The sequence below is a fragment of the Syngnathoides biaculeatus genome, chromosome 5, assembly GCF_019802595.1.
Source record: "Syngnathoides biaculeatus isolate LvHL_M chromosome 5, ASM1980259v1, whole genome shotgun sequence".
In the NCBI taxonomy this organism is placed as follows: Eukaryota; Metazoa; Chordata; class Actinopteri; order Syngnathiformes; family Syngnathidae; genus Syngnathoides; species Syngnathoides biaculeatus.
In genome coordinates this window covers 25,734,586-25,878,764 of record NC_084644.1, presented here as the reverse complement: position 1 = coordinate 25,878,764, position 144,179 = coordinate 25,734,586, and the positions used below count along the sequence as shown (strand labels likewise).

Below are 144,179 nucleotides of genomic sequence, written 5' to 3'. Positions count from 1 at the left end.
AGGTGTCTTTATGCAGGTGCATCACACAGGTGGATCTGATTCAGGATAATACATGGAGTGGAGGTGTACTTTTAAAGGTGGACTAACAGGTCTTTGAGGGTAAGAATTCTAACTGATAGACAGGTGTTCAAATACTTATTTGCAGCTGTATCACACAAATTGTCATGATCCTGCCGCTTCAGCACGAGCTGTGCGGGTGTCCGCGCAGGTGCGCTGATTGGAAGGTGCACACCTGCGCCTCATGCAGCCTGATTATGGTGTGGATTTATATGACCGCGATGACAACTGGCCGGCGCCAGTTCGCATGATCTTCATGTCCCGTTCGTGTGCTCCGGTATCCCTGATTGAACCTGTGTGTACCGACCTTCGTCTGTTCTTCGACCAACCTTGTAAGCCTGACTCCTTCGTTACTTCTGCCTGCTTTGATTGTTCTCCTGTGTACCGACTCCTGCCTGTCCGCTCACCTGCTCTCTTCGCCCGACGTCCCAACTACCGCTGCTGCACCGGACTGCCTGGTCGATCCCCTACCTCTGCATATAATAAACGTGTCTCTTCTTGAACTACCTTGCGTCTTCCGAGTTCCTGCATTTGGGTCCTACTCTCGTTCCGATGGGACGTGACACAAATAAATAATTAAAAAAATCATACTTTGTGATTTCTGGATTTTTCTTTTCTAGATTATTTCTCTCACAGTGGACATGCACCTACGATGAAAATTTTAGACCCCTCCATGATTTCTAAGTGGAAGAACTTGCAATATAGCAGGGTATTCAAATACTTATTTTCTTCACTGTAACTGTATTGGGGGGCTACATATAAGTGGTCAGTGGCACCATCTATTGCGTACCCATTGACACACAGACCGAAACAAACTAAATTAATCTGCACCTTTATTAAAATTCTTACTAAAATAGTTCTTCCTTGGCCCATGTGCCACTCCTCTACTATCGCTTAGTGCTGCTATGAGGTAAAAAAAAAAAAAATCAATAAAGCCAGGGTCGGCCCAATATCTTTTGATGGAAATGCATTTATTGGTCTCAGTGAGAGGTGGGAACTCCCTGGACATCAACCAATAGTCTTACATTTATGAATGAACTTAATTCGTGCAGGTGCTTTACATGCTTCACCCACTCAAACACACAGTGAGACACACACAGACGCCATTAACTATTCTGCCGTTAATTGCATCACGTACGACATTTCCCAGAGGATTAGTTGAGCTCGAGTAAGTCGCACATGTGTTGTGTGTATGTGTTGTGTGTGTGTGTCATCTGTTTGGTCACTGGAACAGTGAACTTGGCTATTAATTATTCATTTTGTGTGCTGCTCAATCACATACTTGGAAATCCATCTCAACTCCCCCCGCCCCGCCCTTCTCTCACCTGCAGGGATTACAGGACGACGGGAGGAACTGCAGCGGCCCCCGCCACACATCAGCATGCGGCCGTCATGGAGGCTACCGGGAATTCTTCGTCGGGATCAAGTGAGCACAGGGTGGTTCTCTCGGTCCTGCTTGCACTAGTAGGAAAGGTAGGAGCAGCGTGATGAATTCTATGACACTTAGGCCGTAGTATTTATTAGGAGCTAAAGATCCAGACTCCTCTGCTTCCTCAATAAGTCTCACTCGTCTTTCAAAGTGCAAAAAGAAAAACAAATCATCAAAGGAACAGCTTGATGCTACGAGAAATATTTGCTTTCTTGCCAAGAGTTGTATGAGATTTAGGCCAGAGGGAAATATGGAAAACATTAGTCAAGCTCCCAACCAGACAGGACAAAATTCTCCTGCCCGTGCCGCTGAAGTCCACACATTAATATGTTGGAATTTATTCATTTAACGTGCCTTGCTCAAAAAATCACAACTGTAAATTTTTTCCACATAATCTCAGTGTTAACCCTTTCAGACATTTCTGCTTATATATGTTTTTTTTTTTCCCCGTGTGGAAAGAAAATGCAAAAGCGAAGTACATTGGGCAAGGAAGGAACCTATTTGGTAACTTCAGTCGGCATGACAAAGTAGAACCAAAACAGATGATGATGATGGTATAAAATGTTTAATTTAAATATGATAGAAAGAAATTAATTGGACACTCTAAATTGCCCTTAGGTGTGATTGTGAGTGTGGTTATTTGCCTCAATGTGCCCTGCGATTGCCTGGCAACCAGTTCAGGGTGTACCCCGCCTCCTGCCCGTTGACAGCTGGGATAGGGTTCAGCATTCCCCGTGACCCTCGTGAGGACAAATGGTGAAAGAAAATGGATCGATGGATGACAGAAAGAAGCTTCAATTTCAATTATATATTTTATCAACATTTTAGGCATAGGTGAAGAAAGACAAACACAGACAAAGATGTCCTTTTCTACAAGTACTTTCCATCTACTGCAATAGTGAGGAGTGGAGTGGAAGATTTTGAACCACAACCTTTGACCATTTGATCATTTTTATCCTTAAATTAAGTTGCAAATAATCAGATCACAACATGCACCATTTAAAAAAGAATTTTTGTATTTCTTGTGAATGCATGGATTTTTTTTTCAGCATTTTACAATCACAGTAGCGGACACAGCAAACACACACATTATAAATGGCACATACTGGAGCAAGGGGCTACTTAAGCAGCCTCCGGAGAAATGTTCGGGGTATCGTCTTGCTCAAGGACATCCCAGCTCTGTGTACATGGCGGGAGATGTTGCGGGTGAATGGTACGTTGCTGCATCCTTTCAAGGTGTGTAATGTTGGGTGTTTTTTTTGCCCACATTGTATTGCCGCTTGGTGACTTGAACGGGGTTGGCTGGGGCCGGGGGGAATGATGTACCTCATGTGGCTGGCGATCATCTTAACCTCTGAGTTTATAATGTTACATTTGGCCATTACATATTGTGGCTAGAGCGTCTGCCTAACAGTTCTGAGGATCAAGTCTGAAATCCTGGCCGAGCCTGTGTGGAGTCTGCATGTTCTTCTTCTACCAGCGTTAGTTTTCTCTGGGGGCACTCCGATTTCACCCCACTTCCGTTAAAACATCCATGATAGGTTAATTGAAGAGTCTAACTTGCCCGTTAGATATAAATGTGAGTGTAAATGATTGGTTGTTTCTATGTGCCCTTGGGACTGGCTGGCAACCAGTTCAGGGTGTACTCCGTCTCCTTCACGGAGATAGCTAGGATAGGCTCCAGTACTCCTGCGACCCTTGTGAGGATAAGTGGCTCAGAAAATGAAAGGGTGGATGGATATTGGCCATTGTTTTACATTTTACTGTATATGTTATGGATTCCATTTCACAAATGACTGTGCAGCAACTAGCTTCAAAACTATCACAGTGTATTGAATGTAATTTTTTTTTTTTGTGGATTTCATGGCGCTCCCTGGTGTCTCTGGTGGCCTTTAAATTTACCTACCGCTATATTGCTTAATGGGTGAGTTGTCTCTGCAGGCCACAACAATGTTAAAAATGTTTCATAAAACTTTGCTTGTACAGTTGAAATAGTGGCAACAATTGAACCCTGGAGCAGACAATTCCATTTCCATTATTTCCTCTAGGAAAAATGTGTTCTCAATTTGAGCCCAGTGTATTTTAAACTAGTCTCATAGAATGCTTTTGTGTTCAGTTCACAGTTTCTACTGTAGCCATTGTCAAAAATCCAAATAGGCTGTACAAAATAGAACAACATCCTCAGTACTTGGTTGCAATAATTTTTCACCAAAGTAGTCCATGACGAGTTCAGTTTGATATTAGTCACAGTCGATGGTTTGGACATGTTCAGTGGCGAGAGACTGAGTATGTTGGTAGAAGGGTGCTGACAATGGAGCTGCCAGGCAAAAGAACAAGAGGAAGGCCAAAAAAAACGTTGATGGATATTGTGAGGGAGGACATGAGGACAGTGGGTGTTAGAGAGCAGGATGCACGAGAGAGGCTTAGATGGAAAAAGATGACACGCTGTGGCGACCCCTAACGAGACACGCCCAAAGAAAGAAAGAAAGAATCTGTTTTTAGCGGTTGCTTTTATTCATCGTGGATTGTCTTGAGCAATGTATTTTTCAATTTCATCTTTTTTGTTTATTACTCTGCACACTGTTACCTTTCCTTCCGTGTCTTGATTAATATCGTTGTTTAATCTTAAAAATGAGTGCGGGTGGTCTTTTACCATAACTCCATTCAAGGGGGAAACAAAAACAGGTTTACAATATTTAATAGTAGTTTTTCATTCAGCGTGAGAGTACGGGAGGAAAGAAGCCCTGCAGCAAAGTCACTGTGTCAGTCACTGGCATTGAAGTGTAAATCTCAGAGATGTAAAAGTTACTTTTTCACATCTGCTCATGCTCAGTTAATATTTTTTTCTGTCTTACATGGAGCATCTCAACCTCCCTCTAATGGGCGGCCCCTTTTTCCTTCAGTGTATAATTTGAAGCGCTAGCTTGCTCGCATCAGAACACATTGTACCCCGGAGAAATATGCCCCCCCCTAATACATGTGTTGCATATTAGACTTTTGCAGCTGACTCGTGTTTAACGCACATCAGCATCGTCAAGCCATCGTTCCTAGACTGAGCCAATTCTTTTTCCTGTGCATGCGACTGAACATTTTCCCCCTCGTTACTACATTTAATGCAGGGTAAAAGTGGTGTAAAAAGTTTACAGTAAATCTACTCAGTGGGGGGAGTGTAGCATGGGTGAGGAATCCATTATATTTTGGTGCTGATGCGTTTAACGGGACAAAAAAAATGTAATTTTATGACTCTGGCCTTGGAAAAGGTATGTGCTCTGCACAGTGCCCTTCTAAAAAGTAATGAGGCCTAGACCTAAATCATTTAGTTTATTTATAGAATACATTTTCTATTTGTGAGCCAATCACCTTTTTGCTATCAAACTATTACTTTTCTGCAGGAGGTCATTTTGCTGCCACATAATCAGGTTTGGCCCCACCCCTTCACTGAAATCAACCATAATTATCTAATTTTATTAATTTTAACATCATAAGAAAAAACATGAAGCAAATTGTGCATTATTATTTAATTAGTTTTTCTTTTTTTTTTAAGACTACAAATGTTGCCATCCACCACTTTGGTCAACTGGTTTGCAAATCGGTCTCATGGTTCTGAGGACCTGGGTTCAAACCTGGCCCTGTCTGTGTGTAGTTTGCATGTTCATGTACCTGCTTGTGTTTTTTCCGGGTACTCCAGTATCGTAACAAATCCCCAAAGCATACAGTAGATGGGAGGTTAATTGAAGACTCTGAATGGCCCGTGGGTGTGAATGTGAGTGCGAATGGTTGTTTCTTTATATGTGCCGTGCGATTGGTTTGTGACCAGATCAGAGTGTACCCTGCCTCGTGCCCAAAGATAGCTGGAATAGGCGATAACTCCCACGTGACCCTAGTGAGGATAAGTCGTGCGGAGGATGGATGGCTGGGTGGACTAATATATTCTTCCATTCATGTTTACTTAGTGTCATATTGTGACAGGCAGAACAATCAAATGTTCTTCCACTAGATGGAAGAAGAAGGTATGATAAACCCAGATAGGCACCTGTTGCCATCCATACAACAGATTAAATGGTTTGGCTTCCTGTGACTTTGTATATCAGCTTTGTATTCAGTTAAATGGATCCAAATTTCCCATTAGATCCAATTAGATGTGTGAGTAAATTAAAACATTATTAGCATCATCGTTTTAGTGCTGACACCTTCAGTGACGTCTTTCATTGGCAGTGTGGTGCGAGATAGTGTAATGTAAAATGGGTGACTTGCCTCAAAAAGTTTGCAACCACTAACTTAAGCCTATTACGATGTAAAACAATAAAATCTAATATTGTCAATAAAATAAGCATATTGAGAAATACTAAATGAGTCATGAAGTCTGGCCAACCCTGTATATCATTACTACTATGTATACTATGTATTTCTTAGAATGTCATTAAAAAAGAGAAATTGGCATGGGCAACACTCCGCTCCATCCATATGTATGCCGCATTATTTACCCGTGTTTGTGTATGTGTTTACGTGCGTGGAGGGATAAATTGATTGAGACTCTAGCAGCGTGCAGCTGATCCGCTCCCTGGTTAGAACTGTGAAGGAAAGACAAGAGAAACACTTAAGCACAGGTGTCAAAATCAAGCCCCGGGTGCTAGATCCGGCCCACCCCATGATTTTATGTGGCCCGTGAAGGCAAATCCTTCAACTTCCATGATTATTGTTAAAATCTGTACCAAAATTAAAATTGTTTTCAAAACGCGACATAGGCATTTTTTCAGATTTACGAAACTCGCGCCAAAATTATCCAGCTCCAAATGGTAGTTATCGGGATACTCTGATTTTTGTTGAAAGTGCGACATATCGTTCTATATCAGCCAAGGAAGATCGCGTTTTATTTCAAAATGCGACATATCAAGATCTTATTTAGAGCAAAATGTGACATAATTTCGTTCAATCAGCGTGCGCTGCTGAAGCAAGCAGCATCCAATCAGAATTCGTCTAGAGGGAAGTTCCGGTGTCTTCCACATCATCATCCAAAATGGCTGCACCCACATTTGAGAGAGATGCTAATGCCGAGTTTGATTTTATGTACGAGACACCGGAGAGAATGAAGCTGGGAAGGAAAAGAAACCCAGCGGAAACGGGGTCAGAAAAGAAGAAGCGCTTGCTATGATAGTAGACCCTATTTTTTCTCTTTGTGAAGTTGACCTATTGTTTCCTTTTTTTTTTTTTTTATCACATTTGGATTTTCTTTTACATGAATTCTATTTTTAATAGAATCTACTGATGTGTGAATCAGTAATGTTTCTTTTCTACTTATGAATTGAAAGAAAATAAAGACTTTTGATCTTTGTAGATTGTTTTTGTTTACACTGAAAAATATCCAGTACAGTCAGTAGCAAACCTTTTCATTGTTTTGCCATGTGATACATTTTACCATGTTTTTTTTATTTGGATCCTTGGCATGCATTTTTGTCGATTTTATCTTTACAGTGTTTCTTGCTTTCAAGCTGAACTAAGTCTTGTATTTTGCTTATCAATGTTTAATAATATCGAATAAATGAATCAGTGATTGTGCTGGTTTACTTGCAGGCTGTCCCATTGTGAGGGTGCTTTTCCTATTTAATTTTAATTCTTTATGAAATTATTGCAATTTAATACTTCAGTTCTCATCCAAGTACCATTGTATCTGAATGTAATAAACATACTGTTTTGTCTATGATTGTGTAATGCTTGAATAGTAATTTTGTTGTTCAAAATATTTCACCAATGATCATTAATGAATGAATACATTTTTATAATTCTATGCAATCTTTTTTTTTGCCATTTTTTGTAAGGATATTTATCGGCTATGACTTGAGAAAAGTTGACAAAAGGAAATCAACACCCTTGGAGTAGACTCAATTTCTGTCTATGAGCATTATGAATACTGTTATTATTACTTCAGACTTATATCCTATTCTGCAGTGTTCTTTCCCCCGACAGCGACAGCTATAAATAAAATCAAAAGAAAGCAGACTCAATGAGTCAGATTTCAAACAGTGAATTTGTGAGTTTGAAACTGATTTCATTTTGGAGATGTGTATGAGATCGACTACCCATTTTTTTTTCTGCTGGTATCCCTCGCAACCCATATTAACCTTGGTAGACTGGTTTGAAGCAGTTTACTTTCTTAATGATCTCACATCAACTTATAAACAAAATTAATCAACTGAGTGACACAATGCCTGCAGATGTCAGATTGCAGAATCGCATACAGATACACAAAATTACAATGATGTAAACTCAGCCTTTCCAAGACCTCATACTGAACAAACAAACAGTTTCTAAATAACTGAAAAACACCTTTTTAAAAGAAATTCCCATTTTTTTCATCTCCTTTTTCAACATCTGACATTAGTGAGCTAATTGTGAAAATTGTGACTGGTGACTGACCCTTATTTCTGATACCTTACTCTCTAAATGTGGTGGTCATGGTCTTAAATATTATTTTAAAATGCTTGAAATGTTGAAAGGCAAATAGTTTTCATGATTGCCTATCAAAAGCAACTGATTTTTAAAAAAAAGAAATACAGCTGCTCCTGAAGGTTTAAGTCGAAATTTGGATATGTCTCACTTTGCCAAGAATAGAATGTTTGGATATGTCTCATTTTGGAGAAAAAATGAAATTTGTCATCAAAAAATCTCGGTGAATATTAAAGCCAATATTTTTTTGTAGTATGGTGTTTAGTTACTTTTTAGCATCTCTTTCCATCCCCCAATAGTTAGAAACATAAATTGAGTTTGTTTTCACTTCAATACCAAGCTCTTTTCTCAAAATGAAAAAAAATGGATATGTCTCATTTTGAAAGCAAACTCTTCAATTGTCACATCATAAATGATAATGTTGAGATATTGAATGCATTTTTGTTACAAAACATCAGCAATAGTTGACAAATCCATTACCCTTGATTTCTGATTGCAACATTTGTTCATGAATTTCATATGTAAATATGATGAGGCGGTTAAAGATTTATATAGTTTCAGTCATAACGGCCCTCTGATGGAAACCGTAACTACAATGTGGCCTGTGACAAAAATGACTTTGGCACCCGTGCAATAAAAAGAAGCGCAATCCTGTATGTGATGTATTGGATGTAGGAGGAGAAGAGGGATTGATTGGCTTTGTGATGCAATAAAAATAGTGCTGACACGGCACTGCCTTTATGTGTGCATGTGTGTGCGAGTGTGTTTGTCAGGGTGTCGGGAATCGAAATGAACGATTACGACAACGGAAAGTTGCTGGAGAAAAGATGGGGAATCAAATTGTAGGAACCCGCTTTGCTTCGCAATGCTTAATAGCACCTTTTTACTTAACGGCTTTGTGGATTGATGAAGTGACAGGAGTGTGTGGAGGAATGACAAGTGGTGGGGGAAAGACCTATTGGGGTAAACTGGGCAATGAGAGAAGTAGAAGAAGGATGGCGCCTGGCGATGATGGATGCCCTGCTCTCATTTTGTGCCCCTAACGAAGCCTCTAATTAGTGTTTGTGTAATTCCGCACTGTCTCCTCTGCCTGCTCATCTTAATTAACGACATTCATCTTCACCACCCTCTATCCATCCCTCTCTCCCTGCCCTCCCTCCTAAAATAACACAGTGTGAAGCCTACCTGGACCAGACCTGCTTTTACTTACTCTTTCTCTCCTGACTTTATCCTTCTGTTCTCTCCAGCCTTGTGCTCTCTCACTGCACGCATTCTTAGATCCCTTCACCTTGAGAAATAGCCCCTCCGTCTTTTTGTGTGTGTTTGTGTGCGTGTAGCTGACCGTGTTCTGTGTGTTCTGCCAGCAGCCCACCCGTGCATGTCTCAAGAGTGGTGTATTGTGACAGCCCATTTAGTCATCCTCATCATTAATTTCAGCAGAAGGCTCAAGAATGAGCTGCAATACAAGGCCGTACTTGTTAAGTATTCAAGTCAACATGCTCCCCTACCTCCTCCTTAGCAAAGGTGTTGCTAAAAGAAATTGAGGACGACACGAAACAAACTCAGCAAGGAAACAAGGGAAAACAAGAAATGGGAAGAACTTCCTCTGGCTGTTTTTGCTGTGTCTCTGTGATATGACACCTAACATGGTTTGGGGAACAGGACGTAGCATGGCAAGGCCAAGTGTGGTCATTGGCCACAATGCCAAATTCTTGGGGGTACAAAAGTGAAAATTGTACAATTTGGTGTGTGACCAAAAGTTTCACAAAGGTGTATGTGTTATAATCACAGTCATGTAGGCATTCCATCATGCAAGACATCAATTCTTGGAGTGAACGGTGCCCTGTGTGAAGGTCCTAGAGCACTTAGCTGGCGCAGCACAGACACGTCCAGTCCTCTAATGAGGAAGCACTTTAATTTCCTGTAAAATAAAAAAAATAACAGGGTGATCGTTCTGATATTTTAAGAGGGTCAAGTGGGCATGAGTAGAAGTGTTCACATCAGTTTTGGTGATGATTGCGCACAGCATTGTGAACATAAAGCAACCTTGAACTTTTTCTGTATAAGCTTATATGTAGCCACTTTAATGTTCCGTAAAATCCAGGATAACGGAGCCAATGTGGCGTCCTAAGTGAGAATTTATATAGTGCCACCATTTATTAGTGATTTATATAAGCTTACAAAAAAAAGTCGAAGAGCAATAGCTTTAAACATTGCTTATTAGCACTCTAGCTCTAGCACTCCCACGACCCTTGTGAGGATATGCGGCTCAGAAAATTAATAAATGGATGATTTGTTCTTATTGTTCTTCTTCTTCTTAATATTATTATTATTATTATTGGAGAGCAAGAAGTGTTCTGTGGTGGTTAAGGCTATTAATTCCGAGGGGCTTTGAATACATTGCTCCCCACGTTCTGGGGAAAATGCAAAAGAAAGAACCTCAAGGTGAGCTGATTGGAGCTCTGTTACAAAGTTCCCCTTGCTCCTTTCTTTTATTTGATTGTTGTATGATTTTCATTTCATTATTATTTCAATCCAACTATATTGAAGGTGAATTTCCCCTCCAAAACATAAAGTATATATATATAACCTCAATGTTTGGTACTCCCATGAAGCCATGGCGCCCTTATCATAACCTAACTCCATTGTACGGCTGGGCTGGCCCTGAAAGGGGCGATCGTTTTGATATTTTCAGAGGTCAAAGTGGGTATAAGTAGAGGTATCCACATCAATTTTGGTGATGATTGAGTTCAGTTTTGTTATCAATGTTTGTTAAGACTTTTTCCTCTGCAGTGTTTATTGCGGAGTTTGATAACAGGAAACTCCACTGCGACAAGGCTATTATCCAGGAGACATCACAAAGACATCTCTCCAATCAGCAGAGACACAAGTTCCCATTGGGTAGCCAACGAGACCTCCGGCCAGTGGGATAGGGGTCTGCGACTCCAGTGTTACCTCACATTGCAATGTTGAGGTTTGTAATTTTTATGTTTTATGGTGGTTAACTTCATTTTACACTTGTATTAAAAAAAATAATAATCTGATTGTGCATCCCAGAACTGATTGCGCTAATTCTTTTTGGTTTAATTGATGTCAATAACAGTATCGGTGTCAGTGCTGATACTGTACTGCTGATGCTCAGACTCTGCTGATGCTCTGATACAACGACACCAATACCCCTGTTCCATCTTGACATCTGGACAGGTTGTGTCAGAGTCACATATGAGGTACTTAAGAAACACAGATTTGCTTTGTTAGTCGACAGTCTATCGAGCCCCGGCTCAGCTTTGCGCTGATGGGCCCTGGCTGAGGCAGTCGCAGTCCTGTCACAAAGCCACAACTGATGGCGCGCTGTGACATGGCATTGTGAGTAAAGAGACGTAAGCGATGGTGTGATGAAGTATTCATTTTACATTGTGCTCCGCAGTGTTCGGACTGAGACATGACATGGCATGAACCGCTTTGTCCTACAGGCTTCCAGTTGGATGGTAAAATTGTAGTCATGAAAAGTTGTTACTCTAAAACAAGGGCCGCCAAGCTTTTTTTTATTTTTTCCAAACTGTGAGCTACCTTTTAGATAATGATTAATGTCCACTGTGTGAACCTGACCCCCATCTCCGGGGTCCCACAGTGTGCCGTTCAAACCAGCAATGCTACTACTGGTACTTTTTATTGGGGAGTACTCAAATGTAAGTGCTTGTACTTGGTCCGAAAAAAGTGGCATCACTGCATCTCCAGTCGTAGCTGAAGTTCTATGTTAAATATCATGGCTGTTGCTAGCTGTTGATTTATTTGAATAGATAGTTGTTTCTTGTGAGAAACAAATATGGCGTTGTCATACTCGTCCAAAGACCACGAGCACTTAATCATGGATTGTATTGTTCAGACTATATAACATGGTAAACTAATGATATGAAAGCTAAAATTGCTGTGGCCTCAACGGGTTTAAAAATATTTTTAAGAATGGCTCTTATGGTGACAATACAATAATTAAATTAAGATTTGGAGTGAGTAGTGTGTGTTTTCTCAGAAAATGGTGAAGATGCTATTTTTTTGTGTGTGTTAGCAGAGCCTCACCACTCTGGATTGGTTTTTCCTTTCAACAGTCAGTGAATTGGTCAGCGCTCCATAGTCCACGTTTACAGAGATGCGTCATAAATATTCCATGCACATGGCTACCCATTACCCATTAGATCCTATTGTTGAAAATAACAGGTGCTTTTCTAAGTCTGTGCAAGAAGAAATATATTGTGTGTGTGTGTGTGTTTACATATTTGTGGATGGAGTTTGTGCTTTTAGTAGCTCAGCGAAGCATAAATGGTTTGTCATCCTCCATCACTCTCATCTTGCGGGCTACCTAAGAGCATCCACACAGCTGTAATGCACCATCACTACCCATAATGCATTTCACCCTTTACACGGCTTCACGGCTGTTAGCAAACGGCCAGATATTCATTTTACAGTCTATACTGATCGCAACTGCAAATCAATCCGTTGATCTAGGTTAGAGTACAAATTTTGATAAAATAGAAAAACCATGGTGTCCAATGTAACAACCGCCACTTCCCTGCTCAAGTGTTAAGTCATCATCTGTTCTTGAAGAGTTCAAGAGCTTACTGCAAGGCAAGTGGCACTATTTTTGGACCATTCTGAATGTTTGAGTGCATGTAGCTCGGGCCACACAATTAAATAAATTCTTTCTTTCTTTTGTGTGTTCTTTTATATACTTGTTAAATGTTAACTGTAACCAAAAAAAAAAAAAAAAGGCAGCTGTGTCATGGCGTCTGTTTTTCTTGAGTTTATGTTTTGTTTTTGTCATTGTTTTCCTGTGTCCCATGTTCATGTCACATTCTCATTTATTTATTGTGGCCACCTGTTCTTGTCAACCCTCTACCTTGTGTTGACCAATCAGCTCCCTGCAGCCACCCGTCTCTTGTCTCTCGTCTCTCCCGGTATTCCTTATTGTCTCATAATTTTTTTGTATTTAATTCCCTCATTTCTTTCAGTGCTTATTGGTTCATTGTTGTCAATTGTTTACTCGGTGGCAAGCCTGCAGGGGTGGATAAGATTCGCTCAGTGTACCTAAGGATCTCGATGGTGTGGAACTCTCCTGGTTGACATGCTTCTGCAACATTGTGTGGATATCGGGATAGTGCGTCTGAAATGGTAGACTGGGGTGTTGTTCCCACCTTTTCAGAAGGGGGACTGGGGAGTGTGTTCAAAGTACAATGGGATCAGCCTCCCTAGTAAGGTTTATTCAGGGGTGCTAGAGGGTAGGGTCCATCGGGAAGTCAAATCTCAGATTCAGGAAGAGCAGTGTGGTTTTCGTCCGAGCCGTGGAGCAATGGACCAGCTCTATACAATTGACAGGTTCCAAGAGAGTGCATGGGAGTTTGCCCAACCGGTGCATATGTCTTTTGTTGACTTGGAGACCCCATTCAACCATGTCCCTCAGGGAGTCCAACGGGGTGTGCTTCGAGAGTATAGGGTACTAAACCCCCTGAAATGGGCTGTTTGGTTCCTGTACGACCAGTGTCAGAGTCTGCATTGCTGGTAGTAACTTGAAGTTAATTCCAGTAAATGTTGGACTCCGCCAAGGCTGCCCCTTATCACTGATTCTGAACTTTTATTTACAGAATTTCTAGGTGCAGGTGAGGTTTAGAGGGTTCTGTTATGGTGGCTTCAGAATCAGATCTCTGGTTTTTGAAGATGATCTGCTTCTGTTGACTTCATCAAGGAGCGGTTTGCAGATGAGTATAAAGTGGCTGGGATGAAATTCAGCACCTCCAAATCTGGTCCTCAGTCAGAAAAGGGTGGTGTACCCACTCCATGTCAGGGATAACACCCTGCCCCAAGTGGAGGTGTTCAAGTACTGTATCTTGGGGTGTTGAATGCAACGGGTGATCGACAGGAGGATCGGTCCAGCATCCACACTGATGCGGATATTGTATCGATCCATTGTGGTGAAGAAGGAGCTAAGTCTTAAAGCGAACCTCTCAATTTACTGGTCGATCCACGTTCCTACCCTCAACTATTGTATCGAGCTGTGGGTCAAGATTCCAGATACCAGTGGCCGAAATGAATCTCCTCCGGAGGGTCTCTGGGCACTTCCTAAAAGAGGACGAGAAGCTCAGTCCTCAGGGAGGGACTCAGAGTAGAGTCACTGTTTCTCCACATTGAGACCAGCCAGATAATGTGGCTCGGCCATTTGATTAGGATGTCTCCCGGACGCCGCCTTGGTAAGGTGTTTCGGCCATGACCCAGGACAAGCTGGAAAGACTCCGTCTCCCGGCTTGCCTGGCAACACCTCAGGATCCCCAGAAGAAAATGGATGACTGGATGAATGAATGGAGAGATGTATTATAAACTTATATCACTAGTAATGTGTCATTTCCATTTTTGGGTTTGTGCCAGTGTTTCTTTGTTAGATTGTGATTTGTTTAGGGGATTTTGTGTAATTCAGTTTTCCATGTGCCTTTTTTTACATTTTTGTATGTTTATTTATTTGCTCATTTATTTATTTATTTATTGTAATTCTTGCACTCCTTCCTGGCCTCCCTGCTTCTCTGCACTTGGGTCCTCCAAGTTTTGGCTCAAACGGAAACAGCTCTTTCAAAACTGTTGTGTAATGACTTCAGAAATACTTGAATTCTTTCCAGATTATTTAATCTTTATTAAAACGATTAAAAAACATTGACGAGCCACCAGTCCAGGGTTTAACCTAACACCTGCCCGAAGTCAGCTGGGAGAGCCTCTATATACCCGTGACCATAATAACTGACAAGTGCTATAGAAAATGGATGGATTTACATAACTGTTAGAGCACACCACGAAAATATGTCACATTAAGTACCCTGTATCGATATTTAAAGTTCCTGTAAAGTGAAAATACAGATTCTAAATTTGACACACCACAGAGAAGAGTGTTATTAACAAACCTGCCACATATGAATAATCAAAACAAAAAAATCAGCAAATGTAAAAAGAGCCTTCAAAAACATGAAAAATCATACACTTATCTCTTCTTTCAGCTACTGCAGGCCTCCACTGGCAATCAGATACCACTTATGTGACTTGGAAAAAAGGATGCTACTCCATCTAGCATTTTTCTTATGGGTACACATAACTACATGCTTGAACTGCAAAAGGTTAATGATTCTGGTTGCTGGACTATATACATTAGCTCATTGGGTTGTGGCAGAACTTTTTTATGCTTCAACAAAGCATCCTCAAATAGCCATGCGAGCTTAAAGCCCCGGTCAAAAAAATGGCTGTCATTTAAATTCTAGAAAAACATTCTACCTCATTCTTTTGCCCTTTTCAGTTTATTTTCAGTTACAAAGACAGTAGGAGGTAGCCATAGCAGTACATATAATGTGCTTTTTGCTCAGTGTAGTCGCTGTGTGACATGGCCAATGATTTGTATGTGGCAAAACTTTGAGTTAATTAGGTAGAAATGTGGTAAATGTGGCCAGAGAAGAATAAGAGTAAAATGGACCATCATCATGTACCCAGTCAGAAGAGTTTTTGCGTAACGGAAGATGAAGAAAATAGCTTTTTCTCAAGATTTCTTATTTTGGTTTGAAAAGGTGAAATTTAACTTTTCCAAAATTCATATTAGGACAAATAATATTTGTCTTTTGGTGAGTCAGATGAAATTAACAGTCATGAACCTAAAGTATTAATATGTCACAAAATACTAAAATTTAAGCTGATTAAGTGAAGATGTACCAATACTAATACTTTTAAAAAAGGCTCATTTTTTTATATAAAGAAAGTGAATTCAAGAAATAAAAACAGTTGATTATGTAAAAATGGAAACTGTCATGAACCAACGGTGTGGAGCGGGACCCAATTGCAGGACTCCGAGACGAGGGCATGATGTTAGGGGCAGTTTTATTTATTTATTTATATTTATAGGTTATACACGGTGTAAGCAGTCCGAGAAGGCAGAGGCACAACAATGCTAGGCTAGGCGGGATCCAAAAGACATGCAGCGAGTTCTGATGACTAGGAGGAAAACTTAGAAACATGACATAAAATCGGATTAAACTACTTATTCTATGTATGATAATTATGGTCACAATTATTCCTACAGGGACCGAGTGCAAGCAGGTCATGCCAACTGCAGTCAAAACTCAGCATGTGTTACTGTAGTTTGTGAGTTGGCCAGTCAAGCTTAAATATAAGTAGCTGATAAGTTGAACATATTAGTTTTGTATTGTTATTACTAAACATAGTTCTTTTATATTGTCATGCCTCAATCATCTTTCCATTTCTCCTTCATCAATACAATCTGTCGATGCGATTGATCATATTCTGATTTGTCTGTGAACAAAACCACAGAGTCAGTGAATGGAGTAGGTTCTTATTACCTGAGGGAGCAATATTGTTGTTGTTTTTTTTTTAAACTTGCATATGCATCACTCAGATACTTCTCTCAATGCTCTTGTTAAAGAGATTTCTTCGCTGTCTGAGCTGGATATGAACATTCCCTGCAGGGCTGCAAAATAGGGGAAAGGATTAAAGAAATAATGTAGAGAGGCATATAACATCACCTCCTAAACATCACCCTTTCTAAGAATCTTATATCAATGTCTACTGAGCAGATGAGGGTTAAGGGATTTACATTAACAGAGATTCCTTAGAGGGGACTTAAAGATAAAATGGGGAAACTCAGCACATCGTCTCTTGAAGAAAGATGCACTCTTCCATGTGCTCCATGTGCCAGCTTCTGATGTACGAGTTCAATAAATAAAATCGTTTCTCCATGGTAATTTTCGTCAAACCTGCCAAATGCTGCCTAAATATTAGACATGGAAGAAGAGTAGATCAGTGAGGAGGGAGATCAAAAGAAGTGTGAGCGCATGCGTGAGCATGTATGTGTGTGCGCATGTTGGGACCGTGCAAGTAGTGATGAAACATATTCTGCAGTGTGATATTTTCAACACCAAATTCCCCCGTCTTCTACGCACGTGGAAGTCATCTCGTATTTGACTGTGGGCGTGTATGCATCCAGAGTAACTCATGATGCGATTTTGCAGCGACAAAAAAAGATGAATTCCCAATACAGTGGTGACGGAATTTATCACTTACGAGATTTTCAGATACGAGGGGCCGATTGGCTGATGTCTTTGTCTTGAGTTGTGAGCAAAAATGTACAGTACTGCGTGGTTGGAGCATGAGCTATTGTGGTAGCGAACTTCACAACAAGGAGTAGCTTGACAGTGACCAGTTCTTTAAAACAGAAATGGAGTGTTTGCATCACACTGCGTAAGAAAAGAGAAAATCAGAGAACTGCACATTTCCGAGAAACAATAGAGACAGCTAAGCAATGTTCTGGCACTGCTTTGCTGTTATCCAATATAGGGTGTTTTGAATCTGTGCAAGGTACAATGAAAGCTCAAGACTACCACAACATTCTGGTTTTGCTGGTTTCCATTTTGTTCCCAACTGTTTATTTATTAATACATGTTCAATTTTTTTTTTTTTTTTTTGCTGACTATTCTCTGCATATGTAGTAGCTACGGTACGCCTGACTCAAGTACTGTTGTACACTAGTGCTCTCATTTTGCTCAATTTCATTGACTGAGGTTGTGAATGCATTTTCTATTTTTAAATTGTTTGATATTATAATGTATTGTGCACTGGTATCATGGGCGCTGAAAAAGGGAGAATAAGGAGTGGAATTCTCGGGGGTTCTGATAACAAGGGGCCAAATACAATGACTGAATAATACTGCCAACATAGTATGACACTCAGTTATAAATTGACAGTCTATTTTATTTACAATGCATTGGTGGAATGACAATGTGTATTTGTTTTGGATACATTTCTGAACATTCCCTTCACTATTTATGTAAAATGGCTCAGTCCACCTGCTCCATCTAACAGAGCGTTAACTTTTTACAGTGAAGGCAGAGGTGGCACGATGCCTTAAATATATAAGGAAAAGCTCAGACGGGAGAAAGAAGAGAAAGGTTGACAGTATGTCACGCAGCTGTTTTTGAGGCAAGGTGGCAGCGGCGGCAGAACACGAGTGGTGACGCAGTGGTAAGGGGGCACTTCCAATAAAGAGCGCAACCATGCTCATAAATGAAATCAACTTAATTGGCCTCAAAGATGTGAATGCTTGACTACAATGTTAAGAGAAACTAATTAAAAACATTTGAACTGTAGTGATGAATTTGGTGACCTTTACATGTATGCCCGGCCTATTCTTGCTAGGCTAACAGTCACGAGTAAAACACGAAAGCTGCTTTAGTTCGCTAGAAAGTTAGATTGTCCAAAAGATGTACGTGCAGTGTATGCTGTCAGCTACATTGAAAATTGATTTACTGATTTTCATTTTCTGTTTTGAAAATGCTGTCTTTTTCAAATACAACTGTTTATGTTTCTCTTTGATCCATCCACCCCTCCTTCCATATTCTACCACTTTTCCAGGTCGGGTCGCGGGGGAAGTAGCTTCAGCAGGGATACCCAGAATTCCCTTTCCCCAGCTATTTCTTCCAGCTCTTCTGGAGGGATCCCGAGGCGTTCCCAAGCCAGCCAAGAGACATAGTCTCTCCAGGATATCCTGGGTTGCCCCCAGGGTCTCTTTCCAGTGGGACATACCCAGAACACCTCACCGGGGAGACATCCTGGAGGCATCCAAATCGGATGCCCCAGCCATCTCATCTGGCGCCTATCATTGTGGAGGAGCACCGGCTGGATACTGATCCCCTCCCGGATGACTGAGCTTCTCACCTTATCTCAAAGGGAGAGCCAGGACACCCTGTGGAGGAAACTCATTTTGGTCACTTGTATCCAGGATTTTGTTCTTTTGGTCACGACTCACAGCTCATGCCCATAAGTGAGGGTAGGAACGCAGATCGACTGGTAAATTGAGAGCTTCGCCTTTCAACTTACAGTAGCTCCCTCTTCACCACAACGGACCGATACAAAGTCAACATCACTGCAGACGCTCCACCGATCTGTCTGTTGATCTCCCGCTCCATTCTTCCCTCACTCGTGAACAAGACCCCAAGATACTTGAACTCGTCCACTTGGGGCAGGAACTCTTCCCCAACACGGAGAGGGCACGGCACCCTTTTCTCTTTGATGGTCTGCTAAATCTAATTGTTAGTGATAAGCAATATACACTCATATAGGCAATGCACAGTTCTTAAAATAAGAAGTGTGATACAACGAGTAAAGGGGGACATCAAAGGCAGGACAAAAAGTGGAGGGGGCTTTGCTCCCAGTGCCTCCCTTGTTCTACCGTACCTGGAAAGTGTTACTGTTAGTGATTGTTGTGATAATGATTTTTGTAATCGAAAGTTCTGGGATATTAGCCTGTTGTCTTTTCCTAACTTTGCACATCAATTTATAAGGTACAGTAGCTCACTTTTGTCCCCATATAAGCTCCTATTGTTGACAAAAACTCTGGATTTGAGATAAGTAATAAATACAGGCAAATGTTTAGCAAGCTTCTCTACTCATATTCAGTCAGTCAAAAACAGAATGGACCGGTCAAGAGGAGCAGCAGCAGCTTGCTGTCTGTCAATCTTTCCTGCCAACCTCCCCGCCCCATGTAACCGTACAAACCCAAGTACGCACTAAGGTAGGACCTGAAATGAATCGATTACTATGGTGAGAAATGAATCATTTGAAATAATCGTTCTGCATTAAAAAGCCTAAAAACTATAATTATGTCAGAACAATTTTAATTGTTTAAGGTGTATCAGCCATTTCTCAAATGTAATTTTCCTCATGTGTTTGGGACTCTCACTTCCTTCTTTGCAGAAGAAATAGAACATTTCTTGGATGTGCATCTAGTGTTGTAGATATCTGAAGACTATTAATGTTCTGGAACTAAATGTGCTTCTCAGTGTCTGAAAGCTTGGTCTCAGCTCCATGTACTAGTTCAACGGGATAAAAGCCCAAAAGACCTACCCCGAGTGTGTGCGTGTTTTTGTGTTCATCCATCCATCCATACTCTTCCATTCTTCCCTATTCCTGTCTTCTTCTTTCTCATTTTCCTTCAACAACAAACAACGCACAATTGTATTTGTCTTCATCAGACGGGCCATTTTCCCCCACCCTCTTTTTTGTGTTCGCTCCTTTTCGTTCAATATTTCATGCTGTCGAGAGCATATCTATTCTGAGCTCTCTCTCTGTCTGTCTCTTTCTCTCCTCTAGTCCCCCCCCCCCCCATCTTGGGAAAAAAAAACCTGTGCCACACATCACTCTTGCTGTCCTCTCACTCCCCCCGCGCTGTGTATATCTCATTGCACTCTTAATGGTCTGTGCCCCATCTAACTTTTCTCAACCACTCCCCCCACGTCCGAATCCATCACCTCCAGCCGCCCCCTACCCTCCCGTTGGCTGGGTTCGCGTGACTGTTCAAAAGTATCAGCTCCTCCTCCTTTCACTCCTTCTCTCCCCCTTGGATTCCTCTCCAACCAAAACACAGAGAAAGCCCTGTTCTTTCTTTTTGCACCTCCCCACACAAGTCGCTGTCCCACACCGGTCCATCTCTCACTTCCTCCTCCTCTTGGCGCTCAGCCGGCACCGTTGTTGTTTTAGGCATAGTGGTGGAAGGTAAACATAGAGATTGAAAATTCGTGTCAGTCAGTCGGGTGAGAGAGAGCGTCCATGATGGAGGGTGAGTAGCAGAGGTGGTGAGAGGTGAGGAGGAGGGGGGACTGAGTATGTCAGTACAATTTACTAACACAACAGTGAACAGCGAGGCGGGCCAAGACACGGAGGGAAAAGCGGGAGGCGAGCTAAGAAAGACTCCTGAGTTCACGCATGCCAGCTTACATTGTAGCCTACATTCACACGCAGGCCTCCTATGGCGACTTCATATGTGTATTGTTTATTTCCCCAGCTCCCGAGAAGGATATGAACTCTGCAAACGGGTGACAAAGAGGCGATTAGATTTCGAGGTTTAAAAAAAAAGGAGCATTTAACAGATGTGGTGTTTGGCTGGCAATGGGGTGAAAATGTCGTAAGAGCCTCGGTGTCACGACGTGTGCACTCAGCACCAGCTCGTTTCTCATAATAAGCCCACCGCTAAGTAATCCAATAGCACTGCAGCCCGAGTCCATGCGGGCCGATTAGAATTGACAGGGGCGTTTGCTGGAACAGGTCCGTTTAAACAAAACCAAATGGAAAAGCAAGAAATGTTTTGGTATTGCAAAGAGGGAAAAATGGTACCTCTTGCACCTGATTTACAATCTCTGTCAAAATGTATCCAAGGAGAATATTTACAAGGCAAATCAGAGCAGGCTCCCCACAGTCGATCAAGCGTGGTCTCCAGGTGAAGCACATTTTGCCCTTGTGATTTCTTGAGGAGAAATCGCTCATCCATTTGTAGTGTTAGCATTGTATCTGCACACAAGGCGTCCGTGCAGAGTTGTGTAACCAGGGATTGAACAGTAAAGTAAAAAAAAAACGGTAAACCTTTGCAAGTTTTTTTTTTTTTTGGAAGGATCCCAAATGACCGCCCAGAGCCGTGGCGTTGCCACGCTGCTCTTGGCAGTGGCCAGGTCTTTCTCATGACAATACCAGCTTAAAATGACTAATTTATTCAATTTACGGTGCTTTCAATGTGATGTGAGGAAAAACAGCTAGCTTGAGTGCTAACTAGCAATAATTACTCAACTCACAATTATGCTGGATAAGCTCTGATACAAAGTTCTCATACAGTGTGTGGCCCAGTGCATCACTGGGTCCCGCTTTAGCCACACTCCCAAAAAATCTGGAAAAACTGGAATGGTGGAAAACAGTTCAATGTTCTATCTCCAAAGTGTACATGGTTCTCATTATTTGCAGGTTTTCAATTATCTTCAAACATCCATTATGTATTTAGAAAAAAAACACTGAATGAACTCAAAAGGGCCTATATAAAATGTTGATCAAACTGCAAGTTTTGTAACCTCGGAGCTGTTTAAGTTCAGACGTTTCGTTTTACTGTGTCGACGTTCTGGCTCAGAGCTTTATAATGAGTAAAACCAACATTTGTTTGCTTGAATATGAAAACACCCGCGGGGGCCATTGTCATCATTTTCTTGTTTTACTCTTTGTAAAAACAAGGGTTAAAGTTTCTCAATAATGTTAGAAAGGCACGACAAAGGACGAAAAATGGAAAGGCAGTTGGTCCTGATGACATACCAGTGGAGGGATGGAAACAATTTGGAGAGATGGCTGTGGAGTTTTTGATCAACTTATTCAACAGAATACTAGCGGGCGAGAAGATGCCTGAAGAATGGAGGAAAAGTGAACTAGTTCCCATTTTTAAGAACAAAGGTGATATTGATAGCTGTGGAAATTATAGAGGAGTAAAGTTGATGAGCCAGACAATGAAGTTATGGGAAAGAGTAGTGGAGGCTAGACCCAGGACAGAAGTAAGTTTCTGCGAACAACAGTTATGGTTTCATGCCTAGAAAGAGTACCACCGATATATTATTGAGGATGCTGGTGGAAAAGTACAGAGAAGGTCAGAAGGAGCTACATTGTGTCTTTGTGGATCTCAAGAAAGCCTATGAGAGAGTACCAAGAGAGGAACTGTGGTACTGCATGCGTAAGTCTGGTGTGGCAGAGAAGTATGTTAAAATAGTACAGGACATGTATGATGGCAGCAAAACAATTGAGAGGTGTGCCTTAGGTGTGACAGAAGAATTTAAGGTGGAGGTGGGACTGCATCAGGGATCAGCTCTGAGCCCCTTCCTGTTTGCAGTGGTAATGGATAGGCTGACAGGTGAGGTTAGACTGCAATCCCCTTGGACCATGATGTTCGCAGATGATATTGTGATATGCAGTGAAGGCAGGGAGCACGCAGAGGAACAATTAGAAAGATGGAGACATGCACTGGAAGGGAGAAGAATGAAGATTAGCCAATGTAAAACAGAATATATGTGCGTGAATGAGAGGGGTGGTGGGGGAAGAGTGAGGCTAATGGGAGAAGAGATAGCACGGGTGGACAACTTCACATATTTAGGGTCAACAATCCAAAGCAATGGTGAGTGTGGTAAGAAAGTGAAGAAATGTGTCCAAGCAGGTTGGAACAGCTGGAAAAGAAGAAGAAGAACTCACCACTTGGCATTTTTATTCATGTTCTTCATGTTCACTTCATGTTGGGCTATGGGCAACAGAATTCCAGCGAAAATTCAAGTTACTGGCACTACTCCACTGCCACCAGCACCGAGTGATGAAATATTAAGCCTTTTGGTGGGTATGTCGACCCGGGTCCATGTAGACATGCAATGATGGCACGAGCGGATGAGAAAAGTCATCATTAAAAAGGAGAGCGGAAAAGGAGGGAGGAAGGACAGGTGGATCACTAGAGACAAAACAGGAAGAGTGAAGAAAGTTTGCATTAGAGGAGAAGACGACTACAGTGGGACTCCCCCATGGCGTCTCATCCTTCCTCCTTTAGTTCCATTCGTTTTTCACCCAATAAATCATTCTGTCTTTCCTTTATCCCAGCAGGCGACACAAAATCCCAACTTTTATTTTTGCCCACTCCTGCCTCCATCCACGTCTGCCCTCTCCCTCACACAGACATCCTCGGTGCTGGAAGGTGGGGGGCGGGGGCATGGGGGGCTCATTACAGAAGCTTTTACCAGGTCTCGGCAGGCAGGATAGAGTGCCTTAATGTCTAACTGGGGGATATACAGGCTGGGTGACAAAGTGAAGACTTTAATAAATGAGCCGAGAATTGACAATGGAGGGCAGCGGGGGTCAGGTAGTGGATATTATTCGAAAAAGGCCGTCGCCTTCGCTGTCACGACACCTGAGCACCTGTGGGAGACATGCTGGACAGGAACGCTAAATGAAGGAATCGCTTGGGTTGGTTCATCCTAACCTTGCGGGGCAGCCATTTAGAGACAGTATGTATCATTTTGGGAACCCATTTTGTGATGCATCAAACTAAGTCTTCAGTGACCTCTAAGGTGCTAGAAGTGCAAGGTAGATGTGTAGTTTAGATTACACAAAGCCTAGTTTGTAAACAATGATTTGCCCTGAAGAGATTAGGGGAGATAAATTGTCCTCACACTTTTTAAGTCACGCAGCTGCGACCTAAAAGATACGTAGCACTCCTTCTAATAGAAGGAAACAAAATACTGTATTGAAGTAAAGGTTCAATGAAAATGTATTGCACATAAACGCAAAACTAAAACAATGAACCTCAATAAATAGTCACAAATAAACATTTCTAAATTGTTAATGCAAGTGTTTTGAACTTTAAAGTTAAATACAACTGAACAGTACAGTACTGGATTTAAAAAAAGATTAAGCTGCTAACAGCAAGTACAGTTTGAACAATTAATTCAGTGATTCTTTTTGCATACCACTAAAGGGAGCCTGTATACTACTCGTGGCACTTGTACTACACTGAGAATCAATGGCATAGATAATAATATGTAAGGACAGTTTAGAAATGGACAATATTTTGCAATGAAAAAAAAGAGCAAATAATAGCACTGAAGCGTTGATTACATTGACTGATTACAATAATACATTTTTGTCAACACTTTCATGTTCATGCTAGATAGGTTTATTTGTAGTTTTTGCATTTTTTTAAATCTATTATTAGCTTATATTATTTTGATTGTAATTAAATTCTTTCACCATTTTATTTTTACATCTCTATTCAGTTTTTATAAAGATAAAGTTTTAATGTTAAGAAGAAAGATAGATAGATATATATATAGATAGATAGATAGATAGATAGATAGATAGATAGATATATAGATAGATAGATAGATAGAAAATCGTAATATTACAAAAAAGTAGTGGTTTTACTTATCTATTCTTAAAGAGGTTCTCCTCAAAAGATTTAAGTCATAATTTAAATGATGATGTCAAAGTTCCCGCTTGAACCTAAACACTTTCAGAGACCAAAGACTGCCATTTCTCTATTAGGGATGGAATGATTTTTGGTTTCAAATCTGATTCGGCTGATTGAAAACTCTTCATTAGCCGTAGGTCTGGATGATTGGGATTTTTTTGGGTCCTGCGATCGGATGGTGAGGGGTTCAGGGTGCACCCCACCTACAACAGACAAACTCCACACTGGTGTGGCCAGATTTGAACCGGGTTCCTCAGAACTGTCTGGGAGATGTGCTAACCAGTCATTCACCAAGCTGTAGTATGCTTATTTTAGTTGACTTTACGTGCCCATAAATGTTTCTGGAAATTACAGGAAGGAAAAACATGTAATTTTGCAACACTAACAGCTTCATTTCTTTAAGATATTGACATATAACATTTGGAAGTTTCATTGAGAGGAGGATTTGTGCGGTCGGAGGACAGCGATGTTCGACAAAAAGGCCTGGCTATCATTTAAGAAACTCCAGCCAGGGTAAAGATTTGCCAAATATAGTCCTAGCGTTTGGACATCATTGACAATTTTTTTTTTTTTTTTTGTTTAGCTTTGTTGATTGGATGTTGAAGTGTGGCTTTTTTACTATTCACCCACTTTGATTCCCTCTTTTGTTTCTTGCAAGACCATATCTCCATTTCCTTTAGGACATAAAACAATTCAGTAGAAAATGCTGGAAAAGTCGCTGCGTTTGCTTTGATTTATTCATCGTCGAATTTGTCGGATTGCACAGTTAATTCGTCCTCCTCAATCAACATGAATTATTGGTGTGCACACAAATGTTTTACAGGAACTAATTGTGTACTTATCCCCATATAAAAGTTAACTCCTGCCTCCAAAATACAAACTTCATTTATTACCTTAGTGTGAGAATTGATGGATGATTGCAGGTGCTTCGCTCTACACTATTTATTTTTATGGGGAATAATGTGAGATGAGTTTCAAACCATAGCAAAGTGAACAGCTGTTTATTGGGAAGGATACGTCCCGGAACCACCTGCAGTAGGTGAAAAGTTGTGATAAAGAGACCATTTAAAAGTGTTTTCTTATATAGTTATCCCCCCCAATGCAGGCACACACACGTTTAAATGCCCCCTTCCAATTAAAACCACAAATTGCTCCAGTTTTGTATATAAAATAGGTCAAAACAAGTCTGTGACCTGGTTTCACTTTGACACATAAGCGGTCTATTGATTTATTGCAATAGCCTTTGAATATCAAACCACTTTCAAAACAGGTTAATTTGAAATCTCTGCCATTGTGATGTAGCAATGACACTCACTATTTAATTATGTGCCCACTTTGTTTTTGGCTACATGTCCAGCAGTCACCTCAGGAAAAATGGCAGAGTGACAATGTGGCTGCTTCTTGTGCAAAGATTTGCATCGCCGGCCAGCAGAGTTGAGGAATAAATGGCTTCAATTTATTTTGGGGGACAAATTCCTAAGCATTTCAGAATCAGAACTGTGCCACGTTTGGGCCCATTTGGTTGTGGATGACCTTGTAAACATAAAGCTTTCACACACTGTTGGAAATAGATTCCTGGAGTTTCAATAAGCCATCGGGCGCAGCCGCCACCAAGCCGTGCAAGTCCAGTATGTAAAGCACACGTCTATTTTGTTTTACAACAATCCTTCACTTGTTTTAGAAATGTAGTGTAGTGAAGATTGCAGTCAGTGATGACCACACATGGGTGTGAATAAAAAAATATATTAAAACCCAAATCTCCAGCATCTGATTTGCTGTTACCTTTCACAGCGCGCTGTTGTCTGATATGGGTGGACCGATAACCCCCAGAAGAGGACCAAGGTGTGTGGTGTGGCCAAGGACCAATTAAATTGGAGATATCAGAGATCCAATCAAATATGAATGAGAAATCTGTCCGTCTCAAATGTCAGGTGTAAAAGAACTTGTCGGTATGGCATCAAAAAGGGCATCATGGGCATTTTCAACCTGAATTATCACGTGAACCCGATAAAAGGGATTCAATGATTATAGGGGGAAAAAACAATGGTGTGAGACATTTATATTTGTCAGAACAGAATTTTGAAACACATTGTAAATGTATTTCGACTCAAAAATTGAAAGTGCAAAATAGAGAAAACACCTTGTCTTCATGTTAGGTGCATTTTAGAGAACGGGGTCTGGTGGGTTGGCGTGTGATGTAGGCGAGCTGGAGGGAGGTTAGCTGGTGAGTTTAAAGGTCAAGTGTCATCCCTATAAACATTCTAAAAGAGATGTTGTAATGAAAAATACATTATTCACTTCAATGTCTATCTGAAAAAATAAATATAAGCGGAGAGCGCGTCATCCATGCGCAAAGTTGCAGAAGTATCATTCTACGATATCCGAGTGGTCGCCATATTGGCTGCATCTCCTGTCCGTGACGGCACCCCGGTCTTTGCCATTGAAAACACGCTGTGGACCCTACTTTGGGACACGTCCTTCAGACACGGAAGCTCTTATCAAAGAAAAGAACATCTCACTATCGAGTTAAGTGTATGGGCAATATTACCCTATTATTTTGAGCCATATTTAGATGATATGCGATCACGGCCAAATCACCTCCCCGTCCGATCCACTTCCATGGCAGAGATGAGGCATCACGACCTGACGCCACGACGAGCCACCCCGGCCAACAAGGCCGGCGGCCGGGCTGGTTTATTTTCGGCGCCGAGGTGGCTTATCACGGCGCTGAGCCGCTTTACGCCGTTGTCGTCGCACGTGGCTGAGTGCGCCATTGCCGTCCACGGCGTTGTACATAGCTGCCTCCATCCGCGAGCCGACACGGTATCATTCGCCGGTGAGCTGACGTGTCAGCTGTCCGACGCGCACATCGATACATTTAGCACCCCTGTCATGCTTATGCGGATCTTTTGTTACGTTGTGAGAGCCGGATTACGTGGTCCGCCCCAATCTATTATTTTTTTTTAGTCGCTGTATACACACCTACCTGTCGTTTGGGACCCACAAAGCTTTTGTCCTTTGCACCTGTGAAATCCATTTTTCACTTACTTATAAAGGGTAAATCCATCCTCCCGAGTGTTCAAGCAATGTCCAGTAATCCAACGAGACAGCATTTTGAGTAACACGAAGGAACAACGAGCTACCTTCACGCAGTTAAATCTAATAGCAACAAACTAGTTCGCTGGAGGGTGCTCCTGCCCCGTACGTCACTTCCTGCTTCTTCTCAAAAACAAATCCCTTGAGAGGATTTTCATGGCGGGAGTTACAAAAAGCCATATACGTCAAAATCATGTTTTGTGGTGAAAAAATGGATCGGTCCATACCGTCTGCTGTTTTTTTCATTAATAACATACTAAAAATCACCCATTTCATGACACTTGACCTTTAAGATACAATGAGTATGTGTTCAATTGTCTGGATGCGAGTTCTGACCCACAACAACTCCAGGATCTCTTGGTCAGTTTCTCTTAAATTTTGCTTTGTATTGCGAGGCAAAATTTCAGCAACAAGCAAACTTCAGACATGTAGCCGCACGAGTGAGGTGTAAAAAAAAATCTTATCTTCACAAGGGTGCAGATCGAGAGTCAATCCCAGCTGTCATCAGGCACCACAAATATCTAACACGAATATTAAAGTACATATGTTAATTCAATCAGTGTACGTCCCATCTTGACTGGATTACCGTAATATGCTTTGTAGTGTGTCTGTCTCGCCTCAAGAGTCTCCAGCTGCTTGAAAATGCTGCTGCTTGCCTGGAACACATAAGAGGGAGTATTTTCTCATGTCTATCTATCTATCTATCTATCTATCTATCTATCTATCTATCTATCTATCTATCTATCTATCTATCTATCTATCTATCTATCTATCTATCTATCTATCTATCTATCTATCTATCTATCTATCTATCTATCTATCTATCTATCTATCTATCTATCTATCTATCTATCTATCTATCTATCTATCTATCTATCTATCTTTCTTTCTCCTCTTTAGGTCAACATCCACTGTCTTTTATTTTCAGATTCTTATTGATATTATTTATTTTTAAATCACATTCTGCCTTAGTTCCCTGAGATGCTCCATCCCTGCACTCCTGATTACTGCCTCAGGTCGACTGACCCAAGAATTTAGGAGTCACCAAAGTCCAAACGGAAGCTCAGAGATTGCTGCTTCCAAATTATTGAATGATTTCCCTCTGCACATTCGACGCTCCATTTTTAAGATCTGCCTTCAAACCCATTTTTATTCTTTGGCTTTTAACTCAAGCATGACACTTGTTTTATTATCTTGTTTGTTGCATTTTGTATTTGTTCTTTATAACTTTAAAATTGTTTTGTTCAATTGTTTTGTGTTGTATGATTGAATTTTACTTTCTGCTACTTTCCACTAGCTTTTTACTTCACTTTGATCCCTGTGCAGTTGTGTTAAGGCACGCTACAAATGAAATATAGCTAAGTAGGGAACAGTAATTACACTTAATAAAAACATTTTTGATGTTCCCTTTTATTGTTTTTTTTTCATGGAATGCAGTAATCTTTGTCTTTATTAAAAACAGTCTCTAAACAGTTGTGTATTTGTGGGACTGTAATGGAGTATTGGCATTTTTTTTTTTGCAATGGGGAATATTGATTTTATATACTGTAGTAAACTGAGCAGAGTCACAAAAGGAATACGCAATTGAAGATTAAGTGTATTTTGGAGCGTCCGTATCTACATCACGTCTACGGCAAAGTTGTTTTCAGCCCTCCGAATGTGTGCGTGCTTGAGGTGCAGTAGTAGGGGGCGTGACCGTGTTGAAAAACGGGCTCCAGATGTGTCCCCTGGCTGCAGTCAGACGTATCTGGCATCTGATGGGTGGAGCGGCTGACAAGAACTTGGAAATGGCAGAGCCATGCAGGCGATTCCCGTTGTGTTTGCTCCACCACCTCGCTGGCGGACTGCGTCTGTGACGTCGGGGTACTAGGCGGAGTCAGCGAAGTGGACGAGCGCTGGCTGTCAAAAAGGAGGGAGAAGAGCGGAGGAGAGCAGCTGGAGGCAGGCGGGCTCAACGGAGGGAGCGATGCTTGTCGGATCGTGCCTGGAATGAATTGTTTCGTCACTTTTGACTGACGGGAGGGAAAAAAACTAAATCAAAAAGCAGCTTCTAGTACAACACAACTTGACGGGGATTTTTTTTTTTTTTAAATCATTTAATCAACAGTGCCTAGTTTCCACATCAATTCTTTTGCCTTGCTGACTGGGGCGTTCCATGCCCGGAGGAAGACCGACCGCCCCCGTTGAGCGTCCCCGGACACCTGTGCTCCTCTGGCGGACTCAGTAGCAGCAGTTCCCGGTGAGAGTGAAAGCGAGGACAACATTTAGTTTTTTTCAAGCCTACACTCCGACACGACAGCGGAGCGTGGCTTTATGAGTTTGTGTGTGTGTGTGTGTGTGACTTTTTCATGTATTTCTTTTTGCAACACTTATGAACCACACGCGACACTCTCTGTCATTCAACCCTTGTTTTTTTGTTGTCTCACAGGCGTGAGCTGGGATGTTTGAGTCGCGATCTTTGGTGGGCTGAAGGCACCGAAAGAAAGACAGAAACAAGGAGAAAGAGTGTTCCGACACACCGAGAGGAGGAGGGAACCGAGAGCATGGCCCTGGTACCGCTGTCTCTCTGGGTGCTAACGACTCTCACCTGGGCCAGCCCGCTCCAGGGGTCCATCAGCAGACATTCGGTATACTGGAACAGCTCCAATATTCAGTAAGAATTTGGCCTTATTTGCTTTCTGCGTGTGTGTGGATCAGAGGGTAATTTACTGCTATCCTATCATAAAGAAGAAATGTACCGGTTTTCTGCCCGTCCTTTCTGCTTTGTTAAATACCACTGGGATATTTTGTATTTATAGTTCTTCATCCCCTGCGTTCGCTGCAGAGATTGTGTGTGTGTGTGCAACAGTTTTATTTGGAACACGGCTCCACAAAAAATATTCACAAAAACCTATTAATCAAAAACAATCAGTCCAATTTGTATGAATTTAAAAGCGAATTGAAAGCTGGTGCCATCATAAAACATTTATTAGCTGTACAAGCATTCAACATTAACTTCAATGCAAGTGAGAAAAGGCTCACCTTTCGTCTAAAATCAATAGACATTTTTTTTATTTCTAAAGGAAGTTAAAGGGAATATTTGCAAACCTTGCAAAAAATACCTTTGTGTCATATTTGTTCAAACACAGTTTAAAAATAATTAAATGTGATCTGTGAGGAATAAAAAAAAAACAGGCACCTCTGATTTCATGTACAAGAAGCCACAATGCCAGAGGAAAACCAACCTATCAGAGACAGAAGGCGTAACTTACAAGATGTCAATTACTTTGTCGTGAATTTGCTGGCGCACTCATCTGGTGCACACCATTGGTGTCTTGTAAAAAAATAAATAAATAAACTGCAAACCAATCACATTTAGTTTACTACTGTCGTTATAGACTGTTTTCACATATAGGGATTTTCTTTTTAATGACCAACTTCTCTTGTAATGTATCATATTTATTTATGCCCTGCGGTTGGCTGGCAACCAGTTAGGGTAGGTTAGGATAGGCTCCAGCACTCCCGTGACCCTTGTGAGGATAATCAGCTGAGAAAAATGGATGGATGGATATCATGGATATCTGTCCATTATCTTAAAATCTAAAAAAAAAAAGTGTATATTTTTTTGTCTTACTTGCCTTGTTGATGCTACTCCTTCTTTTAAAAAGTCGCCAAAAAGACCCCCAAAAATGCAAAACGCCCAGACTTCATTTGCAAAGTTTACTGAGCTAACGACTCTCATGATGTCACATGGTTTAAACTTTTGCAATTTCGTGTGACTTAAACGGCTTATATTTCACACTGCAAATTATATGACATTTCTCCATTTCATAGCGGTTGTCCTCATTAGGGTCACGGCTGAGCCGGAGCCTATCCCGTCTAGTTTTGGGCGAGGTAAATCCCGGACTAGACCGAATAGTCCATTGCATGCCACATATAGACAAATGACCATTCACATTCATACCTATGGACAATTTAGAGTGTTTGTTTTTGAAATTGGAGGAAGCCAGATGACCCACAGAAAACCCACATCAGCATAGAGAGAACATGCAAACTCCATACAGTTGATCTTCTCTGTTTTTCGGCTGTTATGCCACCTGAATGGACAAATGGAGACGAGAAATAAAAAATAAAGCACAGGACACTAGATAAAAGAAAAATAAGCAAATCATTACATTCAAGTTTTTATGGAGCAGTAGTGCTAAACCCTGTGCGGGAAGAACAGGACAGTTTAGGATAGGATAGGACAGGCACAGGAGAGGAAGGGAGCAGGACAAGTGTAGTGGACCTGCCTGTACGAGTGCAGTTTGGTGGAAGTGAGTATGTAAATTCTATACATTTAAAGAAACAGAGTGCAAGTGAGGTGACATCCCAAGAAGTCCGCAAGGCCAGAGTTATTAGTCATAGCAATTAGGCAGTGGCCCCATAACCAAGTAATTGAGTCCCAGGACTGAGTGTTTGGGTACACATCTAAGTGAATTGACTCAGTTTCGTGTGCACAATAAACATCAGAGGTGTCCTGGAATTGATGTGCCAGCACAACAGGAGGCTGGGGACTCCACCCATCCCGACCGAGAAGGGCCCCACCGCTCCATGTGGGCTGCCCCCCGCCTCCCATCGATGGGAACGTGAGATTTATCTATGGTTTTTATTCTTGTATTTTGTTGCTTGTATATTTTTCAATTAGTACATTATTTAAATGTATTATAAAGCACAGAGTCAGCATGTGATACGCCCTACACAATCTAACTCAAGTCTTAACCGCATCGTAACTGTATGGAGGTGGAGCCAAAGGCGTCGTCTAGGTGCAGTGTTAAGGGGGTACTGCCCCCCACCCTGTCCCAAAACTGCCAGTGTGGAGACCCACACCTTCACTGTGCTGCCAGGTTCAGCTGTATCTAATTTCTGTGTGTTTTATTTTCAGCCAACTGTACTTTTCTCTACTTGGAATAATAGAGAAGATGTCTCGCGGGACATATTTTGATTCTCTACGACCGCTCACTTGTAGTTTTTGCTGGAGTCTCTCTCTCTCTCTCTCTCTCTCTCTCCCTCTCTCTCTCTTTTTTTTTTATTCAAACAGACTATTAATGTCCCTGTCCTGGACCATTTGACTTGCACACACACACACTTTTAGTCTTTTCCATATTCTTTCCTTCACCATCAGCCACGCTCGGCCATGCAGGAACAGAAAGATGAGCAAGTCTCTCTCGGCGTCGTCTCTATCGGTTCAATTAGGAGCGCTTCTTTGCTGACCCCATTGTGTTGTAGCAGTGTCACTGTTCAATCCCTCCTCTGCCTCGCTCTCCCAGTCTCCAACTCTCCTGCTCATGTCTACACTCACTCTGTTGTCCTTTTTCTTGTCCCGCTAATCCTCTCGCCCCTCATCCCTCTTCTCCATTCAAGTGATTCAGTTCTTTGTCTGTTTTTTTTTTTTTTTAATTTTATGTCAGCCTTGTGAGTCGCACACTCACACAGAGCAACACATTTCCTTATCGTAACTAAAGGTGAGATTTGACACCAATACGAGAGTTTTCCCGGCAAGGTCACAAAACACTTAAAAAACATCAGATATAGTTTCAAGAGTTACAAATAGAGTATTATCATCCTCCCCCTAAATCTGCCGAAGTGAGGACCAGTCCCCATCCTTCTTATGCGGTTGACTATTTCTGTTTGTTTTGACTTTTGCTGTGCTTTTATTGAGCCCAAAAGAGATGAACTGCCTCCGTCAGGTTTTACGACGGCGCTTATTAAAGATGTAAACAATATGAAAACTCGGCTGGAAAAATACCAAGCATTTTAGTTCTCTTACCCAAGCCATTTTAGTTTCACAATCGGAAATTTTGGCATGGTAATGAACATTGTGTCTCACTTAATAACTGAACTTTTTGTCCACTTTATATTGATATACATCTCTTCTCAAATACAGTAGATGGCTCCTGTTTTCAGTGACATGACTCGCTATAATTCAAAACATGCTTATCTCAAATCATTTTTCCCCTCTGAAATAGATAAAAATGCCATTAATCAGTTCCAGCCCCTCCCCAAAAATAAATGGTAATGTGTTTATTAATGAGACTGAAGCGCACTGTAGTATTGAACTGCATCAAACAATCATGATAACATAAAGATTATGAATGTGGAGAGTTAAACATTTTAAACATTTTTATATAATGTTTTAAACATTTTTAAAATAGAATGTTTGCTTTATTTTAGTGGACATTGTGCTGCTCCTTCTGGTGTCCGGAGCAGGTGTCGTATAATAAAGCAATATGGATAGAGTATTTATCGAGTTTCCTCATTCCTCAGTGAGCCACACTAATATTGGGCGATCTTTGCAGAGGATGAAGCATGTATGCCTGTATTGTTATAATGCTTGTGTTATTCCATTGCTGCACAAATTGTGTTTCAATATCTGCTGCTAAAAGGGTTATAACTACCACATCGATGTTCTTCGTTAGCCCGTCTATGTTGTTACCCATTATGTGTTAGCATTAAGCAAGTGGAGACTATGTGGTTGTTTTTAATACACAACCTATTTTTCTTTGTTTTATGTTAATTTGACAATAAATTTCAACAGGGATTGGCAGTAAACAGCTCAAAGCCTCTTTTTTCAAGTATTCTAATTATATTATATTATAATTATATCTGCCAAAATGCTAAGTGATGTCGATCGAGTTAAGTGATTCTGATTCTGAATTCACTGCCACCATAACGTGGTCCTATCTAAAGTTTTTGCTTGCAAATCAAAGGAAAAAGATGGGCAAACAACAGCTTGTTGCTTAATTAAGTCGTAAGTCAAGTCATTCATGTCCGAAGGCACAACAAAGTTTTTAAATCTGTGCAGCCTGCTTAAAAGGCAGCGTACTCCTTCTAATGGATGCTTGGGTACTCTGTACCAAAATTCATTTCCCCTGACCACTGTTTGAACAGTCATTATCAGATTATTGGTTGCGTTGAGGTCTCAACAATAGTAGTGGATGGATGGAGAAAATTGCTGCATATTTTATAGAAGCCCGCAAGCAGAGTGGCCTCTAATACTTTTTAACTTTCCCTTTTCCCCCTCGCAGTAACAGTTAAACACACTGAAAGATTTTATTGGAAAAGACTTGACTGCGTCTTATTAAAAGTTCCATGTAATGAGGTGTCTTTCTTCGCTGGTTGTATCACTTGGCTCGCAGACAAAGACTATCAGAGAGCGGCTTAATCTGTAACCTGACCCTCCTGATTCCTGCCGCTCTCTGCCAATCCTGCTCCCAGCGGCGTAGCTTCCTGCACGATGTGTCGTTCAGCAAAAGACTGCGCTTAATTAAAGAACACCTCATCCCTGATCGCCACGTCTTTCTTTGCTTGCTGCACCTAGGCAGCGTGACAATGTACAGTAGACCGCGAATAGAGGCTGGCCATGAAAGTGCAGTGCCTAATCTACTCGTAGATACGACTACTTCAATTCCCCTTTCAACAGCAGATCCCATTTGGACTATTTGTCGTATATCTGCACTCGACACCGCAACACCCACTTGTTGTAAAGGCTGTTGTTGGCGTACGTGTGTCTCGCCGCCGGCGCTGTGGACTCTCCAGAGTTTCTCTCGCTTGGCAGTGTGGTGTGGAGGTTTCCAAGGCCAATAATAAGTTTCGTTGTAGCTGTCAGTCGGCGCAGTAAACACAGTGTAAAAGCTGCAGGCTCCTCATCCGCATTCCGACCCCCTCCGAGCTTTCTCATCAACCTCATGAGACGGACTGTTACTGAGGATTAGCAGATTCATAAATAGATACTACTCGCATTCACGTCCGGCAATATGTTTCATTTCCTGCTTTTGCACAAAGCCTATCAGTCACTTGCCACCATTGTCCCTGGGCGCACTGTGTAATGGCTTGTGTGCGTCGGCACACGAATGCAAGTTGGTTGTCGGCTGTTACAGATGTTGCCGTTCACTGGCGGGTGACTGAAATGAAAACAAATCCATCAGTCCATTAAATCACACATTATCTTTCACCACCTGGCAATTAGCCACCGCTGTGATTGTGTGTGTGTGTGTGTGTGTGTATGATGTGTGATTATGTGTGCGGGATCTAATAATGAACAGTTTACCAATTTGCATACTGCCTATCTGTAATATCTCTTAATTTAGCAGTGTGAGTTAATTCTTTTTTTTTTTTGTGGGTTTGTATGAAGCCATGTCTCGCTGTGTTCATATGGGTTTTCTCCAGGTTTCCTGCCACATTCTGGAAAATATGCTCTACAGGTTAATTGGAGACTCAAAAATGTTAATAAATGTGAACGTGAGCGTGAATACTTACTTGTTTGTCTATATTTTCCTTGTGATCAGTGGTGGATAGTAATGTGTTGCAGTTACTGCGATACATTTACTTGAGGGATTTTAATGCATCATACTTTTTACTTTAACTGGAGTAGTTTTGTACTTTAGAACATTACATTAACGCTACATCTAATATTGCTTTTGCAATCTACTTATTTTGATTGCCCGGAGAGACTTGTGCCCCGGGGACTGTCACATGAGCCTTTACATCAATCCAACGTACCCACTCGTGACATTTGTCTCCATTGCACCAATCAAATGGAGCCATGTAGTCACATGACCACACACACAAACACTCTGTGGCCCCACTTGGAAGATAAAGATTTCGAGGTGGCTAATTTGGGTGCAATATGACAAAAATAAGGGAGGGAACAACAGTCAGAACAAGCACCACACCCTGACCACGCACGGAATTCTTCACGTGTTGTTATTGGTGTCTGCCTAAAAATGTCCACATTTTAGCCGAAAAGGACTCCACGTTGAACTTTAGAAAACACGTTCTGGTTTTCTTAATTGAAAACACTTTTCTTAATTTATGTTATTTACAAGGATTCACTTCATTTTCTTTGTCATATACTGAAAGTGATATTGCTGGACAATGTCTGAAGTTCCACATGACTGTTTTATATTTTTTAAGTAAGAATGTGGAAGACCACATTTTAATTAGAGTTGATTCTGATTTTTCAGAAGTAACAATAATTAACAACATTTTTGACAACTCAATCAGTCCAAGGTGCAGATACTCAGCCTTTTGCCTGAAATTATCTGGGCGTGGCTCCAGTTACCCGCAGAGCTAATGAGGTCAGATGTTCGAAGATGGATGTACTGAGCTAACTTATTAACCTAACCTTTCGCGAGTCACGCTGATTTTATGTTTAATCACAGCAAAGCAAAGAGCAGCCGGGTCACGATAATAATGCTGTTTATATTTGACCACTGCACTCGTTCACTCACACTCTCTATTTGACAGAATAGCGTTGTTGTGGGTGCGTTTGTGCAGAGAAGTGTACCATCGACATTAAACAAGCCAATCAAGCGGCCTCCTGACAGCGGTGCAAACAATCCGTCTCCCAGCCCCACTTAGCACAACAACATTTACATTTATGAATATGTGCACAAGGGAGACTATTACTCACACACTATCTTGTGGCGTCTGTGTTTTTTGCACACACATTAGCATGTACAAGCCATCCATCATGGACTTTTTGCACTGTTGCTAGATGTCAGATAGTACCTGTGTACACGCACACATCCACTCACGAGCTCCGCGATTATCATAGCAGTTGTATAGATCCAGCCATGCGACCGGTCATTAGTCAGAAATAATAAGGCCTTGCAGCACGTTGGTAGTGAGTTGCGTTCATTTTTTTCGGGAGCAAAATCTTGGAACTCCTTGCGTGTGCGTGGTGGGCCGCAGACACGTACACTCAGGTGCCATTAATTAGAGACAATATGGAACACACCTGTGTGATGTATGAGTGCTGTTGGCATAATAAGACGCAATGGTCTTCTACGCGCTGTCTGCAGTAAATAGATTTTGTTGTTATGGATGCAAGTCAAGAAAAGGAAGGAATGATAGAAAGTCATTAAGATCTCAACTTCTAAACTTTGCGTCCAGGGAGAAGACTTGGAAAGTTTTCTTCCGCCATCTTATGACATGAGTCATGAGTCATGTCGTCGTTGTATTTTATGGGAGGTTTATCCAAGCCTCGGGTCGAGGGCAAAAATGTGTCACGCGCAAACTTTAATTGGGTCACCAATTGCCTGAGTAAAATGCTGTAGGTCAGGTTTCCCAAACTTGATTGAGCCAAAGCACAAATGACAAATACAAATTTAGCGGTGCAATATGGCATAAAAAATATACCTATTGAAACAAGTATGATGTGTGGTGGTAGTGCAAGAGCATTTCAGGATATGTTGCTGTCATAGATGGATGGTATTGCATTATTATACATTATACATTATTTGTGGCAAACACATATATTTTTTTTCTATAAAAGTAGGTAATTTCCCACATTGACTGGGAATGACTCCTCTATGCTACTATTTATTGTCAAGCAGCCATGCAATTGTTTGGCAAAATTCTTTAACTTATGTACAGAGGAAACCCATTTCTAAAAACTTTTTTTGCTGGAAATAGTTAGAGAATCTCAGTTTTATTTTAAGACTACTTTCTTGTCAACCCTGTGATTGACAGGTGGTAAGTCCCAGGGCTCCGCCTCTCTCTTTAAGTCAGTCCCCCCTTGACCCTAACAGGATTAACGGTTTTGAAAATGAATGGATTTAAGGCAACACTGACACCAAAAACGCATTTTCCCACACTTTGCAAAACATCTATCCACCCATTTTCTGAGACGCTTATCCTCATGAAAGTCGCGGGAGTGCTGGAGCCAATCCTAGCTGTCATCGGACAGGAGGCAGGGCACACCCAGAACTGGTTGCCAGACAATCGCAGAGCACATGGAGACAGACAACAGTCGCACTCACAATCACACCTAGGGACAATTTAAACTGTCCAATTAATGTTGCATGTTTTTGGGATGTAGGAGGAAAGCGAAGTGCCCAGAGAAAACCCACAGAGGCATGGGGAGAACATACAAACTTTACACAGGACAGGCCGGGATTTGAACCCCAGTCCTAAGAACCATGAGGCCAACATTCTACAGCTGCGTCACCGTACTGTAATGGTATTTTCCTAAAGAAAATGAAGTCTTAATGACACATCAACAGCCAATCACATGTAGTAGCCTGGTCTGATAAATGTCCATAAAGTCATTCAAACAATGTCACCTATTAAATTTTAAGTAGAAGTTAATGGAACCAAAATATACAAAACCTGTGGCAAAAAAAGTATTTTCAGTGGCCATAAATGGCTCGGACTGAAAATTTTATATTTAAAAGTATTTTTTTTTCACAAAGCAAATATCTAATGTTGCACACATTCTCAAGTTCGTCCCCTTTACAAGGTCCTTCCATCACATTTAATAAACGGAGCTTAAACAATTCCTATATTACGCATACTTACAGGAAGAACACTCACATTAATGTGCATAATAAGAAAAGCCATAAAAATCCAGTTCTACTTCATCTTAATTGGCTGTTTCATTTCCTGCCGTGCTGATGAGGAACTCATCAGAAGCACTTCAGTGAAAATGAAGTATTGATGTCCAATGTTAACTGTGATTGCTTTGAACTCAAACGTTGGCTCAGAAGGTTTAAATAATGTAAAGGCCATTAAAACTGGATTTGCAAGTTGATTGGATGACAGTTGAGCACAAGTGACTGATTCAAGGACATCACCATACACGATGTAACCAGCGGGCAATTTTTGCGAAAATTCGAGGAGGAAAGTTGGACTTCTGCAGCTACAGTCTAACAGCTCCTCTGGGATTACGTTCTACAAGATTGGATGTGTATCTCTGGGACTCTTTGGACCAAACCTATCCAAGCATGCATTTATGGACCTTATTTGGGGCAACAGACCTTCCTCAAACTTTTCCAACAAAGTTAGAAGCATATAAGATGTGCATGCAGGTGGGGAAAACCTGCATTTTATTGACTTTTAATGTACTGTATATATCCATCGTCATGAGCAGGAGGCATTTTCCAGCCACTGCAGGATAGATACCACCAGTCATTGTTGAATTTGAAATATAATGAATATATGTAATATATATAATCAATAATATGAATAAATTATATGAGTACAATGGTGCTTGCATCAGAGTGATGCAAATTCCTGTGGAGTATATGACTTGTTGAATGTTTCAAATTGTCCAGAGGGGGCAACGTAGTTGGTAATTTGACTGACCTAACCCTAACCAAAAAAAACAAACAAAAAAAAAAAAAACAAAAAAAAAACAAGGGCCTGACTTAAGTATAGTATATTAAGTAAGTATACATTTCAGCATTTTTTTTCCCACAATAATAAACCCTGGATATAATTCAAATAAGAAGTAACGGGAATTTCTAAACATTTCTCAAGGATTGAAAATAACATTCCACGGTGAAGTTTTATTTTAAGTCATGTGGAAAGGAGCGGCTCGGACAAGATCAGCTGGTAAAGCATTGGCCTTACAGTTCTGAGGACCTGGGCCCGATCTCGGCCCCGCCTGTGTGGAGTTTGCATGTTCCCCGTGTGCCTGCGTGGGTTTCCTTCAGCCACTCCCGTTTCGTCCCACATTCCAAAAACATGCAACATTAATTGGACACTCTAAATTGCCCTTTGGTGTGATTGTGAGTGTGGCTCTTTGTGTCCATGTGCTCTGCAATTGGCTGGCAACCACTTCAGGGTGTACCCCGCCTCTTGCCCGTTGACAGCTGGGATAGACTCCAGCACACCCCATGACCCTCATGAGGATAAGCGGCAAAGAAAATTGATGGATGGATAGTGTGGAAAACCAAAAAAAAAAAAAGATATTTTCCAGTGTTCAAAGTAGTCTTTTAAAGTTGTATGTATTCAATATGCAGTCAGATCAATGTGCAGGAAACTTTGCTTGATGAAGAAAACCATTTTTAAAGTTAATTGTGATCGTGAATTTGTACATTTTGTTTCTTGGGGATACACATGCCACTGACAAACTTGCCAAAAGGGCATTTTAACCGAAAAAATGCATAGTGCATTTATAACAGCCAATAAAAAGGCAGGGTCAAAAAGGCTATCAGATGCTCTTGCCAGTGATGTAAAATGCTAAACACATGTCTGTTAAAATGATGTGGTCTGAAGCAAATAAATACCAACTTTTTTTTCACACTCTGACCGCCGGATCGACAACCAACCGCCTCTCGCTTCCCCTTTGTGGTTTGCTGCCTTTTAGCTGAAATGTGGGGGAAACGGGAATTTATCTTCCCCACCCATGTGTTAAATTTGAACAAATTGTCCACAGAGAAGAAATCCCACAGCAAAGGGCTGGAGGCAAATCACTCACAAACATGCATACACGCACGCACACGTTCACGCAGTCAAGCACATGCACACACACACAAACGCACGCACACACACACAAACGCACGCACACCCACACAAACGCACACACACGCACACACACACATGCACATGGACGCAGACTTGTTGTGAATTGACGCTGAGCTTCAGTGGTGTAATCAGGTGCTAATAACAAGGCTGTACTCTTTACAAGCTGTTTCAAAGCGCTTTTCTCCATATATAAATATATGATGTATATGAATATATTATGTGCGGGCACGTGCGTGTGTTTTCTAATAGCTACTGCTCTTTGAGGTTCTACACACACTTGCAGACAGCTGCTGTGCATGTTTTTTTTATTGTTTTTTTTGCAGCACGCCAGCTCATGACGGCAGCTCCCATTTAGTCTTCGGCCTTATGCCGAACCCGGTCGCAGAACAGCAGACCGGGCTCGTGTTAATAAAGCCTACCGACACCACAATTAGGGCTTATCCCCTGGAGGAACGGAGACGTTGTCATCCAAGCCACCTGCCCACTTAAAGGTGCAACTTAATGACCCTCGATGTGGTCCACTAAAAACCGTAAGGTTGCACACAATGTGTTCTAGGATGCCGGTCAATATGGAAGTAACATTTCCCCACGGGAAATAATGAAAATAATCCTGTCTCCACTGTGACAATCTTAAAACCTTTATACGCTGCAAAGGCAATGTTTTAAGCAACTTTTGACCTGCCATTAATACAGTAAAGCGTATACGGCAAACTTTTTAAACGATAAAAAATATGCACATTCCTTACAAACATGCAAATTCTGATCACCGTGTGTGCCCGGTACCCGGGTCTGTTGACATAATACTGAACCCAGCTCATTTTATGATGTACATTTCAGTCTTATCGTCGCTTCACCCATACTGTACTAAGCAGCAGTAATGTGTATGTCACTATGCTATTTCACTGTAAGGTAGAATTCCTGTTGCGTGGTAATGTTAGACAATGGTGTTTTGAGAAATGAGTGGCCAGATTTACGAGGTTTTCAAAATGTGTTATTCGACTGACTGATTTTATTGATTTATTTTTTTGCTTTGATTTGCCAGCAAAAATGTGAGATACATTGCGAGCTCCATATCGTGGCAGTAAGATCAACGCAACTCACTTCAAAAAAAGCAGCAATTTGGCAGGTAGTGAACAAATCTTCAAAAAATAAGCGTTGAGCTGTTTATTGCTACTCCCAATATTTTTTTCTGTCAAACTAAACATTAACCGCATAACTTTGCCTTTATGAATTCCATTTAGTGTAATACTAACAAAGATTGTAAAACTCCAGACACTAATGATTATTATCAGTGTTATGGTGTTATAATACAAACCTTTAAGAAAAATACATTTGGACATAAATGTTGGAGCAACACATGTAGACTAACAATTGAATTATGATCACAGGCATAAATGGGGCATGGGGCCTGGAACATTTATTGGCGTTTTGTTTCATTTCAGTAGGGAAAGATGATTTGAGATACCAAAGTATAAAGCTCGTGCACGTGACGTCACTATTTTCACAGCGCCATATTGCCGGTCAAACTGAGCTGCTCAACATTGTGGGAGACATGAAACCAGAGGAGAATATTTACAATACCCGAGTCTTGTTGTGCTGTTGGTTGTCACAACAGATGAGACAGATATTCAAAGAGATCATTCTATGGAATACCAGCTGAAAAGACAAGAAAAGATCGATGGATTTCATCAATTAAACATGATGGATTGTGCCCAACCAAAATATACACACACCTGCGTAGCAATCACTTAATTTCAGGTACGAATTATTCTTCTCAATCTCAAATTACCAAAAAGTATTTATAATTCCAAGTTGGCTCATTTAAGAACAATGGGTGTTTAAAAAAAAAAAAAAAGTCTGTCGCAGAGATTTACGGAGGTTAAGTGTCCACTTTTTTATTTTCAAACCATAGTTAATGAATGCGTGTTTGTGTAAAACCAGGGGTCATTTATCTAAATATTGGTATTTGTATTTAATACTAGCTGAAAAGATTGATAGAAAGTTTAACGTGTTGTCGAACACACTTCCGCGTTCACAAGCCATCAAAACCCTCACAATGTGGGATTTATTTCTGATGAGAACAGATCCACCAACAAAGTATTCGTATGTGTCCAGATTTTTATACGCTTTTAAACTTTTCCGTGCAAATCTCGACGCCTTACTCACCAGATCCATGTGTATATCCAGTTGTCCAAGACAAGCGGAAGCGAATTAACAGTCCAATTTCTCATCGGTGAAAAAATCGCTTTCGGCATTAAGTACGGGTCCTCTATGCCGAGTTTATCTAATTTTCCACATACCATCGTTTATTTTCACCATCTGAATGTCTGATGGTATTGGACAAGACTCTGGGCTACAAGACATATTTCCGTGTCGTCTCTAACAGACTTAGCATTGAGCAATGCTTATCTTGACCGGCAATATGGCGAGGTAAACAAAAGTCACATGATTTTATGACGTCGGTGCACGAGCTCTATACCAAGTGTTTTAAATTACCAGCATCTTTTTGCTGTAGCACTAAAGTTGGCGAACATTTCTTTGTGCGTTTTAACACACTAGGACAATATAAACTTTTCCGACTCTGAGACTTCTCCACCTTGCCATCCCTGATCCCATTCTGTGGTGACAGAGATTAAAACAAAGCCAATGAAAAAGTAAAAGACACTTGGAAATCTAAAAATTACAACACTAAAAGTGATGATTTTCAAAGTAGGAGCAGGCGTCCCATTGTGGTATACAAAAACAAGTTACTGACTGAAATGTTGAAATGTTGCATAATGTTATCTGTTGCATAATGTTATTTATCTGTTCGAGTAAAGTATATTTGTTGAGCACAGTTCAATTATGTTTGAAATGCAATTCATTTACCCACATTATTTTATGCATGTGTTTTACTCATTCAAGTACAAATTTAGTTTAACTTGGTGTGCAATATATTATTTTACTGTTTAAGTCCATACTTTCCCTATATTTAAATACAGTGTTATTGTTAATAATCCATATGTTAGTGTCTTTCAATGATATGAAATATCCCGAAGAATAAAACCTCAACCTTGTTTTTGACGAACACTACTATGCTGCTGTATTTTGTATTTCTTTTTTTGAGGTGTTTTTTTGAGAACCGATGACCTGAAGACATAGTTTTTGCTTTAAAGTTTTCTGGAAAATGCCGGTTAATTTCAACGATGCCATTTGAATTTTTTAGAGTTTCCATTGTATATGTTTTTTTTTTTTATCTGCTTTATAGAATTGGTGGGAGTAGAGGAAAATACATCTCTTAAATGCAGTACAGTATATGAGAGACACTTTATTATGAGGACAATGGAGGTCCTCAAGTCAACAAAGACACATTAGACTGATTCTAGCCACAGAAAAAGCTTACGTCTTTAATTGAGGTTTTATCCATTTAAGCTGTCACAAAGAGGCCGCCGCTGAAAGCTTTTCGAACCGCTTTCATCGCAGTAATGACGCACATCACAGAGTTAATGTGTTTGTGTCATAGTTGTTTTTTTTTTTTCCCTCCTCCTAGCAGAAGGGCCTGGTAATTATGCGAAAATTGGGATATAGCTAGGTGAATTACGACCTCGTTTCAATGCAGGGTTTTAACAAGTCACGGGTATGGCCGGGCCAGGGCACCAAGAAAGTTTGCTGCACGAGTGCCGTGATGGCAAACAACCACACGTCCAATTCATTATTTGTTATTACAACCTGAACATTTGCACGATATTTAACTGCATCTTGAGCTCACGCGTGCTGTGTCGCTGTCTCAGCGTGCTTCATCGTCTTCTTCTTTTGCCTCTGCTCGTGCTGTCTGTTTGTGTTAATGTTGGAATCATGGACGTCCAACACAACACACACACACAACTCTTCTTCCATTTACGGCGCTTGTGTTGGCTTCTCTGCAGCGCTTCTTCCTCTTCCTCCTCACTCTCCTTTGCATCATCGCACAACTCTCAAATCTCTCATCCGTTCAGACCACAGCCACCATGTGTGCGCTTGTGTGTGTGTGTTTGTGCATGTCTACGTGTGTGTATTTCACTGATTCCTTCCTGCGTGTTTATGAGGGATTAAGGTTCTTGGCTGCCTAACTTGTAATCAATAAATCCCACTGCACTTCAACAAAACTTTGGAATTTGCACACGTCTGAGTTTCTTGGAGTCATTCCGGAAATTAACTTACTAATTTACGTAAAGCAAATTATTATTTTTGTTGACTGTTTTTTTTTTTTAATTATGAAACTGATTATAATCCCTTTAAGGGAAATTCAGTTTACGCTGTGTTTTTGTGCTGCATGGCACATATAAAACCAAAACGCACTCATGCTGTCATGCAAGGATAGGAGTTAAATGGGCCTATTCAGCTGGGAGGGTGGGGTTAGCACCTTGCTCAATGGCACCTCGGGAGTAGCCAGCGAGCGGATTTACATCGTTAGCTGCCATTTTTACATTTACTTTGCAATCCCGATTGTATGATTGAACTCCAAATTACATTGCTGACAATTACATGAATACAGTGGTGACTCGTTAGTAGGGGCGTACCTGATGGTGCTGTTATATATTTTCTTATATTTATATTTAATCCAGAGCAATGATTCTTTAAGTCTTATACTAGAAACTTCAAATGATGTGGCTTCTACTGTCATAGATGCCATGCCTCAATTAATTGCCTTTGTGCTTGCTTGTTCAGATTAGTTCTCTCCAGCCTGCAGTCAGTTCTTGCCAGTGTGAATGTTTGTTTGTGTGTGTGTGTGTAAATGTGCTCTGTGGTTGGTTTGTAAAGAGTCCATGGTGAATCCCGCTTCTAACTCAAAGTAAGATGGACAGAATAAGTTTCAGCACACCCTGAACCCAAACTAGGATAAGTGGCCTAGAAAATGCATGGATAATGCATTATCCGTTTATTGAATCAGGAATCAAAATTAAGTGAATTGGGTGCAGGGAAATATGATCATTCCTAATCAAAAATATGCAGCATATTATTTATTGTGATTATACAAATCCCTGGTCTGCTCTGAAGTGGAGTTGATAAACAACTCCAGCCATTATAGGGGGAAGTACGCTAACCTGATAATGCTTATTAGTGTCAGTCAATCTCTTGTTTGCAGTTTAAGCAGCTCATTGAGCAAGACTGGAATTGGCCCACAAATGGGCTCCCAAATTGTGCCTGGCAACAGGTGGCTGACTGGCTCTTTGTGTCTTCCGTGTAGTTTATATCTTTGTGGTTGTCACATATATTGGAATTTTAGTGCTATTGTGTCAGTGCTGAAATAAGTGGCCATTGCCTTATTATTATTCTCATTTTTTAATATAAAAGCACTAATCCATCTATTAAAGGAGTAGCAACATTAGTAGATGTTACAATATTAAACTCTGTAAAACATATTTTCAGTTCTGGTCTCTGGTTTGTATTTATCATTGTCAGAGAGTAATATTTTCAGTACTTTATTAATTGTGACGGCTCACGTTTATAGCCAAAGGGATTCTGGATTCATATTTGTATAAGTAAAATCATGTATTCCGTGTTGTTCTTTGTGACTTGAGTATGTGTACATGGGGTATTTACCAGGGCTTTCTTGCATATGAAAACTGCAGTGTGTCAAAACACAAGATTTCTCCACTCTAACCTTTGTTTTTTTTTTTTTTTAATCGAAATAAAAAACAAGTCCGTCAGAATCCATAATTTGGCATGTGCATATCCATAGCGGCCCTGTAAATTGAAATATTATATTTTGGCATAGATGCCTTGTGAATAAATGAGGTCTCACTCTTGTGAAATAAGTGCACGAGTGAAGCCAAGATAACATTACCACCATGAAACGCTTCCCCTGATTCATTGATATGCAACATTGCCTGGGATGCAAATCACATTCCTACAGATGTATATCATCATATAAATCATCTGTCCCCCCCATCACACACCAACCCTCCTCCTCTGCCCCCCCTCCCCCGCACCCTTCCCAGTTGTGTGTGTCCATACACCTTGTAGTATCATTTGGTTTGATTCCTTTCCTGTGTAAATGTCAGCAGCTGTGGATGTAAAGCGAGGGATGCTAGCTGGCCCAAGTGCAAACACCCACGCCATATCCCGTGCTTCCAGGCGTGGAAATGACCCAGCCTTTGCTGTAGTAAGACGGCATATGAATGAGAATTTACCATCTCTCTTTGCCGTCTCCGTAATTAAAGTCCAAGCAGTGCCCGCAGGAGGTGAGCGCTGTCTTTACCGCTCATGCCTGACGGGAGGTGGGGGTTTGTGGGAGGTTGTGTGGTGTGTGTGCTTGGAAGATATATGCCTATTTGGGGAGGGGGGGATATAGGAGTTCTCAAAGTGAATGCACCCTGTTTGAAAGGAATTGTGTGTCACTTCCCCCAGAGAAATGGAAGCAAAGCTAGTGGCAATGGGGGAGATGTGGGAGGAGATGTTGTGAAATAGAATGTGTTATGTTTGGATAAAGCAGATTTTATGCAGCCAGCCAAAGACTCATCCCGTCCCTAATATGTGCATAGATATGTGTGTGTGTGCACGAAGGAGAGTGTGTGAATACCCCACAGCCACAACCATACCACCCACATACTTTACCCACATGTGTTGCACCCATAAATATGCATACACCTCCTCAAACTCTCGCTTCATTTTCTTCCATGTCCACTGTACATGCACACATACACTCAGCACATACAGTACAAGCAAGGCAAGTGCTGTCATTACCTCCCTCAATGGAGTGTATTGTTGTTTTCCCCTCTGCAATCCTGATCATATAAACCAGAGGAAGCAGGGTAACACCCACACAAAAATACAGTGGAACCCTCGAAAGTCAAAAATAATAAGCCTCTGATATCACATGGAAGCGTGACAAATATCATACGATACAGTGATCATACAAGATTTTACTCCACAATTGTGTTTTTTGTGACAATAACAGAAGAAAAAAAGCAAATGTAAAATGGGAGTTGGCACACACCTGCCACCATTCAAGTGCCTCTGATAAATTATTTTAAGATCTTCTCGTCGGCATTTCTTGACAACGCTGAAGCTATTTCTAACTCTATATTGTATGTTATAAGAAGGTGTGAACAATTGTTCCACTACACTATTTCCCGTGTATTTTTATTATGGTGTGGAGGTTATGAGGTACATTATCCATAATTTCATTTTCTGAGCCATTTATCCTCACAAGGGTCGTGGGGAGTGCTGGAGCCTATCCCAGTTGTCATTGGGCAGGAGGCACGGGTACGACCTGAGCTGGTTACCAGACAATTGCAGGGCACATGGAGACAGACAACAGTCAGACTCACGATCACACCTCGGGGCAATTTAGAGTCTAAGGCACGTTAATTGTGGAATATTTTTTTGAAATGATTTATTTTGGGGCGGCACTGTGGATCAGCATGAAAGCGTTACCCCCTAACCCTAACCCCTAGCGTTGGATGGATGGATGATTTATCTTGGTCTCATTCTTTATATCATAAAACCGTAGTATTTGAAAGGGGATGTGTAGACTTTTTGTATTCACTTTCTCTATTCTGAGTGGGAAAAAAAACCTCACACAAGCAATAGAGGAAGTCAAATTTGAACACCATCCATCAGAGCTGTGACGTAGATGTACTAACTACCTGAACAGCGTGACGCTGACCAGACCTTTTTTTTTTTTTTTTTTTTTTTAACATTATTTTTCACGGGTAAGAATTCCAACGCTCCAACAAGTATTACAGGTTCCAGTGTATGTGAGAACATATCACAGTGCTGTGTTGGGGAGTCCCAATTAAATAAAAACCTGCATGATGCCCCCACCAGTCCACCCACTCGGCGTGTGTTCAAATATTCTTTCTGCATCACATGTTGGATTTTTCCCCAGTATCAGCTGAGATAATCAAAGGCTCCATGACAGCCGAGTAGGCGACTAGTACATTCTACTGTGCATCATCCGCATCTTTCGGTCTTTTTTGTTCCTGGAGGGGGAAAAATAATAAAAGAACACAACAAGGCAGACACAAAAAAGCGCACTTGCAGAGGGCAAAGAGGAAGAAGGGGAGGCCATGGAAGAATAGCGATAGGAGGTGCCCTGCAGAACAGGACTCCCAAAGCCGAGGTCAATTGTGATGAAAATGGCTGTTCACCATGACCACAATAGGGCGTGAGTGACAGGACTAAAGCGACGCGGACAGGCTTATCCTGATCACTCAAGGCCTTGACTGTGGCCGTGCAATCACAATGCCCTGGAGATCTGTCTCCTTTTTTCGGAAGGGCTGGATCACAGTGCCCATAGTCCCAAAAGCTTTGGGCCCAAGAACGTCCCTGGCATTACCATATCAATGCCAGCCCGCCTCTCTGCCGCCATGGAGCAGTGTGCTGAGCCATAGTGCCTTCTGGTTAGCGGCGCTCAGTGCCTTCATGCCCCCATTCAATGAGCAGTCAATGTTAACTCAATGTCGGGCGGGAACGGGATGACGCACGTTCCTCTAGAATGAACCTCTGCCACTGATTTCTTGTGTGTCTAAAGCAAATGCACTTTTCTATAAGGTGAAAAAAAAAAAAAGGTGCTCACGCTTTGAATGGCCATAATTCATATCCAGTCGTACGTTAATTTCCAAATTGAATACCCTTCCCTGACCAAGCTCACAACTGCCATGTTTTAAATAAAGAAACATAGCATTGGATTCCATCCAAAGAACCGTGGTACAAGATATTGTGAAAGGTGAAAAAAAAAACTTTTATAAAGAGTAATTCATTGATTTACTTTGTGTGTTGCATGCCGTGAGTGGGCGTGGCCTCGTGGGTGATCAGGAGCTCGAGTCTGGTAAGGTCCGCGTGAGGATCAATACGTGAGTTGTGCCAAGAGCAGCTCTTTGCGGCTATAATACAGATTCAGACACTAACGAATAATTTAACAACTAAGGGACTCACTACGTTGCAGTAATATTAGTTTGACACAAAGGAAAAAGAATATATGAATGTGAGCATTGTTATATTGTTTTGTTATCTGTTGCTACTGTTGGTGTTCAAATATCTGTTGCTGAAATAGTTGTAACGTGTTAAAATCAAATGTTTTAATCAAACCCAGTCTTCTGCCATCCCGTTTGTCAAACTTGAATCATAAAGAATCTGCATTTTTTTAATCAAGAATAAAACAAAAATAAACAATCAAGAAAATAAGCTATCGCTTTTTAAATTTTTGACTTTTGAACAAATGGTGCGCTGACAATGGTGCATCACTTTGGCATAGCCCCAGAAAACCTTCTTCTTCACGGTCTTTTCATACTTCCAATACCACCTTCTGATAAATCCCATTTATTATAATGCAGGTTATTTCCAGCTGAAAAAAAAACATGAGTAATGGACAGTTAAGGAGTGTGTATATATTTCTTGGGACATTGTGTATTTGAAACCACTTTTATAGCAAACTAAACATATCTGTTTGTTCTTCCCGTTCCTGACCTGATTAAAGCTCTCATTGGATTACACAAAAAGCGAGAAGTCCAATTTTGCCTTATCCCGGCGTGCAAAGGTGCAGCGCGGGCCTATTAATTTTTGGTGACAGCCAGTCCCCGATGAAGTCCCTTAAGGAGGCCCGGGGACCTGGAGTCATTAAAACAAAATGTTCAGGACAAAAATTTTGCCTGTGCGCCTTGGTGGACTTGTGGTTCTCGGCACAGCTGCTTGAATACGTTTAACATGATTCCAGAAGTTCAATGTCCTGACTGCCAGTTAATGAAAAATAGCACAACATAAGTACAGCTGTACTCGATCATGAGATCCAATACCAGAGCTGGATCATCTATTCATTCTTCGTAAAGATATTAGTGCATGCGTTTTGACCATCAGAGAGCTATCCATTTAAGAAAAATGCTATCATTGTGGTTATAGTGTGGTTCATTTGACTTAATAAGGCAATTTCAACAGTATGTTATGGTGGATGTTTGGATTTAAATGTACCACGCGGGTCAAACACGCATCTCATTTAATGTGAATGCCATCGGTTGGTCTCAATTAACACTCTGAGCTGGCGGATCATTTGTGTGAATATTTAACAACCAATCTGTGTGATACTGTAATGACTCCGGAGAGCCGGCGAGTGGGAGCGTCAGCAGCATCGCAGCTGCTGCGGTCCCGTTGCAAGACTCCAGGGCCCGACATTAGTGAAGCATGAATAACTACTTGCACATCTCTACTTGCTGACTAGATCATTAAGAATGTTTCAGACCAGCAATACTTTTTAACTGTCTGTACTAAAATTGAAATGAAAAACTTCTCGTTTATTTTGCAGTTGTGTTGAAACTGCATGGCATGATAAGATGATAAGTGATATGAATCATAGTAGACTAAACATTTGTAGTGTTTTGTAAGCCTGGTGGAGGATATCAGTCAATATAAGACAATTAGGAGCATGCAAACTCCACACGGAAATGCTGGATTTGAACCAGAGACCTTGGAACTGTGAGGGGGAAGTGCTAACCAGTCACCCACCCTGCCACCATTATAGTTTCATTTATCTAAAAAACTAAACCTTTTTTATTTTCACTTTCAATGTTTTGTTTTCTAAATCTTTGTTTTGTCATTCCTTCGCCCATCTTTTTTTTTTCAAAAAATTATATTTTGTTGACAAAAAAATCCAAGCATTCTATTAACTATTTTTGTTTCTATTTTACAGTTGAGTATTCAATTTCTGTCACTGGAAAACCATGAACATAATTAGTGTAATCAACGAAATGTGTGCCTAATAGTTGTTGACTGCAGTGAGTCGTAGCATTGAGGCATATGCAATACAGGATAGGATTTGAACTACATTTTTATACAATTCTTGGGTTTGTAATGAACCCCACACCACACAACAAACAAAACAACAACAAAACTTTAATTGCCTTTAAAATGCAATTAAGCAAATGACCATCCTGGTGAGTTTTGATATAAACTATAGAATTTTTTCCCACATTAAAAATTCCAGGCAGCACAGTGGCTCAGCTGGTAAAGCGTTGGCCTCACAGTTCTGCGGTTCTGGGTTCAACCCCGGACCCGCCTGTGTGGAGTTTACATGTTCTCCCCGTCCCTGCGTGGGTTTTCTCCAGGCACTCCGGTTTCCTCCTACATCCCAAAAACATGCAACATTAAATAGACACTCTAAAAATTGCCCCTAAGTGTGATTGTGAGTGCGACTATTGTCTGTCTCCATGTGCCTTGGGATTGGCAACCAGTTCAGGGTGTACCCCGCCTCCTGCCCGCTTACAGCTGGGATTGGCTCCAGCACTCCCCGCGACCCTCGTGAGGATAAGCGGCTAAGAAAATGGATGGATGGATAAAAATTCCAAGAATCTCAGAATCCTAGACCTGAAAAGAAAGTAGCTGATCCTCTTGTTTATTTTTTTGTGTGTATGATAAATACAACCAGACCATGAGAGTGAGTGTGTAAAAGGACATCTGCAAAGAAAACGTAACTGAAGAAAAAGTAAAAATTGCTGGGAAGATGGCTAAGATATTGGCAGTAGACACCATGCTTTGTCACGGAGAATCACGGCTGTGGGGCAAGATGTTGTTTGATCTCCAGGTCTTGTTTTAATCTGTCAGTCAATGCACACACACAGTCAAACACACACACACACACACACACACACACACACACACACACACAACTGCATTCCCTGGCTGTGTTTCTGTCTGCAGAGTGCTGGGATGTTATCATGCATCGTCAGGTGCCAGACCGACTCAGCAGCAGATTTGTCATTTGTAATTAGAAAGAAAAGAGGGAGCTTTTTTCTTCCTGCTTCACCTCTCTCTCCAATACTGACGATAACTCTCTGGGTATTGACAAATAAGACACACACATACACACGCAGGCTCGTAAACACTCATGCGCTGACACATGTTTGATGGGCCAAGTTTGATTCCATTAAGCTGAGTTAGTCAGCGAGGTGGCGGGATGAATGTTGATGGCCCCTTGGAGCCAAATGGCATCTGAAGCAGACACTCATAACTAATTATTGCACAACGTACACACGTTTGTGCACTCACACACACAAATACACACCCACTCACACAAAGCCTATCTGGTCTTGGGTGTCTCTGCGGTCACGGTCTTTGCAGCTTTGAGTTGTGGTCACGGTTAAAGAGGCTTCTTCGCAGAGGATATGCCAGCGCCGAGTCTTAAGAAGGGGCAGAGGAGGGAAGCAAAAGATAATAGCAAAAAGGGCTAAACCCATGTGGGGGTGCAGGTCTGGGATGGACCAAAAGGGGGGAGGGGCTGAAGATGGAGTCTGTAGGTGGTTTTTGGGCAGTATGAAAGCCTGCGTGCCTCCATTCCTGTGCTCCCCTGATGCATTCTAATGCTAAGTGTGTATTGCAGGGTCTGCTGGACTGTGGCTCTGGGAGTGCAAGGTCTTTGATACTCACAGGAACTTGGCATACCATTCATATGCATATATATTTATGTCAAACTGCATCTACAACCTGTCTTTAGATGTTCAAGTAACTGCTTGTTGTGGATGGTGTAATTTTTCATATCAATGTGACCGTTTTTCAGGGTGTTTTTAGTAGTCTACATTCTAATTTTAAGTTGCCCAAAAAGGAAAAACCTGGTGGACGTTAACATCTACAACAAAACACATGATGTCATCTAATTGGACTTCTGACTCTAAGTGGGTCAGGTCACTGATGGTGAAGTGGTATACATGCCTGACTTTGGTGCAGGCAGCGTGGTATTGATTCCTGCTCAGTGATGGTCTCGATATGTGCCCTGTGACTGACTGGCGACTGCTTCATGACGTAGTCTACCTTTCGCCCAATGTTAGCTGGGATAAGCTCCGGCACCTCCACGACCTTTGTGTGGATAAGTGGCTTGGACAAGGGATGGATGGACTCTAACTACGTTTGTGGGATAGTTATGACGCCTTTGTTGTTGTTGCATTAAGGTTGATGAAAGGATTCTCTGTCAACCAATCAACAAACTTTTACACCTTCAACCTTTTGGTATAGTATCACTCGAGATGGTCCCTTGTGGAGGGTACCAAAAAGTGATCAGATCCGATATCTTTGTACCAACATTTTCTTCATCCTCAACTCCAAAGTTTTAATATTGACTTACCCTTAACTACAACGTCTTGGCATCTTGATTCGGTTGACGCTTTAAAGTCATGATCATGACTTTGTCTGAACATGGTTGTCTTCCCTTAACATTGCCTCAACTCCAAAGTCTTGGTCTTCACTGAATTGCAGCTCCAAAGTCTCATTATTGACTTGGTCTCTACTCCAAAGTTATATGCTACACTTGACCTCAACTCCAAAGTCCTTGTCCTGACTCAGCTGCTTATCCAAAGTCTTGATCTTGCTTCAGGTCCTACCTAGAGGAAAAAGTTATTTTGTAACCTTTGGAAGTGTTCAATCTCATTGAATGGCAGTAACTTATGGGCTCCATCAAGGGTCAGTTCCTGGAGCCATCATGTTCAGCCTGTATTTGCTACCCTTGAGTCAAATTCTTTAGAACTTTAATTTTGACCATCATAGCTATGCAGGTGACACACATTTATATCGAGCAGTGTCTCCAGATGACTACAATTCAGTTGAGGTGTTCTGTCATTGTTGAAAACAGACAAATAACTGAATGAGCCAAATTTTTCTTCAGTTAAACCAGAACAGAACTGATATAATCGTTTTTGGCAATAAAGTAAATATGATTGCTGTTAGTAAATACCCGGGGTCATTCTTTAAAAAAACTTACATTTTACAATAATTTACAGTTATTGGATTCTAAGTTAGTTAGCTCTGGGGTCAAAAAAGATAAAGGTATGTTCCTGAGCTTTAACAGTCAAGGGTACAAAATGAGTATCTTTGAGTGTAGTACCTGTGAAAATGTACGAGGTGCTTATACGTGCAATATTGTCCTATTTGACCAGGTCTTAACTGAATTGCACTGCGTATTTGAGCACATTTATTTCACATCAAGATGTATACATGTTGGGTATGTGAGGCATGCCTGCCCCCAGCTCCACAATTCAATGTTGTGTGCTCTGCTATGTTTGCTGTGTGTTCCGGTCCCCGACCTATTACGGTGTGAAATTCTGTACACTTTGTCAGGCGGTGGGGAGTCTCATGTGGAAGGACGCGCACAACAAAGCACACATAGTCGATAACTCGGCACGCCACGAAGTCAGCGAGGCCGTTTAATGACTGCCGGGGAAAGAAAAGGAAGCACCAGTGTGGTAGTGTCAAGGCATTGTGACAAATGCTAGTTGTAAAACTGCTCACTCACAGCTTCATTGTGATGAAAAAAAAAGAGTAACGATCAGATCCAGCAAGACTGATGCACCTACTTTCTTTCTTTCATAAAAACACACACACTCAAGCGCAAACATCGACCCCACCCATCGATCCCAGGGGAGTCGCTCCTATCATTGGCCCAACTTTTACTTGCATAGTTGATGCCTTTTCTCCTAGTTTTTCCTGTAAACTTCTTCTCCGCAATATATTTGTACATGATTTGGTATGATAACAAAACTGTACATGAAGTGTGAAATTGACTGTATAGACTAACGAGTAACTAACTAACAGACAATTCTGCTCTGAATTCACAACAAAAAAAAAACACCCAGTTTTGATTGACATTGCTAGAGAAGTATTATTTATTATTTAACTCTCTTTATTATTGTGTACAGTATAACTCCCCAAATTTAGCACATTCACACCTACAGGCAATTTAGTCTTCAATTAACCTACCAAGCATGTTGAATTGTATGTATTAGTAGTGTAATTGGTGACATGGTGGAGCAACAGGTAAGAGCATTGGTCTCACAGTTCTGAGGACTGCGGTTCAAATCCCAGCCCCACCTGTGTGGAGTTTCCATGTTTGCACTCTGATTTCCTCCCAGATCTCAAAAACAGGCATTAATTGGAGATTCTAAATTTTCCCTGAGTGTGACTGTTGTCTGTCTCTGTGTGCCCTGCGATTGGCTGGCAACCAGTTCAGGGGGTACCCCGCCTTCTGCCCGATGATAGCTGCGGTAGGATGGATTGATGGTAATATAGTTCCCACATTGCACACTAGCCACACACACATGTTCCCCCTTGTGGGTGGAGGAGGCAAGGCCCACCCTACCTCAATATGCCAGCAGCAAAAAAAAAGAAAAGAAAAAGGAGAAAATCGTATATTTACATCATCACATTTGTCTCGGTAAAAAATAACAATCCATAATTTTGACTTTAGGGGCACCCTGTCGTTCAATGTTGTCCCCTTAAACGTAGCTAATGAAGATACCAAGGTAAGCAACTTGAAATTTCTATAGTTATGCACCGTTCATTTTGATCCTAGTGGAAACTGGAATAATCATCCATAAAACTCTCCAGGCAATGTTTTCAGTACCACGTTAACATTCTCAATAGTCATACCGGTGTTAAAGTACGGTAAGGGCTTTTAGTAAGTACAGAAAACTACAGCCACAATATTAAACATGACTATTATTCGGTTACTGTAACCCCTTTCTGGCAGTTTTGGTCAAAATTGAAGTTACTGTCTTTAAAAAGAAAGAAAGAATGCAGTGAGTCGGGACAGGAACAGATCTGTGCTGCAAATGGAAAAGATCTGCAAATGATTGAGCCCACCCCGCTCCCTCCCTAGTTATACTTTTTGGTCCATGAGGTGCATTAAAGAACCGCCAACAAAGCAGGACACCTGAAACCCACATGGAAAAAAATACAATCATCTAGAAATTCTCCAATGCAGAACTGCGACTATCTCAGGGTTAACTGTGTATGATACCGCTCTTGTGTTGGATCTCATTAGGATGTTCAGGTGTTCGATATACTGTGGCCAGGGAGCATATATCAAGCAGAAGCCAGCACCTGAATGTTGGCGATAGTCCCTGTTGTCACTTTCGCCTCTGAGTGTATGTGTGTGTGTGTGTCTGCCCCAAGCCGCTGGAGGTGATTTGATGTCATTGTGTTGTCGCAGAAGAGGCAGGCCTCCTGCTCCAGGGAGATGCTCTCCCCCACCATCCATTATCCTTCTCTTAGCAGGTATTCACCTCATTATACTTCCTCAGGACTTCTCTTCGTCAATTTCACCTCTCCCTGTGCTGCCCCTGTAAACGTATGCACATACCCCCAGTGGTGGAAAGTCACCAAGTACAAATACTTTATTGTACTTTTTTCAGCTCTCTGTGCTCGAGTATATATTTTTCTGATAACTTTTTACCCTTACTTCCAACATTTGAAAACAAATACTGTAGCTGTATTATCTTCGCCTATTCTTCTTCTTCTTCTTTTCCTTTCGGCTTGTGCCGTCAGGGGTCACCACATTTGTTTGGCACAGTTTTACGCCGGATGCCCTTCCTGACGCAACCCCTCTGCATTTAGCCGGGTAGAGAAGCTTACAGCACCTGGTATTCCCAGGCGGTCTTCCATCCAAGTACTAACCAGGGCCAAACCCGTTTAGCTTTCGAGATCTGACGAGATCGGGCGTCGCCTATTGATGCTCCCAAACCCACATCTGGATGCCCCCCACGCATGGATGCCTTTGCCCACAGCCCCATCTGCCCTCCCTTTGCACACCCTTCCTCAAGACTATTGAAAAATGGGACCAATTTAAATCATTTTCAAGATTGTTCCCCCATTGATATTTTTGGGCAATTTTGTTAATGTCCAATGAAACCTAGGTTGAATAAATCCATTCATTTGAACAGGGGGAGGCGTTGACCAGTTATATCCTCTGGAAGTGAATTAGTTGAATCAGTACTTGTACTTTAGTACAGAGTATGAATACTTATGGCCACCTTTGTAAGTCCCGTCTCTCTTCACAAGTGAGAAGTATTATTGTGCGACCGTGTCTATGAGTGCTAATTCCGATTATAAAACGCCAGTGGGAAAGCGATGGCTGGTGGACTGAACGACGCGCTGTGTCTCCGCACTTAATCAGATTGCTCGGCCGTAATATTGACTCATATCGCCGTCTGGTGACATTGCCGTTTAATAGCGTGTCTGCGCATGGTTGTGCGTGCACGTGTTGGTGTGTACGTCTTCTGAGGACTTATGTGGCTTGCTGGAGCCATTTCAGTCTAATAGGCCTCATGGAATGTGCTGTAATGACACAATAAAACAATTGAATATGTTGGAGTAGAATGAGTTTTCAAAGTGGTTTAGGCCAAAAGCAATCTAGGAGCGACAAACACAAAGTAGAGATGAGGCTTATAAAGAGGAGACATGAACTCTTGCGCTGTCGTCATCCGTCATCTCAAGACAATTGTGTGAAAGTGTCTTTCAGGTGACAGAGGGATGATTTATGAAGGAAAAAACCATGGCAAGGTTTGAGCTACATCACCACTCAATCACAAAATTGATTGTAATCTTTCTTCGAGTTCACCGCCAGGTGATAAACCAAGCAGGCAGTTTCATTTAGATTAAGCCACAAGAAGCGTATGTCAATTTTTATTTATGCTTTAAGCTTTTCCAGGGAATAAATGCTGCCTCATAAAACTTAATCTGGTCTCCCAAATAAGGACAAAACGAGAGCATCAAATTAACAATTTTAGGAACTCGTGCTGTCATTGTCATCATATTTAAAATGCCTGAGGATTCCTTAGATCATAATGGAGTGAATATTGTATACATGTGCTATATATTTTTTTTTTGTATTTTTCAAGATACGCTTCACAGGTTTAAAACTGCTTGAAAAATTTGACTTGATTTTATTTGAAGCCTCCTTTGCTGGGTCATTGTTGTCCCCGTGTCCCCCCGCCGTTTATTTTGCGGTCTCCTGGTCAATCAGACGTCATCTACTTTCTGATTATATTTGCCCAGCAAATAGCCAATCATAATGTTCTACCAATGTCATATTCAGCAGCATCAGGTATCATCGACATCGCAGTGCTGATTCAATGTTTATTTAGTATGGAGAAATCAATACCAACCATTCCGAGAGTTCACTTGAAAAAAAATCAACATCGATTCAATGTCCTCCTGCTGCCAAAGATGACACTGACAGCGCAGTACTCTTGCTTTACATGGTAAAAGGGACGATAAATCTATGGATCCACCGGCTGTCATTCATACAAAAGACCACGTTATGGCTTCCTCTGAGTATTTCAGCTTTATGTTCAGTTAAAGAATGAATAGATTGCACACTGATTAAAAGTGTAAGAATTTCTCCCATTTAGCATTCAAGTTGTTTATTGTATCCAAATGAATAATGCAGACTAGACCTTGCTTTTGAACTATGTATTACAAAAATGCAAGCTGTTTTATGCAAAAAAAAAACCCTCAAAATCAAAAACAACAGTCTGACAAAACCAAATTAAAAAAAATGTTTAGTTTTAGGCTAATTTAGGAAGTGTTGACTTGTTGAAGACAATACTAGCAACTTTAGTTTCAAGATGGCAGACTGTCATTGTGCTCCCCTACACAACACACAACACACTTACGTGTAAATAAATCTTACATTCTTCACTTACTAATAATGTGTTTGATCATTAGCAGATCTCATAATAAACCACTAATATCACATACATTAAGGCAGACGTGGATTTTGCCAAGTAAAAAAATGAAAGCCTTACAGTGCCCCTTTAAATAAAGTTGCGGATAAATTGAGGCAAGTTCATCATTATTTCAGAATTCAAACATCTTGTTCGGTGGTGTGCCGTAGAGATTTCTGTAATTTAAAATGGGTGCCTAGATTTAATAAAGGTTGGGAATTATTAGCACAGATAATCCGCTAATGGGATGCATTAGCAGAGTCTATGCAGCTGTCAACAAAGAGGGCGCGAGAATTTCTGCAATGGTTATCATCTGCCTTTGTGCAAAAAAGAAAAAAAAATACAAGGGGGCCATTAGGGTCAGAGGTGCATCCATGTTTGATATGGGCAGAAGCCGTACGTATGTGCAAATGTTTCTTTGTTGGTTGTGCACATCCTCCGATTGACCGAGCTGACAGAATGTTGCGGTAGGTGTTCGGCTGCTATGCTCTCCTCAGACGTCGTCCTTCTTTCTCTTGCTTTGTCCTCCCGTTGGCCGCATGCGTGTCTTTATGTAATCATTTTGTAGCGATCTGTTGAGAATTAGAGATCGAAAACCCATTTGCGGAGGTTAGCCGCGCACACTCGGCCTATTTGTCTGTGGTGAAATCGAAACCTCGCCCTCCGCCGCCCTCTACCTTTTCCCTTCCCTCTTCCACTGTCCCCAACGTCTTTCTCTCTTCCCCATAAGGGTCACAACACCACAATGCTGGTGATAAAGTAGAGGGATTTTATGACGGGGAGGAAATGAAGAAATTTATTAAAAGTGGAGGGATATACTGTGGGGTTGTTTGTGTGGAATAAAAAGAACAATGTTGGGGTCAATCTACATTTCAGATGGGATGAGGCGCAATGCGCTACAGGTGAAAATGTGTTTTTTCTTCATTTTAGACTCACACGCTGAGCAGAAAGAATCTTATAGATGAGAACTTTTCAAATTCTGTTCTATACACAGTAACGAGCCCCCGTTTGCGATGGTCCTGACACATGATATTCTGAGGTTATCATCCATACTCAATGAAGTAATTTGCGCAGCAGTGTACATAGACTTTGTCAAGTCAGTGACTGCCATCAATTTGATTGTTGTGTACTTACGGTCTCCAATTTTTTTGTATAAAACTCTTTACTGTAATTATGACTTAAAAATTTGGTTAACTTCATTTTAAGCCCCCTGTGTTTATATTTTTACATAATATTCAATTAATTGATTCCTTATAATTGTTTTGTGTGGAACTGATCATTGATAGATATATTTGAACAAATAAAGAAAAACGAGTGGAGTGCACCAGTGTGCTGCAACCACCAGAAGACTTCAGTCTCAACAAATTTGTTGTCTGAAAAAAACAACATGCCCTGATCTGTATTATTATGTTAGAACTGTTTACATTTTAGTATTGAGGTAAATATAGCGATACAAGAGACCCAACAAATGAGTTTTTCAAAAGAAAAAAAGTCGTCATTTGTCTGATATTTTTGCTTCGACCTGCGGGCAAAATAATTGCAATTCGAGTGGTGATTCTGAATTGTGGCAATGAACACAACAGAACTCACTTCACAATTAGTACCATACAGTTTCGTAAATAGTGAACAATTCTTCAAAAAAGACTTTTCATGCTTTTCACGGTTGATGTTTCCTTTAAAGGTAAAACTAAAATTTACATTATTTTTTTTGAACAACCACATAGCTTTGCTTCCACTTAGCTTAATGCCAACATTCATTCCAAAACTGCATCGATGGGTTAATGAAGTCGCTCTATGTGGCAGTGTTACAATGCTTCAGGCAAACGATGTACACAGCCAATACAACAATACTCACTGGGATTTATTCTATAACTACTGTGAAAAATGATTATTATTATTCCATCTCACAGACTCACTTACAGTAGTTGTGAAAGTCTTCTTCAATTCTGCCTTTATTACTGTATTGTACTGCCACTGGTAGCCAAATCACACACATCAGAGAGAATGTAATGATGAATAAAACAATTTAAATGTCTTCTTTTCCCCTCACAGAAAAATGGGAAGTTTTTGCTGCTTATTTGTTTTGCCCCGTCTGCCAATTGGCATTGTTTCATATTATTGAGAAAGGCCTCCCCTTTAATAAGTGCCCCAAACACTTGATTTATTGATTATTAGTTATCCCAGTGCCCCCGCCCCCTATTCTTCAATTATTCAGTTGTAATTATTAGCAAATTTCAGTGCTGTTTTTCCTCACAGGAGTAGAGTTTAGTCATTGTTTAGGAATGCATTTAGGCATCTGAGGCTGAATAATGCCATCCATCCATTTTCTTAGCCGGTTATCCTCACAAGGGTCACAGGGAGTGCTGGTGCCTATCCCAGCTGTCAACGGGCAGGAGGCGGGGTACACCCTGAACTGGTTGCCAGCTAATCGCAGGGCACATAGAGACAGACAGCCACAGTCACAATCACACCTAGGGGCAATTTAGAGTATCCAATTAATGTTGATTGTTTTTGGGATGTGGAGGAAACCGGAGTACCCAGAGAAAACCCACGCAGGCACGGGGAGAACATGCAAACTCGAAACAGGCGGGTACGTGATTGAACTCAGCTGAGCCACCATACCGCCAGGCTGAATCATACATAGTGGAAAATTAGAAATGCCCAAATTGAAATAAAATGGCTGACCATTTTTCCTCAATGGCAACATGTTTCGGGTAATTGTTTGATTTTAGTTTTCTAATTTTATGGGTAAATAATTCAGAAACCAGGCGCACTGACGCTCAATCATTCAGAACGTCACGCTTTCATTGGATGATGGTTGCCAAACACGTTTTGAATAATTCATGCAATTGTGAATATTATATTAAGGAGCGTTACGTTTGACTTTGAATGGTATAAACATTAGAAGCCAGCACCTGTTATGTTTTACCCTCACGTTCAACATGCACAAGATCAATTCCACACATAAAACATGTTAGGTGACCGAGTAGAGACAAGGCATCCATTTCCATCCATCCATTTTCTGAGCCGCTTATCCTTACAAGGGTCACAGGAGTGCTGGAGGCTATCCCAGCTACCATCGGACAGCAGGCAGGCTACACCCTGAAATGGTTGCCAGCCAATCACAGGGCACATAGAGACAGACACCATTCGCACTCACAATCACACCTGCGGGCAATTTAAAGTCAATGAATATGATTTTGTGATGTGAGAGGAACCCAGAGTGCCTGGAGAAAACCCACGCAGCCATGGAGAGAACACTCAAAGACCTCACGGGAAGACCAGAAACCAGATTCAAATGCAGAACCTTAAAACTGTGCTAAACACATTTGAATCGATTATTATCTTACATTACCAAGACAGTAAATCAGACTTTTTTTTAATCACTACCTTTCTTCATAAAGGAACCTCGACACCACAGGTGTCCAACTCCAGGCCCGGGAACCAGATCTGGCCTGCTGCATGATTGTATGTGGTCCGCGAAGGCAAATAATGCCTATCCACTTCACAATTGTTAAAATCTATACCAAAATTTCAATTTGTCATATAAATGATAACATTGAGATATTGCAAGCATTTTTGTGTGCCTAAACGTCACCAATAATTGAAAAACCTGTGACCCTTGATTTCTGATTCTAAAACTAGTCTATAAATTTAATATGGAAATATAATACAGGGAAATAAACGTTTCACATTCAAAATGTCCCTGTGAGCGAAACCGAAACTACAATGTGGCCCTTGACAAAAATGAGTTTGACACCCCTGCTCTATACGATGGAACACGCCACACAATTCAATTGAATGTAACCATCACGTGGTCAAGCTATTGCCATCACCATACTTATTTTTTTTAATTTTGTTTTAATTTTTTCAAACTGTTTCTGGTTCCCTATCACTGTCACTTATATGTTTTTTTTCCCCCCCCGATGGGATCAAGGCTAAACTACTTGCACCTTATGGCACTGACTGTCTGATTGGTATCAAGGAAGTATGTTGAAGTGATACATCAAGACTGAAACACATGCAACTGTATGTCAAGAACAAGTGCATTTGAAGTTATGGTGAATCTTAGCAAAAAGCTCAAGCATCTTTATGCTGATTATTCTTTAGGGGAATGTTGCAATAAATTAAAGTATTAGTGGATCAAACTGGTAAATTTGCGGTTTAAAATATTTAGATAGGAGGTTTGGAACATTTGTAGTGTTCGGTGTCTCGATTACTCAAAGGTTTTTGCCAGGGTTCATTGTCCAAGTAATGTATTATGCTTCATTTGGAAAAACTACCGTCAATCAAGATTTGGTCTTACCTTATGCAGTCAAATTCTTAATTAAAATTTCAGGAGCATTAGAATTTAGAGATTTCAATGTAGGTAATTTCCCCATTAATCAGTGGGGAATTAACAGGGTATGAGAAAAAAAAGTAGTCCTGTTCACAAGATTAAATACATGGAAGCTCTTTGTTCATGTCATGTATTGTTGAACAAAAGTAATGGCTTCCTTTGGAGGACGACTCAATCATCTTCACCACGTTTGACAAAAAGGGAGCTCTTTGCTACTTGCACAATACATATGAAGAAATGTACAATCTGTCACATCCATCTCGTTTACATGCTAACATATTTAAAAAAAAAAAAAAACAGTGGACATGAGAATGATGTGTTCAGCCCTGGGGGCTTTAAATGCTGTCATACATGCACAGTTGCACCAAGAGGACGTGAAGGAGGAGGGTTGAAGTGAGTGGGAGGGATGGCGGGATTTGCAATGGAGAGAGGCGAGAGACGAGGGGCTAATAAAGGAGAATGATAAAGGCTGACGCTGCACTTTCGCACTTGGTGGGAGGTCTTTGTCTCAGCTCATAATATTGTCCTGATGATTCTGTGTGTGTGCGCATTTGAGCGAGAGAGAGTCAAAACACACTGGAACAAATCATCTGTGAATGATGTGCAGTACTGTAAAGCCTTTTCCTCCTTGATGCTCATATGAATCATCATGAATACTTGTGCTGAGTACTGTTTGTGAAATGACTCCTCCGCCATTTTTAAGTGTTGTATTCATGCTATTTGCGTAAGGATTCCGCCATATTTCTATCATAGCAAGCGATGACTCTATTACGTATGTGGATTGATTCTGAAATGCAAGTGGCGTGATTCCAACATTTTTGTGGAGTGATTGCTCTCCCATGTTGATGCAGTTATTCCTATAATGTCTGATGCATGATTGTCCTGTCTCCACCATTTTTGTCTTTTTTAATTTCATCATGTATGTGGACATGTACTCGATTGTCAGTGCAGTGATTTGTCCGTGTTTGTCAATCGATTGGCCTGTGGTGTTTACATAATTCACCCGCGGGACCTCGAGTTGGGGTGCGGGGTTCCGCACGGACTGTTTTTGTTGTTGCGCTTCCGGAGCAAAAGGTTAACAGAGTTCCCGCCGTTATGCGTGTAGTTTGGTGATGTCGAACAATAAACCAAGTTCTGGTCCTGTGTCCGACACTCCGCCTCCGACTCCTTTTCTCCGGCGCTACACTGGTGACCCCGACGTCAGTCCCGGCGTTTTCGAGACTGAAACGAACATGGCAACCGCCATCCTCAAATTGCCGGAGTTTTGGGAGACGTCCGCGGCAGCGTGGTTCGCACAGACGGAGGCTCAGTTCGCCCTCCGCGGGATCTCAGATGATTCCACGCGTTACTACCACGTTGTCTCAGCACTCGGGAGCTCAACGGCGGCCAGAGCAGTGAACTTCATCACCTCTCCCCCGGCCCGAGATAAGTATGCTGGGATCAAGGCTCACCTTCTCAAGGTTTTTGAACTTTCACGGCCGGAACGTGCCCGACGTCTGTTGGCTATTAATGGACTGGGGGACAGCAAACCTTCCGAACTCATGGAAATGATGCTAAACCTGCTGGGCACGGAAGAGCCCAATTTCATTTTCATGGAAGTTTCTCAGGCAAATGCCACCGCATGTTCAGCGGCGCTCGCGAACAGTACTATCACTGAGACCCCGGGGCCCTGGCCGAGGAGGCCGACCGTTTCTTCCTGGCAACCCAGCGCTTCTCCCCTGAGACGCTGGCCGCGACGCGCCCCTTGCAACTACGACGCGTCGGGAACGCCAAAGCCCACGCTTCGCAGCGGCCGTGAGCGTGGGCGCGAAGAGCCGGCTGCTGTTCGTCAAGGACAACCTTTCCGGGCGCAAATTCCTTTGTGACACCGGCGCCCAGAGGAGCGTCCTGACGGCCACTGCGGAGGACGCCGCTGGCGGGACTCATGGGCCACCCCTACTGTCCGCTAATGGCTCCCCTATCCGCTCTTATGGCATGAGGACTGTGGACTTGTGTTTCGGGAGTCAGCGCTTCACATGGGACTTTGTCACTGCGGATGTCTCATTCCCTCTCCTCGGCGCTGATTTTTTTTGTGCCCACGGGCTGCTGGTGGATGTTAAGAGGGGCCGTCTGGTGGATGCACTGACTTTTTCCACGGTCGCCTGCGTCCGCAATGAGGCGACTTATGGTGGTCTCTCCACTTCGCTATCGGACGGCACCAAGTACCAACTCCTCCTTGGTGAGTTCCCTGCCTTGACACGGCCCACTTTCTCCTCTGCCACGACTAAACATGGGGTCGAGCACCACATTGAGACCAAGGGCCCCCCGATCCACGCGAGGGCCCGACGGCTTGATCCCGAGAAGCTAGCAGTCGCTAAGTCCGAGTTTGCCAACATGGAGCGTCTGGGCATCGTCCGCCGCTCGGATAGCCCGTGGGCCTCGCCACTACACATCGTCCCTAAACCGAGTGGTGGGTGGCGACCGTGTGGTGACTACCGCGCCTTAACGACGCCACTACGCCCGACCGCTACCCTGTTCCACACATTCAGGACTTCTCAGCCCACCTGGCAGGCAAAATCTTGTTCTCCAAGGTCGACCTGGTGCGCGGGTATCACCAGGTTCCCGTGCACCCCTCAGACGTTCCCAAGACAGCTGTAATCACTCCGTTTGGACTGTTCGAGTTTCTGAGGATGCCGTTTGGTCTTAAAAACGCGGCACAATCTTTCCAGCGTTTAATGGATTCTGTGCTCAGGGACTTGCCATTTGTGTTCGTCTATTTGGATGACATCCTCGTCGCCAGCTCCTCGGAGGATGAACATCTGATGCACCTCCGCGACCTCTTCGCAAGACTTGAGCAGCATGGCCTGATCATCAACCCGGCAAAGTGTGTTTTCGGGGTGCCCTCTATCCAGTTCCTCGGGCACCTCATAGACAAGAACGGCGCCGCCCCCCTTCCGGCAAAGGTGGAGGCCGTCTCCGCTTTTCCCCGACCTCGCTCGGCTCGGGGCCTCCGGGAGTTCCTGGGGATGGTGACTTTCTACCACCGGTTCATCCGCCGGGCGGCCCACATCATGCGCCCGCTCTATGAGGCTCTTAAAGACAAGGCCCCCAACCGGGACGTTGAATGGACGGCCGAGAGGATGGAAGCCTTCGAGGCTACGAAGGCCGCACTGAGTCGTGCCGCTATGCTGGCTCACCCGACCCACGGGGCCCCTGTCGCTCTCACTACCGATGCATCGGACTACGCTGTTGGAGCCGTATTCGAACAGTGGGTCGGCGGCGCCTGGCAACCGCTTGCCTTTTTCAGCCGTCAGCTGGTCCCCAGGGAGCACAAATACAGCACGTTCGATAGAGAGCTCCTCGGCCTCTGGCTGGCGATCCGCCACTTCCGCTCCCTATTGGAAGGCCGTGAGTTCACGGCATATGTGGACCATAAACCCCTCACTTTCGCCATGTCCAAGGTGGCCGAGCCGTGGTCCGCCCGCCAGCAACGCCAACTGTCGTTCATCTCTGAGTACACTACGGACATCCAACACATCGCCGGCAAATCCAATGTGGTCGCGGACTGCCTCTCCAGGGCGATCGTCGGCACTGTGCATCTGGGTCTCGACTACTCCCGCATGAGCGCAGACCAGGCCTCGGACCACGGGGTGCAGGCCCTCAAGACTTCTGACACGGGTTTGCGCCTGGAGGAAGTCGCGGTTGGTGACTCGGGCGTCAGGTTGCTGTGCGACCTCTCGGCTGACCAGCCTCGGCCGCTGGTCCCTGCAAACTGGCGAAGAGCTGTTTTCGAGGCGGTCCACAACCTCTCCCACCCCGGAAGGAAACCGTCCGTGAGGCTGGTGGCCCAGAAGTTCGTGTGGCGCGGTCTCAAGAAAGATGTGCAGGCCTGGGTCGACTCGTGCGTGGCCTGTCAGCGGGCTAAGGTGCATCGCCACACAAAAGCCCCCTTGGAGCCCTTTGCTGTCCCCGAGAGGAGGTTTGACCACGTCAACGTTGACTTGGTAGGTCCACTTCCTCCCTCGCACGGATTCACCTACTTGCTCACCATGGTGGACAGGACGACCCGCTGGCCCGAAGCCGTTCCCCTCTCCTGACAACGTCGTCAGACGTGGCCCGGGCGTTCATCGGCACGTGGGTTGCACGCTTCGGGACACCGTGCGACCTTTCTTCAGATCGTGGCCCTCAGTTTACCTCTGAACTCTGGAACGCAGTCGCTGAGAGTTTGGGGGTCAAGCTGCACCGCACTACCGCCTATCACCCCCAGGCGAACGGTCTTTGTGAGCGGTTCCACCGCTCCATGAAAGCAGCCCTGCGTGCCGGCTTGACGGACGGCAACTGGTTGGATAAGCTCCCGTGGGTCATGCTCGGCCTCAGGTGCGCCCCCAAGGAGGACCTGTTGTCCTCATCCGCCGAACTCGTCTACGGCCAGCCACTGCGGGTCCCCGGCGAATTCATCCCGGACGCCACAGCGCCCTGGTCCGCAGCCAGGCAACGGTCCTCCCTGCTGGAGGCCGCAAAAGGGTTTGCGCCGGTTCCCACGTCGCAACATGGCACCCCAGCTGCCCGGCTGCCCCGTCACCTGCGCTCTGCGGATTTTGTGTTTGTTCGTCATGACGCCCACCGTGGACCTCTCCGCCCCCCATACGACGGGCCGTTCAGGGTCCTGGAGCATGGGGATAAGAGCCTGCTCGTGGACATTGGCGGCAGACCCGAGACTGTTTCCGTGGACAGGATCAAACCCGCGCACCTGGACATTGCCCAGCCTTTGGGGTTGGCCCTCCCCCCGCGCCGGGGTCGTCCCCCTTTGCCCTGTGCCCCTGCGCCCGCCGGGGTACCCTTGACCCCGCCTGAGCCCTTGTCCCGTGACTCAATGGACAGTGCGGCCCCGCCCCCATCGGCCCCTACAGTGCACACTCGCCGGGGTCGGGTCATCATCCCTCCACGGCACAAGGATTTTGACTATGGGTGAATTCTGGGGGGGCTTGTGTGGTGTTTACATAATTCACCCGCGGGACCTCGAGTTGGGGTGCGGGGTTCCGCACGGACTGTTTTTGTGTTGCGCTTCCGGAGCAAAAGGTTAACAGAGTTCCCGCCGTTATGCGTGTAGTTTGGTGATGTCGAACAATAAAACAAGTTCTGTTTCTGTGTCCGACACTCCGCCTACGACTCCTTTTCTCCGGCGCTACAGGCCCATGTTTGTAAATCGATCCCTCCGTGTATGTGGAGTAATTTCATTGTGTCTGTTAAGCGATGACGCTGTTTGTGGAGAGATTGCAGCATGTTTGTAGAATGACTTAGACATGTTTGTGGAATCCTTCCTCAGCTACTTTTGTGGAGTGATTCTTCACTAGGTTTTCCCAAGTGATTCCACCATGTTTATGGAGTCACACAGGCATGCAAATGGTCACACATAGAGCGTCAAGGTTTACGCAGCTGCAAACGTGACCATTTATTGTTGTGCTGACTTTTTTCCACCCCCTTCCTCCCTCCATCTCATTTTCTCTCCTCTTTTTTTCTCCTATTCACCTCCTCACCTCTGTTTCTCCATGCAACTTGCAGCTAATCATACCAAAAAAAAAAAAAAAAGAAAAGTCATGCTCAGCACAGACAAGGACGTGTGTTTATGCAAAGACAGCATTTGCTCTTAGAACCAGTGGACCACAACCAATTAGAAGCCGTCCAATTACTGTCTACATGCAACACTTGATAACCGTGAAAGCAGGAAAGGCTTTGTTCAGTCTGCAGTGAACAGCATTGTGCTTTAAGTGAGAACACCAGGATGATTTGGTCTGTCAGTGTGCGTGCGTGTGTGTGTGTGTGTGCGTCTGTGTGCATGTGTGTATGTGTGTGTGGCTGGGTGACCTGTGGGTGATTCCCTGGTTGGCTAATAGTCCTCTCTGATTGGCTGCCTGCCGGTTTCATCACATTGCACCAGAGTCAGAAACAGACCTCGTGGAACTCTAACCCAAAGGTCTCTCTGCCATCCCTCCTTCTGTGTGCGTGTGTGCTCGTTAATAAGACTCTGTAGGGATGTGGGTGCTCAAATTTATGTTGTGGCCAGCAATCTGCCATCCCCTCCAAACAAAAGTGAGTGATGAAAATGTGTGAACATGCATGGCTTAACTGTAAGCCCAGTGCTTGGCTGACTTACATATGTTCTGCTTGGCAGGCTGCTGTTGTGTGGATGATTTACTTTTTATTTATTTTTTTTGTTTAGGAGACTGAACGAAAGTGCACAATGAATGAAACAGCATGATAGTCTCGCTCCTTCACTTGCTCTCCTGCTCTCTTGCTCATTATTTGCACTGGTGGATATGCACGTACGATTTGCTAGTCCAACAGTCCATTAAATCACATGCACGCAGTATGTAATTTAATGAGCTCCAAGACAGGAACAAAACAGAAATTATCCCTTTACAGAGCGGCATGGTGGGCCAACTGGTTAGCACATCTGCCTCACAGTTCTGAGGACCGGGGTTCAAATTCTGCCCACGCCTGCATGGAGCTTGCATGTTCTCCCTGTGGGTGCATGGGTTTTCTCCAGCCACGCCGGTTTCCTCCCACATTCCAAAATCATGCATGGTAGGTTAAGTGAAGACTCTAAATTGCCTGTATATATAGGTGTGAATGTGAGTAAGAATGTTTTTATGTGCCCTGCGATTGGCTAGCGACCAGTTCAGGATGTTCAGGTCTCGCCCGAAGATAGCTGGGCTTAGCTCCAGCACACCCGCGTCCCTGCTGAGGAGAAGTAAAATGGAAGATGAATGATTGAATCCCTTTACAAAGATAATCCTACTCAGATTTCAGAGATATTAGAGTAACAATATGACATTGTGGATGTAGTTTGTTATGGTTTGTAACTGAACTCAATCATTCTGAGAGCTGTTTCTAATGTACTGATTGCCTTATGTATCTCAATATGATGCAGTGCCATTCTACACCATTGCAAACTACAAACGGAATAATAAACATATTTTTAATATCTCAGTAAAGCATCCATCCATACATTTTTTGATCCACTTCTGCTCACGAGGTTCGCTGTAGTGCTGGAGCCAGTCCCAACTGTCATCGAGCAGGAGGCAGGGTACACCCTCGGCTGGTCGCCAGCCAATCGCAGGGCACATGGAGACGGACAACAGTTGCACTCAGAATCACTCCTAGGGGCACTTTTAGATTCTCCAATTAATGTGTGTTTTTGGGATGTGGGAGGAAACCGGAGGGTCCAGATAAAACCCACGTAGGCACATGGAGAACATACAAATTCCACACAGGTGGGATTTGAACCCCGGTCCTAAGAACTGTGAGGCTTATGCTCTACAGCTGCCCCACCGCGCCGCATGTCTCAGTAAAGCTAAAGTGGAAATTCAGACGGGGATGGAGATTAAATGTTACTTTGTTGTGATTTAAAAACAGACTTTTTCCATCTTCATCAGATCGTAATAGGAAGGGAGAGGGAATAAAGTCATTATTGTGATGCAGCGTTTATGGTTCCATTCACCAAAATTAGATATTGCTGCAGTTTAGCACAATGTCACCATCATATTGACATATGGAGTAATTCCAGCAGTAAAGGCACCCGATCATCATTTCTTACCTTGTATTTTTTCTTCCTTTTACTGGTTCTTCTTTGACTCATGCAAGGCGCCAGGTACATAAAACCCTCAGGAGCAACAGTACAACACATGTCATTTTCTTTCTCAGAGAACTGTGGTGTTCCTGTACAAATCTCTTTGAAGCATTGTCCATCAGATGACTATACTGCTCTAAACTGTCCACTGTGCGTGTTCTATCGTAACGGTTTGAAAAAAAAAAACACTTTCAGTCAGTGAAATGTTACATACATGTGTCGCAAATGGTAGTTGAGATGATTGCAAAACAGGTGAGCTAGTGTGTAATTCAGTAAATTCACATAGGTTAACACCTTTTGAAGGGAGACCATAGCAATTGATTTGTAGAACCTCGACATTAAAGGGCGCAAAGGTACTGAAACACACTGAAAATACAAGACAGAAAGTATGTGGATAATCCTTCATTCTGCTTAGCTGGCTCATTTTTCAGATGTCACGGTGTGACCCTGAATGGATTAAGACAGGTACAACTTATACGCATACAAATATTATTCATATTCAGTACAGCTTTGAATAGGTGGAGAATTTTTTTTCTTAATTGTGTCATGTTTTCAGTGTGGCACCTGCGTACTTTCTGGGCCTGTTACAAAATGAGAGCGCTGTCTGGAAGTTCATCAGACATCACATGTTCCTTTTCGTGTTTTAGCATAATGGAGATCAGAACGGGGAAAACCATCAGAGGGAAACGGTTGAGTGGGTGCTTAGCTACTGATTTGTAATGTGCTCACTTTTTAATGTAAGATCTTAAATTTGATCAAAGTGGCCTTCAAAAAGTTCTTTGTAAGTATTCATTTTGACGTACTCCAGTTGGCAGTTACCGTGAACATAATAGAAACTTTGCAAAACACAGGTACTACAATGCAGGGCTCATGAAGACACCATTACAGATATTTTTATTTTTTTAAACACAAATTGTATCCACATATATTCATGTACTGAAAGTAAACACTGTTATTTGGAGAAGGATACATTGTGGCCAGATACGACTTTGCTTTGCAATTTGATTTATAAGCCATCCAAAGACCTTTGCACTGTCATGATCCTGCCTGTCCAGCCCTGCCAGGTCCCCTCATGTCGTTATAGTGCAATAGAGTGAACCCCCTTTTTGGTCCTCAATTCCTCGTGGAATTTTATTATTCATGAGTGATACAATGTCAGCTGCTGCTAGTACTGCTTTAATTCTGATAGACAGGGGCTTAACTTGACTAAATGACAATCCTCTTTTCTCTTGAACGTAGTTCCTTGGCATCAAGATCTCACAAGATGGTGCCAAAGGAATGTGTTATTTTTAAATTATTATTATTATTTTTTGTAGACATGGCTTTAGGGTGCAAAGAGTGCAGGATAGGTTGACCACAAAAAATTGCAAATAGCCAAATTTGTGAACCTTGAATATACACAGATGCACTGTAAGATGGTAGATGAGTGTGAAAAGAACTACAGTAATTCATTATTTTTAACACAACTTATTATTAGAACTCATCCATCCATCCATCCATCCATCCATGTATGCATCCATTTTTATTTGCCCTCAGCGTAACTGACTTTGGGTGAGCTAAACACGAGACCCATGTAGACAAACAAGATTTTAAAATTAAATTTGTGCCAATGGAAAATTTAGATCCATCTTTTCACTTAATATGCATTTTCTTGTGGGGTGGGGGTGGGTTGGGAACTACTGCCAACTCCACACAAAAGGGGCAGAGCAGACTTGAAACTAGGACCTCTCAACCGTGAGGCAGGGGTGCTAACCCCTCGATCACTATGCTGTGCATTATTAGAACCTGAATGTTCAAAATGTTTATTGTGCAAATAGTCATATGTACTGTACATTGTAAACACATGTATGATTCCCATTCGATTCGCAAACTTAGAAGCTGTCCAAAGATTTTATAATGCATGATGCACCCATAATTTACCCATGACAAATTGTAGTTAAGTCCAGCAACTACCGCATTGGACCTGACCTCGTGTCTACATAATTCATTGTTTAACTCCTTGAAACTAAATGCACGCCCATTAGACGGTTTTAACAAGGCCCGGAGGTGGCTGTGAGGGATGTCTACAAGCAAATGGAAGCATTTTCAATTATTTAAACTGACTTGACTTTGCAATATAAACTTCACTTCAGCGATAAGACCCCTGCCTTCTTCCCCCATTCGCGTCGTGATCCTCGTGATAAACAAACTAATGGACGGATGCCTGTTGTTAGTCTGAACCTCGGCTTTGAACGCCACTAAAGATGCGGAGAAGTGAATCAGCAACATTCTGCATTTCAATCGGCGACTGGCGGGGGCGAGGGATGTCGGGATGGAGTCAGACAGGCAAGGAGATGAAAGGGGTCAAGTCATGGTAGATAAGCAAAGCAGATGGAGATATTTTACATAGCAGAAGATAGATGGGTATGGCAGGAGGGGACAGCGCGAAAAGATAATGACTCAGATAGTGAGGCAGGTAAAACGACAGGTGGCAAAGGGATTACAACTTTACACAAGAGTGGAGAGATTGGCGGCGACCAAGACCAGAAAGAAATTGCCTTTGATGGCAGTTGTGTTGGATAGCGGGGGAGGAAGTCCTTGCCAGAGGGAATGGGAGAAAAAGTCAAACTCCTAAGCCAGCTGCCTCAGAAAATATACCAGCGTCCTTTATACACGTGCCTAAAATTGGCTGTCAAATGAGGTCCAGAGGAGCCGAGGTGAGCAGGTGGCACATCTGCCTTCAAAGTGCACATTTAGAATTTCAAACCAGGATGCAGCCGGGAGTGCCGCCGGCCTTCCCGAGGCTGAAGGAAACTCACCAAGGTGAGGAGAAAAATGCCAAGTCTCAAGGCGACAAACATCCAAAGCATGTGTTTTCAAATGAAGTTGCCCTCACCGGCATGCCAGTAACCATTAACCTTATTAATTAATAATCTTTGCACCATTTGGAATCTGTTTAGAGCTAATCATCTAAGCATCTTTCACACTTGCAACTGAACAAAGCCAAAGCCATCATTTAAGCAACATTACCAGCGGTATCTGATATACACTTGTAAAAAGAAGTTATCCGTCCATTGATTTTTTTATACCGCTTATGCTCATTGGGTCTCAGGTGACCTGGCGTTCACTCTGGACTGAAAGAGTTCATCATTGTTCATATTAAAATACCCACTCTCGACATAGCAGCGTCAATAAAAACTCAGTATTATTATTTTCATAAACAATACAGTTTTGTTTTGCACCGTCCCGTGTGAGTGATACTTTACAGATGCCACCAAGTTCTTATTGGAGAAGTGTGGGGAAAGGCTACGTTACTGGTTTAACTCAACGTGATTCAATGCTGCCTCTTCTGTGATGGACTGCACAAATACAACAAACATTTACTTCACCATGACCATGTCTGCAGTATACAGTACTGCTACAGCGCCCTATACCTCAACATTGTGACACAGTTAGAAGTTAAACTTGTTAGAATGTCAGCCAATTACATCAAAAGGGTTGACTCCTTGGCTTTACTGGTAATTACCTAATTTGTATGTCATTTTTGTAAGAAATTGTGTGAAAGTCTAATTTTACAGAAGAAATGCTTTAATTATATCACCTTTTTACTGTGCGGTGGAAGCGGGGGATCACATTTGAAATTGTGTCGCACGCATCACTGAGTGTGCTCCGCAGTTTGGGGATCCTTGGTTTGGAGTCTTTGTTTGCCTTTCGCTTCATTGAGGCAAAATCCACCGACATTTGGTTGGGGGATTTACGGCCTCTCTCTGTCTCTCTCTTGCGCTCTCTCTCTCTCTCGTGTTACGTTTGAATTCCCTACAGCGCGCGGAAGGTTACTGACACAATGATAGAGGAGACAAAGAAAATAGTGAGAGGCTACGTGTGAGTTGTACATAAAAGAGAGATACATTGTGCATTGATGTTTTTTGGAGCACATAAATATCTAACTGTTGTGTGACAGCTGTTGATGTAATGCATTTCGATTATGAGCGCACATTTCAAATGAGCAAATGTACACAGCTGTCTTGCCTGAATGTGTGTGCACGAGTGTGTTATTGCATATGCTCCGTCAGCACAAAGTTGGCACTCAAACTGATAAACCATTAAGTGTGTGTTTATGTATGATGGTGAGTGTGTGTGTGTGTCTATGCTTTAATGATCTTTTTTTGACGGTGGGCTGGAGCGGATATTGAGATGGATGGTCCATATGCTCTTTATGCCCCATGCATATTTCATATTGGGGCAGCAGGGCGGTGCAGGCAGAGCTTCTATGGCGTTGCACCAGGGTGTGCAGTGGCTTTATGAGCACTCGCAGTTTTTGCACTTGGCTTTTGAATAAATGGCCGAGCGTGAATAAATACAAACCATTTCAAAGGCGCGAGAAAAGGCGACGACATGTCGGCAAAACTTAATGTCACATAAAGAATATCACTTAAAAAATGTACTATTACAACATTGCCCATTACTCTTCCATTTATAGAATGCATTCACACTGTGCCAAAATAATGATTTACTTTTACATTATATTTTCCCCAAAACACTTGATTACAAAAAGAAAAGGGTGTTTTTTTTCCTCTGTTCATTGATTAATGGTTGGTCTGTTAGCTAATTAGTTTTGTCTGAGTTAGCCTAACTTGACTAATTTGTCAACAAGGTCCTTGGACGTATAACTAGTTTGTCTTCCATATACCTCATAGCATACAGAAGATCTTTTCTTATGTCCCTCAAATAATTGCGTATGTAGGTAAGTGCTTCAACAAGTCAGTCAGGTTGTTTTAAAGTTATCTACTATGATAAAATGTTAAAGATTAGCTAGTTGGAAGGATAGATAGATAGATAGATAGATAGATAGATAGATAGATAGATAGATAGATAGATAGATAGATAGATAGATAGATAGATAGATAGATAGATAGATAGATAGATAGATAGATAGATAGATAGATAGATAGATAGATAGATAGATAGACATAAGAAAATGGATTTCCCCGGATTTACTGACCTTTTGTAGTAAGTGGGTGAGCTTGCTAGTTGTTATGTTTGTCAGCAGATTAATTTGTCAGAATGACAAGAAAGCACATTTTGTCATTAGCTCACATTTGTTTTTTTTTTATACTGGAAAGATATTATTTATAAAATATTCATTTTAGCCACTGTAGCATGAATCAAATGGCATTTATTAACTCCTCTTTAAACCAAGAAGTAGCAAGGGCTGTCATCAAGTTAATTTTTTTACTTTTGATAAGAGTGTGCCCTTCATCATTCCACAATCTCAAACTAAAGCGTTTGGGTAGTAAAAGATGTTTGTTGTTTTTGTGCACGCCCTCTCATGAGAGTCAGCATCGAGCCACAATGGGCTTCAAAGGCAGCGAAAGCAGGTCAGGTCTTTCCCTGTGATGTTTTATTTAATATGGACTCACACAGGTCCGCGTCAGTGCACATATTGCTGACTGTCACGTGATGATTGACAGCCGGCCACCACACCGTAAGACATAGTGACATCGGGAGCAAGCAGGGAAAAGGGGTCCGGATGGTCGGGAGAGGAGGCGACACATTGACGGGCCAATGGAGGGAAAAGGAAAGATGGAGCCTCAGGTGTCGGAGGAGAGCGCTGTCAAAAAGATTGAGTGTGAAATATGAAATGGAAGGAGAGACAGATTGGGGGAGCCTGATAAGGACAGAGAGACAGAGCGGAAAGAATGATGTGGAGGTGGAAAACGGGAGAAGGATGTTCAACTGATAGACTGTTGAGTCTGACAGAGTCAGCTCATGTTCACTGGAGAAAATCTCCAAATCACCACCAAGTCGTGACAAGAAAACCCACAGAACACACATACTTTCACACACCACTGGATTGTAGTACTTTTGTCACATATATAGAATACTGTCCATGCAACCATCCATGCCACACTCCGCTGATCCCATTGACGGTCTCGGGACATGGTACCTATCCCAGCTGACTGGTTGGCAGACGACAGTTCACAATTGCATTTGCGCCATCACCGATTGGAAACAGAACCTACGATGCCTTCATGAAAGTTGGGTGAATGAACCACAACAACGTTCTCCTGCTATTTGCGGGAAAAAGATCTCACTCCTGCCAAGATTAGTGAAAATTCCGGAGTAATTGATGTCCCTCCGTAAAGGTTAATAATATCCTACAGATACCACAAGATGGAGCAAAAGCACTACATAAAGTTACTCAACTGATAGTTTCTCTGCACGATGATGTCACAAGATGAAAACAACAGTAAATAGGTGATTTTTTCTATGAATTGCTGAGAATAGATTCAAACAAAAATGTGTTAATCGGTTTGCAAATACAGTTGAAGACAATCTGCATTGTTTCCAATGGGAAATTATGCCTGTAATATGTTCCCTACTTATCCCCTCCAAAAAAAAATAATTCTTGTGATTTTTTTGTGACTAACATTCCCAACTGTTTCACAGGTAACAATAAATTATACACTGCATCATGCCTAGATCAGACTACAGGATTGTAGCTCCGATTTTGCCCCGATTAGCTATCGTAGCCAATTTCCTAGATTAGGCCTGACATATATTATCGGGAACCAAAAAAACTTCTTGTAGTCGTGTGTGTGTGTCTGTGTGTAGTATATTTCAAGACCAACTGTTCTGCCGTATGATGGCTCTACAATGCCAAAATAATCTAGCAGGTTTGATTTTTTTTGGGATATCTTCCATGCAGTGTGACATACAGTACGTATTAACGACAACCCTCTGACAGTGCACCTTGATGTCAACCAATAAAATTGTCCATTGTGATCCGCACATCGCCCTCCCGTGCTTGCCGTTCTTGGTTGCTGTTGTCAACATTTATCTGTGCACACCAAGCAATGTTGACTGGGTTTTTAGAGATAGAACACCAGCATGTTTATGTCCAACCATTAGTACTAGCACAAGTTTGGTCGGCGACATAACATGTTGTTGCCTCCTTTGGAGACATATTTTATTAAAAGTACGTGACGATACTTCAATGAAGCCTTGCATAAACATCTCTCAAGCACTGGAGACAACCACCATGTTTTTTTTCCCTGTTTGATAGTTTTGAACTAGGTAAGTTACTTACAGCTTGTCCCATTAGGGGTCACCACCGCATGACATCTCAGATGAATGCTCATATTTGCTTGGCACCGTTTTGACGGATGCCATTTCTGACACAATCCCTCTTGGGGAGTAAAGGCCCCAGTGAGATACGAACTCACAATCCCTGGTTTATCAAACCAATGCTCTAACCACTGAGCTATTGATAGTTTTGAACTCTGAGGTTTTATTTGACTTTTGAAGCATAATTTTTGGTTGAAATCTAAATTTACAACCTAAGGAGTCCAACTGGAGGTTCTGATGTAATCCTACATTATTTATTCTGCTGTACTTTTTTTTTTTTTTTAACATAGATTGAACAAAACATTTGGAAGGAGTCATAGACATTATCCATGCACAGTAATGGTTTGCCAAACACATAGAGCACATCTCACACAGTGGGAAGTCTGCTAATGCAGGGATCATAACAAACGCTCAAGCAGAGAGAAAAAAAGAAGAGTCTGAGCATTGTTTTTCCCAACATTGTTTTGGTCCATTGATTTCTTTGTCAGATAATTATTTTCCAAAGTGGCCAATTGAGCTCGAAATTCGTAAATGAACAATCTGTTCCAATCTGCAGGATTTCTCTTCAACAACAGCGTGTGAATTCATTTCTCTCCCCACCCTCAAGTCCCGTTGCGTCAACACAACAATGGAGGGCATAGTTTGAATGTCTAACCAGCTGAGCTTCGATGCTATATTAAAAAAAAAGTGCCACCTCGTTACCAGGAAATCCAATTGTTTTCAGTAACTTTGAATATACCATACAAGAACAATAATAAACCACATGTGGTTTCACCTTGGCAAGACATACACTCAAAAGAGCATTTTATTCTGTGCCCAGTACACAAAGCAGGATCCATCAAGGCATACTTGGAGAAGTTTGCTATGGAACAACATGAGGGACTGATGTGGTAGAAGTTTTATTAGCATTTATCTTCACAAACAGAGCTGCCAAATGTTAAGGAACATTCAGAATGTGGACAGATTAAAAGCACAATATTATTATTAATAGCATTTTTTTAATATAAAATAACCTTTGTTAGAGCCACAATAGTGGATTGTTTCCACAGAAAATGTGAATATTGGACATATAAATATGTTATATAAATAGCATAGAAAAAGAGAGAGAAGAGAAAGCATAATTACATTTCTTCTTCTTGCATGTGAACAAAAAGTACATCACACAAAGTAAAAACAAAAATCACTGTCCAAGCATACGAGAAACTATCCCATTGAGTCGAATTGTTATTTGCGAAATAGAGTGCTGAGTTTATTCATTCATTAATTTTCCGAGCTGCTTATCCTCACGAGGGTCACGGGAGAGATGGAACCTCTCTCACTTATCAACAGAAAAGAACACCCTGAACTGGTTGCTAGCCAATCACAGGGCACGTAGAGACAGACAAAGGTCACGCGCACAATCACACTTAATGGCAATTAATGTGCTGAGTTTTAATTTAGGGACAAAAGACAAATGTTGAAACCAAAATTTACTAGTGATTATGAATATCACTGTCCCACAGAGATGTTCTTGACAACATTTTAATAATATGTAAATTTCAAAAAAATTGGACAAATTGACCTGGAAGTGACTTTTTAGAGGTTGGCAGTTCTGCGTTGAAGTAAAGAATAGTACCGAAGCTGTTTCCTTTTGGAAAGGATGTTTTTAACTCCTTTCATATTCAAAACCAACAACACGAAGCTAGTGGTGCATTATATAGTATTGTTGAAGTTATTGCTCCCTAATACTATGCTGCTGACTCTGATATTTCACAATGGATTCAGCATGAGTTTCCTATTTAATTTTAACGGCCCTGCTTTTTTAGAGAGAGAGAGAGAGAGAGAGAGAGAGAGAGAGAGAGAGAGAGAGAGAGAGATATGGAATTAATTTAGTCCATGGTCGGTTTGAGGTTTTGAAAGTGCTCGGCCTGTTCCAAATTGTTTATTTGGGCTCTTTGCCAGTTGGATTTACGAAGAAAAATACTTATAAAACATAACCATAAACAAAACCATCTGACATGTCAGATTGATTAATTGTTTTCAAGACCGCAACGTTTAGTCACTGAAGTATCTACAACATTGCTTTATTTCTGTTTGGTTTTCCAACTGCATTTTCAGAAATTCTCATATAGACATCTGCCTCACTGTTCCAGTGTTCTGGGTTTGAATCTTGCCAATGGCCTTCCTGTGTGGAGTTTGCAAGTTTTCTTCTTGATTTTTGTTATTGTTTTTTTAATCTATGACCACATTGTGATATGGCCAGGTTCTGTTGTCCAAAGTGTGTGCTCTTACAAGAAAGCAGCAGTAGATATATATAACATAAAATATTGCCATTAACACACAACATAAACCAATAGAGATTTACTGATACCACCAAATACGAGTGCAAGTAGGCTACTTACCTTTGAGTAGACAGCAATAGTACCCGTTGTTAATTACGTGAAATTGTCATGAACATGTGTGAGATTTGAAGCAAGTATCTCTCAAAAACATAAAACAAACTTTTCTTCAACATGAAATAGGTTTCACTCAAATGTAACATTTTGAGAGTCACAACTTCTCATTATTGACATTTTAACAACCAACTAAATATTTTTGTAAAAATGTTGCCACACATTTAGCATAACTGCAGCCTGTAACACATTTCATTCATAGGATGTGGTGTCCAAACCGAACTATGTAAAAGGAACAGATAGATGAGAAGACTTAGAACATAGAGTCTCTTAGCTGTGTGTTAACTACAAAATAAAATTAGTAAAAAAAGAAACAAAATGCTGCACCGATCCGATTGACTTAATGGTATCGGCTGATAAATAGCCTTTTATGTAGATCGGCTTTAATGTCATAATTTGCCAAACTGATATGCTCCGCAAAAAATATTTACTCTGTGTTGTTGTCATATCTTCTTCTTTTCCTTTCGGCTTGTCCCGTTAGGTGTCGCCACAGCGTGTCATCTTTTGCCATCTTAGCCTATCTCCTGCATCTTCCTCTCTAACCCCAACTGCCCTCATGTCTTCCCTCACCACATCCATAAACCTTCTCTTTGGTCTTCCTCTCACTCTTTTGCCTGGGAGCGCCATCCTCAGCATCCTTCTACCAATATACTCACTCTCTCGCCTCTGAACATGTCCAAACCATGTGTTGTTGTCATATACAGCATATTAAAATCCAAAAGCGAGTTTACTTTTAGCCTTGTCTCATGTCTTTTGATCACTAAGCTTAGTCAAATCAAACCTGATCGTACAGACTCGTTACCATGGCCATTTGTATTGCGTTGTCGAAAAAGAACAAAATGGAGAAAAATGTGTGGTGGTGGTGGTCAACGGTGCTCGGGAGAGGACGATCGTTCGAGGATTGCTCGAGGTATGTTCACGTAGTTTTGATACAATTTGAATACAATGACTGAGTAGAATACATGATCTGATTCGACAATATTTTTGAAGAGACTCAGTATACAAGACACAAGTATATACAGTGAATAAACAAGTCATTTCAATTACTCCAGCTTGTGATGGAATTGTGCTGAGTTATCCGGTTTTTGAAGTTTGCAGATCGGTGATTTGCCCCCAAAAATCTGGATCGTGTAAAGCCAAATATTGTCAGTCCAAAATTCGACCCGAGCAGAAGTAAAACAAGATATATTTTAAAACAAAGAAATGTTAACGTTCTGCAATGTTCAGCCATTTTGTGGACATGATTACAGTCTTTATTTCAGTCACGGATGTAGTGTGTCATATAACCCAGGTTATTGTCTACAGTTCACAGTAGCCACTTAGCGTCCTACGCTGCTCTTAGCCTGGTTCTTTCTTCATTTTGCAACCAAGTGAGAGGGGAAAAAAAGATAAAAGAGGGTCTCTTCTAAAAAAAAAAAAAAGAAAAACCTGTATTGAACACAATTTGCCACAGTAATAGCTGATGATTTGTGATAATGTGCAGTGATAATAAGTGCTACTTAATTAGCCATTAGGGAGACTGAGAAGAGATGTGGACAAAAAGGGAATGGATGGGTTCGAAGACCAAGCAAAGAACCCCCGCAGCCTCCTCCTTCCTCCCTTTTTTTGGGCTACAAAAGCTCCATGGCGAGGGCTTCTTCTGTCACCATGGAGACTAATGTTGAAAGCCAGCTGTGGTTTTGTCTTGGAAGCCCATTAGGGCTCTTTCTTTTCAGCTTAGTCTCCTCGGACTTACAGTCATCAAACTCGCTGTGCCGTGTCTAACTTGTCAGAATATACGACCTGGGTCAAATAGCTGAGGCAAATTATTCTGACCCTGTTTGAAGCATGTCAGTATTTTCTTCTTACAGAAATAATACAGTTGGTTCCTTGAGATTTAGGTTAGGTCGTCTTAAGTTACAGTAGGTTATTTTTGGGTTAGGTTTGTATAGGTAAGCTTTGCTTTATTTAGGCTATTTTGGATCAAGCTAAGGTTTCTCTAGATTTGTAAATTAGTCTAGGTTCATTATGGTTAGGTTTGTTTCGGTCAGATTAAGCTACGGTAGCTTTCTTTGGTCACGTTTGGTTCATTTAGGTTAGGTTTGGTTAGGGTGGGTTAGGCTTATTCGGTTAGCTTCTTACTGGAGGTTCATTTGTCTTAGGTTTCTTTGGAATAGATTAGGTTTGTTTAGGGTTAGATTAGGTTCATTTGGTAGAGATCACCATCTGTCACCATGGGGACCTCGGTTCAAGTTTTCTCAGTTAACTTAATGCCTGCAAACTTTTTATGAACTCCAAAGTTTTATGATGAATCTGGAATGGAATCTATTTCCATCATTTCTGATGTGAGAAAATTAAAGATATGAATAAATCCTGGGAAAGATTTTGCTCTACCCGCGGTTCCAATATCTCACAGTGAGCAAAGTTACAGGCTGAAAAACCTTTCTTCATATGCGATGTCTTTTATGAGGTAGATCTTTTCCACCTTTCCACTTTAAGCAAATATTATCTACGCCAATACTATTTTTTCCCCAAACCCCACCTCATCTTTCTGCCTGGAAAATAATGCATTTTTCCCTTGGATCCCGTATTGAATGTCGCTCAGGAGACTGTCCTGACTGATGTTGTTATCGTTGGAAACGGTGCCTGAGTTCTTTTTCCCAGATCACTGATATTGGAGCCTTTAGTGCCCGACCCAAACATATCAGTCAGTGGGACAGAGGGCCGTCGCACTGAGACTGAGCCAGGAAGTAGCAGAGTGATTGTTATGCGGCACATTGATCAGCTTTCATAGGACCGTTCTACGTGATCAATCTGGACAACTGTATACACATGTGTGCGCGTGTGTGTGTTTGTCCATACGTGTGTGTTGCGCGAGCAGGGTCAGAGTGGCCGTTGTGTTGTTTGGGGCAGTGAATGCAAGAATCAATAGCTGGGTCAGAGGGTAATGTCTGGCTGAGTGCTGAGTCTATCCACAGCCATCCGACTGGATCAGGATCAGTCATAGCAGAGCTTTGCCAACAACATGCACACCCTCTCATTCAACGTACGTCCCCGGCTGAGCTGGCCGGCCGCTTACGACTGCTCCCAAAGGCGTGAACTCTAGCGGCGGCTTTTGGAACACCGACATTTTGTAGCGAACTGGGATGGACAGGCCTTCCCTCGAAAGGATGGCTGCGCTTTGCAAGAGAGAAAATCTGCCGCGATGTGCTGAATGCTTGGAAAGCATTAGATAAATAAAAGTGGAAACAAAATCAATAAGCAAGCAAATTACAGGCCGAAAGAAAGTACTTGTCTGGCTTTTATTCACAAACAACATTTTACTTTAATTGCCGTTTAAGACCTCGTTTATTCTTTCACCTGTCTCTTTCTCTTAATTTCCTCTTTGAGTCTCTAACGTATCAGTTCCATCCGTGTTTGTCCCCCTCCAGAATATACTGTAGGTTTGATGGATTAGATAAATGTGTGGACTAATGGCTAAGATTCATCCATCCGTTTTCCGTACCGCTTATCCTCACCTGTCCGAGCTATCTTTGGGCGAGAGGTGGGCTACGCCCTGTGAACTAGTTGCCAGCCAGGCTAACACACACTTCCAAATTCAGACGAAATTATCCATAGATGTGAAAGTGATTGCAGATGGATGGTATGTACTCTGAAATTGGCTAGAAACTGTTCCAGGCTCATTGGGTCATGACCCTAATAAGGAGAAAGGGAATATAAAATGGAAGAATGGATACACATAAGCATAATGGAATTACAAGAAAGAATGACACTTCTGTTGATTGTGTGGACTTGATTGTTGATTAACCGCATCTTGGAGTACTTGAAGCGAAATGAAGTACACAACTTGGCTGCAAACAGCCAAGGCGGTATAGAAACAAGTTTGTTGGCGAAAGAAGACGTTGACACAATTGCTTACATAGTTATCCATTTCCCATTCCACTTATCCTCAATAGGGTCATGGGAAACTGGAGCTTATCCCAGCAGAGGCGAGGCAGACTTTGGACTCGTTGCCCATCAATCACAGGGCACATAACTATAGAAAATGTAGGCTTCACTTTTTCTAAGATGCATTATATTGGGACACGGGAGGAAGCTGGAACACCCGTCAAAAACCAACACAAGCACAGAGAGAACTTGCATATTCCATGCAGTCGAAGTTCTAACAGAGATTCAAACCTGACTATGAAGATGTGCAAGTCACTAGGCCACCATGTTGCCCTACTGCCCCCGGGTATTATTACACATTTTGTTATTTGTCCAAATTGTAGGGGATCACATGCCTCCAAGGTCATGACCATAAGCAACAATGTTAAAGGAATAACTCTGCAGGTTCTGCTTTTTTTGTGTGTGACTACTTTGAAACGACTTAAATTTGCAACAAAAAGCAGAAACACAAAGTCGATGAACATATAGTGAAGAATTTTCTTTTGTTACTGATTCAAACAAGTGATCAAATAACTGATGGTTAATTTTCACCATTGTTAATCAAGGAAATGAGTGTAGCTAAAAACTCGGAAATGTGGTCCCGCTCAGTCCTTGTCGCTAGGGCCAACTCCATATTTTCCACAATATTCACTTCCATGTGTTCAAATATGAAGGGATGTTGTCCCAATAGTTCTGTCTATGAGGTGCATGTTCAAGGGCCCACCGTTGGCTCGGCGCATCTTGAGGACTTCTTCACAACACACAGTCAATATGTGCAGGCATGGAGAGGAAGAGACAGACAGGATGATGGATGGAGGAGGAAGGAGGAAGAAGTCGACAGGACGCTGGGAAGATGAGGAGCTCGAGAGAGGCAGAGCGAGGGGAACACAGCAAGAGAATGAAAAGATTTGGAAGCTGTAACACTTTTATCAATTACCACCGTTGGACCGTGAGCACAGAGAATACATGTTGTATCGGCCTTGACAGAAGGATATTCCGGCCTGTTTGACACACTCCAGGCAACTATTGATTTCTACTGGAAGAAAGTACGCACATCAGCCACTTCGTTAGGTAAACCTGAGCATCCAGTCTAATTTGATCCAGCACAGGAGACACATAAAACAATTCTGACTTTTCCGTTGTGAGGGGTGAGGGCCCTGAGTTCTGAGACAGGAAAGCAACAGTCTTTAGTAAAGTAGGAACATCCTTTAATAAACACAACGCGTCGGAAAGGCAGGTGAAGGAGAGCTGGTGGGGATAACTTTTCCACTCATCTGGACATTTTTGAAATGCCAGGTAATATTGTCATGATTTATTGTCTGTTGAGCAATGCAGTTTTGGAGCTTCCGAATGACCGAAGGCACTGATTCTCAAAGTGTGGTACCGGTATCAATAGTTGTTTGCGAAAGAATCAGTGACTGAGTAGAGTTCCGTTGTATTTAACAATTAAATTTCACTACATTTTCCTTTAGTCTTTAAGAACTGATTGTTTTTACAATTTTACACAAATACAATTTTTATATACCGTTTATGACAAAACATTATAACTGAATCAATCATGACTAAGGTAAATAATTTTTTTGTTTCTCTAAAAGTATTTTCTTCTATTTTTAATTTATTTTCATAAATTACATATATTTTAAATGTAAATGCTGTTTAAATTACTTTTTTTTCTCGTCATAAAATTTTGGGATATTTCATGACCATGGGGAATGCTGGTGCCTGTTTTATAGGAGGGGTACACCCTGAAATGGGCACCAGCCAATTGCAGGACACCTAAAAACAACCATTCACACTCACATTCATGCCTATGGGCAATTTAGAGTCTTCAATTCACCTTCCATGCATGTTTTTGGTATGTGGGAGGAAATTGGAGTACCCAGAGAAAACCCATCAAGGTACGGGTAGAACACGCCTACTCCACAGGGGAGGTCGTATTCGAACCGCGGTCCTTTCACTACATCTCCTGCAATTGGAAACATTTTGCTCATTGTTTTGATGCCTGGTGTCACCACTTTTAAATCTAGTGTTCTAAAATAGACCGCCATTTGGAACTGTTCCTCCTTCTTTCCACCTTGAGTAAATGACAAAAATTATTTATCTTTATCCCAGATTTTCATCATCATTTAATTTTTATCATAAAAACTGGGAGGGATGTGGTGATTTTTTTTTGTGCACTCTACCGGATGTAATCCTGAGTGGCATGATCACTCTACAATGTTGCCTGTGAAATTTTAATAACAGTACAGTACAGAAATTGCAATATACCATTAATATTGTTAAACAGGCCTCCATATAAATTCATCCTCCTTAATATATGCCTCCCCTTATTCACAGCTGACTAAATAAACACCACCCACCATATTTGTATAACAGCTTGCGTTATGATACAGTGCAGTTCCACATCACTACAAACTCCAAACAAAATTATAAACACTATGTTCCTTGTTTTGACTCTAAATATTTTGATAAATCTATCGTGTTGGATCTCATTAAATTGTGCAGGTGTACCAAAGCCAGCATCATGATCAAAAGTCATTCTATCAAAGTTTTAAACTCTTGTCTGTGTTTGTCCGATGCAAAAAAAGATGAAAAAAATCAGATGGAGAGTGAATTGAAGTGAGGACACAAAACAGCCAAGGGAGTTGGAGAAGGAAGATTCTGCTGCTTGTTTGATGGTAGCGTCAGTCTTGCCACACGTTTGGGAGTCTCCATTCAACAGGAGAGACGTTCTCCTTCTCTCCTCCGCTCTGATGTCTGATTGGAATGTACACACATGATGTTGGCATGTATGTGCTGGAGTAAGATGAGATGAAGAATGGTGGCCTCGGGAGGCTGAATACCATTTAAATCCTGAATAGGAATGTTTGGAACATGGACCACTTTAAAAATAGCACAGACTTACAGTACATCTCTGCGGGTGCATTTCTACAAAGCAATACATTTCAGAACATTTTGTTGTTCCACTGTTAAGCTACGCTTTTTAACACCAAGTGCCGTGCTATGGGGATAACATGTCGAACTGAGCAATTCTGATGAAACTTTAGCTCAGTTCGCAAAATATTACCTCCACAACAAAACACTTGTGGAGGGGAACTCTGACATTTTCTTCAAAGTCATCACAGAAGCATAACTAGTGATGGTATCCAGGAAAATTGGAGAAAGTATCTGGCTAATCAGTGCAATTTGAGCAATACAGCTCGTTAAATATCATCAGGTACACAGTAGGTGAAAACCCGCAATGTAGATCTGTCATGTCAATAATTTTTGTTTTACCCCTTCCAGACACTTAACATATTAAAACATTTAAACACATTAAAAAAAAAACAACATCAATTAATATTTCATTTTCACACGGTATTTCTGTTAACCAGCAGCACAGTGAAGCAGCTGTCGAGCGTTTGCTTCATACTTCTGAGGACCGGGTTCCAAATTCCGGCCTTGTCAGTGCGGAGTTTGCATGTTTTCCCTGTGCCTGCGTGGGTTTTCCCCTACCACTCCGGTTTCCTCCCACATCCCAAAAACATGCAACATTAATTTGAGACTCTAAATTGCCCCTAGGTTTTATTGTGAGTGTGACTGCTGTCTGTCTCCATGTGCCAGCAATAGGCTGGCAACCAGTTCACGCTGTAGCCTGCCTCCTGCCCGTTGACAGCTGGGATTGGCTCTAGCCTATCCCGCAACCCTTGTGAGGATAAGTGGCTTGGATAATGACATGACACGGATGGATGTATGGATATTTTTCTTAAAAAACAAAATATATTATTGGTTATTATTGGAGGCTTGAAGAGATTAATGGCATTTCTATTCAATTCATGGGGGGAAGATGGTTTGAGATCTGAGTGTTTTGCATTACAATTACGGTCACGGAACAAATTAAACTCATCTCAAGGCACTACTGTCAACTTATCTATCTTTTACGACGGGAGTGGCACACTTGAATTATCATTAATATTTGATTATTAATCTTGGAAGTCAAACTGCATCACAGAACAGATTGTGTTTGACTTTAGAGGTTCTGCTGTAACTAACTGAATTACAGTATAAAATGCAATTAGAATTTATGAAAAAGGCATATGTCTCCATAATTAGACCAAGATAAATTTAAAGTTGCGGGACCACATCCACATCTGTTTCAATATCTCGGCTCCAGTCACAGGGTGTGTCGTCTATTGCGATGATGTCGTATCATTAGACCCCTCTAACTCACGCAGGGATGAAACAGTGTGTCATGATGGGAAATATTCCTTTGAATTGCACATCCTGTGCACTAAAAAGAATGGAGAGTCAACAGGGATGCTAAAATTGAACAAGGAAAAATCTGATTTATGGTCAAGAAATGTGATACTAATTAAGCATTCAACCTGAGGACCAAACATGAAACAGAGGAAGATCCATTCATCCATCCATCCATTTTTTACAGCACATATCCTCATTACAGTTCCGAGACAGTATAAGATGGAATCTGTTCAAGAATAAGGAAGCTATCCACATACATTTAAATGTCTAGATCAGTTGTCCACAACATTCTGTCCGTGGACCGATACCGGTCCCTGGGGCATTTGTTGTCGGGTTGCAGAGAAGGAATAATTGTATTTTATAATTTCCATTGTCTTGCATTTTCACATGTCAGATGTGTTTTATTTCGAGAAATCAACGAATCTTCTCTGCTCCACCAGCTGTGTGTCGCAATTGACACCTAAACACTGCACAAAACACTGCAGTAGTTCCGTTTAGACTCCCAGCTGACTCGTTCGTGTCAGTGGCCAACCTCAAAAAGTGAATCATTTCTTAAACTGATCCAGTTCATTGCATTCACTGAAAAGATTTCTTTCTTTTGAACTAAACATTCAACAATGAAACAAAGCTAGACTGCTTGTTGGACACGTGATAGGCTACTGAAAATAAGTCTGCAACGTAGCAAGAATTGTCTAATTACATGTGTAGCTCAATGGTGGACAGTTGAGTTAATGATCCCATCTTGCTTCATTCTTGTTTTCCTAACGGTTGGTCTCCATGCCAGTTTTTCAAGGCTGTTGATGAGATTATTTAACATTTCCAATTAAAGAGCATTCTTCTGAATAATTCCTCAACAATGAGGTTTTAATAAACCCTTGTACAAAATGTACCTGTTAATATCATTTCTCACCAGAGAGTGTTTTAAAAAGGGCACCCGTGAGCTTTTAAATGTAATACACCCGGGCTAGCAAGACTGGTTAAGCACGGAAAAATAATAGTGGGAGAAATCCACTGGGCACGAGCAAATAACGTTGGCTCCATTGTGTGCAATTTTCGATAAAGCAGGTTTGTCAGGGGAAAATACTTTTCAAGGCCTCCATACAATAAAGACCATGTATGTCTTATAGTGTCTTTTTTAACCATTCAAATTTAGAACGCTGGTTAACAACACTCTTCTCTGCGGTGTGTCCAATTTTTGAAGACATTTGTTTTCTCTTTAGATCGACTTTAATGTTGAGCAGGAACTTGCATACATGTTAAACCTTCATCTGCGAGACAAGAGTTTGTACTACAGCGTTACTGTTTTGGTTAGCAAATCCATTCACATGGGCTCAGCCATTAACTTATTGAGGTTGTTGTAAACAAGAGCGCCTATGGACTGAATTTACTCAAGTAAATTTTGTGTCTGTCAATTTAAACAGAGGCATTCATTTATTCAAGTACAACAGAGCTATTTGAGGACATGCCATGAATATGCACTGGTATTAGCGCCACACTGAAAAGAACAAAAGTAGAACGTTATGAGAATAAAGTAGTAATCTATATGCAACTGTCAGACCAGACTCATCAATGTCTCTCTAGAGACTTGCCATGTATTAATAACATTAAATATTTATTAAAACCTACTTCTGTTTCGATGATTGAGCAAACCCATCAAATGAGGCATTTTATCCCTGCATATTACGGCCCAATTTTTGTCTTTGCGAGAGAGATGGAATGACAAGTGTTTTGTGAAATGTGAAGAGAAGCAGAGACAACTCCTCTTTATTTCCTTCCCTCTCTTACTTACTTCCCAAGAGCATTATTATGTAATAAACTCCATTAAGGCCAATGGAAATCCATTAGGGCATTTTGGAATAACACAAAAAATCCATTTTTCCTCTAAACTCTAAGCAGACACACTTTTATGTAAATCTGTTGTTGAAATGTAAATGCCCACTAAAAAAATGCGATGCTGACAGGATGGGGGGTGTTAGATTAAGTTTGCACAAAGAAACAGGTGCAGAACGGAAGCATCCGTCGGCCTCATTTTCAGTCAGAGAATTTCGAAGTTGGACTGTTTGAGGGTGACTTGTCTTGTAATCACAGAGCCTATTCACTGAAAGAACACTTGTTGTGCTTCAACCTTTTACAACAAGTACCATCTAAAAAGTACTGAGCTCTCCAAGTACCACTTTTTGGTCCAACATTAAGATCCAGTTGCCTGAGACAAAGGTTTTATTCCAAAGATGTCAGCTTCCAATCAGATGTTTGGGGACCCGTCTCCATTCAATTGCATGAGAAAGTGTTCCAAAACTTTTGACTGTAACGAGTTATGACTTAAGGCTCAGTTTGACATTGCACTTGAACATGAAAACGAAGAAAAAAACTGCACTGAAATAGTGAGTCCATAAAAATGTGTTTTCCATGAAGGTCAAATGAAAATTGTACTTAGATGAAGTGGGTGTACTGTACCAAAATATTACATACAAATGAACTGTACTAATTGTAGGAAGGGATTCACCTGCGGACTACTAGTCAACTTTTTGTGTATTTAATTGCTCAGTTAATTTCCTCTGTGTGACTTGGGTGTATATTTTATTCTATGTTACTTTTTGATTAGTCTGCAGAGATGGATCGTCAAATAATTTCCTTTATTCCTGAAGCCCCAAATCCCTCATTCCTATAAACACTCATTATACATTTGAATTGGTCTTTTTTCTCTCCTCATGTTCTGATGTTTATGATAGCATCTGAGGATTCTGGTGCCAGAGCAGCACGACATTGTCTTTTGCTTAAATTGCATTTTGCATCCCTTCCTCTTTGGTTTGCTCTTTCCATCCAGTTTGAGGCTTTGATGTGTCTCGCGCACACAGTAAATGCTTGTCCGCGGCAAAAAAGCAAAGCAGGTGCACATGTGCAGGCACACACACTCAGTGGGGATGGTAAAACCTGCTTTTATCTTAAGGCCTGGGATTTGCTTCCAGATTACTCAAGATGCTCTGAGCTCATTTCCCTCTCTTTGGTCTCTTCCCTGCTATTCTTTCCAAATGCTAAAACTCTCCATTTGTTTTTTTCGTTTTTTTAACACACTTGCTCAGTTTAGCTCCCTCCGCTCAATGCGTTGATTGGACCCCATTCAGGACTCCTTGGTGAAAGCATCCTTTACTCTATTTTCCTCACATTTTTCAACCACTATAAATACCGTATCCATGAAATATTTTATGCTGTATTAAGTTGTATTGTTTCATCAAAACAAAAGGTCCGCTGCCGCAGAGGAGAGGAGACCTTGACCTTAAACCCTCACTGCAGTAGCTCCGTTTCTGATGACTCTCATTAAAGTTAGTTGTAAACAACAGAAGAGAAAGACTTAATCCTTTTCAGGGGAATAATTCAAATTTATGAATAAAGTCGGTGTTAACTTGCTGTGCGGTGAATGAAATTAATGTTTTTGGGGGTTTTTTACAATCGAGCAAAGAATGAAATAGTAAGAGTAACATTGGGAGCAGCGATGAGCTTTTGTACGAGCCCTTGGCAAAAGTCAGGAGGTATACCAGATGGAGGACTTGATTCCAGTATATTGTGAACCCCAGCTATTTGTGGGCCTGCAAATTAGTCCTAGCACAAATTCAAAGAAATGAATGCCCCCCCCCAAAAAAAAGGAAACAAATGATAATTAAATTTATTAAGGCACACACAAAAAAAATCCAAACCTTTCTGACCCTCTGTGAAAAGGTAATTACCGCCTGAACCTAATTACGGTTTGTGCCACCCTTGGCAGCAATAACTGAAATCAATCATTGGCGATGAGTCTTTTGCATCGCTCTGGAGGAATTTTGACCCTCTTTTTTGTTTCAACTCCACCATAGGTCACACCACAGCATCTCAATTGGATTTAAATCCAGTATTTGACTTGGCCACTCCAAAACCTTTATAGTTTTTTTTTTTTTTTTTGGAGCCATTCAGAGGTGGACTGCTGATGTGCTTCGCATCGTTGTCCTGGTGCATGATCCAAGAGCGCTTGAGTTTGAGAGCATGAACTTAGGACCAAACGTTCTCCTTCAGGATTTTCTGGCACACAGCATAATTTATTGTTCCATCAGTCACAGCAACTAATTAGGCTTCATGCAGGGCAGCGTCGATAGGAGTTATTGTTGATAGAGCCTGACTCTGCCCTCTCCAGTTTCTGGGTGCTGGAGGAGGAAACCCAGGGTGTCCAGGGAGGAGCTGGATATTCTGCGAGTGATCTGATGGTCGCAATGTACACCGTCCCCATATCCTGTGGACACCACCCCCAAGACGTCAGTTGTCGCAGGAGGTTGGAGCGCTGGTTCATGACTTGGCTCAAGTGCCGGACATGTTCGTTGAACGTGAGCTGGCGATTGTATCGAACCCCGAGAAAGATGGGAGTGGGATTCATCTTGAGTCTGGAACCCCCAACGGTGATGTTTGGGCACCATGAGGATTTGGCAACGTCCATCATGAAGAAGGGAACTTCTGATTTGACTAGTTGAGAGTGACATGGTTGTCTGCAGACCATTGGTGAACTTTGAAAGCCTCCGACTCCAGCCTTACTGCTACTTCTTCCTTATTACGGCTGCTACAGACCAGTGCCAAAGCATCAGCGTTGGCAGAGAAGAGGGTGGAGGACTCGAAGGAGTCTAGCAGATCATTGATGTAAATTGTAAAGAGAAGTGGACACAAAACTGAGCCTTGAGGGAGTCCTTCTTCAAAGATTCGGCAGCGCCCAATGGTACAATTAACCCTGACTCGCGGTGTACAGTTGGTGAACCAGGCCTTAATCCACTCGACAACGACTCCTTGATCCAATCCTGTCACGCACCCACTGGGACCTTTAGCAGCTCTTTTCACGCCAAAACGGCTGCACTGAACATGGCCATCACTTGGCTCAGACAGAATAGCAACTGGTCCTCAGCCTTTATCATCATGGACTGCAAGTCCCTCCTTCAATCCCTCAACGACCCCACTGCCTTATACCTGTCCACCCTCTCCATCAACTTCAACCTTGCAGCCTTTCCTCCCACCAAAAAGATCCAACTAATATGGGTCGCAGGCCATTTCAACCTCCCGGGCAATGACCTTGCAGACGAGCAGGCCAAACTTGGTTCCTCCCTAACCCAACCAATCACTCCACTCGATGCCCAAACACGCTTACCGATCAACCGCACTCAAAGAAGAAGAAAAAGAAGATCACAGCAAGTTGTCCTGGTCCTGTGGCAGCAAAGCATTCACAGACCATCAAACTGCCACCATCATGCTTCACTTTTTATCAAATGCTGTACCATTTTACGCCAGATCCACACCTTCCAAAAAGTTCAATTTTTGACTCGTCAGTCCACAGCTCTTTCCCCGAAAGTCTTGAGGATCATCAAGATTATTTTTTGCAATTGTGAGATGTTTGTTTTTTTGCCTGGGTACTGCGCCATGGAGGTTATATTTGGCCATTGTCTTTCTCATGGTAGAGTCATGAACACTGACCTTAACTGAGGCCAGCAAGGCCTGCAGGTCTTCAGATTTTGTTTGAGGTTCTTTTGTGACATCTTGGATGAGTCATCCTTTCACTCTTGGAGTAATTTTAGTTGGTCGTCCACTCCTGGAAAGGTTTGCCACTGTTCCCAGTTTTCTCCATTTGTGGATAATTTCCTCTGACAGTGGTTTGCTGGTGCTCCAATGCCTTAGAAACGGTTTGTAACCTTTTCCAGACTCACAGAGCTCTGAGGCCAACGCTCTATAGCTAGGGAACATAGGTGGTAGGTTAACATTAATTGGAGACTCTAAATTGTCTCTAGGTGTGATTGTGAGTGCGACTGTTTGTCTCCATGTGCCCTGCAATTGGCTGACAACCAGTTAGGGGTGTACCGTGCCTCTTGCCGGATGACGGCTTGGATTAGCTCCAGCACTCCTGCGACCCTCATGAGAATAAGCGGCTCAGAAAATGGATGGATAGATAGGCCTTCATTACTGTAAAAAAAAAAAAAAAAAACACACACACACACATGGTTCTGCAGGATTGTAGCATTATGACTTGAGTTGTTGAAGTTACCAAATGTGGTTGGTTCCTTAAGTAATAAATTGCTATCTTGCAAGTAATTCTTGTGTTAGACAACAATGCTGACCGAGTTGTCTAGTGAAAAAAATTTAATATAATGCATCGTCATTTTCATGTCTAGCACGCTTCCTTTTTTTGTATTCTGATTGAAGTAAACCAAATGCTCAGTGTTTCTTTTTTTTTTTTTTCTTCTCCTCGGATTAAGCACCATATGTCTGTATTGCACATTATTACATACCCTGGACCAAAAATACAGATTGTCCAAGAAATGGAGCAGCTAGTACAGGCCGCAAAGGGATGAATGAACGTCCAACATTTACTGTAATTACTCCTTCATGAAGCTATAAAAGTGAGAAAGTGAGGGGAAATGGTTTGAGGAGAGTGGTGTGAAAAAGACACTGAGCTCAGTGTTTGGATCTTTATTTAATAATTGAATAATAATCTCCTTGGAGACCTGACCTAGAACCGGCAAGGAGGAGGAGGAGGAGACCCTGCAACAGGCCAAACATGTCACTCTGCTGCCCCCTAGTGACTTTTTGGGAACAAACGCACACGCGCAAAACCTTGATCGAACTTTCCCACTGACTGCCACTGACACACTGCATGCGCGTGATTTACAGCAGATATCAGCCACGGTCAGTCATGGAAAGAGAAAGATGACTTTAGGATGTCAGGAAGGAATATGTTTCATTTTGTCACCTCAAATGCACTTAGCGCACACACACGAGTGCACAGACATTCAGACCTTATCTTGCTGTCAGGAAAGCAAACTCACTTTCCGGCCTGATGGCAAGCGTTGCATTCAGTTGGACTTGATGTACGAGCGCTGGGAGTAGGGGACGACGTGGCACTAACATTGAGCGAGAAGCGCTGGCCCCCAGGGCCCCTGAGTCCATTCTGAAACCACCGCAAATAGTGCATTTACTTACACACCTGCTTTGTGTTATTTGTAACTCAGTAGATGTATATGGCTCCTGTCGCCGTGTCAATACTCTTCTCCAATATGCAATTAAACCACGAGCGTGCTGGAGTTTCGTTTTTTTTTTTTTACCTGTCAAGATATAACAATACCCACACTTTTCTAACAATTCAAGAGATTCAAAAAACGTGCTTAGTAGGTTAATTGAAGACTGTAGGTTTGAATGTTTGTTATATGTGCCCTGGCGACCAGTTCAGGGTGTAACCGGCCTCTTGCCCTAAGTCAGGAAGCCCACGACCCTAGTGAGGATAAGCAGCATGGCAGATGGATGGATGATTTTGAATCCCAATACACTTGTCCCTGGCTCCATGTTCTGTTATGACTGAATATCTCGTTTGGTTTTCCAGTGTTACTTGCAGACTAAATCCTTCTATCACGGTCATCCAATCTCAGTTCCGGCTTTTTCATCTGGGTTTTGGATGGTTTCTGAATTCCATCTTCCTCTTTTGTAGCTTCATTGAATACTTTAAATTGTTCATTTGTATGAGTGTAAGTGTGAATGACAGCTTGTTTGTTCTTAAAAGCGTGACTGCCGAAATAATGATCATTTTGTCTCTGAATTTCATCACAAATTCTTTCATTCTGTTTGCGGTTAAGTTGAACACAAAACGGTGCTTGTGTTATATGAATGACAAAAGGTGGATGGACAGATTGAGTGGAGCTTCTGCCATCTAGTGGAAGAGTATTTAATTGTTGTGCCTGTCCTATACTGTACATCACTCTTATGACTGCATTCTTTGCTAATGGAAATATATTTAGCACTACAATAGTGCTAATCAGCAATGTCCACGTTTGTCTGTGTTTGTATCCAGCCTGCGTCGTGAGGGGTACACGATGCAGGTGAACGTCAACGACTACCTGGACATCTACTGCCCTCACTACAATGACAGCCAGCACACGGTGGGCACCAGCGAGCAGTACGTCCTCTACATGGTCAGCTACCGCGGCTACAGGAGCTGCGACCCCAAGTTTGGCTTCAAGAGGTGGGAGTGCAACCAGCCGCACGCTGCCCATGGCCCCATCAAGTTCTCCGAGAAGTTCCAGCGCTACAGCGCCTTCTCGCTGGGCTACGAGTTCCACGTCGGACAGGAGTACTACTACATCTGTACGTGCTCAGGCTAAATCCTCATCTGTCAATCGGTTGTGAATTTTATATTATTTTGGTATTCATATCTGATTTTTGTTTTTTGCAGCCACGCCGACTCATCACCACGGCCGCAGCTGCCTGAGACTACGTGTGTACGTTTGTTGCTCTACAGGTGAGTCTCATGTTTTTTCCAACCTCAACTGAGCCCCATCTTGGCTGGTCTGGCCACATGGCGACTCGCTCAACTCACACAAAACACATCTGTATGTTTGAATGGGGACACCTGCTGACTGCATCCTGGTGGGCATACCGCTACTAAAAGTGATTTTGAAAGATTACTTAGATCTCTGTTCATATTTTCAGGTTTAAAGTGGACTGTGTTATGGAAAATTGACTTTACAATTGCTTGCACACAAATGTAGTTGGGTCGCTGTGTGCTGCCCAACCATCAAGTGAGAAATTAAACAATCAAGTCACTCTGAATTGATTTCGTGATTTTCTGTAACATAACCAAAAAGTTCTGAAAATATTTAATTATCACTTTTAAGGTACCTTCATTTATTCGTGGAAATGCTCAATTTGCATTGGGGCTAAGTCCATGCACTTAGAAGGGGTCCCGCATATTGGTTATCCAGCATGTGTCACTGCATGCGCCATACGCACAGATCCTCAGACTAATTAACAAAGTATACTTCGGCGGCTTGATGATGAATTGCTGCCTTCAGAAAGGAAAATACAATGCATGCTGTCTTTTTAGGGACTTAAGAGTGTTTGTGTGCTTCACAGTTCAAACTCACTTCAGCAGTCGTACCTAGCTCTCCCTCTGGTTAACATGGTACCAAATGCCGTCCCTTATCCCAGCAATATATGGGGTGGGGACAATATGACGGGCAGCACGGTGGCTCAGTTGGAAAGCGTTGGCCTCACAGTTCTGAGCTTCTGGGTTCAATCCTGGACCCACCTGTGTGGAGTTTGCATGTTCTCCCCGTACCTGCGTGGGTTTATTCCGGGCACGACGATTTCATCCCACAAAAAAAAACATCCAACATTAACTGGAAACTCTAAATTGCCCTGAGGTGTGTTTGTGAGTGCGGCTGTTTGTTTCCATGTGCCCTGCGATTAGCCGCAACCAGTTCAGGGTGTACCCCGCCTCTTGCTCGTTGACAGCTACGATAGGCTCCAGCAATCCCCGCAACTTTTGTGAGGATAAGCGGCTAAGAAAATGGATAGATAATATAACAGTCACTCAATTGAAGGAAACAGCACTCTCCCTACAAAAAGGTTAATTTCAGCAAGATAAAGTGTGTTAAGTGTATTTTATTACTTGATAATCGGGGTAAGCATGTTACAGACAGGTTTTTAAAATACTTGGGAATTTTTTTAGAATTGGAAAGAATGCATATAATGTCTCTTTTAAAGCCCAAGTGTCATCCCTATAAACATTCTAAAATGGATATTGTAATGAAAAATACATATAACATTATTCACTTCAATGTCTCTGCAAAAAAAAATAAAGAGTGGAGAGTGCGTCATCCATGCGCAAAGTTGCGGAAGTCTCATTTGCCATTCAAGTGGTAGCCATATTGGCTCCATCGTCTGTCCGTGATGTCACACTGGGACATTTGCCATTGAAAACACGCTGTATCACCTACTATGGGAGACGAACACACCCCTTCTGGCCTTTAATGTTCCGCAGAATATAAGTTTGTATATATTTTTTCAAATGCTTTTCCACATTACGTTCATGGGTGAGGATGAGACAATCTGTGGTGACTTTGGGCAAGAGGTGATGCACTTGTACCCCTGAAATGGTCGCAAGCCAATTGACCCCTCCATACAGGGCACTTAACCACGCCTCCTGAAGTTACGTCACCCCACGTGTGCTAACCTCAGACAAACAATTAGCAAAAAGGGAAACTGTCCGATTTACAGGCTGATTTCTCACTCGCATTCTTAGCTAACAGTGAAATATCGTTGAAAAGCAGACATCAGGGCTCCAAGTATTTCAGCGAGGGGTATTTCAATGGTATTTCTATGCATATCGACGGAGAAACCATTGATATTAGCGCGAGATGTTTTCGGAGTCAGAGGAAGACCGAGAAGCCACATAATATAATATATTATAACCCAAAGACGAATTCGTCATTGACAGTTGCCTATTTTCGTGTTACCTATCACACTTGTGTGCAGATGTATTGAAAATCAAAGATAGGGCTTACCTTCGTGCAAACATATCTGTTCCGGTTGATGGATTCAGTTGATCATGCGGTCTTCCACAAAGTTTGATCCATCGAAGGCATTTTTCGTACTGGGTCTTCGCTTTTGGAAAGGATACGAATTGAACTCCACCAACTAGCCTTTCAGGATACCTGTCTTCACTATTACAAAGTCCGTGACAACACCTCTTAACCATATCTATTGTTAAAGAACCAAAATACGCGATAAAACGCTAACAAAAGCTATACTGGACCATGCAACGTTGTCTGAGGGAACGGCGGGTGCAAAAAAAAGGGCGTGGTTTATGCAGATCTCTGGCCTCTGATTGGTCACCGACGCGGATGACGGAATTTCTACGGGGGGGGGGGGTCAATTGCAGGACACATCCAAACAACTTTTTACACCTGTGGACAATTTCGAGTCTTCAGTGAGCCGACCATGCATGTTTTGGGAATGTGGGAGGAAGCCAGCGCACCCGCAACAACCCACACGAGCACAAAGAAATATGCACACTCTGGACACAACAGCATGAAGTGAGACTCGAATGCAGATCTTTGTAATTACGAGGCACATGTTCGAACCACTAGGTGACCATGATGGTTGATTTTTCTCAGTACATATTTTTTGTCATGTTGAATATTTGTCAGGGAAGTCACAACTCCACACACACTCTTGCACATCGACACACGCTCACAAAAACAGTCTAAAACAGGTATAGTATTATTAATACTCCGGCTGAGTTTCCCCTGCAGCGTTTCCATGCACAACCCGCTTTTGCTGTTTTTCCCTCCCTCCTTCTCTCTTTCTATCCTTATGTCCACCTCTCTATCTTTCTCTCTCTCTCTCTCTCTCTCTCTCTCTCTCTCTCTCTCTCTCTCTCTCACTCTCTCTCTCTGTTTTTCTTCAACATCACCTCATTTCTGTCTGTGATGGTCCTCCTTCCCATCTCACTCTTCCCCCCTCACCACCATCCTCGCTCCTTGTCAGAATCAATTTATTGCTGCTATGTATGGTCAGTGGGTGGCTGTGTGTATGTATGTAGCCTTTACCCATCTCATGGCTCTGTAACACACACACACACCACACACACACACACACACACGCACGCACGCACACACACACACACACAGGCACTTTGATTGCTGGCCTGTCTGGTTGTTTTAACTTCGCCATCCCTGAAATATTAACCTCTCCTTCCTGACAGACTCTGTTGCGTTTCGTCCCTCTTCACAGCTAACCCCCCACTCTCCCTTCCGCGGGACTCGCCGTCCTGCCGTGGCTTGTCAGTCATAGCGCTTCTGGCCATTTCCCGAACCCCAATGCTCTTTGCTTTGCTGCTTCCTTGCAGGCATCCGTCAAGCTCTTGGGTGAGAAGTAATTAAAATTTCTTTGGTCAGTGGTTTAACCCTTGCTCCCTGGTCCTCTCTTTCTTAGCCTCTGATGTAGATGATGAGCCAGAAACAACAGAGGCCGACTACACACTTCGACCGGGCCTAAAAATGGACGACATTGGTGAGTCATGTTTGTCTTTGCACCTGAGTGAGTGTGGAAATCATCTTTGAGGCATATTTGGGATGGAACAAGACACATTCACACATGTTCACATTGGAATTGCAGCTGGGGCATTATTGTTCATGTCAAATGTCATAAAAGAACATGAATCTCACTTCTTTCTACAAGTAGAAATCTTTACTAATAACGAACAAATGGCCCCTCTCACATAGAAATTGTCTGGAATTGCTTATTATAATTTTTGTCAGATTGCATTTCGAGAAATTTTAAGTACTATTAAGTCAAGTTATTCAAATTTTGAATTAAAGTTAGTTTTTTGTTAGTGTTGAATGGGTATCATATGGCTTGTGATGACACAGAAATGTGTTAATAGGTTTTACATTTTCATAGTTTCATTTACATGTTGAGATTTAATTTAAAAGGACTTTTATTTATTGATTTAATTTTTTTTTAAGTCATGGCTGAAATGGAACTACGTGATGCACTTGGGCCCCAGCATAAATCCCCCTACACCCTCGGTATAAAAACCCAAGCACTTTCATTTGTGTCAGTGGCTAAACGCCGTAAATATGAGTTACTTAGGTCAATCGCACTCTGACAGACAGATAAGAGCGATAAAGTGAATGGTCGCGACAACACAATCCAACAGTATCTCAAATTGATGGAAAAACTGAAAGGAAAAACTGCAACCTTTACTTTTGAGTCTCCACATGCATTACACTGTAATGTACTTTTTATTGAACTGCAAAAACATGGTGTGATTGTCATGGAGAAGACTTTTTGTCAGTGAACTGGTGGTACCCTTGCATTTCGACAACAGAGAATCTCCGCACTTTGATTTCTAGCTACTGTACATTTATGCCACAATATAACAAATTATATACTGTATGTACAGTATACATAAATAGAGAGCTGCTTCAAACCCAGGGACCCCTTTATTGTGCTAAAAGCTCAAGACTGTGTGTGTGTGGTTTTTTTTTTTTTTTTTGATGGACTGTTGTAAACGATCCCACGACCTGGTGGAATATAATCCAGCCACTGGAGGCTTTAAGTGGATATATTTTCACAGCGCAGACATGTAGGGATGTGTTGGAATCAGGGAGATGCTAGATGTAGCAGTGTTTGATCGACACTGAACACATACTTTCAGTGGACGTGCCCACATCATTTGAGAGCAGAGACAATTGCTTTATTTTTTTTACGATTTTGAAGCCTCATTTGATGTATTTTGATATATAAATATATATGTCTCGATTGCAAGCAACTCCACAGAATCAAGCAGATTCTTGAGAATCAATGAATTATGCCCATCCCTACATCGCAATTTCTGTACATAAGCCCGTATTAATAAGAATTCTCATTGAAAGTTTCCTGGAATTTTAGTCTCAACTGCAATTTAGAATGTGTCTTGATATTGCCTCCCGGACCAGACATTGGGCACCGCTGCAATTGGAGCAGTGCAGATGACAAACATGATGAGTCAATTTGAGACTTTCGAGCCTGACTGTGTATTGCATAGTGAGTATATACACAGAGGCTGGATTTTTTCCACTAAGTTACACCATATTGGCAAGCCTTATGTTGCTCAGGCTTATAGAGCAATTGATGTCACTGGAAAGATCCTAAATCTGTCAGTGCTGAGTTAATGTTGGCAGCGATGCGGCTAGTAAATCGGTACGTGACAGACCCAATTAAATGTCTCCGCCATCCGTGTGCCAGATCCCTTTACAGCAACAAAAACAACATCAACGTGCATTCAGCAAGGTCTTGTTATGCAGGCAGCCACTTGGGCATCAATCCTCATCCTGTCAAGTGTTTGGACTCTTCTGTGGGAGCTGGTAAAATACGCTTGTAATTAATCTCTGTGTGTGTGTGTGTGTTAATGTGGGTGTGGGTGCTTTGTCTCATAAATCATTCTATTGTCATATCTGTCACGTGAAAAGTCATCACTCCTGTGGCAAATGACTGCAGATCATATGAACTTGCTGGGATAACCTGTACGTTCCGCCGCGTACTTCCTCACCCCACTCCTCTCTTTGTGTGGTTCCTGTTTATTTCTCAACCTCATTGCACCATTGGAATGCAGCCAAGGGGGGGTTTTACCAAAACTCTCTTCGTTCACTTTTGGAAGTGTCAGATTGAGTGTTACCCCAACAGCTTACTTGACATTTTTGGATCCTTGGATGTACTGATGTACTGACTCAGTATGTTTTCATACCATTGCATTTATAATAATAATAATAATAATAATAATAATAATAATGAGCTTAGAAAACGGATAGATAGATAGATAGATAGATAGATATAGATAGATAGATAGATAGATAGATAGATAGATAGATAGATAGATAGATAGATAGATAGATAGATAGATAGATAGATAGATAGATATAGATAGATAGATAGATAGATAGATAGATAGATAGATAGATAGATAGATAGATAAGTACACTCAAATGTCATGCCATTTTCAAAAATTGTATTTTCTGTTTTGAATGATATTTACTTACACAAAAAATCAACACGTTTGTTTAGTACAATCACATCTAGGGACAATTTAGAGTGTCCAATTAATTTAGCATGTTTCTGGGATGTGGGAGGGAACCAGAGTGCCCGGAAAAAACCCACGCAGACACTGGGAGAACATGCAAACTCCACACATGCAGGCCCTGCATTGAACTCTGGACCTCAGGACTGTGAGGCCAACACTTTCCATCTGATCCACTGTGCCATCTGACTAGAATCATTCAAATAAAAAAATGAAAACATTTGAAAATAAAAAGTATAATTTAAACAGCTTTTAGTGCAAGAAATATCACTGATGTAGAAGTGTAGTAGAGGAAGTGGAGATTTTCATTTGGATTTGAAAACACTCACACTTGGAGCTGACATCACCTCTGTTGGCAGCTCATTCAATGTATTTATTTATTTATTTTTCATTTATTTGTTCGTTTGTTTGTTTATTCATTGATGCATAATAGCTAAATGCTGCTTCACCATGTTTGCTTTGGACTCTTCCCTCCCCTATTTGACCTGAGTCAGACGATCTCAGAGGTCGACTAGGTTTGTATTCCATTTAGCATTTCTTTCATGTATTGATGACCTAAACCATTTGGTGATTTATAGACCAGTTGCAGAACTTTAAAATCTACTCTAAAACTGACTGGAGGATAGTGTAAATGCTTAAGAATCGGAGTTACGTATATACTCTGATTGTAGACACTTTGCAGTAGTTTTTACCTACTATTTTTTAAGTGTGAATGAGCTCAAACTTTGGAATCTTTCCTCCTCGCTTGCTCCCATTGCACTAATTTCACTGCTACTTGGGTCCCCAGTAACATCGAAGCCGTTGGAAAAATGATTCATGTGAAACTCCGAGGCAGAGATTAAGCTCCCCTTTTTTTTCCTAATTGAAGTTTGACGGTCATTCACTGAAACTTTTCATCGCAAATTTGCATGTTCTATCCACATGGGTTTTTTGACCGTACTCTAGATTCCTGCCCAGTTGCGAAAACTTGTTTGAAGGCTATAAAATATCTGTAGTTGTGATTTCCAACTACTGTGCCTTGGCACAATGGTGTATTGTGAGAGATCATCAGGAGTATGTGCAGTAAATTATTCTATCTCACTTACGTTGTCTGAAAATTATTATATACAATCAATAATCTGTTGGAGGTCCCATAGCTCAGTGGTTAGAGCATTGGTTTGGTAAACCAGGGGTCATGATTTCATATTTCACTGGGGCCTCTACTCCCCAAGAGGGGTTGCGTCAGGAAGGCCATCAAGTGTAAAAACTGTGCCAAACAAATATGAGCGTCCATCTGAGATGTCATGCTGTAGCGACCCCTAACGGGACAAGCCGAAAGAAATTTACTATCAATAAATTGTTGGGATTATTGTGATAACTAGAACCATTCAATGCATTTGCACTAGAAGGCAGTAAGTACATAGTTAACCTGTGCATCCATCTGTTGCCATTCAAATAACTAAACTATTCATGACACACCAAGTAAGTCAATTCGTGAATAAATGTGGATGAAATCATCGTGACTTCAGTAAATGCTCTGAGATGAAGAATCTGTAATGTCAGTAGTAAGTTTTGGCACTAGTTTCTGAGAGTGAAGAGCAAGAATTGCAGACAAACAAAACCACGAACAGACTCCCATGTGCTTCTAGCAAATTACGTAACAAAACACCCAAAGGCCTGTCCTCGACCGACATCTGATGCCACTCGTCGCGACACATTTTGAATGACTGTAATTTAGCTTTCCCATTCTGGATGCCTGCGTATTCCAAATCATCCAGCTTGTTGTCACTGTTTCCATTTACCTCAACATCCTTCGCTGGCTATGACTGTTCTGCAATTAGATTTCATCTTGCGTGAGGGGGCATGAGCAGCCCCTCGAGCAGCATGATGATGCCATGAAGGTTCAGGTTTCAGCATCTGGCCATTAGCTGATAAATCACAATCTTTTTCTTTAAAGGACTTTATTATCACAGCAATTATTGTTCACAAAGTGTTGGACGACCTCTGCCAGGAACATCGGGAAGGATGTCACTGATGAGAATAGAATGTTAGTCACTCGGCCGCTTTTAGCATCGACGGGAGGCCACTGTCCGATCTAGACCCTTTTTCATTTTCAACTGTAATTATATTGTCTCCGATTTCAATTTAGTGAATCCTCCAAAGTTGAACACAATCCCTCCTGGGATTGGTTGAATTCCAAGTTGCTCACACAAAAAATAACAGAAAGAGAATAAATTTAATCAGAGTTAAGCGTTTACTGTAGAAAGTGACATTTTAAACATTAAGGGTTGTGCAAGTGAGTTAAACACTAGATCATGAGAAAAGTTACACTACTACAACTAAAAACCATAATAAAAGAATACTGCTCACTCTTTGGGTTAAAAATGATCATCCACATATTTAACCATTTTGTCATGAAACTAAATACAATATACTTCTCACCATTTAAATTGATTCCTGTCATAAAAGCTACAAGACAATTTAACCACTGTAAACAAAGGGACTTTTTATTTGCAATGTAACCAAATGTAAATCAAATGAAAATAAAGTAATGCTATTCCACCTTTGAATTAATAACTGTCATACAGATATGAAAACCATCAGTACACATGGTAACACTATGTCATAAGCCAGCAGCACGGGGGCAGACTCAAATCCAGGACTCCGAGGCAAGGGCATGATCTTAACAATGGTTTTATTTCAGGAAGAGGTTGTACGCAGCTAAACTGTCCAAAAAGCCGGAAACACAAAAATGCGTGGCAAAAAGACAAAGTCCAATAATCCTGAAACAAGGTCCGAAGTATGAGGCAAAGCTTGGAAGGCAGAGGCACAAAAACGCGAGGCTAGAGGCAAGGTCCAAAAACATGAAACGAAGTCCGATGACTATGAGGCAAACCTAGAAACACAACAACACATGATCAAACTAAAAGGGCACAGACTCGCTGCGACAAAGGATTGCTCTACACTAATTTACGCACTGTAGCGGAATATCCCAGGACGTGGTAAAGCATGTGCAACGAACTGGCAAATGCCGATGACACATTTACCACGAAAGTACTTGGTTCATTAGTGTCGCAAAATGCAAACAGCTATGACAGCTGTAAGAGGTGACACCGCCCAAGGCAGTGGCCGGGCCACGTCCCTCACAGGAAACGCCATCCACAGCTTACCAGGACATACCCCACTACTTATCACCAATAGGGTTGGGTATTGAGTAATGAAAACCGACTGGAACTGGGACTAACATTTCGGTTCTCCCAGAATCGTTCTTTCGCTCTTTTGATGCCTCCAGTCCGCCGACCCCAAAGAAGTTGCAAAAAAAAAAAAAAAAGCAAAGAAGACAAAGACATGCTTGTGACAAACGGTGGCGACAAACAAAAGTGTTCTTAACTTGGGTAAAATAATGTCAGTGGAAGACTTAGAACACTGCTTCTCAAATAGTGGGGTGCGACCCCCTGGGAGCATGTGAGACCCTGAAGAACTTGATTTGCCATACTAGAGGAAGATAAAGTGCTATTGCACATCCAAGACAATAGATGGCAGTGATGCGCTGGTTGTTCTCAGAGAATTTACTCTACAGCTACAGCGTAGTACTGTTTATAGCAATAATGTGTGTGTTTCTTTCGGCGTCACCACAGCGTGTCATCTCAGATGAACGCATATATATGTTTGGCACAATTTTTACGCCAGATGCCCTTCCTGACGCAACCATTCTCAGGGAGTGGAGGCCCCAGTGGGATACGAACCCACAACCCCTGGTTTACCAAACCAGTGCTCTAAGCACTGAGCTATGGGGCCTCTGTTTATAGCAATAATACTAGCAGTTAATAAACAGGGAAGACTATCGGGCTTTTTCACTCGAAATCTTGGAATGTGGGGCAAGCGACTTAAGGGAAACATTGATTTCTTTGAGAATCTGCATTAATTTATGGACGCAACCGATTATGATGCTACACACACTTTTTTTTCCGAAAAATGTGTCACGAACGGGGCTCGAGAGCGGACCCAAATGCACGACTCCAGAGGCAAGCAGGTAGTGAACAGAAAGCCTTTATTCGGTCCGTGGTCAATGATCAGCAAGTCAGTCAGGAAAAGCAGCAGTATCAGAAGAGGCAGGCTTAATAGGATGGTCAGGGAACAGGCGAGGGTCGGTACACGGTAGGTCAGGTATACGGGGGTGCGGGAACGAGGCATGAGAATCAACGATCCGGCGGAGGACTAGTTGTCCCCCGTGTCCTATAAGTACCGGGTGTAATCAGCCGAAACAGGGTGCAGGTGTGTGCCGACTAATTGGCTGGCCACGCCCAGCCTGGACAAAATGAGGCGTAAAATACATACATGACTATATTATAGATAGCACAGTGGATCAGCTGGTAAAGTGTTGGTCATGGTTTCAATCCTGGACCCACCTGTGTGGAGTTTACATGTTCTCCCCGTGCCTCCATGGGTTTCCTCCGGGTACTCCGGTTTCCTCCCACATCCCAAAAAACATGCAACATTAATTGGACACTAAATTGCCCCTAGGTGCTATTGTGAATGCGACTGTTGTCTGTCTCCATGTGCCCTGCGATTGGCTGGCAACCAGTTCAGGGTGTACCCCGCCTCCTGCCCGTTGACAGCTGGGATAGGCTCCAGCACTCCCCACGACCTTCGTGAGGATAAGCGGCTAAGAAAATAGATAGATGGACTATATTATACTTCCCCCGGTGGCCAAATCGTGGATAGCAAAAAGAAACAGAATAAAATAATCACAATGAAATGCAATATCCATTCATATGCATTTTCCAAGCCGCTTATCCTCAAAAGGGTCGCGGGAGTGCTGCAGCTTATCCCAGCAAAATAATGGAGAGAATGTTGTGCTATTTTACTGATTGGAAACACATTGAATAATGAATAATTAGCCTTCTGTGTTTTGTTTTGTTTTTTTATTAATAATGCTGGATAGAATTATGCTTCAGGCAATGTGTGTTGATGATGAAAAGGATATCATAATGAACTGAATCGCTGAGTTCATCAAATTACCCAAACTAACAAGCATCAGAAGTGACAGGCACTGTCAGGAAACATTCTGACTGACATTTAAAATGAGCTTCACTGTGCTCAAAACAGGTTTTAGACCTGTGTTGGAACTTGAATTTTCCCTGTCACAGCACATAATGGGTCTTTTCCCAGACTGTAAAACTATTATACAAATATTTACGCTGTTTTGGAAGACCTGAGAGTTGGCAAAGGTTCATTGTTGTAAAATTTATCCTGTGCTTTTCTGCAACTTTTTTATTCAAACGCTGGAGTGGGTTGTGCTAACTCATTAGAATGCAGGAGGACACCTTTTTCCCAACAACTTGATATGTGTGACCTCAAAGAAGATCAGTGCAGTCCATACAGCTTTTCATCTATTTTCACTGAAATGCTGGATCCAATTACAGGTTGAGAGTATTAAATGGCCTCTTTCAATAGAATACAAAGTGTAAAACATGTTACCCGTGAACAGTGATTCTCCAGAAATAATAACAATAAACAAGTATCAACAGTGACAAATAAGAACTAATGTAAGAGCTGTAGATGGCCAGAGTAACCCAGGGGCGTGCAGACTTTAGTAATTAAGGGCCACATTTGATTTTTAATTACAACAAATGGGCCAGGCCATTTGTAGTTGAAAAGAAAATGTAGAAATGTTTACATAAAATGTGTAAAACAGTTTAATTAAAAAAGAAGCTATGTTCATTTTTCACTATCACTTCAAATGACTGCGTTTGTAATTTATTAAGCAATTTTTAAACAAAAAATTAAACCGTGTTTTGTAAATATTTGACTATTTGATATAGAAAATGAGTAATTAATTATCATTTTTAAAGTTATTGTTTACCATTAATGTAATGAAAAAAACCTAACCCTTATCATTAACTAACATTTCATTTTATAAAATTTTCCAAATCTATAAAATAAAATGTTTATATTGTATTATTTACAATGTACTTGCTGTGACAATCGTACGACTACAATACACCATCAATGACTGATTGCAAAATTAATCATGAACATACAAAATGAATGCGACAAATTTATAGGGCTCGATAACTTAAAGAGCAGGATTAAAGAGCAAAGCTGGCCACATGTGGCCCGCAGGCTATCCAGTACTGCCCCCCCCCCCCCCCCCCCCCCCCCCATTTAAGATGATCACTCGGGCTTCTCGGAGTTCACCAGATCACAGCAAGTGGGAGACAGAATTCTTGTTTAAAAGCAGGTGTGGGCCTGTCATTATATTAGTCTGCTGCCTGTGTGAGCCACTGTGCAGCTGCCAGACTATAATATTTCCTTTTTTTTTTTTATTTGAACACCATCAAACATGAATAACAGAATGTCTGCTCCCCTGTCTCGTTAGCCGGCTTGGTGAAGTATGGCGAGACAAAACCTCATGTGCAGCACTTTTTCTATGACGTCACCAGGTGCGTGTGTGTGTCTCAACGGCTGTGTGTCACTGCAGAACAATGGCCTTTCTATAATAACAGCTGACACATGATATCTGTGTGCATCCCTCAGCCGCCCGTCTGCTTTTTTTTCCAAACATCAAGAGGTCCACCTGATTAATAGAATGAGAGCCAAGACAAAAACTGTATTTTGCCTTTACAAAAACACTAAAATGCCCAATTTTGATGGACGCTGTCAGAGAGTTATTTGTTTAACAATATTTTTATTGTGCTTGAAGTGTGCAGTGGTGTATGATTTATTGTATTGGTTTTATTTCACTCCTGCCATGTAACTACTAAAGGAACCCAAATTATTTTATATTCTATATCAGACATTAACCCAGGCAAACAAAATGAACTTTTAGAGACTTTTTTATACCCTTGTAAATTTTTCATGCTTTTAAACCTTATGAATCCATGTATGATTATTATAAAATTGTATATATTTTTTCACAGTACAATATTATCTCCCTTCAATGAGTGTTTGAGAGAGATTACAGTTATATTGCCTTATAGCAAAGTTCCTGAATATTCACTGCAAGGTAACTGCTCTACAAAAATATTTTCCATTTGAAAATGTATGCAGGGAATGGGTACTAAATTGCCATTTTAAAGAGGTGAAACTGTTGTTGCTGTCTGGCAAAAACTTTGAATCATACCCCACCTTATGACTTTAACTTTCTGATGTAACATATTTCAAACTTCCATAAAGGGCTATTCGCTAATGTAGTGACAGTAAAACTCATGATATCATAAAAAACCTCATCTTCAAATCAATCAGTAAAAACGGGTTTATGATTATTGGTGGGTTGAAACTGTTGCTGCTATATACTTATTTATATTTATAAATGATACCTTTGTAACATTACTTTAGCTCTCACCGGGCCAAACTAAAATGATAAAAATTAGTCCAAAACGTTGGTGTTCTGATAGGGTCCGACCTGACCTCCAACAGTCATATAAAACATTGATTACTAAAACTGCCTTTGAGCATCTGAAGTACATATCTAGAGTGAAGGCTTGTATGTGTCAAGCAGACCAGGAGAAGCTCATGCATGCTTTAATCTCAAGTAGACTTGACTATTGTAGTGGTCTTCTGACTGCGCTCCCCAAAGAGAGCATTATACAGCTGCAGCTCATTCAGAATGCTGGAGATCAGGTTCTGACTGGAACTAAGAGGTCAGAGCATATAACTCCAATTCTAAAGTCCTTATACTGGCTTCCCATCAGCTTTAGAATAGATTTTAAAGTTCTGCTTCTGATCTATAAATCATTAAATGGTTTACGTCCTGAATACATGAAATAAATGCTGATGGAATACAAACCCAGAATGGCTCTGAGATGACTGACTCGGGTCTAATGCTTGAGTCCAAAGCAAACATGGTGAAGCAGCATTTAACAATTATGCTGCAAAAAAATGGAATAGGTTGCCAACAAAGGTGAGGTCAGCCTCAAGTGTGAGTGTTTTCAAATCCAGATTAAAAACACATTGTTTTTCGCATGCGTTTTAGAGTACTTCCACTTTTCAGTGATATTTCATGCACTAAAAGCTGTTTTAATTGTACTTTTTCGAATGCTTTTCATTTATGTATTTCAATATTTTTAATCATGAAAGCGCATTGAGTTACCTTGTGCATGAAATGTATTTGTCACGTCCCATCGGAACGGGAGTAGGACCCAAATGCAGGAACTCGGAAGACGCAAGGTAGTTCAAGAAGAGACTCGTTTATTGTATGCAGAGGTCGGGGATCGAGCAGGCAGTCCGGTGCAGCGGCGGTAGTTGGGACGTCGAGCGACGAGAACAGATGAGCGGACAGGCAGGAGTCGGTACACGGGGAAACAATCAACGCAGGCAGAAGTCTCAAAGGAGTCAGGCTTACAAGGTTGGTTGGAGAACGGACGAAGGTCGGTACACAAAGGATCAATCAGGAATACGAGAGTGCTGGAACGGGACATAAAGCTCAACGAACTGGCGGAGGACCAGTCGTCACCGGGTCCTATCTATACAGGGGATGATCAGCCCGCATGAGGAGCAGGTGTGCGCCTCCCAATCAGCGCAGCCGCGCAGGCACCCGCACAGCTCATGCTGAAGCGGCAGGATCATTACAGTACCCCCCCCCCCCTCAAAGGCACGGCTCCGAGACGTGCCTAAACAAAAAAACAGACAATAACACAGGCAGGGGTGGCCGGAAGGGGGTCCGGAGGAGGGCACGCCCCCCCCTGAACCCCAGACTGGTGGCCATCCAGGCCACCAAACACGAGGCGTCCGGGCGGACAGGTCAGGAGGACGACCCGGACGCCAAGCACCAGGGTCCCCACGGGGCGACTCGGGCGGACGACCTCTGTGAGGAACCAAACGGCGAAGCAGGAACCAGAACGAGGCGGGCCACTGCTCCGGACGAGAACCTCCCACGGCGTTGTTGCAACCACTGCTCCGGACGAGAACGTCCCACGGCGTCGTTGCAAGACGACCAGGGATTGGTCGCCAACGAGGCCAGGTCCTGAAGCGGCTGGGCGCACTCAGGAGCGAAGAAGATGATGGAGAGCAGGACCAGAGCCATGACCGCCACCCCGAAGTCTCTCCAGCTCCTGGGTGGCTCCACAGAACTTCCCAGCTCCTCCTGGACAGGGACGTGAGAAGGCGGCGGCGCCAGTACCGCCCCCTCCTGGACAGCAACGTGAGAAGGCGGCGCCAGTACCGCCCCCTCCTGGACAGCAACGTGAGAAGGCGGCGCCAGTACCGCCCCCTCCTGGACAGCAACGTGAGAAGGCGGCGCCAGTACCGCCCCCTCCTGGACAGCAACGTGAGAAGGCGGCGCCAGTACCGCCCCCTCGTGGACAGGAACGTGAGAAGGCGGCGCCAGTACCGCCGCCTCCTGGACAGGAACGTGAGAAGGCAGCGACCCCGTCGCCGCCTCCTGGACAGGAACGTGAGAAGGCAGCGACCCCTTCGCCACCTCCTGGACAGGAACGTGAGGGCGTGCCCGTCTCCGACAGAGCAGGAACGGGGAGCGGCCGCGGGCCGGTCGCCGACAGAGCAGGAACGGGGAGCGACCGCGGGCCGGTCGCCGACAGAGCAGGAGTGTGGAGCGTCCGCGGGCCGGTCGCCACTGCCACTCCAGAGCACGGACAAGAAGCGGCTGTGGAGACGTCGCCACGTCCTGGACAGCAGCGTGAGGCGGCATCGGGCCCACTGCCACGTGAGCTTGCAGTGCATCCGTTGAAACAGCAACGTGGGCGTGGCGCGGTGGTGAATCAGTTTCCAGGGCAACGTGAACCTGAGTAGGCGGGGAGTCAGTCGAAACTGACACGTGGGCGTGTCTCGGGAGTGGGTCAGTTCCAACTGCCACGTGAGCTCTGCTCGGAACCGCCAAAACCTCGACGTGGGAATGGCGAGGAGGCGGGTCAGTCTCCACAGCTACGTGCACTTGGCGAGGTGGCGAGTCTGTTCCCACTGTGGCGTGCACTTGGCAAGGGGGCGAGTCGGTTTCCACGGCAACGTGAACCTGAGTCAGCAGTGAGTCCGTCGCCGTTGTGACGTCAGCGTAGCTCGGCTGGTTCGCCAATCCTTGCCGGACCTGGGCCGTGAGAGCCGCCAATTCCGCGCTCTGCCTCTCTAACTGCGCCCGCATTTCGCGACAGAACGCCTCGTGGTTTGGTGGCTCCTCCTCCCTCTGGGCTGGAATCTTCGCCACCAGCTGCGGGTCTGCCGGTCTCACCGTTGCCGGCGAGGATTGGGAGGACGGTGTCTTCGTTGCAGCGCAGCGAGAGACACTAGGGAGCGCCCGGCCGGGGCGCCTCCTCTGGCCGCCACGCGGAGGTCCCGGGTAGATGGCCAAGCGGGTTCCCTCGTACCGATAGGTGTACTTGGACCTACAGGGCGAAGTCGCTCGGGTGCTGGGAACGCGGGGAGGTGAAACAAACTGACTGGGATGCAAAGCCGGGCAAAGAGATTCGAAATCAAAATCATCGGAGTCGTACTCAGGCAGCCGGTCATACAAATCACGGTCCTCCTCATATTCCAAAAAGTCAGAGTCCACAAGAATATGAGGAGCCGGACGGGTCGTGTTCGGGACGTATTCATACCTCGCTGGCGGAGCGTAAGACACGGAAGTGGAGGACGTCAGGGAGCCTACCCGGATTTGACAGGCTTGGTCCTCCGGCAGACGGTCTACCTTGCGTCGGTCCCGGCGACGCCGGGTCTTTCCTGCTGGGTCCTGTATTGGCCAGTTCGTTCTGTCACGTCCCATCGGAACGGGAGTAGGACCCAAATGCAGGACCTCGGAAGACGCAAGGTAGTTCAAGAAGAGACTCGTTTATTGTATGCAGAGGTCAGGGATCGAGCAGGCAGTCCGGTGCAGCGGCGGTAGTTGGGACGTCGAGCGACGAGAACAGATGAGCGGACAGGCAGGAGTCGGTACACGGGGAAACAATCAACGCAGGCAGAAGTCTCAAAGGAGTCAGGCTTACAAGGTTGGTCGGAGAACGGACGAAGGTCGGTACACACAGGATCAATCAGGAATACGAGAGTGCTGGAACGGGACATAAAGCTCAACGAGCTGGCGGAGGACCAGTCGTCACCGGGTCCTATATATACGGGGGATGATCAGCCCGCTTGAGGAGCAGGTGTGTGCCTCCCAATCAGCGCAGCCGCGCGGGCACCCGCACAGCTCATGCTGAAGCGGCAGGATCATGACAGTATTATATATTTCAATTTGCTTTGCTTTCCTTAATAGTTCCTCAGAGAGGCTTTGGGATCCTTGACACGGTGACGTCAAGCACTCATCCAATGACAACGGGATTGGTGGAGTGATTTCCAAGTACTACATTGACAGACTTGTACTGTGAATGGCAAGGAGAAATGGAGGACGGCATAATAATTGCGCTGTCCCACTATCCCAAACTTTGGGCCAATAGAAACATAATACTGTACTGTACACCGAGACCTCTATGCTGGAGCCTTTTAAACTCACTTTCAAAGCTCGCTATTCAGCCCGAGAAAGACCTCAAAGCGCTTTTTCTGGAACTAGAAAGCTTATGAATGAGTTCAGAGATGAATTTTGTATGGGATTCTCCTCAAACTAAATTAGGGATTTCTTTTCAAACAATGACAAATACGTATTCCCGAGCTGTGGCGAAAGGCACCCAACTTCCATCCCAGGTGATGCATCTCTATTTCCAAATATGGGATGCCCAAAACCGCTGTCGTCCTTTCACAATGCGCAAGTGGAGTGTGAAAAGGCCTTTATAGTGTAAACCATTGGTTTGTTGGCTATTATGAGTAGTACAGTGTACAGTGGTGTCTTGGGTTCCATGTTCAATTGGTTCCATAACACTGCTTCTATCTCCAATTATCTTTCCTTTTTAAAATTAATGGAAATACCAGTAATCCTTTCTGTCTCCCATTAAAAAAAAAAAATAACTTTTTTTTTAAAAAGGAAATTTGCACTCTATGATATTTTAGTTTGTAAAAATATATATTGGTTACTTAATAAAATAGAATTTAAAGAATAAAACAGTTTGTAAATGCGAATTAAATATGGCTGCTTCTGCTGTGCACAATGATAGAGACACAAATGAAGAAGTGACTGTTAGCGTAAAAAGTTTTCCTGAACAAACTCAGAAATCTCAGAAAAACTCGTAAGACAGGTCACCGAAGTACTTGTGCACTAATTAAAGACCAAATTATGGGGGGAAAAAACAACTCTGTTATTTGAAATCCTTTGCCCACAGCTTGGTCCTTCGTTGTTCAAAATTTGCAACTACACCCCTGGGCAGGTTCAGTGATTTTACCTGAGGCAAATCCTTCAGTCAGCCATTTGTGTGATTGCTGGAGCCTGAAGACGTAAAGAGAAGATGAAGCCGATATTTAGGTTACTAATAACATTTGCTCCACATAGCAACAGACCCAGCAACTTTATCATATCACCTCAACAACAGCACTGAGCTCATTTCAACCCACAATAACAACCCCCTTAATGTGTCTTCATATTTACTGTTAGCATTTTGCACAAGACAACAATAATGTGAGTCATCCATTAAGTGTGGCCACGCCAGTGGAATAACCCGGGCGTATGAAAGTGAAAATCCAGGCATGGGTTTTCAAGCAAACTATGTCAGGACTAACCTAATTACTTAAAATGATTATAGAAACAAACACCTCCTAAACACCTATTTTAATTAAAAAAAAAAAAAAAAGGTTAGTTTTCCGCACAGTCAAAAAAAGTGAAGTTTTTAGGGCATTTTTCCATCATTATGTGCATTTATTTAATTTACTGATTAAAAGGAGGGCTGGTCATTCTAAATATGAGCAGGTAAATAAAAAAAATATTACATGTTAAAAAAAAGTGGTTAACTTCACAAGAATTATTTGAAAAAACTAACAAAATACAGATAATATTTCATGCCTTGGTTACATATATAGAAGCAAAATCATTCACTGTAAAAATGCATTATACATAGGTGAAAGGGTTTTCCAGAATTTTGAGGACAACTTTGGGGGTGCATATTATACATGGGTATGCAATATATACGAGAATTTATGGTACTTCGTGGTGAATGCAAATCGAATGTGAAAACATTAAAAGGTTTATGCCTAAATGAAGTACCTCAACTCACTTTAATGTACTTTCTAGGCACCAAGATAACATAAAAACAGAGAATTAGCAAATAATGGTTGGTAGGTTCCTCGCAAAAAATCCAAAGATATGCATGAGCACACCATATACTCACTATATTTCACCTCTAACAAGAAGACACGCATCATATAAAAAAAATCCAGTGATTCTAAATTTGTCCAGGATATGACTAATTTGTAACTTCTCTTGTAACATCATCTTGCACAAAAAACAAGTGTAACAAATAATGTATCTGTTTAAAATAAATACAAATGCACTGACTCTACATTTGTCCATGGTATCCATCATTTTAGTCTTGTATTGTTCTTTTGCAGAGAATAATAAATGTAACAAATAATTTGTCTTGTAACTCCTTTTTTTGTCCTTCTCTCCCTCAGATGAATTTAACCCTTCTGTCCCCAAGCTGGAGAAGAGCGTGAGCGGAAGCAGCCCATCGTGCGACCGCCTCCTGCTCACCGTCACCATGCTGCTGCTGGCCACGCTCTTGGTCTCCTAGCAACGGCTGTCACATCAGTGTCACCATGCCAACGGGCCTTCATAGCGTCGATAGTACAGCGGCGGGTGGGACAGTGAAGATGCAGTCTGTCTATGTGTGTCGTCTGTGCGTGCGTGTTGATTCATGCGCGCCATACAAAGCATTTATAAAAGTGGCAATGTCAGATTGAAATTATTAAATAATTGTAAAAAAAAAAGAAAAAATGAAAAATACATCATTAATACCACCCGCGCATTTGATTGATTAGTTCACATCCTCTGGATTGGTTGCCATAGTTTCTTCTTCTGACAAATTGAACTCAAGTGAACTGCATTGATTGCATATTTCCTGGATCTCGATGGGAACATTATACCTACGGTGACGGTACTGTTTTGGGGTTTGGGTTTTTTTTTTGCATCCCCCAAGCAGAAGATAGTTCATGAACACAAAATGGGACTCGTGTTTTTTGTCATCTTCACTCGCAGTAAAGCAAGGGAGAAACATTCGTAAAAGCATTTAAATGTCTGAGGTTAACAAAGCACACACGTGCACAGTCGTGACCGAGCATCCCTGCATGCCAACACTCAGCAACTCCGAGTGTGTGGCGGCTGCTTTGCTCTGCCACAATCTTATTGTCCATTTCTCTTTGTTTTTGTGTGTATTGTTTGGGTGTTTGGGCGCATTTCTAACATCCAAGCATTACATCCACACACTTGCCATTATTTAAATTCAAAGAAAAAATCAAACATAAAGGAAAAAAAATGTAAAACGACAGTGGTGAGTAGTGTGCAGCCAAAAGCCAACCACAACCATAACAACTGCTTACCGAGGAGAGTGTTACCATGGCAACTAGCACCTTATTTCACCATGGTGACCAAAACACACCCAGCAACCCAATATGGACTCGAGCTGTGACGCCCTGACAAACACACTCTCTCTCTCTCTCTCTCATCAAAAACAAGACGCATGTGAGGCTTTCATGCGTGCGTGTAAATGTTAAAACTGGACTGCAAATGAACTGAAATGTTTTTAAATGTAATGAGAGTTTTTTCTTATAAACAGGAAGCTCAGTGTCTTTCAGTGTAGCTTTGTTTTATTTTTTATTTTTGGGTTGTTTTTTTTTTTGGGGGGGGGGGTATTGCGTTTCTGTGATGTGTCTTTGTTAATGGTGATGGAATATAATAGAGCCATATGTCAACTTGGGCTGCATGCAGACTGGTAATCAACCCTTGAGATTGTTAGTGTTCCAACACTTTGTGTATGTGTGTGTGCGCGTGTTCTTCTTGAAAATTAAGAACTTGATCAAACTTCACACATATTGCCACATGCTGGAATATAGTGGAACCTCTCAAGTGGAGCACAATCCACTCTTTTCCATGTTGTTTGGCATTAAAAGCAATTTTTCCTCATCGGAAATAACGGAAATTGAATTTAACACTCCCAGGGACAGAAAGTGGCCAATGTAAAACTTGTACATATTTACTTATTTGCTACAAGATGTTTTAAAGCTCGAGTTCCCCACATTGTTGGTCGTTTTAGAGCATTTTTACTGAGCTTTCAAAACCTACAGAATCTTGTGTTCAGTGAGAATACAAGTATAAAACCTATCAAAAGAAAGAATAGATGCTCTTCTTTCACCAGAAAGATGTCTTTTGTAGCTTTTTCCATTCTTTAATCATTAGCAGACGAACAGTTTGTCCGACTAAAAATCCCAGTTTGTGCAAAGAAACCTGTCATGCAGATCAGTGACTTTGACACTAATATGTGTTGCTCATGGACTGCTTATGGCAAAATTATTGATTTACATATATATCAACAACACTGAGTAACCACGTGGTTCGAATTGAATGTTACTGAGTTTTTTTACATGATGTTTTCCATTCTTTTTGTCATGATCGTGACCAACACTTTCTGTTGCTGGATCTACTGTGACACATAAATTATTTATATCATGTTAGGTGCCTCAACTTCTCAATTTCTCTCCCTTACAGACGACGTGATCAGCCAATATTTTTCCCTCATTTTTATCTTCAACTGAAAAGCGGTGCTGGTCTCAAATCCAAATTGATACAACACCGCCATCTACAGGTATCTGTTAGTCAATTACACTGGCTTACAAACAAGATGGGTGAGACCCTCTTCAACGCCCACCAGTTGAAAAATATACTTGTCAGTGGAAGTAAACAGTTGGATTCCAGTTGATGTGCAAAAATGCACTGCACTGAACAAGTAACATGTTTACATTTTCATCTGTCATACAGTGTGAAAAGAAATTACACACTGTATGCTAAAACCTAAAAAAAGTAATACTTAACTTCGATGGCATGTGGCGGTGGTGTGATGTGTATTCCTTCTTAGGGTGGTGTGATGTGTATTCCTTCTTATAGTGGTGCCAATCGTTTGGTGACTTAGCCATACAATACTCAGCAGCCAGAACAGAGACGTGTCTACAACATTCATAAATCAAAATAGAGTTTTTTTTCCCCCTTCAGGACATCACCAGTACGCTTCTGCAGTGACAGAAAAAAACAAGGAAAACAACACTTTTGTGGTGTTATTCTTATAAATGCTAACTGAGCCAACATTTAGTCTTAAAGGCTTAACTTCTTTTGTTGATTTCAGAGCAGGGCCGATAAACGTGTCACTGCGGCTGTTTGGTAGTTATGGTTGTACTCAGGGGGTTGGTTGTGGTGGCAAAACTTCCCAAATGTGTATTAAAAAAAAAAAAAAAAGACCGTAACAGTAAGCCAAAACTTGCCCAGCTTCTTTACGAACTTGGGGTGTGGGTGGAGTGTGAGGTAGTTACATATCTTCTCCCTTACCTAAAAGTCAGTTTGGGAATGCTAATAAACTCCCATCATATTACATCAATGCCTCAGCATATGGTTATCATTTTTATGACTGGTTTTGAATTGAAGATAAGGAAAAATGACTTAGCAGGCTGGGATTGGGCTTGAATTTTGATTTGCACTTCAGAGGTTCCACTATATTCTTTCTCGAACAGTTTCACTGAAACAATACATGATTTAAAGTCTAGATTGTAGAGCTAGTGTGTGTGTGTGTGTGTGTGTGTGTGTGTGTGTGGTGTGTGTGTGTGTTTCATCTATGGGTCGGTGTAAATTGTCCGCTTTTAAAAGAATGTGGCCTTTCCAATCACTTTTGGATCAAAGTACATACATTCTATATATATATACATACATATATATATATATATATAATATATATATATATATATATATATATATATATATACACACACACACACACACACACACACACACACACACACACAGACGCACACACATACCCGACATGGATTCTATATTCTCACGGCAGAATGCAGTGTGTGATCCAACCCAGGTATATATATGGCTATGAGGGTAGGGGGGTAAAAAGGGTCAATCATTTTTGCACTTCATAAGAATTAAGACACAAAAGAAGGTAAGTGTGTGTGCGTGCGTGTGAGAGTGTATGCAATGTTGTCTGACGACGCAACCGAAGCATTTACTAGTGTTGGAAACAACAGTTACAATCATGTTTACCTTTTGACTGGAATGACTTTAAATGTAATCCGAACAAACAAAGCATAACAGCAGAGGTTCTAACCATGAACGAGATAAGAAAATAATAAAAATCCTACTTTTAACAAAATGTGCCTCTGCCTTTTTATTTGTCTCAACACACACATCAACACAATCTGTTTTTGTGTTTGAGGATGTGACAAAAGAGACTGGTAATCCAATCCAGGAGGACAGCAGGACACGTTGCAGCAGAGCGTGTACGTGCTGTGTTGCTAATGTTGTCAGATTGGATTTATTTATTTTTTCATATCAAAGTCGTCTCTTTTCCGTTGCAAGTAACGTCTTTACATGCTCCACTTACCCCAGCGGATAAAAGCTTCTGTCAACTGCTTGGCACGTGACGAAACGCCGACGGAGGAGTCACTCTCGGTGTCAGGGGCTGACATGTTTGTGCAACAGGTTGTATGTACGTAAGTAAGCATGGCCTCCACTGGAATAGAAAGCATGTCTCTCGCCATCGCTGCGTATGTGAAAAAAATAACAGGTGGTCCCACGCGGGCCCGCTTTTCTAAATGTTAGCACATGCAAAAAAGGCACAATCTTGACTTCACACACACACACACACACACACACACACACACACACATATACTGTATATGGAAACTGACTTACTAGATGCGCCCACCCAGGATTGTTTCTGCCAAACGTAGCGAATTCCACACTTGGTAAGCAAGCTAAGCAATGTATTTGCTCTAAAGTGATGGTGAGCTTTGGACCATCAAGCAAAATGTGAACATTCTTCCACTGATACTGTTAAGGTAATGAGGCTAGTTATATGCTTGAGGCACTTACCTCAAAAGGTCTTTCCTAGAATTGTAACAGAAGAGCTGGTAGGCTGAATCAAATTTGTGTAAATTATAATCTCATTTGATTGGCTGCAGTGAGGGCTAAATCCACAGAAATGCTGGATGCAGCGGAAAAGACGACACCATGTCAAAGTGGCCATCTTAAACAGCATTGATTTTGCCACAACTCGGGCAACTTTTAGAATCGAACTGTGAACGAAGACATAAAAGTTTGTTTCACCTAATGACCCGAAGAGTTGGCAAAAGTTTACTTGGGCTGAAGGCAGCATTGAATTGGCCCAATGTTAACCTGAAGGCAAGATTACGGTCAGATAGAATAAGCAGTCATAAAAGTTTTTAATTTTTGTCTGTACTGTGCTAAAATCAGATGTTATACTGTACATTATATTGTACAGTATGTACATGTACTTATGTATCTATGTGTGTGTGGTTTGTCTGTATGTTTTTGTTTAACCGTTAAACCAACCTTCATCTTGATGTTAAAACATTCCTGCGTATTATTCCTAGCCACATTCTCCATCTTTTCCTGAACAAATGCTTCTCACCCAGCAGGAGCAATTCTTGGATGAGAGCTTTCTGGGTGCTGAGCGCCAAGTCAGGCAAGACAAATGTCAGTTTTGTACATTTGAAGGCTACTTCTTTGAAACAGAAGCCCAACACTTTAGTGGGAAACGTTTGTGACTAAACTATCAAATCTGATAAAGGTTATTTAAATGTTGAGCCACAGCAAAAGAAGATTGGATTGGATTTATAAAATGACCACTTTGTAACCCTATTAATTTCTGGGGCACATTCAACTCATTTTGATACAGCAACACCTCGACATGCATACGCATTTTGTTTTTCTAGAGTAAACCAGCCCCTTGCTGTAAGTACTAACAATGGACAGACTTGTTTTTTGGACTTCTACATGAGATGCAATGCACTACATGTAAAACATAATAAGAGAACTCAACTTTTGTGAATACTTTGAATACGGATACATACAGTAACATTCTCTCTTTGCTCCTGCCTTTCTCTTTCCTCAAATTAATTGCCATCCAGTCACTTCGGTTGTCAGTAGCACCACTACATAAAGTAACAAGGTAATGTTTTTTTAGAAGTTTAGATGTTTATTTATCAAATAAAATAACCTTGCATGTCATAAACACTTCGAAGTGATGTCAAGCTAAGGGTTTTGCGTCTGCTTTAGTTTCATATCAACATTTGTCAACTGGAACAGCTGGTGATGAGTAGGCCAAACAGGATATTGTACTTAACATTTTGGACAGTTTCCTACTAAATTCCCCCGTGAGAACATAAGAGCAAGGCAGCAAGACAGAAGATTAACAAGATGAATGACGCACTGTTGAAGGCTCTTTGACTAATGAAGCTTCAGAGGAAAATGTTAATGTCAGACTTTTAAGACATGAGTCATAATGTTTAGACCCATCACCATTAATTCAGGTAGAAAAAAATCTTTTTTTTTTCAAATTAAAAAAAAAGTGCCTCAAGGAGAGACGGCCTAGTAATGATGACTAATGACTGACAAGTGTTAATTGTAAGAGGAGGAATAACAACGCATGGAAGCTCATGATTTAGTCAGACATGATCATTTTCATCCTTGGTAATGCGTTTTCTTTTTTTTTTTAATTATCATTTACGGTGTTTATCACTTCCTAATTCGCCTCCCGCACGAAAAAATATCAAGTCAGTACGTTTCCACTGAGAACCATATTGATGCTAATGACCTGTTAGATAAGTCTGTGTGTTCGTCTGACTACAGGAGTGGGAAACCTAAAGCCTTTGGGCGATTTTATGCAAATACTGTGTAACCCGTGTCCAAATGTATTTAAAATACAAAAGTTAGTAACACATCAGGTTACCACTGCGTCGTGTTGATTTGGATTATTCAGACGATAACAGAGATGAGAGTTTATCGTCAAGCATTCGTTCGGTCTGAAAATGGAGAATAGAAAGGCTTTGGGTACTGCAAAGCCACTGTCCCCCGGGATTGGTCCACAGTGTACCCTGAGGTCTAGATGCTGGACTGATTGCCAATCAGTCACAGAGCATTTATAGAGACAGACAACCATTCAATCTCACATCACATTCAGAACTATCACAGAGTGGGAACTCAACCAACTCTCCCTGCCCCCACGTGAGTGTGTGACCATGAATTATATAGTGTGACAAAATTCTCATAACCTATGGTTCGAAAGAGCTCTGTGTGATCATAATCACAATAATAATGACCATTCCAACCCACGTTCTTCCTTAACGCTGTCACCCGCAGGACAGTTCCCCCCCCCCCCAAGCTGCAGTACTACGAATGAACACATGATGTCGCTAACTCATTTAGTCAGCTTCTTTGTCATCTAATGAGGGCAAACAAACAAATCCGTTGAAGTTACAAAGGCCGCTGTGTAAATAGTCATTGGGAGTAAACGGACACATTTATTTTATCAGGTTATGCTATAACCATGTTTGTGTGTGTATGAGTGCCAAGTTCATGGACAGGGAAGGCAGCAATGTGCGGGCGGAGGCCCTGCATATACCTGTACTTTATACAGTAGATATGCACTCAGACAAAGAGAGCTGATAACTGTTATACAACTACGACATTATTCAATGCATTTTAAGTGATAAGTCACAGGAATATTCACTTTTGTAGTGTGTACATTTGCTGTTCTGTTTGCACCCACATCTGGTCTGAATAAGCGTCTACAGTCAATATTTTAAAAAAACAAACATGACTGTTGGAATGTGAGGTTGCTGGGATGTTTAAAATGACAAATTAAATAAACGAATTGAAAAAAGAAAATAAATCTTTGAGAGAGTCCTTGAAAAATGATAACCCTTATAACAATGGCGGTGCTCAGAAATAACCATCCATCCACAACCTGAGCCGCTTATCCTCTCAAGGGTTGCGGCAACCGGGAAGGAAAACCATATTTTAATGAGTCCATTTGAAAAGAATGGTGAAGAAGACACTTTTATTCTCTAAAAAAAAAATACAAAAAAAAAAAAATCCACATTTTCTTCACGCTTGTCCCGACATGTAAGCATGTAATTTACAAAGTTACACGACAATAATAATTTTGCCCAAGCTATAGCTTACAGGATCCAGATTCCAAGTTTGAGAACCGCTGGGCTATAGGTCTGCACAGCCATGTTTTGTCAGAGCCAATGACTGCCTTGACAGCAGGGAGGGGAAGCCTCCAGGCTCCATTTTTAATCATTTCCTTCTCTCCACTTGGAACCAGCATTGATCTGAACACCTCCAAACCGTCATTGGCAGAAGGTGTTGCGTGTGTCACACCACGTGCTACCTGTTTTGGCCCTCGTGTGTTGCCCTACGTGGCATTCGGCACACGTGTGTGCTTGTGTCATGGCCGCTGACAAATGGTTCACTCATAATCACGTTGCAACCTCAGAATGTACCAATTGGGTCCTGAACGGATATCAGAACTCTTTTGATTGTATATGTGTACATTCCTCATCATAATTGCCCCCAGAAGATCTTGTTTTGTAGCTGATACGCTTAAGTTCAATACATTGGAGTACAGTGTTCCTCCACCCTATCGTGGCTGATCATTGTGCCCCCATTGTATCGAAGATCATTTTGGTGTTTTTAGAGTATCCAGCCAAGTCTGAATTTAGACTTAATTTGGATATGGTGCTGATCCATGTGTGTTTAAAGAGCAATGAGTTGAAGGTTTATAAGCGACCAATCACCTTTAATGTTCATTAGCCCATGTAAGGCATTCTGCATTATACTTGTGTGATAATTTCATTAAGTGAAAATGAGAGTTTCGTTGAACATTGTACTACTACATTGAGTTCAGTTTTGTTTTGTCCGTTTTGTAATAAACCTCAACTGGGAGTAACAAATAGCAAGCAGATTTTAGCTCTTTGATGAAAAACTGATCCCGTCAGCCTAGTGAGCATAAGCAGCTCAGAAGACTAGATGAGCATTCTGAAATGTGCTTTTGCAGTCATCTTTACAGGACGGCAAATCCTTGGACAAGAAGCAACTTGTCTTTCTCCGTTTATAAACAATTTGTCTGACCATGGACTGATGAAAATCAAGACTTTGAGAGATACTCTTGCAACCTTTTCCAGCTTCGTACAAATCAACATTTCTTCACTATAGATCATGATGAGCTCTCTTTTGAACAAGACATGGAAGACACATCATTCTAACCTCCTGTGTGTTTTCTAGTGGCCAGAGCAGCTTAAATCTCATTGATTAAACTCCAGGTTGGCTCACATCTAACACTGATTAGCTCTTGGGGAATCTGTAGCCCAGGGGTTAACTTACTTTTTTCCTCTCTCTCCTGTGAATGATTACATGTTATCCAGCAATCCATCCATTTTTTTTTTTTGTACTGCTTATCTTACTAGTGTTGCGGGCATGGTGGAGTCTAACACAGATATCTTGGTGCAGCAGGCGGGGTATGCCCTCAACTGGTCACCAGCCAATCGTAGGGTACATATAAACAACCATTCAGACTCATGTTTAGACCAATGGACATCCATCGATCCATCCATTTTCTTGGGCACTTATCTTCACAAGGGTCGCGGGGAATGCTGGAGGCCTATCCCAGCTATGAATGGGGAGCAGGCAGGGGACACCCTGAACTGGCTGCCAGCCAATTGCAGGGCACATCGAGACAAAAAGTCACTCTCACAATCACACTCAGGGGCAATTTAGAGTGTCCAATTAATGTTGCATGTTTTTGGGAAGTAGGAGGAAACCTGACCACCTGGAGAAAACCCCAACAGGCACAGGAAAAACATGCTATCTCCACACATGCGAGGCCGAACTTGAACCCAAGTCCTCAGAACCGTGATGCCGACACACTCGCCATTCAGACACTGTTCCCGTTTACACGTTATTTTCAATAATATATATGAAAACATATATTTTGTGCAGTATTAGTCAAAGCAGACTGTTTATTCTTGTGATTTCAATGAACATGTATCTGTGAGATGTAATGTAAATTCAAATAATGATTAATCACAGGCGCCAAATAAACCACACATAGCATTTTGCTCTGAGATGGTATTTTAAACATGTTGTGCTTCGATAAAATTGTTACATGGTATGCAAGTGAACTTTTTATTTTTTTTAAAAGTCCTATCAGTGTGACTTTTGAAACAAAATTCTCCAGCGAGCACACAAGTCAACTTCTCCTCACTGATCACTGCACCGGCATAAGTGTTGACCTGATCTGACCTTAAGCAACCTGAACCATATTTCAAATATCCATCCGCGGTTATGGTAAAGCTGTGTGTGCAGCCAAAATAAACTGCGATTAAACTGATTTCATACATGATTAATGTGATATGGTCATTTTGTGGGTGATTAATCATTTGTTCATTCTTTAACTTTGCCAGTCCTAATTATAATTAAATAAGAATACAGCAACAGTAAAGAATATTTACAATAAAAGAGACAAAGATAATTGAAATACACAAATCTTGCACTACCAAAACGATGCCGTCAATCTCCCAGACAATCTTCCCTGTGCATCCAACAGATATTGCACATACCAAAAATACCCACTGCTGTTTGGTTCACTGAAGACAACCGTGATCTTAATAGTCATGAATTGGTGTGAATGTGATTGGGAATGGTTATTTGTCCATTTGTGCTTCAAGGCCAAAGTCATCTGGGTTAGGCTCCAGCTCACCCACAAACCTAATGAGGACAAAACAAATTCATTCTATTTATTTATTTATTATTAATACTTCGGGCTGTTTCGTATTCCCATTTCCACTGCTGATGTCACCTTTTAAGCACCTTTCACGAACCGCCCAAACCACGTGTCTTAACTTGTTTGGATGAAGTTCTTCTCTTTCAACTGATGCAACCAATCCAGTGTGAAATGCTAACAGGATTTGAATCTCTTTTACCTAGTGACTTTAGCTTCTGTCTTGACACGAAACCCTCTTCCTGTATAAAAATGCAGTGCTTGAAGAACTACTGTACAGCCCTGTCTCGACACAGCGCTGGAGAAATTTTCTCCTCAGACACTCAAGCACATTCCGCAACACAGTGGATGTTTTTCTCTTCTACTTGATCTCATCAAACAGAGTCTCTGAGCTGACTGTGACAAATGACCCTGTCTCTCGATAACCTCCATTTCTTTCTCTGTCTTCACTGTTTGGACATTTTCTTTTCTCCTCCTGACGGCTCCTCACGCTTATGGATGGCTTCATTTACACACTGTCTGCAGTAGTTTCAAGTTGTTGTTTTTTCCCCCTCCCTCCTTTCTTCCAATTGGCTCATCCAATGCTGTCACTCGCCCTCGGATTGATGCTCCATGAGTTAATCACCGAACATTTTTTTTTCTGGCTCAACACACGGCCTGCTCGCTCTAAGTTTAGCTATAATCCTCTATTTCTGAGACAGCCTCTGGATTGCACGAGCAGATGGAAGGGTTATATTTATTCTGCCTCTCACACTAGGCCAAAGTGTACTTTAAAGCCGCCATGCTATTTTAATTGAATATATAAATGAGAGATTCACTTGCAAAACTTTGATGAGCGCAATTAAAAGTAAAACAAGTCCTGTTAAAGGGGATACTGTATACAGTGTTATGGAAAACTGACATTTTAATCGGTTACGTTAGAGTTGGACGTCTGCAGTGCCTCCCCATCGATGAAAAGTGAAATTAAACAACAAATGAAATGTTTTGTCATCTGGATATTTCTGAAAATGTGTCTCAGTATGCCTTATTTTCATTCATTTAGTGGTGTAATCAAAATGTGTATGTTGACTAATGGGCCTTAGCTGGCACATATCCGCCTGGCCATTCAATGAGTCATATCCCTAAGGATGGTGATGATATCCAGTGATGCCAGTTACTCCAAAATGGCTACATTTTGAGAAACAAGCAAAGAAACATGTTACTTTTCTTCAAACCAGGAATAGTTACTTTTGAGTCATTTGTGTCTCTCACCAAATACTAATTTCTGCCTGATCTTCATCTTTTCCTTTCGGCTTGTCCTGATTAGGGGTCGCCACAGCGTGTCATGTTTTTCCATTTAAGGCTATCTCATGAATCTTCCTCTCTAACACCCACAGTCTTCATGTCCTCCCTCACAACATCCATCAACCTTTTCTTTGGTCTTCCTCTCATTCTTTTGCCTGGCAGCTCCATCCTCAGCACCCTTCTACCAATATACTCACTCTCTCGCCTCTGGAAATGTCCAAACCATTGATGTCTGCCCTCTCTAACCCTGTCTCCAAAACATCCAATTTTGGCTGTCCCTCTAATGAGCTCATTTCTAATCCAACCTGCTCACTCCGAGCGAGAACCTCAACATCTTCATTTCTGCTCCCTCAAGTTCTGCTTCCTGTTGTGCCACCCTCTCTAATCCGTACATCATGGCCGGCCTGACCACTGTTTTATAGACTTTGCCCTTCATCCTAGCGGAGACTCTTCTGTCACATAGAACACCAGACACCTTCCGCCAGCTGTTCCTCCCTATTTGATTTCAAACAAACTGCAGTGCAGCTATTCAAGAAACTAAAATAAATCACAAAACAGAAGAAAACAATTAGAAGGTGCATTCTACAGTACACGGTGTTATCTACACATTCACCATGAATTTTTACTTCCATTTTAAGCGCATAATGCGTTGTTGGTTAATGATTCATACTTGAGAGCATGGTCATAAATTTTCATTCAATAAGGACTGACACTGAAGGACTTACAATACTTAAACATTTACAATGACAAGAGATAACATTCAAGTTTGTCTACAATTACCCAGTCAAATCATGGAGGTTGACTTCGGCGTAACACTTTTTCCCTTCAGTTTGCATACATTTATTTCCATACATTTCCATAATGACCAGAAAGTGGGTCAAAGTAAATTGGTAGGGAACCAATTGTGAGTGTGGCTGTTTGTCTCCATGTGCCCTGTGATTGGCCTCCTGCCCGTTGACAGCTTGGATAGGCTGCAGCACTCCCCGCAACCCTTGTGAGGATAAGCAGCTAAGAAGATGGATGGCTGAAGGACATACTGTATGTTTTAGTTTCCAGAGTTTGTGCCAAGCAAGCGCAGGTTTTAAAGTGAAGAGATTGATCGATTATCAGATCATCTTAATGGCTTTAGATCTAATTGAATATTCTGAGTGATGCAGCGCTACTGTTTAAATGTCCTTTCTTAGCCCCTAATAATTGGCTTGTATGTCTGCAGATTTCTAGGGAAAAGCTTCCAGCAATGTCAGGGGAGGCGTATGAGGATTGTATGTTTAAACTCGCTGTTCTAAACTGGAGAATTTGTATGTAGGAAAACCAACAGTACTTTTGAAGGTGATGTACTGTATGATGTGCAGTCTCTATCTGTGACAGAGGAGGTGTATTGTATTTTTTTTTCTCCCCTGATGTTTAGCACTCTTTAAAATACAGTTTGTATACAGAGAAATAAATCATGTTTTTTTTTTTTTACAAAAACGGACAGATTGTATAGGACCTGAATAATAAGATTCAATTTTGAGTTGTAAGCATTCTGTCATGAACGGGGCTCGAGGGCGGACCCAAATGCACGACTCCAGAGCCAAGCAGACAGTGCAGAGGAAACCTTTATTCGGTCCAAGGTCAGGGATCAGGCAGACAGTCCAAACAAGCAGAAGTAATAGTACAGCAGGCTTACGAGGTTGGTCAGTGGACAGGCGTGGGTCGGTACATGGAGAGCAGAAGTCAGGCAAACAGGAGTGCGGGAACGAGGCATCAAGGACGACGATCTGGCGGAGGACAAGTCATCCCCCGGGTCCTATATATACTGGGAGGCATCAGCTGGGACAAGGATCAGGTGTGCGCTGACTAATTGGCTAGCCACGCCAAGCCTGGGCAGGAAGCCAGGAGCATGACAGTACCCCCCCCCCTCAACGGCCGGCCCCGGTCCACGACGAAACGGGAGGGGATCCAGGAGCGCTCCTCCAGTCCATATCCCTCCCAGTCCACCAGGTACTTGACCCCACTTCCCCTGCGACGGGAAGACAGCAGCCGGCGCACAGTATACACCGGCCCACCGTCCAGCATGCGGGGGGGGGGGGGGCGTGGGGGGCTTGGCCAGTGGAGCCAGCGACGAAGGGCGATACGGGCGAAGTCTGCTGACGTGGAACGTAGGGTGCATCCTCATCGACCTGGGCAGTTTCAGTGAGACGGCGACCGGGTTAATGATCTTGGTAATTGGTAACAGGCCAACGAACCTGGGAGCAAGTTTGCGGGATTCCGTCCGCAGCGGGAGATCCTTGGTGGAGAGCCACACTCGCTGTCCCACCCCGAGTACTGGTGCGGCCCTTCTCTTGCGATCCACTGCGGACTTTTAGGCGCTGCTCATGCGCAGCAGTGTCCTCCGAGCTGCTTCCCAGGTTCGTTTGCAGCGTCGTACCACGGCCAGGGCCGACGGGACCGCAGAGTCTTCAGGTACTCTAGGTTCTTGTGGTTAGTGAAGACCACGAACGGCACTTGCGAGCCCTCTAGCCAGTGCCGCCATTCCTCCAACGCCGTCTTGACCGCCAGCAGTTCTTGATCTCCTACGTCATAGTTCCTCTCTGCCAGGGTCAGCCTCCTAGACAGGAACGCGCACGGGTGGATCCTTCCGTCCTTGGGACTCCTCTGAGACAAGATGGCTCCGATTCCCGAATTAGATGAGTCAACCTCCACCATAAACTGGCGATCTGGGTCCAGAACAATGAGGACGGGCGCGGCTGTGAAACTTCCCTTAAGCCTGTTAAACGCCACCTGGCAGGTCCTGGACCACACGAAGACGTTGCGTGGTTAGGTGAGCGCGTGCAGAGGAGCGGCCACGGAGCTGAAGTTCCTTATGAACTTCCTGTAAAAATTCGCAAATCCTAAGAACCTCTGTACGTCCTTCCTGCTGGCGGGGGTAGGCCAATGCAGCACCGCGTCGACCTTCCCAGGATCCATACGTATCTCCCCCTCTGCCAGGACGAAACCCAGGAAGGACACGGACGCTCGGTGGAACTCACACTTGTCCAGATTCACGAACAGCTGGTGCTGCAACAGATGCCGGAGCACCTCCCTGACCTGTCGGATGTGAGAGTTCAAATCTGATGAAAAGATTAGAATATCGTCGAGATACACAAATACGTTCTTGTTCAGAAATTCCCTAAGAGTGTCATTAATGAAGTTTTGAAAGACGGCCGGGGCATTTGTCAGTCCAAAAGGCATCACAAGATACTCATAGTGCCCTGTGGGGGTGTTGAACACCGTCTTCCACTCATCTCCTTCCCGAATCCGCACAAGATGGTAAGCGCTGCGCAAGTCCAGCTTGGTGAAGATCCAGGCTCCCTGAAGGAGTTTGAATGCTGTAGCGATCAGCGGCAAGGGGTACCGGTTCTTGACTGTGATGTCGTTCAGTCCTCGGTAGTCGACACAGGGTCGCAGTGTGGAGTCCTTCTTCTTGACAAAAAAAAAAAAAACCCGCACCGGCTGGTGAGGATGAGGGGCGAATGAGTCCGGCTGCCAGCGAGTCCTCGATGTAGTCCCTCATGGCTTGATGCTCTGGTCCTGTTAACAAGAACAGTTTCCCTCTGGGAGGAGAGGTGCCTGCAAGGAGTTCAATCGCGCAGTCGTACGACCGATGTGGCGGTAAAGACTTTGCCTTAGATTCAGAGAAGACCTCCCGGAGGTCACCGCGGTCAGCTCCGAGGCAGTACTAGGTTCTGTTAGCCGAACCGGCGCGACTTGAATACCCTTGTTTTCCTGGACAGTGAAACAGCAACTGCGACAGTCCTCTCCCCAAGTCTTGATCTGACCCGTGGCCCAATCTATGTGCGGGTTATGTTCTTTGAGCCACGGGCTGCCCAGGATAATGTCGTTACTACGTGCGTTGAAGACATGAAAGCTAATACGCTCCGAGTGAGCGTCCGGAAAGCTCATACGTAGCGTCTGAGTGCTATGTGTAACCTGACAAAGGAACTTGCCGTTGGCAGCATAGGCGTTACGAAGCCGTTGCATGGGGAAAGTTGCTGCCCCCAGCTCCTCGACCACGCAGGTATTTATCAGGTTTGCGCCTGACCCGGAAATCTATGAAAGCAGTCACAGTGCATGAACGGGAGTCCATTCCCAAGGTGAGGTGAAGGGACCTCCCTGACTCCGTCGCGGTATACCGCACACTCACCGGAGTAGAGATCCTGATGTCGGTGTGCTTTGGTCGAATCGGGCAGCGGCCGATCAAGTGTCCCAGACGCCCGCAGTAAAAACAGCGACCCTCCCGTCGCCGGCGCAGACGCTCCTCCGCTGGCCCGTCGAGACCCTCCACCTGAATGGGTTCAACCGTGGAGGACCGGGCGGCAGCCGGACTGGACCCCTCCCTCTCTCCCTCAGTCATTGCAGCTAGTTGATCCTCCATTACTAGTCGCTGGTCAACCTTGAGGGCCAACGCGATGAGTGCGTCCAGCGAAGGAGGGAGATCTACAGCGATGAGGAGACCCCGGATTTGGGAGGAAAGCCCCTGGAAAAAGGCGTCGTGCAGGGCGTGCTCGTTCCATCGACTCTCGGCGGCACAGATTCGGAACTCGATCACGTAGTCCGAGATGCGACGACGACCCTGGCGAAGCGTCAGGAAGGAGGCCGCCGCTTTATGCTCCGGCGCCGCATACTGGAACACCTGGGTGAGAGCGCAGATGAATGACGTCCAAGAACGACAAGTTACTGAGTTACGACTCCATTCAGCCATTGCCCAACTGAGGGGGGGGGGTACTGTCATGCTCCTGGCTTCCTGCCCAGGCCGGGCGTGGCTAGCCAATTAGTCAGCGCACACCTGCACCTTGTCCCAGCTGATGCCTCCCAGTATATATAGGACACGGGGGACGACTTGTCCTCCGCCAGATCGTCATCCTTTATGCCTCGTTCCCACACTCCTGTTTGCCTGACTTCTGCTCTCCATGTACCGACCCACACCTGTCCACTGACCAACCTCGTAAGCCTGCTGTACTATGACTTCTGATTGTTTGGACTGTCTGCCTGATCTCAGACCTTGGACCGAATAAAGGTTTCCTCTGCACTGTCTGAGTGTCTCTGGAGTCTTGCATTTGGGTCCACCCTTGAGCCCCTTCATGACAGAACGATCTGGCCATAACATGGACCCAGCCGACTCAGAGGCTATCCGTTGGTCCTTGCAAGTCCAGGGCAGACGCCTGGTGGAGCAGGAGGCTGCTCTCCAGTTAACCAACAAGAGGCTCCATGAGATCTGCACCCGGGTGGAGCCGTGGCTAAGCTCCCAGGCTAGCATGATTACCACGCCAACGGTGGCCACTCCACCGGTACCACCAGTTCCGCCCGGAATGCTCTCCACGGAGCTCCCCTTTAGCAGCGTTACCCCGCTCTCCCGACCGAAACGATTCTCAGGCGACTCGGAGAACGTCAAGCCTTTCCTCGCTCAGTGCGATCTCCATTTTGAACTGCAGGCGTCCGCCTTTCCCACAGACTGCTCCAGGATCACGTTTGTCATTTCCCACATGACGGGAAGGGCGGAGGCATGGGCCAGATCGTTCTGTCATGAATGGGGCTCGAGGGTGGACCCAAATGCACGACTCCAGAGACAAGCAGACAGTGCAGAGGAAACCTTTATTCGGTCCAAGGTCTGGGATCAGGCAGACAGTCCAAACAATCAGAAGTAATAGTACGGCAGGCTTACGAGGTTGGTCAGTGGACAGGCGTGGGTCGGTACACGGAGAGCAGAAGTCAGGCAAACAGGAGTGCGGAAACGAGGCATCAAGGACGACGATCTGGCAGAGGACAAGTCGTCCCCCGGGTCCTATATATACTGGGAGGCATCAGCTGGGACAAGGTGCAGGTGTGCGCTGACTAATTGGCTAGCCACGCCCAGCCTGGGCAGGAAGCCAGGAGCATGACACATTCATCAACGGATGCTGTTCAAGAAGATAAATCTTCTAAATGCTATCTCTTTGACAACTGAGGCCCCATGAGCACAATAATGAACCGCAACTAACAAATGACTTTCCCCAAATTGTTTCTCACTATGTTACAATGTTGTCAAAACAATCCTCATTCCCAAAGGAAAAATTAAGTGAAATCACAGTAAACTACCGGTAATATGTATGCAAGCCAGTCGTGGGCAGTGTCACACAAATGTGCACGGCACAGCAACTGTTACCTAATCAGAAAGTGTTTTTCAGTGTTTACCTCATGTTAAAGTAATGTGACTCAGCCAGTTGGTCTGTGATTCGCTGGTGACCAGTCCAGGGTGTAAGTATAAGTACAATAGAAAATAGATGGACAGATGAACGGACCAGGTTCCATTGCTTGTAAAACACAAATCCTTTTCACGGCGACTGTCAAAGTCAGTTTCTTCCTGTGCCTGGGGGTTAAAGTCAACATGGAAATTTCTGAACTTCTGAGGTATTATCAGAGGCATAACAGAGGTGAATGGGCAGCTGTGAGAAAGTGAATATGTCAAAGAAATGGATCCAACAAGTCCTTGGTTGATTCGGTAATGTCTTGGTTGTTTCCTCAGTCTGTTTGTTGTTTCATTCATGTCATTAATTTACTGGTTGGTCCTTTGTGAAAGACACTCAGCTGCAAATATCCCAGTGTCTGAGGTAGTACCACAGGCACAAATGAGATGAGACAGCAACTGTTTGAAAGGGAATTTCAGAAAGAAATGCAAGTGCTATTGGCAAGAAGAACAATTTTTGGTCCAAATCTGGATAATAATAATTAAAAAAAAGCCTGGTTGTGGTTCAACCTTGAACGGAGTTTTGCGATTCAAGTTAAATTTTTGACACCTTATTTGTCAGATGCTCCAACTAAAACTAGTGACATATAACAGACTACAAAGAAACAGAACCCACATGTGAGGTTGTAAATGGTTACCACCATATTAGAGGCCATATTCCCTTAGAGAAGTGGATAGAGTTAGATTACGTCCCATGGATAATGACTGAATCTGTTCCTCAGGTGAAGGCCTATCTTGATGGATGAATGAAGAGAGACTCTCCCTTTGCTGTGCGAATAACATTCACACTTAAAGAACATGATACACTAGCAGCTGAAATGGGTTTCTTTTGGTTAAGTGTCTGGGATCACACTAAGAGCTCATGGGGGGGCTTGGTCATCTAAGAGTGGCTCAAGACACATTGAGAGGAGGCAGCAAGGCCTACCAAAGGATTAATCAAGCCAGACCTAGTAAACAGTGGAAGGACTGTGTTTGGGTAACCCTAAGTAATCTCTCAGGGGAACTAAAGGAGATGGTCGGAGACAGGAAAATCTGAGCTGCTTGGACTGCTCCCCGTGTTTCAGATAAGTGGAAAGAAAATGTATAGATGATATGTAAATCTGGTCTGAAATGACATCAAGGGATCTCTGAATTACAAATAACCAATAGGTAACCCACATGACACTTGGTTCTCACATGAGAGATTTGATGGGTGTAAATCTGTTAGGCTCGTCTGAATCATTCATGACACACATGCATCTTCTTCTGCTTCTTTCTTCTTCTTTCGGCTTGTCCCGTTAGGGGTCGCCGCAGCGTGTCATCTTTTTCCACCTTAGCCTATTTCCTGCATCTTCCTCTTTTAACTCCAACTACCCTCATGTCTTCCCTCACCACATCCATAAACCTTCTATTTGGTCTTCCTCTCGCTCTTTTGCCTGGCAGCTCCATTCTCAGCACCCTTCCACCAATATACTCACTCTGTCGCCTCTGAACATGTTCAAACCATCAAAGTCTGCTCTCTCGAACCTTGTCTCCAAAACATCCAACTTTGGCTGTCCCTCTAATGAGGGATGCGTGCATGCATGTTGAAAGATTTAACCCACACAGCTTCACATTGCATACTTGAACTTCAACCTTGGCTGGATTGCTTTCCTGTGAGGCATCTTCGTGCCACCATCCTCCAACCAAGCTCCGACTGCTCATGCAAAACGCACCAACACGCGGCTGCAAACAGTTTTGAATGTTGTTGTGTCACGTGTCACCTTCCCACTGCGATGACGTCTTCCTCACGTGCGGCACAAACAGCATACCCACCCTCTGACCTTTAATCAGTTATGTGAAAACTATTCAAATCAAAAGCTGCATGTGACTGTGTCGAATTGAATTGGACAAATTGCTAAATTTGCTCTGCTTAAAGATTGACGTAAAACATCACATAAATGATAAAATGTGCCTCGAAGATTTCAATAATAGAATCATTTTACACTCAGATCTAGGATCACACATTAGATGTGGGTGCTATGTGATGGGTCTCTGAGAACATTTTGAAACTGGCAGTCATAGTAACACAATGTCCATTGTTTCTGCATGAATCAGCACCAATGCAGTCGGCTGCTGAAGTGTGGTGTTCTATCTTCACGTTGGTGTCTAAGGAGCAAAAAAAAAAAAAAAAAAAAAGATTTATTAACGGTGCAGACCATCCGTAATCCACTGCTGCATATAAGTATAACCTGATTTGAGTAGTGGATAATGAGCTTGTGCAGCATATGGAGCTGTATGTGTCTACATGTTGCGGTGTGTCAAGATTTCCTCTGAAATTGGCACACAGCAGATATTCTTGTTTTGTTTCTTAATATACTATGTTTGAAGATAAGTGCTGAAAACATAAGCAGAGACAAAACAATATAGCATCTTTTTCACCTTTTGAATTTTCCTGATCTTGTGAGTGGGGCAAAACACAACCACATTGTGTCACAGACCTGGGTGTACTGTATACTTTCTAGCACGAGTTCCCTCCCCCACTATATAAAAACATTGTGACTTTGTTTCCTTTGGTTATGCTGCTCATCTGTGAGTCAGATGTTCAAGTTAGCGAGAAAAGCTCCACCCTGAAAATCCCCCTTCGCTGGATGCCTCAATTTGCAGAACAGTTCGGTGACCATGTTTAATCCCCCCAAAATTTAGAAATTATTCTTTAAAAAAGTGATGGATTGAATTTTTTACATCATATATTATGCCCAGAGTGTTTAATTCCTTTCAGCGCATCAATTCGATACCCCCACAGTGTCTGGGAGCTGAGAGGTGGCCTTTATTCTTGAAGCCTGCTTTTATATTCTGTATGTTCTGCACTATAAAGCGCACCGGATTACAAAGTGCAGTCTCAAATATGGGGCCTATTTCTGTACTTAACATATACATAAAACACACTGTATTGTAGGGTGCATGCAAAAACATATATTCTACAAAAAAAAGTTAACAGTCACAAACCCGAATTTAATTCAACTTTATTCCACCATTTATGTACATGTAAAGCATGATATTTACTATGTTTTTAATGAAAAAAAGGCAGCCGGAATGGACATATCCGTTTTTTCACCACACATCATGATGTTGTCATATATGGATTTTTGTATCTCCCACCATGAAAATGCTCTCGAGGCATTCGTTTTCGAGAAGAAGCAGGAAGTGACGTTTTTTCCAGATGCCCACACTGGTGGTTTCGTGTGTTTATACCTGTTTTACCGGCGTGACAGTAGCTGTTTTTTCCTACTTGTTAGCCAAAATACCGTCTTTGTCACGGACGAGGCTCGGGGGTGGACCCAAATGCACGACTCAGGTGAGAGGTAAGCAGTGCGGAATAAGCCTTTATTCGTTCCAATGTCGGTTACCAGGGAGTCAGTCCAAACAAGCAGCAAGATCAGTAACGGCAGGCTTACGGGGTAGGTCGGGACAGGCGTTGGTCGGTACACGGGAGGTAGACGTCAGGAGTACGGTAGTGCGGGAACGAGGCATGAGAGGCAACGATCTAGCAGAGTCTCTGTCGTCCCCCGAGTCCTATATGTACTGGGTCTAATCGGAGGTCATGAGGCGCAGGTGTGACCCTTCCGATTAGACGGCCACTCCCAGCCCTGGCTGGAATCCAGGATCATGACAGTATCCCCCCCCCCCCTCAACGGCCGGCTCTGGACGGCCCAGGCGCATCAGGGTGAGCCGCGTGATAGTCCTTGATGAGGGAGCGTTCCACGACGAAGCGGGAGGGGATCCAAGAGCGCTCCTCCGGGCCATATCCCTCCCAGTCCACCAGGTACTGGACCCCCCTCCCTCTGCGGCGGGAAGACAGCAACCGGCGCACGGTGTACACCAACCCACCGTCGACCATGCGTGGGGGGCGGGGGGGACTTGAGCGGAGGAGCCAGCGACGACGTGTGATTCGGGCGAAGTCTGATGACGTGGAACGTAGGGTGCACCCTCATCGACCTGGGCAGTTTCAACGAGACGGCGACCGGGTTAATAACCTTGGAAACAGGGAACGGGCCAACGAACCTGGGAGCAAGTTTGAGGGATTCCGTCCGCAGCGGGAGATCTTTGGTGGAGAGCCACACTCGCTGTCCCACTCTGAGCTCTGGTGCGGCCCTCCTCTTGCGGTCTGCTGCGGCCTTGTAGGCGCTGCTCATGTGCAGCAGTGTCCTCCGAGCTGCTTCCCAGGTCCGTTTGCAGCGTCGCACCACGGCCAGGGCCGACGGAACTGTGGATTCTGTGCCCAGTGAAGGAAACAGGGACGGAGGATACCCATGCACGACATGGAGTGGAGCCATACCTGTTGAAGCGGAAGGTAGAGAATTGTGGGCATACTCCACCCACTTGATGTGCTGGCTCCACGTGCTCTGGTCTCTGGATGCCAGACATCGAAGACCGGTCTCTAATTCCTGGTTAATCCTCTCAGTCTGGCCGTTAGACTCTGGGTGATGACCCGATGTCCGACTTGCTGAAGCGCCGATGAGGTTGCAGAACTCCTTCCAGAAACGGGCGCTGATTTGCGGACCCCTGTCCGAAACGATGTCCTGGGGTAGATCGTGGTAACGGACGACCTCGTCTAATACCAACTGGGCTGTCTGCTTGGCCGACGGGATCTTCGGGAGCGGCACGAAGTGGACCATCTTGGAGAAACGATCCACTATGGACAGCACCACTGTGTTCCCTTGTGAAGGCGGCAGGCCGGTAACGAAGTCCATCGCGATGTGTGACCACGGACGAAAGGGGATGGACAGGGGTTGCAACTCACCAACGGGCCGTAGGCGGGAAGTTTTATTGGCAGCACACACCGGGCAGGCGTTGACGAACTCCCTTACATCCTTGCTGAGGTTAGGCCACCAGAACCTTTGTTCGACCACTGACCGTGTCTTCGCCATACCCGGGTGGCAGACCGTCTTGTTGGTATGGGCCCAGTTGATGACGTCTCCCCGCAGAGATGGAATGACGAAAAGACGGCCTGACGGACAATCCGCGGGTGGCGGTGTCTCTTCCAGGGCCTCCTTCGCCCGCGACTCGATCGACCAGGTGAACCCGGACAAGAAGCACGCCGCTGGCAGGATAGTAGCGGCGTCTGAATCAGTGCGCCCTCCCTCATGGATCCGCAAGAGTGCATCCGGCTTGCCGTTTTTGGAGCCTGGGCGGTAAAACACCTTAAAGTGGAAGCGGGTGAAAAATAGAGCCCACCTGGCCTGACGGGCGTTCAACCTCTTCGCGGACTTCAGGTATTCAAGGTTCTTATGGTCCGTGAAGACGACGAACGGTACTTGCGAGCCCTCCAGCCAGTGCCGCCACTCCTCCAACGCGCTCTTGACCGCCAGCAGTTCCTTATCTCCCACGTCGTAGTTCCTCTCTGCCGGGGTCAACTTTCTAGACAGGAACGCGCACGGGTGAATCCTTCCATCCCTGGGACTCCTCTGCGACAAGACTGCTCCGATTCCTGAATTCGATGCATCCACCTCCACCACAAACTGGTTATCGGGATCCGGAATAATGAGAACGGGCGCAGTAGTGAAACTTGCCTTGAGCCTGCCGGAGGCCTCCTGGCAGGTCCCGGACCAGTTGAAGGTGTTATTTGGCGAAGTGATCGAATGCAGAGGAGCGGCCACGGAACTGAAGTTCCTTATGAATTTCCTATAGAAATTGGCAAATCCCAAGAACCTCTGCACGTCCCTCCTGTTGGTGGGGGTAGGCCACCGCAGCACCGCGTCGACCTTCCCGGGATCCATCCGTATCTCTCCCTCAGCCAGGACGAAGCCCAGGAAGGACACGGATGCCTGATGGAACTCACACTTATCCATATTCACGTATAATGGTGCTGCTGCAGACGCCGGAGCACCTCTCGGACTTGTTGAATGTGAGAGGCTAGGTCTGCTGAAAAGATGAGAATGTCATCCAGGTAAACAAAGACAGATCTGTTCAGGAACTCCCGGAGCACGTCGTTAATGAAGTTCTGAAAGACGGCCGGAGCGTTTGTCAGTCCAAGGGCATCACAAGATACTCATAGTGCCCTTGGGGGTGTTGAACGCCGTCTTCCACTCATCCCCTTCCCGAATCCGCACCAGATGGTAAGCGCTGCGCAAGTCGAGCTTGGTGAAGATCCGGGCTCCCTGGAGGAGTTCGAATGCTGTAGAGATAAGCGGCAAAGGGTACCTGTTCTTGACTGTGATGTCGTTCAGTCCTCGGTAGTCGATGCAGGGTCGCAGCGTGGAGTCCTTCTTATTGACAAAAAAAAACCCCGCACCGGCTGGTGAAGATGAGGGGCGAATGAGTCCGGCTGCCAGCGAGTCCTCGATGTAGTCCCTCATGGCTTGATGCTCTGGTCCTGTTAAAGAGTACAGTTTCCCTCTGGTAGGAAAGGTGCCTGGCAGGAGTTCAATCGCGCAGTCGTATGACCGATGTGGCGGTAGAGACTTTGCCTTAGATTCAGAGAAGACCTCCCGTAGGTCATGATAGCAGGAGGGCACTGCGGTCAGGTCCAGGGCGGTACCAGGTTCTGTTAGCCGAACCGGCGCGACTTGATTACCCCTGTCTTTCCGGACAGCGAAACAACGACTGAGACAGTCCTCACCCCAAGTCTTGATCTGACCCGTGGTCCAATCTATGTGCGGATTATGTTCTTTGAGCCACGGACTGCCCAAGATGATGTCGCTACTACGTGCGTCGAAGACATGAAAGCTAATTTGCTCCGAGTGAGCGTCCGGAAAGCTCATACGTAGCTTCTGAGTACGATGTGTAACCCGACAAAGGAACTTGCCTTTGGCGGCATAGGCGTGACGAAACCGTTGCGTGGGGAAGGTTGCTGCCCCCAGCTCCTCGACCACGCGGGGATTTATCAGGTTTGCTTCCGACCCAGAATCTATGAAAGCCGTCACAGAGCATGAATGGGAGTCCGTTCCCAAGGTGAGGTGAAGAAGGGACCTCCCTGACCCTGTCGCGGTGTACCGCACACTCACCGGAGTAGTGATCCTGATGTCAGAATGCCCTGGTCGAGTCGGGCAACGGGCGATCAAGTGTCCCAAACGCCCGCAGTAAAAACAGCATCCCTCTCGTCGCCGACGGAAGCGCTCCTCCGCTGAGCTGCCAAGCCCCTCCACTTGCATGGCTTCCGGTGAAGCTGACAACACGGGTGGCCGGGAAGCGGAAACAACCGGACTGCGACTCTCCCTCTCCTCCTCCCTCAGGCCCTCCATCTGTCTCTGCACGGTGAGGCGCTGGTCCACCTTGAGGGCCAATGCGATGAGGGAGTTAAGCGAAGGCGGAAGATCCATGGCCACGAGGTGACCACGGATCTGTGGGGACAGTCCCTCGTAAAACGCGTCATGGAGGGGTTCCTCATTCCAGCGGCTCTCGGCAGCCCGAATCCGGAACTCAATGGCGTAGTCGGACACACGGCGACGCCCCTGGCGAATTGTCATGAGTGACGACGCCGCCTGGCGTTCCGGAGCCGCATACTGGAACACCTGGGTGAGCGCGCAGACGAAGCTCGCCCATGAGCGGCAGGTCTCCGAGTTACGGCTCCACTCGGCGGTGGCCCATGCCTCCGCCCTCCCTGTCATGTGGGAAATGACGAAGGCGATCCGGGAGCGGTCCGTGGGAAAAGCGGAAGCTTGCAGCTCAAAGTGGAGATCGCACTGCGCCAGGAAGGGCTTGACGTTACCGGAGTCGCCTGAGAACCGCTCTGGTCGAGAGAGCGGAGTGATGGTGGCACGGGGAGGTACAGGAGCGGCTGCGCTAGCTTGGGAGGCTAGCCACGGTTGCAACTGGGTGCATAGCTCCTGGATCTGGTGAGTCATACCCTGGAGAGCAGCCTCTTGCTCACCCAGGCGTTTGCCCTGCACTTGCAGCGCACGGCGAGTGGCTTCAGAGTCGGCTGGGTCCATGTTCTTGGCTCGATCGTTCTGTCACGGAAGAGGCTCGGGGGTGGACCCAAATGCACGACTCAGGTGAGAGGTAAGCTGTGCGGAATAAGCCTTTATTCGTTCCAATGTCGGTTACCAGGGAGTCAGTCCAAACAGCAGCAAGATCAGTAACGGCAGGCTTACGGGTAGGTCGGGAGACAGGCGTTGGTCGGTACACGGGAGGTAGACGTCAGGAGTACGGTAGTGAGGGAACGAGGCATGAGAGGCAACGATCTAGCAGAGTCTCTGTCGTCCCCCGGGTCCTATATGTACTGGGTCTAATCGGAGGTCATGAGGCGCAGGTGTGACCCTTCCGATTAGACGGCCACGCCCAGCCCTGGCTGGAATCCAGGATCATGACAGTCTTGTTGTATTGCTTGATATTGCTTGAACACTCAGGAGGATAGATTCACTCTTCACACGTTTCCAAAACACCCAGTTCATCGTTAAAAATGGATTGCACAGGTCCAAAGGATGAGAGCTTCATAGGTTCCAAATGACAGGTGTGTGTAGAGCTATTAAAAAAAATAATAGTGTGGGGGGGGGCATAATCCTCTCAGAAGTAACAAAAGATCCGCATCATAATAACTTTAAAAAAGTACGATAGTCAGGGGTGCTAAATCTGTCGATGTAGGAGTCCACGGGTGGTGTCATCGCTCGCCGCCGTGGCGGGATTGTTCATCGCCACCGCAGAGGTGGACTAGGCGGGGAGGTGGTTTGGCTGTGTGCGGTTTAGCCCGGTGCGGGAAGAGAGAAGAGCTCTCCCCCCCGCTGGCCACCAGTGTTTCGCTCTGCATGGATCCGCCTGAGTACGCTACATACTGTCATACATACTGATGGGGAGTCTGTTGTTAAGTTAAAAGTAATCCGCACATCATCTAAATATGGCTCAAAACGATAGGGTAATATGGCCCCGGTCAATTCACTCTACTGTGAGATGTTCTCTTATTCAAAAAGAGCTTCTGTGTCAGAATGGGCGTTGGAAAAATCCGAAAATCTCTGCTGTTCGTCTCCCATAGAAGGTGGCAGAGCCTGTTTTCAATGGCGTCTGTACCAATGTGACAGCTGTCAATGACGTAGCAGGCAGGCAATATGGCTCCCACTGGGATGTCGAGTGAGACTTCCGCAACTTTGCGCATGAATGACACGCTCTCCGCTCATATTTATTTTTTTGTATAAACATTGAAGTGAATAATACTACATGTAACTTTCCCAACAATATCTATTTTACAATGTGTACAGGCATGTCAGTAGACCTTTAACGATACACTCTAATTATATTTTTAATCAGTCTTTTCTTTGTAACCCGCTGGCAGTTGCTCCACCACGGCAGTCCATGCACAGATGGAGAGATGACACCTTTTAACAAAACAAAAACACCAAAGCAGACATCCTTGAAAGTGTTCCATTGTCATATCTTGTGCTGTCGTGATTGCCTTCTGTCTGTAGAGACTGTAGCGATTAGTAGATTAAAAGGAATATAATTAATTTTCC

The 144,179-nt window shown here is 43.0% G+C and overlaps 1 protein-coding gene across 1 annotated transcript; it reads left to right on the top strand.

Annotated features, from left to right (window-relative positions):
- Window positions 1-29,936: 29,936 nt before the first annotated feature.
- efna3b (ephrin-A3b) lies at window positions 29,937-118,276 on the top strand. Its single transcript, XM_061820212.1, has 6 exons — window positions 29,937-30,102; window positions 30,292-30,516; window positions 97,051-97,343; window positions 97,432-97,497; window positions 100,977-101,054; window positions 117,064-118,276. The coding sequence occupies exons 2-6, from the start codon at window positions 30,407-30,409 to the stop codon at window positions 117,180-117,182; spliced, it is 666 nt and encodes a 221-aa protein (XP_061676196.1). The 5' UTR covers window positions 29,937-30,102; window positions 30,292-30,406; the 3' UTR covers window positions 117,183-118,276.
- The last annotated feature ends 25,903 nt before the right edge of the window (window positions 118,277-144,179 follow it).

Coding starts and splice junctions, on each gene's coding strand:
- efna3b (XM_061820212.1), top strand. CDS start 30,407: ATGGCCCTGGTACCGCTGTCTCTCTGGGTGCTAACGACTCTCACCTGG. Junction 30,517..97,050: donor TGGAACAGCTCCAATATTCA/GTAAGAATTTGG, acceptor GTTTGTATCCAG/CCTGCGTCGTGAGGGGTACA. Junction 101,055..117,063: donor CCTAAAAATGGACGACATTG/GTGAGTCATGTT, acceptor TCTCTCCCTCAG/ATGAATTTAACCCTTCTGTC.